Raw genomic sequence first — 144,179 nt, 5'->3', positions numbered from 1 at the left:
TAATGTAATTACTCGAGGAGCATTTGCCAAACTCAAGATTGATCCTGTCCAGGTAGAACCAACTGTGGTGGACATTCTGGGAGTGACAGGTCATACCATTCAGACGAGAGGTCAAGTTATTTTAGAGTGCGAGCTTACGGATGACGATCAAGTTTGGAGAGGAGAGTTAGAGTTTTCGGTCTTGGACGGACAATTAGCTTACAATATTATCCTCGGATGACCTTTTATCTCCGAAGCAGCAGCTCTTATCTCTATTCGCCATTTAACGCTTTACATCCCCACGGTCAAGGGAGGCGTGATGGTTAGAGGTTGTCAAAAAGTATCCCAAGAGACATATTCGGCTTCCTTGATGATTCGCCCTCAATCTAAGGAGGAAGATGAAGAGGAGCGTGTCACAATGGCCTTAGGCGAAACTGTAATGTACCTAATGGCAGATGAGAAACAGGTACGAATAGCTAAGGGACTACAGGGCCATATCAGAGATGCAATCTCCAAAGTACTCTGTGAGGCCGAAGATGTCTTCGCATGGAAGGATGAAATTTTGCCTGGAATCAGTCCGGACGTGATCACCCATAAACTCAACATTGATGAAAATGCAGTTCCTGTGGCCCAGAAGCGAAGAAATCATGGTCCAGAAAGACAAAAAGTGATAGAAGAGGAAATTGCCAAGCTCTAGAAGGTGGATGCCATTGAGGAAGTACTTTACACTCAGTGGTTGGCGAATGTCGTGCTAGTCAAGAAAGCTGGCGGATCTTACCGCATGTGCATTAACTTCACAGATCTCAATAAAGCTTGCCCCAAGGATAACTATCCTTTGCCATGCATAGACATGTTGGTCCCTTGTAAGGTGGCAAATATAGTTCCAAAGGGGGGGTTAGGAACTATTTGACCTTTTTAAGTTAATTTGGGCAAATTTCTTTTCTTTGAGAAAAGTTTATATAACAGCGGCACTTAACACTCAGCAAGACACTGGCTTAGTCAACTAGTGACTAGGACAGCTTCGTTGCTTAGGTCAGGAAATAGCACTTAGAGTCTATTCGTGAACCTGCTCGTTAGTAGTGCACAACTCAGCTTGACCTCTTTTACTTGGTCAGTTTTAGTTTGTTTTAAGCAAGCAATGTAAATAAGGAGTTAAGGTTTAAGAGAACTTCACTCAGCAGATTTATCCAGGTTCGGCTTCTTCTAAGCCTACGTCCTGTCCCCGGAACACCTCCGAGATTTCAAATCCTCTACTGAGCTCTTTAAAGGTAGAGCCTCAAACCTTTTACAAAAATCAGAAGCTGAGTATAACAAGAGTACCTTCCTCTATACCTCTACTCACTTCTATTCTAATTCACTGAGTACTAAAACCGAGTACTCAGCTTCTCCTTTCTACTTCTAGAAATGATAAAGAATTTTGTCCTAAACAACAATTGCTAGAACACCTTAGATGATTGAGAAACAACCACTCTAGACTTTTACACAAATGAATAGGCTTTGTAGTGTAAGAATTTTGCTTTGCTTTTGATGGAGAACTTTTGTATATGTTTGGTCAGCGTAACAGCTTTTGCTCGAAGTTCTACATTGAATGTGGATTCTGAATGAACTATTTATAGAGAGCTGTGAGAGCTTCTGGTTATTTCGAATTTCGAAATAACCGTTGGAGGGAAACGGCTACAAGTCGTTTTCACTGAGTCTTCCAGCAGTTCTCGTTAGCCAATCAGATTCCAGCGTCTTCTGTTCTTCGGTCAGTGACAGTATGTTCCTCCATTTTGGGTAATGTCAACTAGACAGCTTGCTGTGTCTTCTGGCTTTTACTCAAAGAGGAAATACTTTTTTTGGAAGCTGTCTTATGGTCAGTAGCTGTCTTTGAACGTTTTGTCGAGACAGCTCAGCAGCTTCATTCCGAAGTTGTCTACGTGGATCTTCTCGATCCCTCTTTACTCAGCATGCGTTTCATTACTTCAACGGCATCGTTTTGAGGACACGTGGGCTGAGTGATTTTGGGGTTATGTTTGACTTGGGCCTTGACTTCCATATAGGGCTTGAGCCTTATGATCTTCAAGTCTTATAATAGGTTATAAACTCAACATTGAACAAACACATTAGTAACACTAAAAGAAAGCATTTAAACTTAGTGTGTTGTAGAATATTTACTTGCACTTAATTAATTTTGTCAAATCAAAATCCTGTGGAAAGGTGTTTCAACAAACTCCCCCATTTTGATGTTGGCAAAACTAATCAGCAAGGAACTCAGTATGAGCTCCCCCATGATAGTTGACCTTTATAATTAAGTGAACTCCCCCGTAAGGGTAGAACTACTGACTTAGTCTTATTCTAAACATTCTAAGGTTTAGCTGAATAGGCCTAAGATTAGATTTCAGTTGTAGGTCAGCTTATGGGTAATATTCTATTTTACTCAGTATTCAGCGGAAGTAATGTATAGTGACAGAGCGCTGAGTAAATCATTTGTTCAATGGTTTATATTTGACAAGTTTAAACATCTATATGCAGCATGCATTTATATAATACTTGGCATTTTAAGGATTAATAATTAACAGTTAATAACACGATTGCAAGTATTTCAGAAATAACCAAAGCTAGGCATACTATTCATTCAAGCAACAAACATTTAAGAAAAGGTAAATAAAGCATTACAAAACAGAATAAGTTCTTTTTTTCTTAACTTCTAATTTTTCACTTAGAGTTCACCCTTTTCCTTAGTTTCCACTTTTCTCCCCCATTTTGCCAGCATCAGACTTGGCCTGATCTTGCAGCACACGTATTTGACCCTCCAAGGAATTCATATGACTGACCATAGTCAGCATGAGGTCAGTCATTTTGGACATTTGAGCATGTGGGGGTTGCTGTGTCGAGACAGAGGAGAAGTGATTGATCAAGTCATGAATGTCACGCAGAATAGGGTGAGTGACAGGTATATGCGAGGACTGCGCAGGAGTTGGTGGAGTAGGAGCTTGTTCTTGAAGCAGAATGTTAACCGAGTCGATGACACGCCGTCCAGACTCAGTGGCACCTAGGTGTGAGTATTTGGCAGGAGGGATCGTGCACTGAGTGACAGGACTATGAGGCGTGTTGACCTCAGGTGCTGAGTTGCTTTGAGCTTGAGGTGGGAGTGGAGCTTCGTTTGGACTTACAGGGGTTTTGGCTTGTTTCTCCACTGGAGGAACAGAGGCTTGATTTTGTGGAGACCCCTCTTGAGCAACATGGTCCTCAAGAACAGGTTCTTCAGCTGTTCGCAACTTCTTCTCAGCAGACTCAGCTAGGTCTTGATCAGCTTTCCTCTTTTTGCTTTCCATCAGCCTTATCTTTCTCGGGACAGTATGAATGTCCTTCGAGCATGCTCCCTTTTTCTTCTTCTTCTCAGCTTCAGCAGCCTCAGATGGCACAGTGGACGGATTCTCAGTAGGAGGTTCATTGATTGGTTCGGTGCCCTCAGCAGTGTGAGCGGCTTCAGCCATAACATCATCTATAATGGCATCCAGATTAGCCAGATTTTCCATTTCTCCAATGGGTTGCTCATCCTCAGCCATAACATTCTCCTCCTTAGGAGTGGCACTTTCATCATATCCTCTAAGAGGTTGGCTATGTGAGAGTCCATTCAGCAGACGTGCAGTGATAGCAGTTCCCGTGGAACTTATTTCACCAACAGTCTCTATGTTCTTGTCTTGTATTATCCTGGTGATAAGAGAACCTAAACGAAGCTTCCTTCCACTTCTTTGGAAAGCCCCGACCAGAAATACAGGTAGATTGAATGGAGTGTTGGTCAACATATGCCAGATGAAGCACTGTTCAAAATTAGAGGCTGAAGAGGGAGAGCTGAGTTTAGGGAAGATAAAGTTGGTCAGCAAGAAGTGGGCCAACTTCTGATTTTTGCCCATGCAAGTGTTGGGTACTTCTCCCTTGTAGTTTCTGGGTTTACAGAATCCCTTCATCTTCTCTGCGATGGCTTTCGGTATTGGCTCCTTTGTGGTTCTGAACTGGATCCCTGTATTTGGTATCTCTAGCAATGTGGCTAGATATTCAGGGGTTATCACTATCTTTTGACCTTTGACTGTGGTCTCTAGGTAGTCAGAGTCATCTGCATCAACATGCAGGTTGGAGTAGAACTCTCTCATTATTGTGGGATAGGTTTGCCCGGACAGAGAGAAGAGACCTGTCCATCCGTTGTTTCTGATCCATTCATAGAATGGAGTCTCTGAAGAGATGAAATCAGGATGAAAGAATCGACTCCTTAGTACCTCTTGCTTCTTGACCCAAGAGTGTACTTTGATCATTTTTCTCACTAGGCTAGTTGAAGGACCAGCCTGGTCAGAGGTTTTGGGAGTTAGAGAGAAATAACTTTCGTTGTAAGACATTTTTGAAGTTTTGAAGCTTTTTGGAAAATTTTGAAGCTTTCTTAGTGTTCAATGTATATGTGACGAGGGTAGTGGGTTAGTATTTACTATTTATAGATTTTATGGTTTAGGGTTCCGTTTGAATTTAATCCAATTTTGCTCTGGGTTGTCCAATCGGCAGAAACCCTGACACTTATGACACTATTAAGACGTTATTCGGCGCATACGCAGTACAGGTGTCACCTCGCGTGTAGTGACATTAAATGCTAATAAGTACTTTTACTTAGCGTTTGTTGATATAAACGTTTCATATTCTGAGTAGTCAGCATATTCTTTAGGAATGACTTTAAGTTCAAGTTCGAAGCTAAATTACTCAGTGTGCAAGATTACTCAGTATTGTATATTCATACGGTTTAAATGAAATACTCAGCAATCAATAAGTCATTCAGTATGTAATTCACTCAGCATTTAATAATCATTTAGGCACATAAATTTACTGAAGAGGATTAAACATACCAATTGCTTCTCTCAGTATGCTAAATTGTTCTCGTGCTAGAGGCTTTGTAAAGATATCAGCAAGCTGCTCGTCTGTTGGTACATACGTCAGCTTGATCTCTTTCTTGAGTACATGATCTCTGATGAAGTGATGTCGTATGCTGACATGTTTCATCCTGCTGTGTTGAATTGGGTTCTTTGAGAGGTCAATTGCACTTTTGTTGTCGCATTTGACTTCAATTGTCTTTGTTTGAACACCATAGTCTTCAAGCTGTTGCTTAATCCAAAGGACTTGAGCAACACAGCTTCCAGCAGCAATGTACTCAGCTTCAGTTGTGGACAGGGCTACTGACGCCTGCTTCTTGCTGAACCACGATACAAGACAACTTCCTAGGAATTGGCATCCTCCAGAGGTGCTTTTTCTTTCCAGCTTGTCTCGTCCATAGTCAGCGTCAGTGTATCCGATGAGTGTAAAGTCATGAGTGTTTGAATATCACAGACCTGCATTTACTGAGCTTTGCAAATATCTAAGGATCCTTTTTACGGCTATGTAATGGGATTCCTTAGGGTTAGCTTGATATCTAGCACAATAACATACTGAGAACTGAATGTCCGGTCTACTTGCTGTTAAGTAAAGTAAAGAGCCAATCATACCTCGGTATAACTTGCTGTCTACTGACTTACCATTCTCATCAGCACAAAGGACAGTGTCAGTGCCCATAGGAGTGGATATTGGCTTACAATGTTCCAGTTCATATTTCTTCAATATCTCCTTGGCATATTTAGCTTGACTTATGAATATGCCATTCTTTCCTTGCTTAATTTGAAGTCCGAGGAAGAAGTTGAGTTCTCCCATCATTGACATTTCGAATTCAGTCTGCATTTGTTTGCTAAATTCCTTGCACATAGATTCATTAGTAGCACCGAATATAATATCATCTACATATATTTGTGCCAGCAGGGTATCCTTACCCTTTCTCTTAATGAATAAGGTTGTATCAGCTTGACCCCTGACGTAACCTCTAGTCAGTAAAAAGTTGGTCAACCTCTCATACCAAGCACGTGGTGCTTGCTTGAGTCCATACAGAGCCTTTTTGAGTTTGTAAACGTGGTTTGGGAACTTAGAATCCTCAAACCCTGGAGGCTGATTTACATAGACCTCCTCGTCTATTACTCCATTAAGAAAGGCACTTTTGACATCCATTTGAAACAGTTTAAAGTTCATGTAAGATGCATATGCACATAAAATCCTAATAGCTTCTAGCCTTGCCACTGGGGCAAAGGTCTCACCGTAGTGAATACCTTATTGCTGACTGTAGCCCTGAGCTACAAGTCTTGCCTTGTTTCTGACTACGTTTCCTTGCTCATCTAGCTTGTTCCTGAAGACCCATCTCGTTCCAATGGTCTTTTGGCTCCTAGGATGTAGCACTAGCTCTCATACATTATTCCTCCTGAACTGATTGAGTTCCTCTTGCATGGCATTCATCCAGAATTCATCATCCTCAGCTTCGGCAAAGTTCTTCGGCTCAAGTACTGAGACAAAAGCTACATTGCCGAGGTACTTCCTTAGTTGATTTCTTGTCATCAGCGTATTTCCAGCTGAGTCAAGAATTGCATTTTCTGAATGCCCTCTTGGGACTCTTATCTCCTTTGGTAGACTTGTGTCTTGTTCTATCTGTGTTTCAACATTCTCTGCAGAAGTAGATAGGTTAGTGAAAGTAATTTTAGGTTCACTCTTACTCTTGGTCAGCCGTTTTATGAAGGACTCAGTAGCTGGTTCTTGATCAGCCGGTGCTGAGTATGGTTCATCTTCTGTCAGCGGCTGGTATCTTCCTGCAGGGTTAGTTTCATCGAATTGCACATGTATAGATTCTTCAAATACTTGAGTTCTCTTATTAAAAACTCTGTATGCTTTGCTGTTTGTTGAGTAGCCTAGAAAGATAGCCTCATCAGCTTTTGAATCAAATTTGGCTAAGCTATCTTTGGTATTTAAAATAAAACACCTACAGCCAAAGGCACGAAAGTATCCAATGTTGGGCTTTCGTCCTTTCCAAAGTTCATATGGGGTTTTCTTAAGTATAGGTCTAACTAAAGCCCTATTCAGAATATAGCATGCTGTGTTGACAGCTTCTCCCCAAAAATACTTTGGAAGCCTATGCTCATCCAGCATTGTCCTGGCAATCTCAACCAGAGTTCTGTTCTTCCTTTCAACAACCCCATTTTGCTGAGGCGTTCTAGGAGCAGAGAAATTGTGGTCAATGCCGCTGGCTTCACAGAATTCAACAAACTTTTGGTTCTTGAATTCTCCACCATTATCACTACGGATATGAGCTAATTTTAGGTCTTTCTCATTTTCAATTTTTCTAACCAAGTTTGAAAATGTCTCAAATGTCTCATCCTTACTGGTCAGCAGGATAACCCATGTGTACCGAGAGAAATCATCTACAATAACCAAGGAAAACCTTCTTCCACCCAGACTCAGCGGCTGGACTGGACCAAAGAGATCCAAGTGTAGCATTTCTAACGGACGCTTAGTTGAGACAATGTTTTTACTTTGAAAAGATTGCTTGGTTTGTTTTCCAGCTTGGTAGGCATGGCATAATTGATCTTTTTGAAATTTAAGTTCAGGCAGTCCCTCAACCAATTGCTTTCTTGCTAATTTGGCTAGGAGGTCCATGCTTACATGACCAAGTCTCCTGTGCCATAGCCAGGAATTTTCTTCCTTTGTGACTAAGCATACAGTTTTTGAAAACTTCTTTTCGAGGTTTAGCATAAAGACATTGTCTATCCGAGGGGCAGTTAAAATTAACTCATTTGATTTTCCCTCATATATTTTACATCCAGTTTCGTCAAATATAACTTTTCTTCCATTATCACATAGCTGAGCTACGCTGAGTAAGTTATATTTGAGTCCGCTGACTAGGGAGATAGATTCAATAGTGGGATTACCTCCAACGGTGCCTGATCCTACTATTTTACCCTTTTTGTTGTCTCCAAAACTTACGCTTCCTCCTCGTTTACGTTCAAACGTGATGAAATGAGTTTCATCACCCGTCATATGCCTTGAGCATGCACTGTCAATATACCACATTTTTGACTTCTCGGCACATCTCAGGCTTACCTGCATTGTAATCAGTTTCCTTTAGGTACCCAATTCTTTTTGGGTCCTGACTTGTTAGGTTCAACAGGTAAAGCATCATATTTTATTTTGTGGCGACATACATTAATAGTGTGGCCACTTTTTCCACAGAAGTCACAACTGACTTTCTGTTTAGGACTCTTTACTGACTTGTCAGCACCCCAGTGCTGAGCGTGCCAGCACACCTTAGTGGTGTGTCCTAACTTCCCACAGAAGTCACACTGGACTCTTCGCTGGGGATTTCGTCTCTGCTGAGTACCTTGGTACTGAGTACCTTGATACTTAGTTCTCAGAGGAAAATTATTTTTGTTTGGAACCTTTAGTTGGTTCTGAATGATTGTGACATCCTTCCTCAGTTTCTTGGAAACTGACTGGACTTCAATGACAGACTCATGAATGGTTTTCATATTTTCATGCAAAACAGAGTTGTCTTGAAGAAGATATCTGAGGTCACTCAGTTTGACCTCTTCTACCTCATCACAGCGCCTGCTGAGTGTTTTAATCTTTTTGTTACACTTTTTGACAAGTGTATAAAGATCACTCAGGGCGTTACCCATTTCATTTCTGAGTTGAGAGAGTGAGATTACCTCATTGGATTGCTCTTCATTGTCTGACTTATCAGATTGGTCAGCATGCTCAGAAATGCATGGCTCAGCAAGTTCGTCAGCCATGAAGCATATCTTCGCTGACTCAGTGGCCTCGGCTTCAGTTGATGAAGAATCATCACTGTCACTCCATGTCGCCACCATTGCCTTCTTTTTGTCTTTCCTCAGAGTTGGGCAGCTTGACTTGATGTGTCCGGTTTGATGGCACTCAAAACATGTAATGGGTTTTGAGTTGTCCTTCTTGAATTTGCTGTCACTTGAGTCAGCCTTATATTTATCAAATTTTCTATAAGGCTTTTTGGAGTATTTGTCATTCCTTTTGAACAGCCTCTTCATTTTCCTCGTGAACATCACCATCTCCTCATCGTCAGTTGAGGCATCATCGGTTGAGTCAGCTCTCATGACAAGTGACTTTTGTTTCTTGTCTTCGGACTTTTCTTTCACCTCAAAATTCTTCATGGATATCTCATGGGTCAGCAGTGAACCGATGAGTTCATCATATTTATAGGTGGTCAAATCCTGAGCTTCTTCAACTGCTGTCTTCTTGGCTTGCCAGTCCTTAGGAAGACTTCTGAGGATCTTCTTGACTTGTTCTTCCTCAGTGAAGATTTTTCCAAGTCTTTTGAGCTCATTTATGATGTTGGTGAATCTTGCATTCATCTCAGAGATCCCTTCATCATTGTTCATTTCGAACAGCTCATATAATCTCATTTGCTGGTTGACCTTGGACTCATTCACCTTGTTGGTTCCTTCGTAGGTCACCTCCAGCTTTCTCCAGATCTCCTGTGCGGATTCACAACCTGATATTTTGTTGTATTCTGCAGCATCCAGCGCACAGTGAAGCATGTTGATAGCCGAAGCATGGTTTTGGAGCTTCTTGAGATCATCCTCTGTCCATTCAACCTCAGCTTTAACAACTGACTGGCCATCAACAACTTTCACAGGTACAAACGGGCCTTGGACTATAGATATCCAGGCACTCATGTTTGTAGCTTGAATGAAGTTTTTCATCCTATTCTTCCAAAAGGTATAGTTTGACCCGAAGAATAGGGGAGGCCTGGTAATGGACAGCCCCTCAGGTAATATCTGAGTTGTCTGGTTTCTAGGGAGAAACCGAGTGCTGTTTTCACCCATGGTATGGATCAACTCAAGGTTGTTAGACCTTTAGTAATGAGCTTTTAGGCTCTGATACCACTTGTTGGTCCCTTGTAAGGTGGCAAATATAGTTCCAAAGGGGGGGTTAGGAACTATTTGACCTTTTTAAGTTAATTTGGGCAAATTTCTTTTCTTTGAGAAAAGTTTATATAACAGCGGCACTTAACACTCAGCAAGACACTGGCTTAGTCAACTAGTGACTAGGACAGCTTCGTTGCTTAGGTCAGGAAATAGCACTTAGAGTCTATTCGTGAACCTGCTCATTAGTAGTGCACAACTCAGCTTGACCTCTTTTACTTGGTCAGTTTTAGTTTGTTTTAAGCAAGCAATGTAAATAAGGAGTTAAGGTTTAAGAGAACTTCACTCAGCAGATTTATCCAGGTTCGGCTTCTTCTAAGCCTACGTCCTGTCCCCGGAACACCTCCGAGATTTCAAATCCTCTACTGAGCTCTTTAAAGGTAGAGCCTCAAACCTTTTACAAAAATCAGAAGCTGAGTATAACAAGAGTACCTTCCTCTATACCTCTACTCACTTCTATTCTAATTCACTGAGTACTAAAACCGAGTACTCAGCTTCTCCTTTCTACTTCTAGAAATGATAAAGAATTTTGTCCTAAACAACAATTGCTAGAACACCTTAGATGATTGAGAAACAACCACTCTAGACTTTTACACAAATGAATAGGCTTTGTAGTGTAAGAATTTTGCTTTGCTTTTGATGGAGAACTTTTGTATATGTTTGGTCAGCGTAACAGCTTTTGCTCGAAGTTCTACATTGAATGTGGATTCTGAATGAACTATTTATAGAGAGCTGTGAGAGCTTCTGTTTATTTCGAATTTCGAAATAACCGTTGGAGGGAAACGGCTACAAGTCGTTTTCACTGAGTCTGCCAGCAGTTCTCGTTAGCCAATCAGATTCCAGTGTCTTCTGTTCTTCGGTCAGTGACAGTATGTTCCTCCATTTTGGGTAATGTCAACTAGACAGCTTGCTGTGTCCTCTGGCTTTTACTCAAAGAGGAAATACTTTGTCTGGAAGCTGTCTTATGGTCAGTAGCTGTCTTTGAACGTTTTGTCGAGACAGCTCAGCAGCTTCATTCCGAAGTTGTCTACGTGGATCTTCTCGATCCCTCTTTACTCAGCATGCGTTTCATTACTTCAACGGCATCGTTTTGAGGACGCGTGGGCTGAGTGATTTTGGGGTTATGTTTGACTTAGGCCTTGACTTCCATATAGGGCTTGAGCCTTATGATCTTCAAGTCTTATAATAGGTTATAAACTCAACATTGAACAAACACATTAGTAACACTAAAACAAAGCATTTAAACTTAGTGTGTTGTAGAATATTTACTCGCACTTAATTAATTTTGTCAAATCAAAATCCTGTGGAAAGGTGTTTCAACAAGACATGCTTGTAGATGGAACTGCCGGTCATGCAATGTATTCCTTTACTGATGTGAAATCAAGTTATCATCAAATCCCTATGGAGCCCTCAGATATAATCAAGACCTCGTTCGTAACACACCAAGCTACTTATTGCTTTAAAGTTATGCCCTTCGGGCTGAAGAACGCAGGAGCTACCTATCAGAGGATGATGAACAAGATATTCTCGAACAGTAAGAATGATAATTATTCTGTCTATGTAGATGATATGATCATTAAAAGCGCAACTGCGGAAAAGCATGCAGAGGATATAAAAGAGGTATTGGACATACTTCGCCATCACAACATCAAGTTAAACCCAGAGAAGTGCACTTTCGAGGCAACATATGGCAAATTTCTAGGATTCATGATTAGCGAAAGAGGAATTAGCCCGAATCCAGACAAAGTCAAGGCAGTCCTAGAAATGCAACCTCCTCGGAATATTAGAGAAGTACAACGCCTCAATGGGCGTATCATTGCCTTGGGCAGGTTTATCTCTTGCTCAGCTCGTAGATGTCAGCCTTTTTTCGAAGTTATCAAGGGGCAAAAGGCGTTTGAGTGGACTGAAGATTGTCAAAATGCATTCGAAGGAATCAAGCGGTTCCTTACAGAGCCACCCATGATGAGTCGACCTTTGAAGGGGGAAGATCTATACATGTATGTGTCAGTTACGGATAAAGCCGTATGCACAGTCATGGTGCGAGAAGAAGATGGCCAACAATTCCCCATTTATTACGTGAGCAAAGTTTTAAAAGATGCTGAAACCAGATATTCAAGGTTGGACAAAATGGCACTGGCTGTTGTGACCACGGCGGTCCGCCTTAGGCCATACTTTCAGGCGCATACCGTGGTAGTTCGAACCAATATACCAATGAAAAAGGTATTGCAGAAGCCGGACACTTCGGGAAGGTTGATAAAATGGGCGATTCGCCTGGGCGAATTTGATGTAAGATATGAAAGCAGGTCATCTTTGAAAAGTCAGGTCCTGGCGGACTTCGTGAATGAATTCACTGACGAGGGGATATCTCATCCCAAGCCTCCGTTAGAAGAATGGTCGATGTATACCGATGGAGCTTCCTCTGCAGATGGAGCGGGTGTGGGAGTTGTGATCAAAGGTCCCCACTACATAAGATTACGATACGCAGCAAAATTAAATTTCCATGCCACTAATAATGCTGCTGAGTACGAAGCTCTGATATTGGGCTTACGTCTACTTCAAGAGATCACCCCAGAGCAGATTGTGATCTACAGTGATTCTAAATTAATGGTCAACCAAGTAATCAAGAATTACTAGGTGAAAGACGAGATTTTGGCCAAATATGTAGCAGAAGTCAAAAAGATTCTGGATAACCTTGAAGCTAAAGAAACTAAGTGGGAATTGGTTCACATACCAAGGGAGTCCAATACAGAAGCTGATCAGTTGGCTAAAATGGCTTCTTACGAGGAAAACTGGGCCGATCCAGATTGTCCCTTCGAAGTAAAAATGGCTCCAGCATTTGCTTCGGAAGCAGTGTCCTTACTCACAACAAGGGAGGATGATTGGAGGACAGTTATTCGCCAGTATCTCCTAAATGGAACATTACCTGAGGACAAGGAAGAGGCGAAGAAGATTGTCAGGAGGTCGGCTTACTTCTCCTTGATCAATGATGGTCTTTATAGGAGATCTTTTAGTCATTCCTGGATGAAATGTATTCTACCAGAAGAAGGACAACAGATTCTCAAAGAGCTACATGAGGGATCTTGCGGGTCACATGAGGTGTCAGCCACAATCTTGAAGAAATCCAGGATAGCAGGTTTCTATTGGCCCACAGCCGAGTTAGATGCCCAGAATTTGGTAGAATCTTGTCACAGTTGCCAGATTCACGCAAATGAGTCACACACTACCAAGCACATTCAAAGGCCAATCATTGAAGGCCGTCCATTCGCCCTTTGGGGAATAGACATCGTTGGCCCGTTTCCTCCAACTCGCCGGCAAAAGAAGTATGTAATAGTAGCGGTGGACCATTTCACCAAATGGGTAGAAGCCGAGGCTGTTTCCTCCATTACAGCAGAACAGATAGTGGAGTTTGTTAAAGACAACATTGTGGGAAGATATGGCATTCCACACACCATCATCACTGACAATGGGACACAGTTTAACTGTGGCAAATTCAAGGCTTTTTGTGAGGGATTGGGCATCCTGAACAGATTCGCCTCCGTTTATTATCCTCAGTCCAACGGAATGACCGAAGTGACCAATCGAACGATTGTAAAGGGGATAAAAAAAGAGATTGGGAGAACACGACAAAAGATGGGCGGATCAACTTACAAGTGTTTTATGGGCCTATCGCACCACCCCAAGAACCGCTACGGCAGAAACGACATTCGCCCTTTCTTATGGAGTGGAGGCCGTAATCCCTATGGAAATACAAGTCCCCAGTGATCGAGTGGCCTTTTATTGTGAAGAAGACAATAATAGGCGGTTAAGGGAACATCTGGATCAGGTTGAAGATCGCAGGGATCAATCCTATGTACGCATGGCGGCATATAAACAACGGATTGCATCTTATCATGATAAAAATGCTAAGCTTATGAATCTAGAGATGGGGGATCTTGTGCTTCGCAAAGCTGATAAAGTCCAATCTCGAGAAGGCAAAGGCAAGTTGGGAATCAATTGGATAGGTCCATACCAAATAGTGGAGAAGGTGGGACGAGCCACATTCAAAATACAAGATATGGAGGGCAACACGCTGCCACGCACGTGGAATCTCCAAAATCTCCGCAAATACTTTGTTAAAAAATGAAGTATGGTCTTGAGTACTCTTTTTCCTTTAACAAGCTTTTTCCCATGCGGTTTTTCTTGTTAAAGGTTTTAATGAGGCTCATCTATAAAGACCTGTCCACTGTAATAAGGTGTTCATCCCATTAATAAATATCGTTGGTTTTATTATTCATGTTCTTTTTATAGTTTACTGCTGCAATATCTATTCCAGTCTTAAAAAGAAGGGGAGGCACCCAACGCTCTCCACATTCGCAATATATCGTTATCTTAAAGAACATAAGAGGTTCAATCTTATGGGCGGATCCATCTCTGGGTGGATCCCAATCTCCAATAAGAGTTAAAACGATCCTTGGATGCAAGGTCTTTACACTCTCTTAATCCTTTTCAGAAAGGAATACACAAGTCCTACGGGCGGGTCATTTCACCTCAAAGACAGGTAGCAAATTGAACCCCTGGGCAGCTTTACTTCCTCTAAGAAGGAATAGAACAGCTTCAAACCTTCACAAAGGTTCATACAAAGAAGTATGGCTGGCCACCTACTTCAAACAAAAATCCTAAACGTACTCACATTTAAAACACTGCCCTGCGCAAGGGTAAAAGTAAAATAATATATAGCAATATTTGGAATTGTACTTGAAAGGTTTTTTACACAAATCGCTAACTAAATGATAATAGGAGCATCTTCTTTTGTGCCTCCTTCATCCCCGAGGCTCGCTTGAGGATCCTTCTTCTCCACAGTCACGGGTCCGCCTTCAGGAGATACTTTCTCATCCCCTTTTGGTTCTGGATCAGCTTTAGACGACATCTCTTGGAGGTCATCCACCACAACTCTGGTAGAAGGTTTGACATCCTGCGAGGTTCCCTTCATCCATTTTCGCACATAGTTGCGGAGGTACTCCTTGGCATTGGGCATTTTCTTGAACCTCGCCACATCTTCCGGATCAGGGACGGCGAACTCAGGATCTGTGAAATCAATCTCAGGATGGGCCAAAAAGAAGTACGCCATAAGCATCTCTCCATAAAAGAATGCATGTTCGCCCGCCATATATTCCGTTTCCTCGAGAGCATCTTCATGGCTCTTAGCATCAGAAGCTATCTTTGCCTTCAGACTTTGTATCTCCTCGTCCCGGAGAACTAAAGCAGCTGTGGCGGAAGCTAGGTTCGCATTAGCGGTGGCAATAGTGGAATTGACATTCGCTATCTCTTTCTCTAGCTTTTCAACAGTTGCCCTATCCGCCACATTCTGAAGAATTCCATTCTCCCAAGTGCGCAAGCGGGCATACAGCTGAGAAAAATAAAAGGATTTAAATCCAAGGACGAAATTGAAGCAAAGAAATCAACGCTACCCATATTCTTTTGATACTTACCGAAAGAAGCTCCGATTTTCCCTTATGGACATGGATTGATCCGGGAATTTGGTCGTAATCTTTTTGTACTTCCCCCACCTGTCCTAAAGCTTCGTCCAGGTCATTCAAGAGAGATTCGTTCTCAAAGGATCCTTGAACCCCAAACTTGGCGGACCAATATCCGCCAATATCGGGTTTCGCCACCTGCGCAAACAGGAAAAACCATACGCCGCTTTAAAATTAGATGAGCAGGAAACAGAATTAAGAGACGAATTACCTGAACCGTTTTCTCAGTAGGTTTGGCAGATTTGATCGCGTCCACCATTATCTTGGTACTGCCAACAGTATTGGGTCGCCTCTTCTTCAGCGGCGGATCGACGACTGTCTCCATAGGGCGTTTGCCCGTATCAGGTTGAGGGTTAGTCGTTTGACTTTTCTGACGGGCCTCCTCTTCTTGAAACATCCTGCGCGTCTCTGTAAGAGCACGATTTGCCTTAGATACACCCCTGCCAAAGATGATATCAGAATAATTAAAGCTCCTGAAATATGCAAAGTACCTTGATCAAACTGAGTAATTTTTGAATAAATGAATTGATCTTCCACTCGGCGGATCAGAGGAACGTCACTCATCATGAAGGCTAAGGCATCCGCATAAGTCCATGCATCCGCCTTAATCTGCTTCATGAGATCCGCCACCGCTTCATCACCATATGTTAAGACTCGCATGTCACCCGCCATATGTAACGGATGGGAGTTCCAAACTAAAGGAAAATCTAATGGTTCATCCTCCTTAATTTTCACATAGAAGAAGCTCTCATCCCAGCTATGTACGTTAGACATTTTGTGGTAAAAAGGCGAATAGACACCAAACTTGGCGAATGTATGGTAAGACTCTGACTTCCTTTTGGAAGGTTTGTGAAAAGCTCTAAAGATTCGGCCATTATACGCCACGCCTAAATTTGACGCAAGATAGCAATCTAAAGCCATGTCAAGCCAGCCGTTAGGGTGTAGCTGGCTGACGGCGATGTCAAAATACGAGAGGATATCCGCCAACATCTTGGGAAGAGGGAGACGAAACCCTATCTCAATATGACTACAAAATACAGTAAAAAAGCCCTTCGGCGGATTGGAGGGGCGTTGATGAGAAGCTGAAGTTGGGTTTCGTAATTCTTGATCCACGGAAAACGATCTGATAGATTCGCCAAATCCGCGGCACTCATACGAGACGAAGTAGACTCTGCTCGAGGATTCTTTTTTCTAACGGGCATAGAGGAAGAAGCCATTAAACCCAGAAATCGGTTATGGGCACCGGACGAAGTAAAACCGGAAAACAAAGAAGGATTTCCGGTGGAACGAGTCCGGTAATGGTTACGCGCCGAGTTATTTAACTCAGCTGAACCAGAATTAATCTCGCCTACAAAAGATTAGGAATTTTCCGATGAGGATGTGGTCCAACTAAAATCTACTTCTATCTTAGGAGGAGACGTCGAATTAAAGAGTTCAGAAGTTGACCCAGAGGATGAAGATGAACTTCTAAACATTCAGGATAAAATAAAATAAAAAAACGGCACTTACATGGGAATGCAGGAGTCTGAGTAGGATCTTTGAAGTTTTTGAGGAAAAGCTTCGAAAACGAGAAGAGATGGAAAATGAGGAAGAAAGAGAACTCCGAAAGATGAAGATGGTTTTGAATGTTTCTAGGGCAGTGTGCTATTACACGTGTCGGCCATCAAAGGATATTGAACAGAGTGCTCATTAAATGCGGAGGCATAAGACGGCGCGCAGAAGTCCAAAAGCCCTAAAGGACTTTAAAGGCATTTTGGGGGGGGGGGGCTTCTGATAACATTAGGATATTATCGTGAGGACCAAAAGAGATAATTACCTTAAATACGCCATGTAGCAAAGGAAGCCGTTTGGCGGATCACCCTGGATCAGCTCTAAGAGATCCGCTGGCGAATCTCTCCACTTACCTAGATAACGGCTGGCCGCCGTCTCGGCCATAAATGATTATTAAATGAATCATTAATAGTCTCAAACCGCCAGATTAAGAGTAACTTGTAACCGCCATTAAATGTGCATTAATGGAGACTTTCTAGTTACCTAGAGGTTACGAATTCCTCAACTATATATAGCCTACCTTTCTAGGCTATCAAGATACTCTTACTCTTACATTCTCTAAGCTTTGTCAATACGATTTATTCTCCATATATTCTACTGACTTTGGCATCGGAGATTCCCCGGTCGATCCCAACGGCGCCTCACAGGGACGAGATCCGGCCTGAAGTTTCTTCTGTGTTATCATAAATATAATAACTTCCTATTCTAATTAAAAACCAAAAAATGAAATAGTTTAATTAATATTTAGCTTAAATGAAATGAGAAGAAAAATCTCTCTCTCTCTCTATATATATATATATATATATATATATATATATATATATATATATATATATATATATATATGCATATACTTTATTAAGTCTAATTAATTGAAAATAATTTATAAACACATTACATAACTATATGTATAAGGTATTTAAAAATAACTTGAAAGTAAATATTACATAATAATACATATATGTACAAAGGATTAAAAGCTTAAAAGTTGAGAAAGAGGGACCAAAATAGCATTTTTTACATTCCAGCAGATTTACCGACGGAAAAGCCGTCGGTAAACAGCAATTAGTGACAGAAAATGGCAAATTACAGAACTGCTCCAACTGTTTCCAGATTTATTCAAAAGCTTTAAATTAAGTCTAATTCAATCGTTTTGGATTTCTGAACTACCAAAAATGGATCATAGTCAATAACGGAAGTTCCTAAAACGACATTTTTATTTTAAAACGTTATTCGGAAATATCTTTTTTTTAAAAACCTTATAATTACAACGTCTTTTAATACCTGAACTACCTTTTAATCGGATCACGGTTCGTATTGGGATATCAAAACGAGGTTTTTTATTTTAAAACAAAACCAAATTTTCTTCAACACGAGACGAAAATTAAATAATACGTAAAATTAAATAAAAAGTGACAAAATAAATGAATAACTAAATAAATAAAAACTATGACATAAAAATAAATAAATGAAGGAAATAAATTAAATAAAATAAAACGAGTCTAGTCCTCGGATAATACCTTAAGTTCGGTATTGACGGTTGATGTCGGTTGATTCCACGAATCGTGCTTTTCCGGTGTTTTTGGTAAAATTTTAACTTTTAGGAGATTTGGAATTTTTAGGAAAAAATATGTTTTTTCCCAAAAAATAAATTTTCTCTCTCTAAAAATGTTTAGAGTGAGAAAATCTTTTCCAAAACAATCCTCCCTCAATGCATGGGGATCCGTGCCTTTTATAGGCATTGGATCCTCAGAACGAATGGGCGACGCTCGAGCAAGATCGGGTGTCGCCCAAAGGGGTTGGGCGGCCGCCCAACCTCTGTTGGGCGATCGCCCAAACGAGTTGGGTGAGCGCCCAACCGACGTTGGGCGTTCGCCCAATGATCATTGGGCGTTCGCCCAACGTCGTCGGGCGTTAGCCCAACGTCGTCGGACGCTCGCCCAACGGCTACCGGGCGCACTCGTCCAACGCCTGCCGGGGCGCGTCTCACGCTGTCGGGCGCACACGCCCCGTGGCCATCGAGCGTGCGTTCCGCGCCACCGGGCTCATGCGTCCAACAGAAGTCGAGCGCGCGCCATTCGCGGTCGGACGCGTGCGTCCAACGGACGTCGAGCGCGCGCCCCGTGCTGCCGGGCGGGCGTCCGACTGTCGTTGGACTTGCATCGGCTGTCGCTAGGCGTTCGCACCATGCTGCTGAGCACTCGCGAGCCGTCCAATCGACAGCCGCGACCCACTGTAACTTCTCCTTCCTTATTATATATTTTTTTGTTTTTAAAACTTCCGGAATCAACCGCTTCAACCATCTTGTTTACAGGTTTTCGTCACAGGTCCTCCGACTCGGTGTCTACAGTTGCCCATACTTTCCTATTTTGACAGTGATGTGTGTGTTTTGAAAATATTTTTTTGCTAAAGCAACACATGCAATGTAAAACATATAAAAGTAAAAGACACGTAAAGAGTAGGAAGAGTACCTGACCTTCGCGCTGCGCGTTCCGGCGTCGTTCTCCGATTCTTTCCAGCCTCGCCTCTGAATCGGCCGTCGGTGGATGTTCTTCTCTCGGAATCTAGCCTACGTTGACTATGGGTAAGAAAGGCTCAAGAGTAACCCCGATCTAAGATCGTAGGTGGAAACGGCTCAAAAGCAACCCTGGTCCACGACCGCGGGCGAAATGGCTCAAAAGCGACCCCGGTTCACGACCGGGGTAAAATGGCTCAAAAGCGACCCCAGTTCACGACCGGGGTAAAATGACTCAAAAGCAACCCTGGTCCACGACCGCGGGTAAAATGGCTCAAAAGCGACCCCGGTTCACGACCGGGGTAAAATGGCTCAAAAGCGACCCAGGTTCACGACCAGGGTAAAATGGCTCAAAAGCGACCCTGGTCCACGACCGCGGGTAAAATGGCTAAAAAGTGACCCTGGTCCACGACTGCGGGTAAAACGGCTCAAAAGCAGAGGTTCTGAATTCTTTTAAAACACTATTGTTTGTATTTCCTTACTGGAGCTAGTGTCTTGGAGGTTTGAATGGTTCAATAGGAACATATTTTAGTCTGGAACGATATAGACTAATGATTATTTTTCTATTGACTGTCGTCTGTATTTTGACTGGTACCACTGTTCTGTAAAAATTGGCTGTCGTCTGGAGTTCTTATCTTGAAAGTATTGGCCACTGTCTGAGAGAAGCACAGGCTGAAACGGACTGCAGATCGGAGGTATGTGCACCTGGTAATTAATTATTTACTTTTTACCTTTATGTCACATCGTACCTTTTTCAGTATTTACGGGAATGTCATTCCCTCTTCCTATATAAGGTGGTGGGGTTTCATTTCAACCCCACACCTTCTCTCTCTTCTCTCTCTCTAGATTTTGATTTGGATTATTCTCGGGATGGATTTGGATGAATACGATGGCACGAAAGGCATGGATGAGGTTTACGTGAACCTTGCTAGAGTGGACCCTTTTCACGACCCTACGACGCATCTGAGCCGGACACGCTGCAACGAGGTAAGTACTTTCTCACTTTTTCGTTATTTGGTTCAAATTCTAGGCTTTAGTATCCCTATCCGAACATGATTTGCATGCTAACCTTTAGATTGCCTTAGAGGACTTTAGTTAGAAAACGTGAATTTCTTTACTTACAAGTAACACTTGTTTATTATTGTGTAAGAATGCGCGCTATATGCATGTGAATAGTAAAACTACGAATTTGTGCATGCTAACAGTGACAATAACGTGAATAGTAAAAACGTGAATAGTAAAAACATGAATAGTGAAAACGTGAATAGTAAAAACTTAACTAATGCACGTGAATAGTAAAAAATTAACTAATGCATGTGAATAGTAAACTTTAACTAATGCACGTGAATAGTAAAAACTTAACTAATGCACGTGAATAGTAAAACCTAACTAATGCATGTGAATAGTAAAAACTTGAGTATTGCTCATTGTCAATGCGGACGAGAGTGGATTAAAGAATAAAGAATTAACTAAATCCTACATAAATGACCCTAAACGAGAGATTTTATAGAAAATTGGTCCAAATTGACCAGATGTCTCTAGGTTAGATTCTGACCGACAGAATAACTAGTTTTAACGTGTTTTTATCAAATGCAAGCTTAGGAACCATATTTAAACTTTCCAGTCTTGTTCTTTCCAGTTCCTCGAGATTTCCGGGACCACGGCCGAGATCCACATGTGGTACTCTATGTTAGGCGCCGCTGCGAGAGCTCGTGTGCGTGAGTTGAAATCAAAGCGTTAAATGAATTGAAATCAAAATAATTGGGACATGCATGATTGAAGTTTTGTATGGTTATATTAATCTAAGAATTAATATAAAGATACAAAACGGTTAGAAGTAAAATTAGATGGAAATTAATTTGATAAGTTAATGTGATTAACATAAATATTACATAAATCAGTTATGTAATCAACCAATTAAATTTATTTAATTGAGTCTTTGCATGTTTGGAGTTATGGACATATTTGGACCCTCTTTTATTCTTTTGGTATTTTTGAAATAGGGCCTGCGCGTCCTGTTTTTCTACTATCTATTGTAATTTCTCTTCTCATCTATTCCCTTCAATTTTCAATTGAAGTTTTCTTTAGTAGTATAGAAAATTAATGTGTAATTTTCAAGGCGTCATGGAGAAGACGGAGGACCTAAAGAGAAATATGTAATAGTTAGTATTTCCTTAGGTTTTCCCTTTTATTCCGTCTCTGGCTCGACGGAATAATTTAGATGATATGTCCATAACGCCAATGTATGTGTGAATGTATGTCTGATGTATGCTAAAGCAAATCAAGACTAAGTTAGATTATGAGACTTTAAATAAAAAAAAATCCCTCATTAAAAAGTTAAGTAAATAAATAAGTTATTAAAATCGGTTGCCCCTCCCTAATATTATAATTCAGCCGGCAGTACTGGGGGCCTTTGGGTTGTTGGCAAAAGTCAAGCTCGGGGTCTTATGGTAACACCTGGATTATCGAAAATAGTTCTTTCATGAATATGGGGTAATACTTAAATTAGAGTATGACAATTGGTTGGCAAAAGTCATGTTGTCATACACTAATGGGCAAAATGGTTGGGATTAATATGAATGACATATTAGTTACTAATGTGGTTAGTAACCCAATAACCTAGGAGTCACATTCGAGATGTGATTGATTGAATGAATCTACCTAACGAATGAGACTAGTTTGTTGGCTAAAGTTAAGGCGAAATCTCAGGAGTTAGGATCCTAGCTCACTAAAGGATTTGTGAAATTCTTCGAATTAATATGGAGGGTTATTAATTTGGCAAAATAATGGGAGCAATCTGAAATAAATTAAAAGGCCTATAATTTTAGATTGTTACACTTTAAAACAAATGAATAACATACGTTTACTCTTTCTCACTCTGAGGTTTTGTTTAAACACTCACGCTCTTAAAATCATGACTAACACCAATCTGCGTTACATCCTTACCGATAACAAATTGAATGGTTCAAACTTCACCGACTGGTTTCGTAACCTCAAAATTGTTTTGAAGTTCGAAAGGAAAGGGTATGTACTTGATACACTGATACCCCCTTACCCAATGGATGATGCTCCCTACCAAGAAGTTTATGCTTACTTGAAGCATAAAGCTGATGATGATCAAGTGGGGGACATCATACTTGCATCGTTGACACCGGAGGTTAAAAGGCAACTACATTCAGATATGGATGCCTCTTCCATGGTCAAGCACCTAAATGAGCTATTTATGATAGAGACTCGGTGCGAGTGCTTCAAAATAACCAAGGAGTTATATAAAAGAAAGATGCAAGAGGGCACATCTGTTATGGCACATTGTGCTAAGATGATCAGCCTCATAACCAAGTTTTCTAGTACTGGAGATGCGATGGACCATGAACTAAGTGAAAACTTACTTCTAGAGTCCCTCCCTGAGAGCTAATCATAGTTCATCATGAACTATCATATGAGTGGCTTGCAAACCTCTCTTGTAGAGCTTGCACATATGCTCGAGTCAGTCGAGCCCATTATAAAAGAAAACGAGGAAATGTTGGCCCTTGCTATTGAAGGATCGAGAAAGAGGAAAGGGGTTGCTCCCGATCCAAACCTTCTTGATAAATGCAAGGAGGCTGTGCCCACCACAACAAAGGGAAAGGAACCAAAGAAGCCCAAAGGAAAGTGCTACTATTATGGTGACTTGGGGCATCGGAAGAGGGATTGCATGGAGTACCTAACCTTCCACGAGAAGGAAAATAACGGTGCTTCAGCATCTGGTATGTTTTATATTGAAATAAATACAGTTTCATTGTCTGAATCTTGGGTACTTGATACCGGATGTGGATCTCATATTTGTACAAATATGCAGGAGCTAAAACAGACTAGGGAACTTAAGAAAGGAAGCATAAACTTGCGAGTGGGAAATGGAGCAAGAGTTGACGCCTTCGCAATTGGAGATTATGTTTTACTTTTGCCCTCTGGGCTTGTAATAGAATTAAGGAATTGTTTATACGTTCCTGAGATGTCTCGTAACATTATTTCTATTAGCCGTCTTGTTGACTGACGGTTTTCATATTTCAATAAAGAACAATAGTTGCAATTTTTATAAAGATTCGATCTTTTATTTTTCAGGAATATCACAAAATGGGATTTATGTGTTAGATGATAAAACTCCTGTTTTTGCAATTGATACCAAAAGACATAAACTAGATAATTCAACTTACTTGTGGCATTGTCGTTTAGGCCATATAAACAAGAGACGCATGCTAAAGCTTCATTCAGATGGGCTTATAGATTCAATTGATTCTGAATCATTGGAAACATGCGAATCGTGTTTAAAAGGTAAAATGACAAAGACACCCTTTAGCAATAAAGGTGAGCGTGTATCAGACAATCTAGGACTCATTCATTCGGATGTATGTGGTCCTATGACAGTCCAAGCAAGAGGAGGATTCAGATACTTCATTAGCTTCATAGATGACCATACTCGATATGGTTATGTCTACTTGATGAAGCACAAGTCAGAAGCTTTTGACAAGTTCAAATGCTTCAAGAATGAAGTAGAAAATCAATTAGGAAAGAAAATAAAGACGCTTCGATCCGATCGAGGTGGCGAATATCTTTCTGACAATTTTCTGAATTATCTAACTGAATGTGGGATATGCTCGCAATGGACACCTCCCTATACACCACAACACAATGGTGTATCCGAGAGGAGAAACCGTACCCTATTAGATATGGTACGATCCATGATGAGCATGGCCTTACTTCCAAAGACGTTCTAGGGCTATCCCTTAGAAACCGCCCTCTTCACCCTAAATCGAGTACCAACTAAATCCGCTAGTTCCACACCGTATGAATTGTTCGTTGGTAGGAAACCTGTGTTCTCATTTATGAGAGTATGGGGTTGTTCGGCATATGTCAAACGCATTGCGTCCGACAAATTAGATTCTAAATCTGATAAATGTTTCTTCATTGGATATCCCAAAGAGACCGTAGGGTATTACTTCTATCATCCAGATGATCAGAAAGTAATAGTATCCAGATACGCAACCTTCTTAGAGAAAGAGTTTCTCGAAGAAACACAAAAGGGAAGCGTGATTGAACTCGACGAAGTTCAAGAGGAAGAGACGCCGGCTGAAACAACAGAAGCGGTTGAAGTACCCGAAGAAGTCCCATTAGATGAGACTCCAGTGGCACCTATTCGTAGATCACGAAGAGTTCGTGAACTCCCAGTTAGATATGGTTTTCTAGTGGGAGATGATGACGAGGTTCCCGTGTTAGACGACGAACCCGAAAACTACGAAGAGGCTCTTACTAGTCCAGATTCTAAAGCATGGCTTGAGGCCATGGATTCTGAAATGGATTCCATGTATACTAACCAAGTGTGGACTTTGGTTGATCCACCCGAGGGGATAAAACCCATTGGGTGCAGGTGGATCTTCAAAAGGAAGATTGACATGGATGGAAAGGTTAGCACCTACAAAGCTAGGTTGGTAGCGAAAGGATATCGTCAAAAACAAGGCGTTGATTATGACGAAACCTTCTCTCCCGTTGCTATGTCCAAATCAATCAGAATCATGCTTGCAATTGCCGCTCATTTTGATTATGAGATTTGGCAAATGGATGTGAAAACAGCTTTCCTAAACGGAAACCTGCTTGAGGATGTATACATGATGCAACCTGAAGGTTTCATATCAAAGGATGCAAATAAAGTTTGCAAACTTCAGAGATCCATTTATGGACTCAAGCAAGCATCTAGAAGCTGGAATAAGCGTTTTGACGAAACCATAAAACAATTTGGTTTCGAACAAAATTGCGAGGAAGCTTGCATTTACAAGAAAGCAAGTGGGAGCTCTATAGCATTTCTCATACTATATGTGGACGATATACTATTAATGGGAAATGACATTGCTCTATTACAATCGGTGAAAGTATGGTTATCCGGTAACTTCTCAATGAAAGACCTTGGTGAAGCAGCCTATATACTTGGTATAAAGATCTATAGAGATAGATCGCATAGACTGCTTGGTCTTTCACAGGCTACATACATTGAAAAGATGCTAAATCGGTTTAGCATGCTTGAATCGAAACGAGGTAACTTACCCATGGTACATGAAGTGAAGTTAAACAATCATCAATGTCCTAAAACTGATGATGACAAACGACGCATGGCTGTAGTCCCGTATGCCAGCACGATCGGTTCGATTATGTATGCTATGCTATGCACTAGACCTGATGTAGCGTTCGCGTTATCAGTAACGAGTCGTTACCAAGGGAATCCGGGAGACGAGCATTGGATTGACCGTCAAGAACATTCTTAAGTACTTGAGAAGGACTAAAGATATGTTCCTAGTGTACGGAGAAGGAGATCTGAAAATTGAAGGATTTTCAGACGCTAGTCATCTCACAGATGAGAATGATTTTAAATCCCAATCAGGATACCTGTTTATCTTGAATGGGGGCGCGGTCAGTTGGAAAAGTTCCAAGCAGTGAAGCGTAGCTTTCTCTACGACCGAGTCAGAGTACATCGCTGCTGCGGAAGCAGCAAAGGAAGCAGTTTGGATTAGAAAGTTCATTACAGAACTAGGAGTGGTGCCTGACATTGTCAATCCCATTACTCTGTACTGTGATAACAATGGAGCCATTGTGCAAGCAAAGGAACCACGGTCTCATAATGCATCCAAGCACTACCTAAAGCGATACCACATCATCAGAGAGATTGTGGCTAGAGGAGATGTGAGAATAGAAAGAGTACCTACCGAGGACAACGTTGCAGATCCGTTGACAAAGCCATTAGCCCAGAAAGTACATGATCGTCATTTAACTTCTACTGGGATAAGTTTTAGAAACAATTGGCTTTAGTCCAAGTGGGAGTATGTTGGGGTTTAGTGTCCTATAGACAATTGTTGCAGGATACAAACTTATTGTAAATGAATTGTTCTTTATATCATTTGTTTTAATAAGATATATGTTTTATAACTATATAAAGGCAATCCCTTTTAAAGCACTAAATAAAGTCTAATAAAAGGAAATCCGTAAGTTTGTTTAAAGTGATTATAAAGTGTTCATACAAGCATGAAGTGAGACAAAACTTTATAATAAACTAATAAACTTAAAACCACCCCAAGTCAAGTGATATGTTTAGGATTGATATATCACTGTTGAGACTTGTATGTAACAATGTCTTCTGTCCGACAGAAAGCTGATCTCACAAGCTTCATATATAAAGATATATGGACAGTTACATAGATCCGATGAAACGTCGTTCATCAGGATTGGGGATCCAATTTGAGATAACAGGATGGGTAGATTCGTCCTTGTCACCTGTTCATCTCATTGGTATTAATAGGTATAAATAATCCTCAGACTCAAAGGAATGTTAATTGGTCATCCTGAATTACTGAATGTGAGACTTTGATCGCGTGGTCCCACGATCCTTAACAGAGATGACTCTGGGGTGTGAACTGCAAAGGTTGGGTGTCACAGGAGGTAATGTCAGGGTAGTTATACATTGGATTGAGCATTTATCACTCCCGACGAATGGGAGATACGTCCAAGGATCGCTTGTGGAAGACTCGACTCTAAATCCTTGCAAGGTGATAGCTTAAGAGTAGAAATACAAATTTCACTTAACCTATCTATTTGAGTTGACTCGGCCTGTACAAGTAAAACGAACGTCTCGCTATATGTGACTTGACATCATCCATAGTCATAAGATTCAGTTCAAGGATGTAGTTGATAAAGGATCGAATTATACTGTAACTAATACGGAAGGGTTAACGGCAGAATCAACCTGTCTTCTTAACGGACTCTGGGGGAATGATTACGGACATGCCGATAACATGCTCTGTTCATCATTCCGTTATGCAAGGATTAAATATAATTCTTGAAGAAATTAATTTAATAGTTGCATACGGCCAGAAGTAGTAAGGACCTAATGGATCACACATAAGACTTGGAAACAAAAGAGAGATGGATCTGATTAATAGATGGAAGCCCAATTGAGCCCAGTAAGGCCCACTTGGATAGGGTGGTCGAAATTTGCAAATTAAAAGGGAGAGAATTAATTTATTTTACTCTTCCTAATTTGATTAGGATTGTGAAATTAAATTAATTAAGAGATAATCAAATTAGGAGTTTTAATTAGATTAATATACTCCTATTATTATCCAACTAGGTTATTTGTTATTATCCTAATTATATTGGATATATAGTAAGATAATAATTAGAAATCTTATTCCGAATTGGATTCCTATTAAGTAACCTATTCCTATCTAACTAGGGTTGTGAGACAAGCTAATATATATATATCCCCTACCCTTGGAATTTCGACCCATGCCTCCTCTACCTCTCTATGTGATTTTCGAAATTGGCATTAAGAGAGAGAAAGTGAATTCTCATCCCCAAGTTCGTGGATAAGAATTCATACGGCTTTCCATCGATTGATTAATGTTATTCATCACTCTTTCTCTTTGATCTTGTGTTGGTTTATTAGAGGCAATCTATTTTGGTTGCATCTCATAAGGGTTGATTCTAACTTAATCTAACCGTGTTCACGAAAGAAGGAAAAACAATCAAAAGGGAGAAATTCGTTTTTCTTCGCCTACATCAGGTCAGTTCACTATTTCGAGGATTCTCGGAGATTGAACCGTCGGATCGTCGCGATTTTTGGACAGTAGCTTCTAGACACATTATTCCACGTTTCCATCGAAGGGATTGTCGTTCGGAGGTCTGGAAGGTCTGTTTCGAATAGGGGAAGATTGGTAAATAGTTTACATCTCCTTTGAAGTTGTGGGCACTTCGTTTGCAACGGTAGATTGATCATCGAAAGGTATATCTTCTTATCCCTCTTTATATGAAATAACGATTAACGGATCCTATGGTTAAAAGGAAGTAGGCTAAAATTTTTATATTTCCGCTGCTATACCTTAGCCCTATTTCCAACACGGATGGCGGCGGTAATCGCGTGCTCCTACACAATTAGTCAATTATCAATATCAAAACAAGTAATAAACATCAACACGTAAAGAGAAATAGAGATTATGAATCATAAAATTATAAGTATGGAAAGTGTATAGATGAAATACAACCACGCCTAGTACATAAGAAGAGTACAAGCTAATTAGCAAGTAAAAAGGGGAAATCCGCCATTGGCACTAGCTAACCGGACTCAAAGCCGTCTCCTAGGTCGTAGAGGTGGAACTCTCGAGCTTGGTGATGAATGATGGAGCGGAACCTCGGTGGAACGTCGGAGCAACCGAACAAGCTCTCGAGGGGGAGAGTTTAACTACAAAAACTTGAATCTAAATTACAAGAAAAGAAAAGAGTATAGTCTAGCTCTCTAGCATGTAATTGGTATCTTTTGGAGTTGGAGAGCTATCTATTTATACACATCAAGCAAGGGCAATTTGATAATTTCACAAAGTACAAGCATGGAGCAACATTATTTAGTGGAGAAAACCCATGATACGCCCCGCGTAAATAGGTGTACGCCCCGCGTAAATGCCCATTCCGTCAGAAATCTTCTGCGTGTGGACCAATTCCATGTTTATTTGTCCCAAACACGCCATGCGTAGCTGAAGTACGCCCCGCGTGTTTGAGTTTCTGAAGTTTATTGTTGGAATTGGAGTGTTTTACGTCGCGCGTAGATGGAATACGCCCCGCGTAAATGTGTCCCTGATCCTTTTGCGTTAAAGAACTGCCTTATACGCCCCGCGTATAGAATGGTACGCCCCGCGTATGGGTGGTTGACCATGGGAGACAATGCAGTCTGACTTTCAGGATTAGGCCAATTATTACCGACAAATGTCATATGCCCCGCGTAAAATGGCATACGCCCCGCGTATGCTGAGTCAATTCCACATGGTGCTTGCGGATAAGGCAATTATTTCTGGCACCATGTTTCACGCCCCGCGTAGGGGTTTTTACGCCCCGCGTATGAGGTAGATTCTTGCCCATTTCTTGTACCTGAAATACAACACTTTAAGAGCCGAGTTAGCTTGACGATTTTATTTTCTAAACTAATAAAAAACGACGGATTTAAACTAAAAGTACGAGATTTATTTTTATTTCTTTATTTATTCAAAATACTTTTATTTTTACAATTAAACTTACTTATTCTATCCAAAATCATCCCGTAAATCACGCTAAAAGATAGGGGTAAAATACCCCTATCAAACCTCCTCGGACTTTAAAGTTTTACTTGTCTTCAAGTAAAAGAAATCGAAAGACAAGGGATTGAGAAAATTAAGAAACAAACCGAAGGTTGGTTTTGCTAAGTGCGGGATTTCAAAGTTACAGTTTTGTACAAAGGGTTCGGTAAGTGCCTACGCCGACAATTGAGTACAAAAACTCGTTCGAAACCTCCATGATCAAGGTTTAATAGGCAATATCAACGGGAGTTGATTATCTTTTGAGAATCTGATAGTACCTCACCAAGGGATTTCACTCTTACGCTCAATGTTTTTGGTGGGTTTATATTTTATCGCTCTTCTTTGCACTTACTCGAGATCATGTCGAATTTGCATTGTCATCCGGGTTTTTCCTCCTACATAGTGGTTAGGCAATATTAAAAATGAACCCGGAGGGGGGTTGTAATGTGGGTGGCTTTTTAGTGGTTAGTTCAAAGAAACTCAAGTTCGAAAATACCGTTTTGTGGTTGCACCGTGTTTTTTTTTTCGGCCTTAGCAATTTTTACAAAGTATACTTCAAAATTGCTCGGGTGGAGCTTGAGAATGCCTTTTTGTTTTTTATTGCATCTTTTGTTTTGATAGAGGCACAAAAACAATATTTTGAAGGCTTTTGATGCTCGTTTGTTAAGGCCGTGACTTTTTCAAGTGATTTAGACGCAAATTGATTTTGTCGGTATTTGAACAAGAGGAAAAAGGGTTAAATGTTAAAAGGGTATTAACAAAAAAAGTTGGTCAATAGGCTCAAGGGGTTTTCCTAATGGTTAATGAAAAATGAGAAAAATGAATTAAGAAAAATTAGCCTAAGTGGGTTCGGTTTATCATCTATTGCCTTTTTACCAAAAATAAGTGTACTTAACCCGGTATTAGATGCAAATTCTATGAGTCGAGTGAAGTCAAAGCTCTCGAAAAATTGTGAAAGAATTAGAGTTCTCGTACGAACTCTTTTAGGCTCAAAAATACCTCACAAAGATTCAGGTTTTAAATTGTGTACTATCGAGTGTTTGCTAGAATCTCGAACATCCCGTTATTATTGCCTTTTTAAGGTTCATTATGGAGATGTCAATTGGGTTAAGATTCAATGTCTTAGTTTAGTACTATCCTAATCTTTGTACAAATTTCATAATTTCAAAATCTCGACTAAAATTACTTAGTTGAATCATCCCTTTATGTTCTGACACTTCTATTTTGGGTGACAAATAACGGAACTTTAACTAATTTCCGAAGGAGAGGTAGCGTGTCGGGAGAATTTAAGGGAAACAATAAATTAGTTTAATTATTTTGTTGTTTATTTTATTTTTATTTTTGTTTTTGGTAGTGCAAAATAAACGTTTAGTGCGGGGTTGCACGTCCCTCCGCGTGTTTTAAAATGACGCCTATTCCAAGGGCGTCGCAAAAAAGTAATGAAAACAAAAACAAAAACAAAAATAAAGGGAAAAAGTAAGAAAAAGGAGACCTTTAGGGGTCAGAGGTTACGCGGGGCGTGCCCATAGGGACGCTCCGTGTGACCAATTTATTTTGGTTTATTGTTGGGCAGAGACTCAAATACACGGGGCGCAGGAAAAGACGCCCCGTGTGCTTGAGTTTCTGGACCCTTTAAGACACGGAAAGGCATGCAGACGCGGGGCGTAGAAAAGATTGACGCCCCGCGTAAGCGATAGCCCCAAGAGAATCGAGGATCAGAGACACAAATACGCGCGGTGTGCGTAGGGGGACGCCCCGCGTACTATGTCGAATTGGGGTTGGCTTTCTGTGGCTGTGATACAAAAGAGGAGAAAGAATTTTTAACAGCTAAATACATGGGGTTTGAGGGGTCAAACCGATGCCACGTTTAAAGTCGGAGTAGCTCGACTTTTCTTCATGATGTGCGAGCCTACGGTGGTGCGAGGGAGGTGGTTTCTCCTTGTTGTGGAAGGTCACCGCCGCAGTATATTTTCAGGCGGTGGCCATTGACTCGTAGGACTGCATTATCAGGACCTTGGATTTCAATTGCTTCAGAGGGATGCACGTTGAGGACGGTGTATGGTCCCGACCACCGGCTCTTCAACTTACCGGGGAATAGCCGGACGCGAGAATTATAGAGGAGAACTTGATCCCCCTTGGTAAACTCCCGAATTTGAATATGCTTGTCGTGCCACCGCTTGGTACGTTCTTTGTAGAGTTTAGCATTTTCTTTGTAGAGTTTAGCTTGTCGTGCCACCGCTTGTTCTCCTGCGGCCTGTATGTCAAAATTTAAAAAATTTTAGTGCCCAATAAGCTTTATGTTCTAGCTCTACAGGTAAATGGCATGACTTTCCAAAGACTAAACGGTAAGGGGACATCCCGATGGGCATTTTGAACGCCGTGTGGTAAGCCCAGAGGGCATCATCGAGCTTTAAGCTCCAGTCTTTCCTAGAGGCGTTAACCGTTTTTTCTAAGATACGCTTTAGTTCCCGGTTAGAAACCTCAACTTGCCCGCTAGTTTGCGGATAGTAGGGCGTAGAGACTCGGTGTGCAACCCCATATTTAAGTAAGAGTTGGTTAAATTGTCGGTTGCAAAAGTGGGATCCACCGTCGCTAATGATAGTCCTAGGGGTCCCGAACCGAGTGAAAATGTTCTTCTTTATGAATTTCCCCACCACCTTAGAATCGTTTGAAGGTAAGGCAACGGCCTCCACCCATTTGGAGACATAATCAACTGCTACAAGGATATAAGCGTTGCCATGTGACTTAGGGAGGGTCCCATGAAGTCTGTCCCCCATACGTCAAAAAGTTCACAAACTAAGATTCCCTGTTGGAGCATTTCATGTTTTCGGGAAATGTTGTCGCTCCGCTGACAAGCGTCACACGTTTTGACGAAGTTGTGGGAATCTTTGGATAAAGTAGGCCAATAAAATCCACATTGTAAGACTTTTGCCATTTTCCGACTAGGGCCAAAATGACCCCCCGGCTCTTGGGTATGACACATATGGAGCACATAATTAACTTCATCTTCCGATATACATCTACGAATAATGTTATCAGCACAACATTTGAATAGAAAAGGGTTCTTCCCAAAAATAATGCTTAGCATCATGAAAGAATTTCTTACGCTGCTCATATGTATGGTACGGGGGAAGAATATTACCGGCTTTGAAGTTTGCCATATCGGCATACCAAGGTAAAGATGTTACCGCGTAGAGTGTTTCATCGGGAAAGGTCTCCTTAATGTCAACTGCTTCCGGATATTCGCCTTGCTCGCCTTGCAAGCGGGAGAGATGGTCGGCCACAACATTCTCCACTCCTTTTTTGTCTTTGATTTCGATGTCGAATTCCTGTAGGAGTAAGATCCACCGTATCAAGCGTGGTTTGGCGTCCTGCTTAGTCATCAAGTACTTGAGAGCTGTGTGGTCAGTGTATACGATAATTTTGGATAACACAAGATATGACCTAAACTTATCGAAAGCAAAAACAACAGCAAGCATCTCCTTTTCCGTGATGGAATAATTTTGTTGGGCCTCATTGAGCGTTTTGCTCGCATAGTAGATATGGAGGAAAAGTTTATCCACCCGTTGACCCAAACATGCACCGACAGCCAAATCACTCGCATCACACATCAATTCAAAGGGGAGGCTCCAATCGGGTTTTACCATGACAGGAGCATTAATTAACTTATCCTGAAGTGTGTTAAACGCGAGTAAACATTGGTCGGAAAAATTAAATTCTGCATCCTTTCCGAGGAGTTGGGTCAATGGGGTTGCTATCTTAGAGAAGTCTTTGATGAACCGCCTATAGAACCCCGCATGACCTAGAAAACTCCAAATTTCTTTTACGTTAATTGGTGGAGGTAGTTTTTCAATTACCTCGATCTTGGCCGGGTCGACCTCGATCCCCTCCCCAGACACTTTGTGTCCCAAAATAATATAATCTTGAACCATAAATTGACACTTTTCCCAGCTAAGAGCGAGATTAGTGTCTTCGCAACGTTGGAGGACTTTATCAAGATTGCTCAGACAAATATCAAAGGACGACCCAAAAACAGAAAAATCATCCATGAAGACTTCCATGAAGTCCTCAATCATTTCAGAGAATATAGCCGTCATGCATCGCTGAAAGGTGGCGGGAGCGTTACAAAGCCCGAACGGCATCCGCCTATATGCAAATGTCCCATATGGGCAGGTGAACGTTGTTTTCTCTTGATCCACCGGATCAACGGGAATTTGCATATAGCCGGATAAGCCATCGAGGGTGCAGAAGAATTTATGACCCGCCATTCTTTCTAACATTTGGTCGATGAATGGCAAGGGGAAATGATCTTTTCGGGTGGCTTCGTTTAGTTTTCTGTAATCAATGCATACTCGCCACCCGGTTACCTTTCGTGTGGGGATTAATTCCCAATGATCATTTTTCGTCACCGTTGTGCCTCCCTTTTTAGGGACACATTGGACCGGGCTAACCCATGGACTGTCAGAGATAGGGAAGATTATACCTGCGTCGAGGAGTTTGATTACCTTGACTTTCACTACCTCCTTCATATTGGGGTTGAGTCATCGTTGCGGCTGCACAGAGGGCTTGACTTTATCCTCCATAAAGATGCGGTGTGTGCAAATGGTGGGGCTTATCCCTTTTATGTCGTGAATGGTCCATCCAAATGCGCCTTTGTGTTTTCGTAACACCGCGATAAGTGATTCCTCCATTTCTGCTGTCAGAAGCGAAGAAATAACAACCGGTAAGAGATTAGGAGGTTGCAAGAACACGTATTTTAAGTTAGGAGGCAAGGGTTTAAGTTCCAAAGTCGGAGGCTCCTCGAGAGAGGACTTCGGCTTTGCTCTGCTATCTCGGTCCAAACCCTCAAACCGGACTCTTGCCAACAAACATCGTTCTATTTCGGAGGAGTATTCAAATGGCTTGTTCAATGGCTCCTCATCCAAATGCTCATTACTACCTATTCCCGAAGAGGTTTCCGTGAAAGCCCTACCATAAAAATCTTCAACGAAAAGATCAATAGAGTCTACGGAATTTAGAAAGTTACAATCTGCCAAGGTGTTAGATGGAAATTTCATGGAATTATAAACATTAAATTCTACCTCTTCGTCTTGCAACCGTAGGATAAGCTTACCTTCATGGACATCGATGAGAGTCCGACCGGTTGCAAGAAATGGTCGACCTAGGAGGATGGGTACCGAGTCGTCTTCCGCCATATCGAGCACTACGAAATCGGCGGGAAAAATGAACTTGTCTACTTTCACTAAGACATCCTCTACCACCCCTTTTGGCCGGGCAATGGATCTATCGGCTAGCTGGAGCGTCATATTGGTAGGCTTTGGTTCCCCTAAGCCGAGCTTCCTGAATACAGACAAAGGCATTAGATTGATGCTAGCACCTAAATCACATAAAGCTCTTCTAAACTCAACATTTCCAATCGTACAAGGGATAGAAAAACTACTTAAATCCTTGAGTTTAGGGGGGAGTTTGTTTGTTATGATTGCGGAGCATTCCTCCGTGAGCTCTACCGTTTTATTATAATCCAACTTCCTCTTTTTGGCGAGGATTTCTTTAAGAAACTTCACATATGTGGGCATTTGCTCCAATGCTTCCGCAAGGGGAATGTTAATATGAAGTTTCTTAAAGATTTCCAAGAACTTGTCGTATTGGTTATCCAATTTTTCCTTTTTAAGTCGTTATGGAAAAGGGAACTTTGGTACGTAAGCTCTAATTGGGTCACACACATTTTTATTCTTATCCGATGGAGTTGAGTGTTCTGGATCTGAACCGGGGTTGCTTACCACTTCCGATTCATTACTTACTTGGGGAGCTTGTGGGCATGCCTTTGGAACCGGTGGTTCCAAACCCTTACCACTACGGAGATTTATTGCTTGTGTGGTCTCTCGATCTTTTGGTCTCGGGTTTTGCTCGGTGTTAAGTGGGGGAGACCCATGCTGTCCCTTTTGTTGTTGGCGAACTAATTGGGCCACTTGCTGTCCCAAATCCTTGCAAAACGCTTCGTTGTTAGCAAGACGGGAAGATATTTCTTTAAGAAGATCAATCACCATTGCATCTTGCGCACTGTTAGGGGGATGTAAATTTTTATCTTCTTGGTTAAGATGAAATTGGCTCAATCCTTGCCCCACAAATTCACCATGGGGTTCAGATGGCGGCTTCAACATGTTTCGCCCGTTATCGTAGGATGACATGTGTCGAAGCCTCCTTCCATAATTGTTATTATTATGGTGGTGAAAAGTGTGCGTGTTAAGATAAGAGTTATGATGAGAATTATACCTTTGTTGCTCCCCTATATGACTTACGTTTTCGAAGTCACCGGCAAAAGGGCTACCGACTTGACAATCCTTACCTTGGTGGCCACCACCACAATGAGAGCACATTAAAATTTGTGCTGAGTTTTGGAGGCTCATTTGCGCCATTAAGGCGTCCAGTTTTTTGTTCATTTCGACCATGAAGGCGGTAGGGGCCTCGTCTTCTACGGCAAAAGTTTGATGTTGCGAGGAGCCGACAAGCCGATCTTCCTGTCATTGGATGCTTTTCCTAGCTAATTCGTGAATGAGCTCGTATGCCTCGCTTGCCGATTTACGAAACAGATCCCCACCTGCGGCGGAATCAACAGTTGCACGATTAGTCGGTGTTAGACCATGATAAAAAGTACTTACTAAATCATGCTTAGGTATGTCATGATGGGGACAGTTTCAGAGTAGCTTTCGGAACCTAGCCCAAGCTGAGTGAAGGGCCTCGTATCTAAGTTGCTGAAAGGAAGTGATGTCTTTTCGCAATTTAACCGTTTTAGAGGGCGTGAAGTAGTAAGATAGGAATTCTTTTTCAAGTTCCTTCCATGATGTGATCGATCCCGCCTCTAATGAGCGCAACCATTCCAACGCTTGCCCTGTCAAGGAAAAAGGAAAAAGTTTTAGTTGGACGGCCTCTACCGGAACATTATTTTGCCGTGAAGTCTCGGCACACATAAGAAATTTATCAAGGTGTTCGTTAGGGTTTTCGTGGGGTTCCCCTCCGAATTGACCAAATTGTTGGATTAATTGGATCATGTTAGGCTTTATTTCGAATGTGTCGGCCGGAATGGTGGGGGCAACGATTTCGTGGCGGATTTGAGGATGATGTGGAGCGAGAATCTCCAACATCGAACGCGTGTCGTTGCTTTCACCATTACGAACGTGATTTACGGGTTATTCCGGCCCCCGTTGGTCGAACTCGGGCTGGTTAGCCTCGACGTTGGGGTTTGCCATCTTCTTTCTCCGTAACCTACAAAGAGTTTGTTCAATTTCGAGATCAATAGGTACGGGAGAACCACTCTTAGAGCGGGTGTGCATAAAGTAAATAATTAAAGAATTATTAACAAAAGAATAATGTTAGCCAATGTATATATAAACACTTTATACAAAAAAAATGCTCAAACTAACTATGAAATGTTTTTGTCTAATATTGCAAGAAATTATAAATCCCCGGCAACGGCGCCAAAAACTTGATGCGCCGCGAGTCTAGTGGTGTTTTTATAATACGGATGTTGGTGTGATGTGTATGAGCTACGGGACTATGGATTTTATATTTATAAGTGCTCTAGATTCACTAGACGTCACGACTACTTAGGGGCAAGTGTACCCCGTCGTATCAAGTAATAATCCGGTTAAGACCGGGTATCGAATCCACGGGGTTTATAATTACAAGTATTAGACTACTCGGTTTCGTAAGTTATTTAAGCGGTGATTACTTTGGGGTAAAGTAAGACACAATTACACGCTATTCCTTTGGGGTGTGTATGATAAATTATAACTACGATAAATAATGACTCTAAATGTATACGGAAAATGGTTTATTCTTGCAAAGATGACCAAGTGTAAAGAGACCGACCCGTGAAGTGCTTAGACTACGTGATTCCTAGTCAAGGAGTGTCTAATGCGGGGGAACTAGAAATTAGGGCACGTAAGTTCCGTGGTTTGTCAATCCCTACGTTTTCCGGTTTGTCAATCCCGGTAGGGCAACACCTATATAATTCCCTAAAGATAGCCCGGATGGCGGTGGTAATCGCGTGCTCCTACACAATTAGTCAATTATCAATATCAAAACAAGTAATAAACATCAACACGTAAATAGAAATAGAGATTATGAATCATAAATTATAAGTATGGAAAGTGTATAGATGAAATACAACCACACCTATTACATAGGAAGAGTACAAGCTAATTAGCAAGTAAAAAGGGGAAATTCGCCTTTGGCACTAGCTAACCGGACTCAAAGTTGTCTCCTAGGTCGTAGAGGTGGAACTCTCGAGCTTGGTGATGAATGATGGAGCGGAACCTCGGTGGAACGTCGGAGCAACCGAACAAGCTCTCGAGGGGGAGAGTTTAACTACAAAAACTTGAATCTAAATTACAAGAAAAGAAAAGAGTATGGTCTAGCTCTCTAGCATGTAATTGGTATCTTTTGGAGTTGGAGAGCTATCTATTTATACACATCAAGCAAGGGCAATTTGGTAATTTCACAAAGTACAAGCATGGAGTAACATTATTTAGTGCAGAAAACCCATGATACGCCCCGCGTAAATGCCCATTCCGTTAGAAATCTTCTGCGTATGGACCAATTCCATATTTATTTGTCCCAAACACGCCCTGCGTAGCTGAAGTACGCCCCGCGTGTTTGAGTTTCTGAAGTTTATTATTGGAATTGGAGTGTTTTACGCCGCGTGTAGATGGAATACGCCCGCGTAAATGTGTCCCTGATCCTTTTGCGTTAAAAAACTGCCTTATACGCCCCGCGTATAGAATGGTACGCCCCGCATATGGGTGGTTGACCATGGGAGACAATTCAGTCTGACTTTCAGGATTAGGCCAATTATTGCCGACAAATGTCATACGCCCCGCGTAAAATGGCATACGCCCCGCGTATGCTGAGTCAATTCCACATGGTGCTTGCGGATAAGGCAATTATTTCTGGCACCATGTTTCACGCCCCGCGTATGAGGTAGATTCTTGCTTGTACCTGAAATACAACACTTTAAGAGCCGAGTTAGCTTGACGATTTTATTTTCTAAACTAATCAAAAACGACGGATTAAACTAAAAGTACGAGATTTATTTTTATTTCTTTATTTATTCAAAATACTTTTATTTTTACAATTAAACTTACTTATTCTATCCAAAATCATCCCGTAAATCACGCTAAAAGATAGGGGTAAAATACCCCTATCACGACTGTAATAAACTTGTGTCCATTCGAAGCATTAGGCCTTACCTCACCAATGATGTTAATGCCCCAAGCAGCGAATGGCCAAATAGGTGCTAACACATGTAATTCCATGGCTGGAAGATGACGACAATCGCCGTGGATTTGACAATCGTGACATTTCTTCGCATACTCGTTACAATCTCTTTCCATGGTGAGCCAATAGAAGCCTTGTCTGATGATTTTCTTGGCTAGCACTGCTCCTCCCATATGGGCCCCATAAATTCCTGAGTGTACTGATTCCATTGCCTCGCGGGCTTCTCCCGCATCCAAGCACCTTAGTTGTAACCCATCGATGTGCCTTTTGTAAAGCAAGTTGTTGTGGATGACGAACTGCTGAGCTAACCTTCTAATCACAGCTTGATCCCTAGGTTCTGACTCTTCCGGATATGTTCCACTCTTCATGAAGTTCACGATATTGAAATACCACGGATTTTTATCTGCCCCTAACAACATTACATCTTCATAGCATGGTTTGTGAGATCTCCTCAATACCAACGGTTTCGATGCAAGGTTTCGGGGGTTGTCCCAAACTGACACCAAAGTGGCCAAAGCATCCGCTGCCTGGTTCTGCGCTCGAGGAATATGATAGAAATGACATTCCTTGAATCTTTGTGCCAACCCCTCTAGCTGGTCTAGGTATGGACGTAGCCTTTCTTCCCTCACTTCCCAGTTTCCTTGTGCATGTTCGATGATCAGCTTTGAGTCACCCCAAATTTCGACATACGATGCTCCCAGTGCTACTAATGACTCTAAACCATAAATGCACGCTTCATACTCGGCCATATTATTGGTGAGAGGGAAGGATAACTTTTTGGCCATCGGGATCCTTTCTCCCTCTGGTGAAATAAGTAGTACTCCAACTCTGGCTCCATTCGAATTAACTGCTCCGTCGAAGAACATTTTCCATGGTATGACTTCAATTGCGTTCAAGTGCTCATCGGGGAAATCATAATTTATCTCTTCCTCTTCTGTGTTCAGAGGTTGGTTGGCCAGGAACTCTGCTATGGCCCTCCCTTTGATAACCTTCTTCGTTACATATTCAATGTCAAATTCGGACAAAAGCAACAACCATCAGGTTAGCTTCCCTGTTAAAGACGGAGTTCGGTACAGATACTTCAAAGGGTCCATCCGGGAAATAATGATCACTTTATATGATTGAAAATAGTGTCGTAGTTTCTTTGTCAACCATACTACTGCCACACACGTCTTTTCGATCATGTTGTACTTAAGCTCGTATTCCAAGAATTTCTTACTTAAATAATATACCGCGTGCTCCACACCGGTATCTCCTTCTTGGGCCAACATTGCCCCAATAGATCGCTCATCGATCGCCACATAGAGGAGGAGAGGTTTTCCTAGTTTAGGTGGTCTTAGCACTGGTGGGTTGGATAAGTAATTCCGGACATTCTCCAAAGCTTCCTGACATTTATCATTCCAAATTGTGGGTTGATCTTTTCGTAGCAACTTGAAGATTGGCTCGCAGATAGCGGTAAGTCTCGCTATGAACCGGCTGATATACTGAACCTGCCCCAGGAACCCTCTCACCTCTTTTTCATTCTTCAGTGCCGGCATTTCCCGTATAGCCTTCACTTTATCGGGATCTACTTCGATTCCCTTATTTCCGATTACGTAGTCTAAGATTTTCCCCGACGAAACGCCGAAAAAGCACTTCTTCGGGTTTAACCTTAGCTTGAATTCTGCAATTCGGGCCAAAAACTTCTCGAGCGCAGCAAAATGCCCTTCCCTTGTCTCTGATTTGACCATCATGTCATCCACATAAACCTCTACCTCCTTATGTATCATATCATGGAACAGAGCCGTAGCCATTCGCTGGTAAGTTGCCCCGGCATTCTTCAAACCAAACGACATCACCCTGTAGCAGTATGTTCCCCACTTAGTCGTGAACGAGGTCTTTGCTTTGTGTTTTTCGGCCATCTGAACTTACATGTAGCCCATAAAATCGTCCATATTCGTGTGTAAGACACTCGATGCTGCACTATCGATCAATACGTCAATATGAGGCAATGCGAACTCATCTTTCGGGCATGCTTTGTTAAGATCTCTATAATCGACGCACATTCTCACTTTGCCGTCCTTTTTCGCGATGGGCACTACGTTTGCGACCCAAGGGGGATAGTCGATTACTTCGATGAACCCTACTTCTAACTACTTCTTTACTTCTTCTCTGATCTTATCTGGCCATTCTGGTCTCATGCGTCGGAGCTTCTGCTTTACAGGCTTCGTATTGAGGTAGGTTGGAATACAGTGAGTTACGATTGATTGATCAATTCCCGACATGTCTTCATATGTCCAAGCAAACACTATTTCGTATTTTTTAATTATTCTCTCAAATTCTTTCCTCTCTTCAATAGTTAATTCTTGAGCAATATTTTCATCCATGCCAAGATTGAAAGTTGACATTTCTATTGCGTTGATTTCAAATGTAGGCATGTTATATGAATGTGAATGCATGGAATGATCACGATCAACATCAAGCAAGTAAGCAAAATCAGAATTCATTTCATTGATAGTATTGGCGAGTACATCATCGGATTCAAATAAAGCAGTAATACAATTTTCATCATCAAGGTTCTCGGGTTTTTTATATGCTTTGGAGGTACTGAGCTCATTTCCCGTTCCTGCAGTTGCTTCAACAGTGATGACTTGCTCCTCGGCATTCAAGTCTAACATCATAATCTCCTCGAAAAAGCAGCTTGCCTTTCCTTTGCCCGAGTCGGCAACATCATTGAAAATTTCGAACCCCGGCAGAATCTTCCCTTCTGTGCTAGTCCATGACTCGGGGGTTCCTGAATACGCCTTTCCATGCCCCTCATTCACGAAGTACTTCTTTAAGCCCACTTTTCCTTCACTACTTGCGTTGGACGGACCTCCTTGCTCATATCCCAAACCCCTTCGGGTTTTCTGACTCTTAAAGTCCGAAAATTTTGGCAACCCCTGATGGTGTGCTCCCAAGCCCATACCGGGGATGAAACCCCCCTTCATCATCTTCACCACATCGGTGGTCATGCTTCTCGTAAATCCCGGAAACTTGGAATCCGAAGAAAAGTTGAGGCTCAATTCCCAATGCTGCCACCGAGCTCAATTTCTCAGCTCTAATTGTCACTATCTCCTCCCCGAAGGGGAACTTGATCATTTGATGGAGCGTGGAGGGCACACCTCCCAACTTATGGAACCATGGGTGTCCCAACAATACGACAAAGGTTACCGGGATATCCAGCACTGTGAACTCAGTTTCTTCTTCATGCGGCCCCACTTTCAACTTGGCCTTAAAGACTCCTTCAATATGCCTTCGGCTATCATCATAAGCCCTAATCACAGTTTCTGAGGCCGTCAAGTCTCCTCTTTCCACTCCCAGTTTAGATAAGAGTTTCAATGGACAAACATTAATAGTTGATCCATCATCGACCATCACACAGCTAGTCTTCTTCCCGTTGATTTCCGCTCGGATATACAAAGGCTTATTGTGAGCCTTCCCCTCTTCTGGGAGATCCTCGTCTGTAAATGTGATTTCGGTTTTCTTTTGAGCCATGATTGCCCCTACTAGTGCTGCTGGATCAGTGTTGGTAGAAATAACCAAATTCTACAACTCTTTCATCAAATTTTCACGATGGTATTTGGAATGGCATAAAACTTCCCAGACTGTGGACTTAGCTTGTGTCTTCTTCAACTGCTCAAGAACTTGGTCATCGGGCTTAGAATCCGACCATTCCCCTATCTCAGTCTCTACCATAGGTGCTTTTCCCTCGGCCACTTGACCTGATCTTATCATAACGGCGACTTCCGGCTCATCATCCGATTCATCCCAAATGTTAATAGGAATCCTTCGATTGGCATCTTTCTCGTCCGAGGAGCTTTCCCAAATATCCACAATCATTAGATCCATGACGTGAGGGACGTTCGGATTCAAATAAAAGGGATCTGCTGATCCATACAAAGCCCAACCTATCAACTCGTCATAATCATGGAGGGACACTCTGCTCATTCTCCTTGCCGCCAACGGAATAGCACCTCGTTGTATGCACATAAGCTACACTTTATTGCTCATTGTTTCGTGACACTGCTCATAACGGTTCCTCCACCTCCTAGCATAATCCACAAATGGTTCCTCGGGGAATTGCCTAATCCTATCTAGATCTTCCAGGGATCCCGTCCACGGAATATACATCTCATACCTTGCCAAAAAGGCACTCCTGAGCGGTACCCAATGACCTATTTCCTCCTCTAATGGACCTTGATGCCACAACAAGGCTTCTCCCATTAGTGTTTCCGGAAAATGTTCATGTAATTCACATTGCGGAAATCCAGCATCATACATATGGTTGCGGAATAACCTCGCATGCTCAATAGGATCCTGGTATCGACCATACCTAGGCATCGCTAACACCGCATCAGGTGTTTGGTAAGAAGGGGAATCCGGGGTTTGCTCCGCCAGCATCCATACCGTATACTCTTTGATAAATCTCTTCGTCATTGCCGCCCAATCGGTCTTAACATATATCGGCAGTGACATATACCACATTAACTGTTCACCCATCAACGAATTACAAAACAAGCTGGTGATCTCTTCTTCTTTAAAACCCAAAGGCGCCATGGCCTATAAGTAGAAGTGAAGGTGCTCCATAGGGTCCTTGTTGCCGTTATACTTTCTAACCCTCGGTAACGGACGCTTGATAGGTCCAATCTACATCGCAAAGCGTTCCGCAGTTCTGTCTTCAGCTCTTTGGTACTTTTTTAAGAATAAATCTGACAATCGATCCCAATCATGCTTGCAAGAGTAGGGTAATGAGTGGAACCATTCCAAAGGCTCGTCTACCAGCGAATGGTGGAACCACTGAGCAATCTCATCCACCCCGAAGGATTCAACAAACATGTCGTGCATATATTCACACAAGTGCACCTCGGGATTTCCCCCTCCACTAAACAGACCCAAATTAGGCACAATAGTTCGAGACGACCCTTCTCCGGTCTCTTCGGCACTATCTTCATCATACGGTGCTCCACCATCCAATCCCTCATACATCGGTTCATCCTCTTGTTCCTCGCCAAGGAAGAATGATGCGCCACGAGTCTAGTGGTGTTTTATACGGATGTTGGTGATATGAGTGAGCTACGGGACTATGGATTTTATCTTTATAAGTGCTCTTAATTCGCTAGACGTCACGACTACTTAGGGGTAAGTGTACCCCGTCGTATCAAGTAATAATCCGGTTAAGACCGGGTATCGAATCCACGGGATTTATAACTGCAAGTATTAAACGACTCGGTTCTATACGTTATTTAAGCGGTGAATACTTTAAAGGGGTTTTGGTGACGACTACCCACTATCCCTAAACTATCGGTGAGACCGGTTTTATGCAACGAATACTCCTACGAAGTGCAATGGCGATGATGAGTTATAAATATGACAAACAAAGACTCTGGATATATACAATTAACAATCTACTCTTACAAAGACGACTACGTGTAGTTTGACCGACCCGTGAAGTACTTAGACTACGTGATTCCTAGTCAAGGCGTGTCTAATGCTGGGGATCAGAAACTAGGACCCGTAAGTTCCGTGGTGTGTCAATTCGTACGGTTTCCGGAGCGTCACTTCCGGTAAGGCAATACCTATATGAATCCCTAAAGATAGCCCGAATGGCGGCGGAAATCGCGTTCCCCTACACGATAGTCAACTATAAGTATCAAAGCAAGTAATAAACATTAACATGTATATAGAAACGGAAATTGCAAGTCATATATCATAAATATGGAGAGAAAAAAATGGTGAATACAACCAAGCCTAGTACATAGGAAGAGTGCAAGCTAGTTAGCAAGCGAAGAGGAAAGAATCGGCCCTCGGAACTCGCCAATCGGACTCAAGGCCGTCGCTTAGGACTTGGAGGTGGAACTTTCAAGCTTGGTGGATCGGGGAAGGATCGGAACTTTGATGGAATGCCGGGATCAACGAACAAGCCTGAAAGGGGAGAGTTTTTATTACATAAATCAAGTCTCACACCAAGACTATACAAAACAATATAGAAAGTAATCTAGGAGTAGATAGGTGGAAGTCCCCTGGTGTCTGCTAAATGAGTGCTAGTCACTCTTATTTATACATCAAGCTAAGGATAGAATTGTAATTTCACAAGGTACAAGTATGGAGGTACATAATTTGGTGCAGAATCCTCAGGACACGCCCTGCGTATGGGAGGACACGCCCTGCGTGTCTTGCTATACGCCCCGCGTGTCTGAGCTCCTGGTATCTTATTGCTCGAATTTCCCTATGTACGCCCCGCGTGTCCCAAAACACGCCCCGCATGTGGAGAGTTGACTTAGGGGACAACGCAGTCTGACCTTCAGGATAGGGTTAATCATTTCCTGACAAACACCATACGCCCCGCGTGTGCTGAGTAGATCCTATGTGGTGGTTCAGGATTGATCAATCATTTTTGACTCGTCTGTCTGCACGCCCTGCGTGTATGGGAATACGCCCTGCGTGTGTTGAATTTTGTACCTGCGAAATACACTTCTCTCGAGCCGAGTTAGCTTGATATTTTATTCTCTAAATTCAACTAAAAAATAAAGGAAATTACCCGAAAGCTCGGTTTTTATTTTTATCTCATTATTTTGTTAAAACACATTATTTTTGTAATTACACTTATTTATTTAGCTCGAAAATAGACCATAAACCACGCTAAAAGATAGGGACGAAATGCCCCTATCAAACCTCCTCGGACTTTAAAGTTTTACTTGTCCTCAAGTAAAAGAAATAATCGAAAGACAAGGGATTGAGATGATTAAGAAACAAACCTTCGAGGTTTTACCAAGTGCGTGGTTTCAAAGCTACGGTTTTATGCAAAGGTTTCGATAAGTAACTTACGCAAACAATTGAGCACAAAACTTGTTTGAAACCTCCATGATCAAGATTAATAGGCGATATTAACGGGGGTTGATTATCTTTTGAGAGCCCGATAGTACCTTACCAAGGGGTTTCGCTCTCACGCTCAATGGGTCGGTGTTTTATCGCTCTTCTTTGCACTTTCTCGAGATCATGTTGAATTTGCATTTTTATCCGAGTTTTTCCTCCTACTTTTATGGTTTAGGCAATATTAAAAACGAACCCGGAGGGGGGTTGTAATGTGGGAGGCTCTTTAGTGGGTATTTGAGAAACTCAAGTTCCAAAATACCAACTTATGATCGCACCGCATTTTGCTCCGACCTTAGCGAATTCTATAAGATATTTCAAAATTGCTCGGGTGGAGTTTGAGAATGCCTTTTTATTTTTTATTTTTATTTTTTTTATTGTATCCTTTGCTTTGATAGAGGCACAAAAACAACATTTTGAAAGCTTATGGTGCTCATTTGCTAAGGTCGTGACTTGTTTCGGATGGTGCAAATTGATTTTGTCGGTATCTGGGCAAGAGGGAAAAGGGTTTGAATGATAAAAGGGTTTTGAAAAAATGGATTATTAGGCTCGAAGTGGCTTCCTAATGTTTAATGAAAACGAGAAAAATCAATTTAGGAAAAATTAGCCTAAATGGGTTTGGTTTATCATCTATTGCCTTTTTACCAAAAATAAGTGTACTTAACCCGGTATTAGATGCAAATTCTAGGAGTCGAGCAAAGTCAAAGCTCTCGGAAAACTTGTAAAAGAATTAGAGTTCTCGTATGAACTCTTTTAGGCTCAAAAGTACCTCATAAAGAATCGGGTTTAAATTGTGTACTATCAAGTTTTCTCTAAACTCTCAACTATCCCGTTTTTATTGCCTTTTAAACTTCATTATAGAAATGACTCATGGGTTAGGACTCAAATGCTTTTAATTATTACAAACCTACATTTTGCGTAAATCCCTAACTTCGAAACTAAGACCAAAATTTCTTAATGAAAACAATCCTTTATTTCAATGTCTTTACTTTTAAGGACAAATAACGGAACTATAATTGATTTCCGAGGGAGGTGGTGTGTCGGAATGATTTATGAGCTCAATAAATTTGCTTCATTATTTTGACATTTATTTGATTTTTTTTTTATTTTTTTTATTTTTTTTTAGTTCAAAACAAGCTGAAAGTGCGGGTGCACGGCCCTCCGCGTGTTTAAAAATGACATTTATTCCAAAAACGTCGCAAAAGAAAAGAAGAAAAACGAAAACAAAAATAAAGAGAAGGCTTAGAAAAGAAGGATCCCAGACCGCTGGTCCCCACGCAGGGCGTGCCAGAAGAGGCGCCATGCGCAAAAGGTGTTTATTTAAACACGCCGGGACCAGAGGCGGGAAGACGCGGGGCGTGCCCAAGGGGACGCCCTGCGTGTTTCTGCTCCTGGTCCGATTATTGCGTGATTAACTGGGACACGTGGGGCGCGCCCACAGGGGCGCCCCACGTGACCGTGATATTTTTGGGCAGAGACTTAAATACGCGGGGTGCAATTGTGGGATGCCCCGCGTGTTTGTGTCTCTGAATACTTATTAAGCACAAAAATGAAGGGACGCGGGGCGTATCATGGGGTACGCCCTGCGTCGATTTATTACAAAAAGTAAAATTAAACGAAAAACAATACGAAACACAAACCGAAATTTCTAAAATAGAAGAAACGGAAAGTACATGAACAATAAAAAGAAAAACATGACAAGAAAAACAAAAAGGAAGGGGGCGAAGAAGGTGTTGGTGAAAGCGTCAAAGTTGGCCCGATCCTCTCGTCGTTGTGCCTCAAGCGCATCAAAACGGGTGGTGATGGTAGCGTTGAGGCCTTTGAATCGAGAATCGAAATGGGCACGATCTTGACGTTATTGGGCCTCCACCGTACCCAACCGAGAATAAATGTCATTGAAATCGGGGTTGGGTGGTGGGCTGAAATTAAGCCCCATGTCCGAGTCCGAACCGCTATCCCCGTCATAGTGGGTAGCCTCCGCATGTTGGGCCGCCCTCGAACTTTCTCCCGGACCGGAAGTAGGCTGCCCAATAATTTTGAAAGCGTTTTTGCTTAGCGGCCTTGGTTCGTGGCTTGGGAGGTGATGCAAGGTGTTTGCACCGAGGGCGGAGGTGGCGAAGGTAGTGATGAGGTGGCCCAAACCGAGTTGAGCCCGCTTCCGCCGTGGCATGGCGTGGAGGTGAACCGCCACAAGATAGGACCAATCGTAAGCAAGCTCATTTTCAGCACAATAGAGAGCGAGGAGCTCGTGAATGTTCACCTTGACAGCCTCCGATTTCCCCGAAAAATAATAATTGATGAATCAGTGGAGAAGTTGGAGGCTGGGGTCTCGGATGCAAGATGGTCGGAGGTTGGAGACGTCAAATTTGTTGGACCCGGTGATGGAGGTCCAGAATTCCTTAGCGGAGATGCCGTCCGGCCAAACAGCGATGCCCTCTTCGGTTTGTTTGGTGAAGTGAGTTCGGATCCATTGAGTGTCAATGGAGAACGGGTGATTATGTAGGCGGAAGGTGAAAAGGGCCGCACCCGGGACATTGTTGGACTCCAAGTGTTGGAAATAGGGCTAAGGTATAGCAGCGGAAATATAAAAATTTTAGCCTACTTCCTTTTAACCATAGGATCCGTTAATCGTTATTTCATATAAAGAGGGATAAGAAGATATACCTTTCGATGATCAATCTACCATTGCAAACGAAGTGCCCACAACTTCAAAGGAGATGTAAACTGTTTACCAATCTACCCCTATTCGAAACAGACCTTCCAGACCTCCGAACGACAATCCCTTCGGTGGAAACGTGGAAGAATGTGTTTCGAAGCTACTGTACAAAAATCGCGACGATCCGACGGTTCAATCTCCGGGAATCCTCGAAATAGTGAACTGACCTGATGTAGGCGAAGAAAAACGAATTTCTCCATTTTGATTGTTTTTCCTTCTTTCGTGAACACGGTGAGATTAAGTTAGAATCAACCCTTATGAGATGCAACCAAAATAGATTGCCTCTAATAAACCAACACAAGATCAAAGAGAAAGAGGGATGAATAAGATTAATCAATCGATGGAAAGCCGTATGAATTCTTGTCCACGAACTTGGGGATGGGAATTCACTTTCTCTCTCTAAATGCAATTTTCAAAAAACTCAAGTAGGGGAGGAAGAAGCATTAGTCGAAATTCACATGTAGGAGGGGTATATATATTTGCTTGTATCTAAACCCTAGTTAGATAGGAATAGGTTACTTAATAGGAATCCAGTTCGGAATAGGATTTGTAATTATTATCTTACTATATATCTAATATAATTAGGATAATAATAAATAACCTAGTTAGATAATAATAGAAGTATATTAATCTAATTAAAACTCCTAACTTGATTATCTCTTAATTAATTTAATTTCACAATCCTAATCAAATTAGGATGAATGGAATAAATTAATTCCTTACTCAAATACATATAAATTTCGGCCCCTCCATGTAATTGGGCCTTACTGGGCTTAATTTTGGGCTTCCATCTATTAATCATATCCATCTCTCTTTTGTTTCCAAGTCTTATGTGTGATCTATTAGGTCCTTACTACTTCTGGCCGTATGCAACTATTAAGTTAATTTCTTCAAGAATTATATTTAATCCTTGCATAACGGAATGATGAACAGAGCATGTTATCGGCATGTCCGTAATCATTCCCCCAGAGTCCGTTAAGAAGACAGGTTGATTCTGCCGTTAACCCTTCCGTATTAGTTACAGTATAATTCGATCCTTTATCAACTACATCCTTGAACTGAATCTTATGACTATGGATGATGTCAAGTCACATATAGCGAGACGTTCGTTTTACTTGTACAGGCCGAGTCAACTCAAATAGATAGGTTAAGTGAAATCTGTATTTCTACTCTTAAGCTATCACCTTGCAAGGATTTAGAGTCGAGTCTTCCACAAGCGATCCTTGGACGTATCTCCCATTCGTCGGGTGTGATAAATGCTCAATCCAATGTATAACTACCCTGACATTACCTCATGTGACACCCAACCTTTGCAGTTCACACCCCAGAGTCATCTCTGTTAAGGATCGTGGGACCACGCGATCAAAGTCTCACATTCAGTAATTCAGGATGACCAATTAACATTCCTTTGAGTCTGAGGATTATTTATACCTATTAATACCAATGAGATGAACAGGTGACAAGGACGAATCTACCCATCCTGTTATCTCAAATCGGATCCCCAATCCCGATGAACGACGTTTCATCGGATCTATGTAACTGTCCAGATATCTATATATATGAAGCTTGTGAGATCAGCTTTCTGCCGGACAGAAGACATTGTTACATACAAGTCTCAACAGTGATATATCAATCCTAAACATATCACTTGACTTGGGGTGGTTTTAAGTTTATTAGTTTATTATAAAGTTTTGTCTCACTTCATGCTTGTATGAACACTTTATAATCACTTTAAACAAACTTACGGATTTCCTTTTATTAGACTTTATTTAGTGCTTTAAAAGGGATTGCCTTTATATAGTTATAAAACATATATCTTATTAAAACAAATGATATAAAGAACAATTCAATTACAATAAGTTTGTATCCTGCAACAATTGTCTATAGGACACTAAACCCCAACACCAAGGTGGTGAAAAATTCCAACACCAAAGAAGGGTAAACGTGATGACGAGCCCAGAAGTGGTCCTCCAAACCAAGATGGCGGAGACGCTCGTGAAAGGCATTACGGACGTGATCGTGCTCGAGAACGTCCAAGGTGAAGTATGGGAGGATCAAGGGTTGATTGGTGGAGAGGGCTTGATATGCCTCGGCTTCGGCCTCGGAAAGGAGGTGAAAAGGTGCCCGATATTATCGGGTGAGGGGTGGAGTTGCTTCCCGGTCGGGAGAAGGTGGATTTTGTGTGGGGCGAGCGGAGCGAGCACGAGTGGCCCGTGGGGGACGGTCAATCGCTTGTTGCTTGCTTCGGGTCATGGTTGTATGAGGGGAAGCAAGGATGTAGAGATGATGAGAAGAATGATTTGTGAGGAAGAAAGGGTGAAAGGAAGGGAAGTTTAGATAGAAAAAGAGGGGTAAATCCAAGAGTTTTCGGATTCCCAGGCGGGACACGCGGGGCGTGAAGGGGCCACGTCCCGCGTCTCCCACCTCCTGACTTTTATTTATTTGGGCACGCGGGGCGTACTACGTGAGACGCCCTGCGTGTCATGCCTCCTAGATAAATTTTTCTAGGGGAAGATGGAGACGCGTGGCGTACTGGAAGGGGCGCCCTGCGTCCGCGCATGATTTTTTTTGAATTCTTTTGAGTCTTTTCAAATTTTTATGGGTTTTAGTTGTGTATTTAATGTTTTTGTTATTTTAATGAGTAATTAAGTAGGTAATTAAGGTAATATTTATTTGGAATTTGAAAAGGTGGTGATGTGATTGGGGAGAAAAGGAGGTGGAGTGGAGAAGTGGGAAAGGTTTTTGGGGAAGGGGTGATTGATGGGAGATGAAAGGAGAAAAGTTGCCATGGGGAATCTGCATTTCGCAGTTCCCTAGGACACGCGGGGCGTGTAAGAAGGGACGCCCTGCGTCCTTGGCACGTTTCCTTTTTATTTTTATTTTTATTTTTAATTTTTTTCAAAAAAAGCAATACGCAGGGCGTGGATTAAGTACGCCCCGCGTCCTCTGCAATTTATGCTGTGAAAAAGAGCAGAGCCCGGAATACGCGGGGCGTACGGTTGTATACGCCTCGCGTAAATTTGGATTTCTAAAGGCTTTTAAGGCTTTATTTTATTTTATTTTATTAGGGAAAAAGAAAAATAAAAATAGCATCAATATAACAAGATATATTACACGTAATGATAAAGAAATAATGAAAACAAATAAGTCGAAAATTATGTATATAAACAAGTGGTTTGAGAAATTCAAACCGATGCTATGTTTAGAGTCAGGGTAGCCCGACTTTCCCTCCGTCCTAGGTGAATGCCTCTAATCGCGTAAGATATTCAAATTCTTGAATAAACAAGCCGTACCTACAAAACGGATTGTTAGCTTCGAAGAAATTTAACAAAAACCAAAAGCTATATTTACAGAAATCAACGAAGAGTTTAGTTTGCTCCCTTTTTGACTCCTTCGGTAGTTCAAAAAGAGCGAAATTTTCCGATGTGGATGGAACCTCCGACTCTTTTAACTTTGGATTTATTACCATGGGTCTGTACACAACCGACTCATCGATGTCCGTTTTCTCACAACTGAAATGACTTTTGTTCCTTCGGGGATCCTCTTGAGGGAACTCAATTAACTCGAGCTTCCTGTCTTGGCGATCTGAATTGAAATCTCGCATTGATTCATCCGCGGCGGAATCAAGAGGAGATTTAAATCGGGCCCATAGATCTCCTATTTCCCTGAAATATGTTTCAGTGTTAGATAAACTTCCATGAATATCGTTAAGTAAAGAGTTTATCACATCGATTTGCGAAGTTGAGTGCGGGCGTTCGTCATCCATGCGGTTATCCCACCGATGACGACTATGAAGTATCATACCATGAAACAAATCATTAGTAACATAAAACGAAATAAATTATTCACAAAAAGAGAAAATAAAATTTACAAATGCTTAAACTAACAATAAAACGTTTTTGTCTAATATTGCAAGAAATTATAAATCCCCAGCAACGGCGCCAAAAACTTGATGCGCCGCGAGTCTAGTGGTGTTTTATACGGATGTTGGTGATATGAGTGAGCTACGGGACTATGGATTTTATCTTTATAAGTGCTCTTAATTCGCTAGACGTCACGACTACTTAGGGGCAAGTGTACCCCGTCGTATCAAGTAATAATCCGGTTAAGACCGGGTATCGAATCCACGGGATTTATAACTGCAAGTATTAAACGACTCGGTTCTATACGTTATTTAAGCGGTGAATACTTTAAAGGGGTTTTGGTGACGACTACCCACTATCCCTAAACTATCGGTGAGACCGGTTTTATGCAACAAATACTCCTACGAAGTGCAATGGCGACGATGAGTTATAAATATGACAAACAAAGACTCCGGATATATACGATTAACAATCTACTCTTACAAAGACGACTATGTGTAGTTTGACCGACCCGTGAAGTACTTAGACTACGTGATTCCTAGTCAAGGCGTGTCTAATGCTGGGGATCAGAAACTAGGACCCATAAGTTCCGTGGTGTGTCAATTCCTACGGTTTCCGGAGCGTCACTTCCAGTAAGGCACTACCTATATGAATCCCTAAAGATAGCCCGAATGGCGGCGGAAATCGCGTTCCCCTACACGATAGTCAACTATAAGTATCAAAGCAAGTAATAAACATTAACACGTATATAGAAACGGAAATTGCAAGTCATATATCATAAATATGGAGAATAAAAATGGTGAATACAACCAAGCCTAGTACATAGGAAGAGTGCAAGCTAGTTAGCAAGCGAAGAGGAAAGAATCGGCCCTCGGAACTCGCCAACCGGACTCAAGGCCGTCGCTTAGGACTTGGAGGTGGAACTTTCAAGCTTGGTGGATCAGGGAAGGATCAGAACTTTGATGGAATGCCGGGATCAACGAACAAGCCCGAAAGGGGAGAGTTTTTATTACATAAATCAAGTCTCACACCAAGACTATACAAAACAATATAGAAAGTAATCTAGGAGTAGATAGGTGGAAGTCCCCTGGTGTCTGCTAAATGAGTGCTAGTCACTCTTATTTATACATCAAGCTAAGGGTAGAATTGTAATTTCGCAAGGTACAAGTATGGAGGTACATAATTTGGTGCAGAATCCTCAGGACACGCCCTGCGTATGGGAGGACACGCCCTGCGTGTCTTGCTATACGCCCCGCGTGTCTGAGCTCCTGGTATCTTATTGCTCGAATTTCCCTATGTACGCCCCGCGTGTCCCAAAACACGCCCCGCGTGTGGAGAGTTGACTTAGGGGACAACGCAGTCTGACCTTCAGGATAGGGTTAATCATTTCCTGACAAACACCATACGCCCCGCGTGTTTGTGGACACGCCCCGCGTGTGCTGAGTAGATCCCATGTGGTGGTTCAGGATTGATCAATCATTTCTGACTCGTCTGTCTGCACGCCCCGCGTGTATGGGAATACGCCTTGCGTGTGTTGAATTTTGTACCTGCGAAATACACTTCTCGCGAGCTGAGTTAGCTTGATATTTTATTCTCTAAATTCAACTAAAAAATAAAGGAAATTACCCGAAAGCTCGGTTTTTATTTTTATTTCATTATTTTGTTAAAACGCATTATTTTTATAATTAAACTTATTTATTTAGCTCGAAAATAGACCATAAACCACGCTAAAAGATAGGGACGAAATGCCCCTATCAAAGAACACATATAGACCATTTCCTACATTGTTCTTTTCGTCGGAGTCCAACAACTCCTCTACATTCCCCTCCAAGGATTCCATCACCACACTTTCTTTTAGACTGACTCCGATCATGCTCACCCTATGATTAGGCAATGTATTACGCCTAACAGAAGGGTTCGCTGATGAAGGATCAGCTATCTTCTTCTCCTCGATTAGATCTTGGATTTCGTGTTTCAGCCTCTCGCGATTCTCAATTGTATGCCCATAACTGCTATGGAACTCACAATACCCTCTAGCCTGTATCTGCGGAGTAGGTGGATCTTTGTTATACGGAGTAAGGGCTTTCAACAATCCCTTTTTCTACAGACGTTCAAAAACTTTCGCGTAGGTCTGATCAAACTTGGCGAACCGCCTCTTTTCAATAGCATTAAGATCAAGCACTTTCACTGCTGCGGATTCTGTACTCGCACTTGGCCCTCCGGCACTATATCCAGACTTCGTCCACTTAGTATAAGCTTTCTTTGGTTCTCCATCCCCCTCAACTGTCAAGGCACAACTGTACATCTGATTAAAGTCGGTAAAAGGCATATACCGCAACTCATTCTTAATATACGGCAATGTGTTGCCAACCACCATTCGAATCTGATCTTGCTAAAGCGGCTTCTGCTTCATGACCGCGGCCTTAGCCCTCCATCTTTTCACAAAATCGGAAAAAGATTCCCCAGCTTGTTGCTTAGTGCTCTCTAGTTCCTTCAGAGTGACCTCAAGCATGGTCTTGAAGCTATACTGAGCGATGAATGACTTCGCCAACTCCTTCCAATCCCTCCTCGTCACCATAGGCAATGCATGAAACCATGTGAGGGCCGACCCCTCTAGATAGCTGTTAAACAACCCCAGGACTTGATCCTAAGTCAGGATCGAGTGCTTCATCACGGCAACATACTGATTCATGTGGGCAGTGGGATCTCCAGTTCCATCGAACTTTTTCATGTCAGGGAGCCGGAATTTCAAAGGCAAAGCCGTTGCCGATAAACAATTCTTCAAATTATAAAAGTCTTGACTCCCGGAACTTCCCCCACGTAAGTCCTGCACCTCCTGAGTGATGTGCTGCTTCCACTCCTCTTCATTAGCCTTTTCTTTCTCAAGCTGCTCCTGGATATAATCCTGATAACCATCCTCGTTCCCGAAGCGGGGACCGCTGTTTACTTCATTCTCAGCACGCTTACTGCCACTCTTGTTGTCTTTCAGTGTTAGCTCAGCCAGCTGGGCCAAGATTGCGGCCAGCTGATCATTGATATTGTTCACAGAGTTTTCCAATTCAGCCACTTTTTCGTCGGTCGCAGACATACTGACGAAGGACTGAGTATACCCTAACGAAGATGATTCAGAAGCCACAACTACTGATTCGGAACTGTCTACTCGTAGCTTATCAAACTGTCTGACAAGTGATAGGGGTCAAAACCCCCTATCTTTGGGTACGGTTTTAGGATGGTTTTTAGGATAATTTGGGTAATAAGCGAGCAATTCTCGCATTTAAATGTTTTTGTGTGAGTTAGTTAGAAATTGGAAGCACTCTATTTACTTTTCATCGTTTAGGCTCGTTTTGTGATCAATTTAGGCAAATACGGCTGAAATAGCATGCATATTAGAATTCAGTTATCTTGTGAAGCCAATTGGTCCGTCAAAAGTCGTACCAAACGGAGCGTTTGCTCAAAATAAGCGATTGACGGATCAATTTGGCCTTTGGACTAATAAGTTCCGGAGTTTTTATGCATGTGCAGGTGTAAGTTCGGACGAAAAAGGGTATACAAGTCATCCGGCACGGATCGAGCGCGCTTCGGGCGAAAATGCTCGGCGAGCAGGGCCCTCCGGGCCATTTCTGCTCGCCGAGCAGGAGCCTGCTCGCCGAGTAGGGCGCCAGGCGCCTGCTCGGCGAGCAGGAGCCTGCTCGGCGAGCAAACTTTCGGGAATTGGTCAAAAAGACCAATTCCGCCCCCCATGAAGCCACGTTCGACCCCACGTCTTCCTACACCAACTAGGACACGAAAATAGGTCAAAACGGGACCCGAGACGCGACTATAAATAGGGTTTTTCAATTTTAATTCAATCATCTTTTATTTGTGTAATTTACTTAGCCTCCACCTTGAGAAATCCTCTCCACCCTCTCCATATCCTTCCAAACTCCATTGAAGACATCTTCGAAGCTCCATTCACCGAGGATTACTCAAGCTCCATCTTTAAATCCTAGAAAGACGCCTGCATTGGTAGACAGGTTCCCTGAAAGGGATTTTTCTTCTTTTATATTCTGTCTAGCCTTTGATTCATGCTATGAATTCTAGGTTTAATGTAACTTCGTGACAATACATTCATCTTTGATTTATAATATAGATTTTGTTCATTCAATTGTTTTGATATTGCAATCTTTGTCTTACGCTTTGTCTGATTGGTTTAACTCATTCGAATATCCCAAAATTAGGTTGGCACATATTGCGAGCTGAATCTGACCTAGTCAGTGCCTATAGGATTGACAACCCCATAGAAGATTAAGCCCAAATTACTGAGCCTTAGAGCTAGTTTCGGCCTTAAAAGGGAATCACGAACTAGGGACTTTAGGAGGATAGGTCGGGTTAATCGCCTTGGACACAAGCGACTTAGTTTCAATCCAATTGCTTAAACACTCTATTATTGCTATCATCGTATCCCTTCATATTCATTCGGTTAATTACATTAGTAAAAGATCAACTAGGGGTAGAGTAACTTAGATAGATTTAGATAATTTAGTTAAAATTAGATAATTCAGCTAGGATTAGGATAATTTAACCCAGGAGTAGATAAATATAACAAAACCAAACTCAAAACCCCCTAAGCCCAGATAACATCCGAGATTGAGTAGCTTGATACTTACAGAAATAAATCATGTGGACAATAACCTGGACTAAAACCAGAAATTTATTACTTGATAACGACGGGGTACACTTATCCCTTAGTGAGGATTCGCGAGAATCCGCATCAAGTTTTTGGCGCCGTTGCCGGGGATTTATTTCTTCTGTAATATCGAACCAAAGGTCGATTTGTTAGTTTAGGCATTCTTTGTGAATATATTCTTTGTTAATAGCATTGATACTTCTATATATATATAAACTTGTTGATATATTTTCGATCGTTCTTCCAGCAACTATGGACAACAGAACACCGAACCCCTCCATGAACGATCTTAACACAAAAATGGACTTCCTTATGGCCTCATACAACCAAAATAACCAACCAAGGATACCATTTTGCGAGAGATGCGGCCAGAATCACCCCGGTAGGGTATGCCACATCAATTATTACGTACCTAGAGGTGAGAATGTAAGTTATTTGGGTAATCATCAAAGGTATAATTCTGAACCCTCAACTTACAACTACTACGATCAGGAGCATACACGATATCCACCGGTGCCCTACGTGGCACCCATGGATACCCTTCCATGTCCTCATTCTAACTCTGATCTTTATGACAGGCAAACAGGGTACTCGGGAGGAATAATGGCTCTCCTAAAAGAGATATCCGTACGACTGGCAACCAACGAGGAGGCATGCAGGACCCTGAGTAACCAGCTCGCCACGATCAGACAGGAAGAAAGGGAATGCCACGAGGCGTTCCTCTTGCAAGAAGAGGCGATTCAAACCATCGCCCTAAGGAGCGGCAAGGAAGTGGACACACTCGTGGCATCTCCATCGCAAATATCTCCGTCACCTCAGGTAAGTAGGAAACCGGAAGTGGTAAGCAACCCCGGTCCCGCATCTGAAACTTCAGCTTCTGAAATAGCTGTAGAAAAAATAGTTAGGCCTTATGTACCAAAACTGCCATTCCCGCAGAAGCAGAAAAAGGCCAACCTAGATAAGAAATTTGCCCGGTTCTCGGAAATCCTTAGTAGATTAGAAATAAACATTCCATTAATGGAAGCACTAGAGGAGATGCCGAACTATGCAAAATTTCTTAAAGACGTGTTGTCGAAAAAGAAAAAGTTTGGGGAAAATGAGATAGTGGCTTTAACAGAGCAATGCTCGGCCATAATCACCCATAAATTACCCCCCAAACTTAAAGATCAGAGGAGCTTTACCATCCCGTGTAGGATAGGCAACATGCACATAGATAGGGCATTATGCGATTTAGGAGCAAGTATTAATCTTATGCCTCTATCAATTTTCAGGAAATTGGGGCTCGGAGAACCTAAACCAACGAACATGACACTGCAGCTGGCGGATAGGTCAATTGCACGGCCTAGAGGCATAGTTGAAGATGTGTTGGTAAAGGTGGACAAGCTGATCTTCCCAGCGATTTTGTGGTCCTCGACATGGAAGAAGATGACTCCGTCCCCATTCTCCTTGGGAGACCATTTCTTGCAACCGGTAGGACACTAATCGACGTCCATGGAGGTAAATTGGTCCTAAGGGTGCAGGACAAAGAGGTAACATTTAATGTTTATGAGTCCATGAAATTTCCTCAAGAACGCTCCAAAAGTTGTAACTTTGTGGATGCACTAATAGCTGAATGTGTTGAGGAAGTTGAACTTGATATAAGAAATGCCTCTTTAGAACTCGGTCTAGGTGGTGAGGAATGTGAAAGCTCGAGTGAGCCATTTGAAGATCTCCCACCTGAAAAATGTTATTGGGTTAAGGGTAGAAAAGAGGACCTTGATCGTGAGATCAAACCTAAGCCTAAGACCTCGCTAGAGGAACCTCCAAAATTGGAGCTTAAACCCTTACCCAATAACCTGAAATATGTTTTTCTTCGACCTCCCACAGATTTACCCGTTATTATTTCTTCTTTGTTGACAGTTGAACAGGAAGGAAAATTGGTGGAGGTGCTGATGGAACGTAAAGGGGCCTTTGGATGGTCAATCCACGACATCAAAGGCATCGACCCCAAAATATGCACGCATAGGATTTTTCTTGAGGAAGAGATCAAGCCATCTGCCCAACCTCAACGACGGCTCAATCCTAACATGAAAGAGGTGGTAAAAGTCGAGGTTATAAAACTCCTCGACGCAGGTATCAGCTTTCTAATTTCTGATAGCCAATGGGTAAGCCCGGTTCAATGCGTGCCTAAAAAGGGGGGAACAACAGTAATGGAAAATGAAAAAGGAGAATTAATCCCAACTAGAAAGGTTACGGGTTGGCGTGTATGCATAGATTAAAATTGAACGAAGCCACCCGTAAAGACCACTTTCCCTTACCATTTATTGATCAAATGTTGGAACGATTGGCAGGGCACAAATTTTTCTGTACCTTAGATGGGTTATCCGGCTATATGCAAATTCCTGTGGACCCTTTGGATCAAGAGAAAACCACATTCACTTGCCCCTATGGGACTTTTGCATATAGGCGGATGCCTTTCGGATTGTGTAATGCCCCTACCACATTCCAACGTTGTATGATGGCTATGTTTTCTGACATGGTCGAGGAGTTCCTAGAAATTTTCATGGATGATTTTAATGTTGTAGGACCCACTTTCGACCAATGTCTTGAAAACCTGGACCGATTCTTAGAACGTTGTGAAGATAAGAACTTGGCACTTAATTGGGAAAAGTGCCAGTTCATGGTCCAAAATTGTATAGTATTAGGACACAAGGTGTCGGGAAAGGGGATCGAGGTCGATCCGGCAAAGATTGAGGTGATTGAAAAACGGCCTCCTCCTACCAATGTGAAATTGGTTAGGAGCTTTTTGGGGCATGCGGGGTTTTATAGACGGTTTATAAAAGACTTTTCAAAAATCACTAAACCCCTCACTCAATTACTATTGAAAGATGCTAACTTTGATTTCAATGAAGAATGTATGCTTGCATTTAAACTGCTTAAAAAGAAATTAATTGAAGCACCTATCATGGTGAGCCCGGATTGGTCCCTCCCCTTTGAGTTGATGTGCGATGCCAGTGATCTGGCCGTAGGAGCCTGTCTTGGGCAGAGGGTGGATAAACTTTTTCGCCCAATTTTTTATGCTAGCAAAACCTTAAACGATGCACAACAGAATTATTCAATAACTGAAAAGGAATTGCTAGCCGTGGTTTTTGCTTTTGACAAGTTTAGATCCTATTTAGTGCTATCTAAGGTAATTGTTTTTACTGACCATGCAGCCTTGAGATATCTGATGAGCAAGCAAGATGCAAAACCTAGGCTGATCCGTTGGATCTTACTACTCCAAGAATTCGATATCGAGATCAGAGACAAGAAAGGAGTGGAAAACGTGATAGCGGACCACCTATCCAGGTTAGAGTCAGATCAGCAACCCTTAGGGCATGAGACAATCAAGGAGGTATTCCCGGATGAAACGCTGTATTCGGTAAAAACTCTCCCCTGGTTTGCAGACATCGCGAACTACAAAGTCGGTAACATTCTTCCTCTTGATTTAGATACAAACAAAAGACGTAAGTTCTTGTTTGAGAGCAAACAATATTTTTGGGAAGAACCTTATTTATTTCGATTCTGCACTGATGGTATGATTAGGAGATGTATACCCGAAGAGGAAGTAGAATCAGTAATTAATATGTGTCACTCTAGGGAGCCAGGCGGCCACTTTGGGCCAGATAGAACAGTGGCAAAAATCCTCCAAAGTGGGTTTTGGTGGCCACAAATGCACAATGATGTAAATGGCTATATTAAATACTGCGATGCATGTCAGAGAATAGGGAATATCTCTAGGAGAAATGAGATGCTTCAACAAGGCATACTCGTCTGTGAGCTATTCGATGTTTGGGGCATAGACTTTATAGGACCTTTCCCTATGTCACACAACAACCAATACATTCTTGTCGCAGTTGATTATGTCTCGAAATGGGTAGAGGCTGAAGCCTCACCCACGAACGATGCTCGAGTAGTGACAAAATTCCTAAAAAAGAATATCTTTACCAGATTTGGAACCCCCCGGACTATCATTAGTGACGGGGGATCCCACTTCTGCAATAAGCAGTTTGACACGTTGCTCCAAAAGTATGGCGTAGCCCATAGGGTCGCAACACCTTACCACCCTCAGACAAGTGGCCAGGTAGAAGTGTCAAACAGAGAACTAAAACGCATTCTTGAGAAAACGGTAGGGAATGCTAGAAAAGATTGGAGTCTTAAACTGGACGATGCTCTTTGGGCATACCGGACAGCATTCAAAACTCCCATAGGAATGTCCCCCTACCGTTTAGTTTTTGGGAAATCTTGTCACTTGCCTGTTGAACTAGAGCACAAAGCCTATTGGGTGCTGAAATTTCTAAACTTTGACCCTAAACTTTCAGGTGAACTGCGGTTAACACAACTACACGAGCTGGATGAGCTCCGATACAACTCTTACGAGAATGCCAAGTTGTACAAAGAACGAACCAAACGGGTGCACGATAAAAAAGTACAGCGGAAAACCTTCCAAAAAGGCGACTAAGTGCTACTTTATAACTCCCGATTGAGATTTTTTCCGGGCAAGCTCAAGAGTAGATGGTATGGACCATTTTCAGTTCTTGACGCACATCCCTCCGGTATGGTTGAGATCAAAATGAACGATAGAACCACCCAAAAAGTAAATGGACACCGACTTAAACTTTATCTCGGTAAAGACACGTCGGGTGTCCAAATCCTCTGTCTTCAGGACAATCAGTAAGTTGTCTTCTCCACCCTAACTCTTTACATTTGCACTTCATGATTTATAATGCAATGTTGGAACTTATTGCAAGTTTTTGTGTGAGGAGGAGGGGTAGACAAACTTACAAAAATTGTATATTTTTTTTTTAAATTTTTGCTGCGTCCTGTCTAGTTTAGTTGACTGTTTGTAGGTTTTGTTTACGTTTTTTTTTGCATGTGTAGGACCTAAAACCGTGAACCTCCTTCGAATCTAAACTTCGTTATTTGTCTTTAAGGGCTGAAAACCGAATCTAAAATTGCATGACAACTAGTTTAGGTGTAGGACACAACCCCTATATCTGTAAAAGCATGAGCTACAGTTTGCATTTAGACCCTACTTTTGAAGAAATGCTAAAATCATTACTTGGGTAGATAACTTAAGAATTGAAGGCATGTGATATTAAACTTGAGTTTGGGGAAAACTAGTAAACACAAAATTGAAACCCAAAGAATTATGAGCTGAATTTGAGCCTAAGAGCGAACATCAAAAAGCTCTTTTTCTTGACATTTTTGTGTGAATGCTTTGACTTGTGGAAGATTACAGATTTTGCACCTAATACTGTGTTGAACCTACATGCAATGATTTGAGATGATAAACGATGAATCAGCCTCCTTAGAATTAACCTTTTCTTTACCTTATTTTTTCTTTTTGTTCACTATAGGAAGCCCATTTGAGCCAACATTCTTTTGTAGCTTGTAGATTTTCTTTCGTTCTAACCCGTTTTTGCGAACCACAACTTGGTTCGCTACTTAACCTTTATTTTTGCAAAGCTCAAATCGAGCATTTGTTCTTCTCTAGCGCTTATCTTTGTTTATGGCATTATAGTAGCAAGCCAAAAGGCTAAGAAGTGAATGAGCATCACTATCCCAAGAGAAAAGAAACAAAAAAAAAAGAGAAAGAGAAAAACAGAAAACAGAAAAAAAAAGAGAAAAGAAAAGAAAAGAGACGAAAAAAAAGGGAAGAACTTAATTCCCCAATTCCTAAAAATAAAAACGTCTCAAGAAAATATCTCAAAAAGAGATCAGAAATAAGGGATGAATAAAGAGCTCAGTCACTTCGTATTTGCTAAAGCCATTTTAAACCTTGTATTTGTAGCGCTAGAGCTTTTAACCTTTATTGTACCTTTAACCCTCTAACCACATTACAACCCAAAATTAGAGGCTGTTTTTAATATCATCGGAGTCATATAGCATATTAGAGGAACTCGGATGAACGTGCAAAATCAGCGTAATCCTAAGCAAGAACATAAGCCGAGAGTAAACACCTAAACCACCAAAATTGTGTGAATGAGTGAACTACCTATGGTGAGGTGTTTTACTTAGCGATCCCCTCAAACTCGTTTAATTGAACATGTGTCCATTTGCTTAAAACTATAACCCACGGTAATTGAAATGCGGCTTTTGGATATCGTGTCTCTACTTTGTATTTCCGAATGCATGTAACTACAGATGTTCGAACTTGTGTCAAGCACCTAGTCAAAACCGGGAGGTTTTCTGGCTTGCTCGTGATGGCGGGTTTAGTTTTTTAGTTTACTTGGGGACAAGTAAAGTTTTAAGTGCGAGGAGGTTTGATAGGGGTCAAAAACCCCTATCTTTGGGTACGGTTTTAGGACGGTTTTTAGGATAATTTGGGTAATAAGCGAGCAATTCTTGCATTTAAATGCTTTTGTGTGAGTTAGTTAGAAATTGGAAGCACTCTATTTACTTTTCGTCGTTTAGGCTCGTTTTGTGATCAATTTAGGCAAATACGGCCGAAATAGCATGCATATTAGAATTCTGTTATCTTGTGAAGCCAATTGGTCCATCAAAAGTCGCACCAAACGAAGCGTTTGCTCAAAATAAGCGATTGACGGATCAATTTGGCCTTTGGACTAATGTTTTCCGGAGTTTTTTATGCGTGTGCAGGTGTAAGTTCGGACGAAAAAGGGTATACAAGTCATCCGGCACGGATCGAGCGCGCTTCGGGCGAAAACGCTCGGCGAGCAGGGCCCTCCGGGCCATTTCTGCTCGCCGAGCAGGGCGCCAGGCGCCTGCTCGGCGAGCAGGAGCCTGCTCGCCGAGCAGGCCACCAGGCGCCTGCTCGGCGAGCAAACTTTCGGGAATTGGTCAAAAAGACCAATTCTGCCCCCCCCCCCCCCCCCCCCGTGAAGCCACGTTCGACCCCACGTCTTCCTACACCAACTAGGACACGAAAATAGGTCAAAATGGGACCCGAGACGCGACTATAAATAGGGTTTTTCAATTGTAATTCAATCATCTTTTATTTGTGTAAATTACTTAGCCTCCACCTTGAGAAATCCTCTCCACCCTCTCCATATCCTTCCAAACTCCATTGAAGACATCTCTGAAGCTCCATTCACCGAGGATTACTCAAGCTCTATCTTTAAATCCTAGAAAGACGCCTGCATTGGTAGACAGGTTTCCTGAAAGGGATTTTTCTTCTTTTATATTCTGTCTAGCCTTTGATTCATGCTATGAATTCTAGGTTTAATGTAACTTCGTGACAATACATTCATCTTTGATTTATAATATAGATTTTGTTCATTCAATTGTTTTGATATTGCAATCTTTGTCTTACGCTTTGTCTGATTGGTTTAACTCATTCGAATATCCCAAAATTAGGTTGGCACATATTGCGAGCTGAATCTGACCTAGTCAGTGCCTATAGGATTGACAACCCTATAGAAGATTAAGCCCAAATTACTGAGCCTTAGAGCTAGTTTCGGCCTTAAAAGGGAATCACGAACTAGGGACTTTAGGAGGATAGGTCGGGTTAATCGCCTTGGACACAAGCGACTTAGTTTCAATCCAATTTCTTAAACACTCTATTATTGCTATCATTGTATCCCTTCATATTCATTCGGTTAATTACATTAGTAAAAGATCAACTAGGGGTAGAGTAACTTAGATAGATTTAGATAATTTAGTTAAAATTAGATAATTCAGCTAGGATTAGGATAATTTAACCCAGGAGTAGATAAATATAACAAAACCAAACTCAAAACCCCCTAAGCCTAGATAACATCCGAGATTGAGTAGCTTGATACTTACAGAAATAAATCCTGTGGACGATAACCTGTACTAAAACCAGAAATTTATTACTTGATAACGACGGGGTACACTTATCCCTTAGTGAGGATTCGCGAGAATCCGCATCAACAAGCCGATTACTCTCGCGAAACCACAACCGCTTAATGATGACGTCTGCACGAATGGTATTCATTAGTATTTATGCATGATTTTATATGCATGATTCGTGGTGTGTGCGTTTATTTATTTACGGTTATATAAGATAAGAAGAACAAACGTTAGTCTAATTACATGTATCACAACATCTCTCTTCCACCCTTATTCCCCCATGCACTCGTTGGTCCAGGTCTCTTTCCTAGGATTTTGGTTTTGGGCTCACATTGCGGTCCAGGGGACGCGTGATGCCGTCGATTATTGCGGAAAAAGTAAATCACCCATCAGACAATAGAGTTCGTTTTGACGTATCAACTTTCAGTGACTAAGATATCGACCAAATGGATTGTCATTTCGGAATAACTTGTCTTTTGCCCTTTCGCGAGACGCATTAGTTCGGGTTTTGACTCCCTTTAAGTGCATCTCGATTTTTAGACGTGGTACAAGTTATTCTTTTAGTCCAATCATTCGTTATTGTCAATGACTCGTTCCCTTTTATTCGTGTGGATTCGTGTCTCGATTTTTGGATTACAACAGGATCTTTTGGATCTATCGAGAGACGTAACCATGTGTTTATTTAGTGATGGGATCACTTTTGAATTTAGGGAACAGACTCATCGCGTAACGTGTTTGTTTTTAGCATTAAGACTTCGTTTGTTCGTTTTTGCTACGTGAAAAGACAACGAGTCTTATTTGAGCGCACGGTAATCTTTCGGCTAATCACAACTCTTTATTCTTTCCAATCTACGCGATATATCACCCCAGTGTGGTTATAGAAAGTCAACGTTTCGTTGAATCGCATGTTTATTCGAAGCAAGGATTTCACCGTTCTTTTTCATTTAGGCACGAATTAAGCAAACGCGTACATCGGGCCATATTTCTTGCAGTTTTGGTAACGGTCGAAATGATCAAGTCATTAGCAAAACCCGCAGTCTCGTCCATATGGCACAATTATGCTGTTTGGTTTGATTCGGCTTCGTGATTTTAAACAACGCATATACTTGTTCGAGACACGTATTCAACGGAATTGGTTTATTTTCTTTAACTACTCTCGAGATTGACACATATCGTAGATAAAGAATGATTTTGGTGGTTTAGTTCATTTTTTTTTTCTTAGTCACTTTTGCGGATACGTCTATTTCTCTTAAGAACAACACAAGGCATAACACAAGAGCTCGTCTTTTATTCGGAAGGGACGAGCCACGTTTGCGACACTCTTTACATTACAACGAGGTCATTCGAAACAGAAATGTTCTTCGTTTTCGTTTCGTCATAATTTCGTTTTATCCAAAACCTATTTAAAGAATGTGAATAACGACTACTTGTTAATATAGTCTTTTGAATCGAGATACAACTGTCCTTAATATCAAACTGATTTGAACTAATACGTGCTTACGTCATAACGCATTTCCTGAACATGTGCCTTCTTCGGGACACGGAAAGGGACCAGGCGGGTCGCACAAGTTCATTCATACGAGATGACTAAGTCGTCTTTAGTTCGAATCGTTTCAATACTTTGGGGTAGTTTATATATCGGTTTAAGAGTATATATTAACGTATCGTTTCATTTTCTTTACATATTTTAGGATTAGGCACGTATCCTGACGATTTGAAAACACGAACTGATTCATTTATCACATAAAAAATAGTAACGGGTAATCCTATGGAAACTTCTAAGGAAACTATATACTGACACGGCTGATCGCGGGACCTCACAGGACCGCACAAATTCGCCCCTAACGAATGGATGGGGACCCTTTGGTGCCTTACTGCAAGGGGGAACTTACACTAGCCTCTTTCGAGCGACGAATGGACTCTCGCTAGAGGTTTCTTTCCCAAAAGGTTTGCAATAATGCATATGAATGCATACGAAAAGAAATAATACGATACGTCCCCGTTAAGAGCTTAATACACGCCTTTCGGAATCAAATTTCTCGCTTCCCCAGCAGAGTCGCCACTTGTTAGACGAGGTGCCGCGGCCTAATCTCCCGGGCGGACCGAGGGGTGGACACCTCATGGCGACGTAAGCGGTGATTGGCGCCGAAAGCAACCAATCATGGAATCAAGCTGCTCGGCAGGACCGGAGCTCAGAGATATGGAAGAGTCGCCACCCACGAATGGGAAAATGAACACCGATCCCTTGTAGGAGACCGGTGTGGGTTCGGGAAACTTAGGTACGAGCCGAGAAGGCTAGCTCCTTTCTGGAGAAAGGCTACTAGGCACCCCGACATCGCCCGGTTATGAACCACCGGCCTCCTACTCAGCATGTTAGGCGATAATGGACTAATCGTATATTTCTTTAAGTTTAAAATTTATTTGAAACCTTTTCTATATTTTTTTGAAACCTTTTTGAGCATATATTATTGTAAAGCCACTTTAGTAAAGAATCACCCATTTACATCAGTTCAAAATACATAGAAAAGAGAAGAGAAGAAGGAAGAATTGGTTTATTTACAACGTGATTTACATTTCGTGTTGCATGTTAATTCTATGCTAATTCATTTCCCCGAAACAAGTTCCTTTACATGGTTCGTACCTTAATCGTCGTTGGAATGATTTAAGTACTTTTCAAAACCCCGTTTAATGAAGTTTACTCGGATCGCCGTTGGGACGACTCGAGCGTTTGAAAATGTTGAGATAAAACCTTTAATAAGAAAACGTGATTATCATTTAAGAAAACGATTCAAAAACTTTATCATTCACAATGAAAACGATTTTAATCACAAGGTTCGCTTAATCCGTCGTTGGAACGGACTAAGGTTTTAAAACGTGATGTTTTGGAAACGAGTTAAAGATGTCAAGAAAACGTTATTTACACTTTGAGAACCTCTAGAAAAGTTTTAATTTAAATCAACCAATTAAACTCTCTTTTTGTGATTTATTTTCCCTTTTTTCACTTAATTGAACCTTACTTGAATATGATAACAACAAATAATAAATTGAATCTCAAACTCAACCAATCAAAACATTTTCCCAAATAATATATATATACATATAAGAATTTTGAGAAGAAAATGAGAAATATATATATATATGCATATACATATGTACCAAAATAAGTAATTAATACCCATTCAAATAACATAGAGAAAATAATGTACCTTAATAAATGAAAATAGTGGTGAAAGCATTTAATAAATATAATAACTTCCTATTCTAATTAAAAACCAAAAAATGAAATAGGTTTATAAATAAGAAATTAATATTTAGCTTAAATGAAATGAGAAGAAAAATCTATATATGTATGCATATATTTTATTAAGTCTAATTAATTGAAAATAATTTATAAACACATTACATAACTATATGTATAAGGTGTTTAAAAATAACTTGAAAGTAAATATTACATAATAATACATATATGTACAAAGGATTAAAAGCTTAAAAGTTGAGAAAGAGGGATCAAACAACATTTTTTACATTCCAGCAGATTTACCGACGGAAAATCCGTCGGTAAACAGCAATTAGAGACAGAAAATGGCAAATTACAGAACTGCTCCAACTGTTTCCAGATTTATTCAAAAGCTTTAAATTAAGTCTAATTCAATCGTTTTGGATTTCCGAACTACCAAAAATGGACCATAGTCAATAACGGAAGTTCCTAAAACGACATTTTTATTTTAAAACGTTATTCGGAAATATCTTTTTTTAAAAAAAGCTTATAATTACAACGGCTTTTAATACCCGAACTACCTTTTAATCGGATCACGGTTCGTATTGGGATATCAAAACGAGGTTTTTTATTTTAAAACAAAACCAAATTTTCTTCAAAACGAGAAGAAAATTAAATAAATATGTAAAAATTAAATAAAAAGTGATAAAATAAATGAATAACTAAATAAATAAAAACTATGACATAAAAATAAATAAATAAAGGAAATAAATTAAATAAAATAAAACGAGTCTAGTCCTCAAATAATACATTAAGTTCGGTATTCACGGTTGACGTCGGTTGATTCCACGAATCGTGCTTTTCCGGTGTTTTTGGTAAAATTTTAACTTTTAGGAGATTTGGAATTTTTAGGAAAAAAAATGTTTTTTCCCAAAAAATAAACTTTCTCTCTCTAAAAATGTTTAGAGTGAGAAAATCTTTTCCAAAACAATCCTCCCTCAATGCATAGGGATCCGTGCCTTTTATAGGCATTGGATCCCCATAACGAATGGGCCATCGCCCAACAATTGTTGGGCGATCGCCCAACCGAGTTGGGTGAGCGTCCAACTATCGTTGGGCGCGCGCCCAACCGACGTTGGGCGTTCGCCCAACGTCGTCGGGCGCTCGCCCCGTGGCCATCGAGCGCGCTCGTCCAACGCCTGCCGGGGCGCGTCTCGCGCTGTCGGGCGCACACGCCCCGTGGCCATCGAGCGCGCGTTCCGCGCCGCTGGGCTCGTGCATCCAACGGACGTCGAGCGCGCGCCATTCGCGGTCGGACGCGTGCGTCCAACGGATGTCGAGCGCGCGCCTCGTGGTGCCGGGCGGGCGTCCGACTGTCGTTGGACTTGCGTCGGCTGTCGCTAAGCGCTCGCACCACGCCGCTGAGCACTCGCGAGCCGTCCAATCGACGACCGCGAACCACTGTAACTTCTCCTTCCTTATTATATATTTTTTTTGTTTTTAAAACTTCCGGAATCAACCGCTTCAACCGTCTTGTTTACAGGTTTTCGTCATAGGTCCTCCGACTTGGTGTCTACAGTTGGGCCGATCCGACCGTAAGGAGCATTAATGAGCTATCAATCGGCTAACCGCCGGCTTAAAGGAAACCCGTAACCGCCATTAAATGTGCATTAATGGAGACTTTCTAGTTACTGAGGGTTACAACTCCATGACTATATATAGCCTTCGTCTCAGGCTATCAAGGTACAAGTTCACTTATCCATTGTCAATATAGTTTGTCTCCTTGTTCTTCCTTACTGACTTTAGCATCGGAGCTTTCCCCGGTCGAACCCAACGACGCCCCCCACAAGGACGAAAGCTAATCGGAATTTCTCCAATAGTCATCAATCGGTGCGATGAGCATGGAAGCCCAAACCAAATAAGGGTTTTTTCAACAAATTTCTAGATATGACAAACGGAGATCCTCCGAATCCCCCTAATCCTTCAAATCCCACCTCAGGGGATGAAACATCATTGATAACCCCATCAAGCCAAGCTGTAACTAGTGCTGGTCGTGTTGGTCCAAGTGGCACTACAACGCAATCTGAAGGAAATGCGGCGCCGGACGCATTCATAAACATCTGTGCAGAAGCATTGGGAATGGAGTTTTGACCTGAGATTGGTAATCTCCTACGATCGTTCATGATCATTCCTCCATGGTCGTCTATAGTACCCTCGCGGTCACAGACGGAAATAGGATCAAATGCCCTTACCTCTTCGTTTCTCCAAGCTCATAATACGGACTCCATGGCAACTACCACTGTAACGCAGGGTGAACGCCTAATCAATCGGGAGTTATTCCCTACTGGCGTAAGAGGAAGTCAAGGGAACGATCCAACCCTTCCCGGAGGATCCACAAACCAAGGGCTAAATATAGGCGGATCAGGCATTCCAAGATGCCTACGGTCAAGTATCTCCTTGGGCGGATCAGAAAGTCAAAAGCACAAATGAAGGAGAAAGAGTAGGCGGTCAAAATCACCTTCGTCTCCTAAGCATAGATCCTCACGTCGGGGTAGATTGCCCCCATCCTCTAGTCGTAGACAAAGCAAACAATCTGTACAGACACCACGACCGAGGCCACCGCCACCACCACCCCGAGGGAATGATGGACACATCCCTTCAGGAGGCCATGAAGGGGGTAATGGTCAGGCACCCCCGGGCGGACAAGACGGAAGAGGTGGGGGAGGAGGCGGATGAGGAAACGAAGGTGGACGTTCACCATCAGATCCATCTTCGGGATCCAGTTCTTTATCTTCTCCAAGTAGATCTCCATGGAGAAGGCACCCAAGGGCGGATCCGGGAAATTTTGACGACAGAGTACGGGCGGTGGTGCTCTGCATGAATGAGGAGAATGCTAGGCATAACCCATTCGCCAATTGAGATTCACCCTTCACGGCTTGGATAGAGGCGGAGGAAACATATAGGCATTTTAAAATACCTAATCTCCCGATATACACAAGTGCTGACAACCCGGAGGCCCACGCTAGAAAATATCTGGTACTGCTTCGCCTTAATCAAGCAACGGATCCGGTGCTATGCAAAATGTTTATCACTACATTGGGAGGTCCGGCTTACGACTTGTTCTAGGCTTTACCTCCTGGATTGATAGACAGTTGGGATCAGCTAAGCAGAGAGTTCTGCACCAAATTCGCCGGATGTATCCCTCCAGTGGTCAAATCTTGGAAACTTTTTGAATTGAAGCAGAAGGAAAATGAATCCCTTTGCGATTATGTAAAAACTTTTAACAATTTGTGTATACAAATCGTGGATGTGGATGTCTCCATGGCAGTAGAATCTCTGGTAAAGAACATGATGTGTAAGAGTTTGCAGGAGGATCTAATTTGAAATAAGCCCAGTAGCATGGCAGAATTGATGGAACGCTGCAAGGACTTTATGGAGGTAGATGACATTCACCGCGAATCACTATCTCCGACTAGAAGGGACAAGGGCGAATCTCGCCACCAAGATAGAGAAAAAGATCGGCACCAGGACTCCTCCTCCCGAGGTCGGTGAAGGGGTTCTAAGAATAGGTCGGCGTTTGTCACGTCCTTCACACCTCTCAACGCCTCGAAGTGCTCATGTGGATAGAGAACAGCCAGCACAAGCAGAGCGTTTCATACCCCGAACCAAAAGGAGGGGAGTACACTAACACAGGGAAAAATCCCAAAAATTATTGTAAATATCACAGGAAAAATGGCCACGATACAGATGCATGCTGAGAGTTAGCCCGAGAAATATAACGTCTCATCGAGAGAGGCAAATTGGATCGGTTCATCCAGAATGATGGCAAGAAGGATGGTGATAGATCTAGAGATGACCCGAAGAAGAAAGGCAAATGGACCATCAATGTCATAGCAGGCGGACCTGGATACCAACCTGTATTGAAAAAGGCAAAAATCACCGCACTTGACAGGGCATCACTTAATCGCCCTTTTGCAGATGCTAGCCCAGGAATCTCTCCACATGCGGATGCCTTGATCATTACTATGATGGTGGAGGACTGGGAGATGAAAAGAGTGATGATCGATACTGGAAGTTCGTGCAATGTCATCACAAGGGGAGCATTTGCCAAATTGATGGTTGACCCAATCCAGGTGGAAACCACCATAGTAGACATCCTGGGAGTGACAGGACACACCATTCAAACAAAGGGCCAGGTAAAATTAGACTGTGAGTGAGCGGATGAAGAACAAATCTGGAATGGCGATCTGGAATTTTCTATCCTGGACGGTCAATTGGCTTATAATGTTATCCTTGGGTGACCCTTTATCTCCGAAGTAGTGGCCCTTATCTCTATACGCCACTCAAAAGGTAGCTCATGAGACCTATTCGGCATCGTTAATGATTCGCCCCCAGTCCAAAGAAGAAGACGAGGAGGAGCTCATCACAATGGCCTTGGGAGAAACAGAGATGTACCTCATGGCGGATGAGAAGCAGGTGCGGATGGCGAAAGCACTCAAGGGAGAAATCAGGGAAGCAATCACCAAGGTTCTTCATGAAGCACAGGATGTCTTTGCCTGGAAGGATGAGATTCTCCCTGGGATTAGCCCTGATGTGATTACTCACAAACTCAACATAGACAAAGATGCAGTCCTAGTTGCCCAAAAACGAAGAAACCATGGCTTAGAAAGGCAGAAGGTGATAGAGGAGGAAATTACCAAGCTCCAACGAGCGGACGCCATCGAAGAGGTACTTTATACGCAATGGTTGGCGAATGTCGTTCTAGTAAAGAAAGAAAGCGGGTCATACCGTATGTGTATCGACTTTACGGATCTCAACAAAGCTTGTCCAAAAGACAACTATCCTTTGCCATGTATTGACATCCTCGTAGATGGGACTGCAGGACATGCTATGTACTCCTTTAGAGACGTAAAGTCGAGTTATCATTAGATTCTAATGGAGCCTTCAGATAGAATCAAGACCTCATTTGTGACTCACCAAGCCACTTATTGCTTCAAAGTCATGCCCTTTGGGCTTAAAAATGCAGGTGCAACCTATCAACGAATGATGAACAAGATATTTGCGGAAAGCAAAGGTGATAACTACTCCATCTATGTGGATGACATGATCATCAAGAGCACCACTGTAGAAAAGCATGCATATGATGTAAGGGAGGTACTAGGCATACTCTGACGCCACAATATCAAACTAAATCTGGAGAAGTGTACCTTTGGTGCAACGTACGGAAATTTCCTGGGATTCATGATCAGCGAAAGAGGAGTGAGCCCAAATCTTGACAAGATTAAGGTTGTTCTAGAGATGCAAGTGCCACGAAATATCAGGGAAGTGCAACGCCTTAACGGGCGGATCGTAGCCTTGGGCAGGTTTATCTCCTGTTCAGCCCGTAGATGTCAGCCCTTTTATGAGGTAATTAAAAAGCAAAAGGCATTTGAGTGGAATGAAGATTGCGAAAAAGCCTTTGAGGGAATCAAACGGTTTCTCACGGAACCACCCATGATGAGCCGACCCCTGAAAGTTGAGAATCTCTATATGTATGTTTCGGTTACAAATAAAGCTGTTTGCACGGTCATGATAAGGGAAGAGGATGGTCAACAGTATCCGATTTATTACGCGAGCAAAGTACTAAAAGATGCTGAAACTAGATACTCCAAGCTTGACAAAATGGTGTTGGTTGTAGTCACTATGTCAATTCGCCTTAGGCCTTACTTCCAGGCTCATACTGTTATAGTTCGAACAAATATACCAATGAGAAAGGTATTGCAAAAGCCGAAAACTTCAGGGCGGCTTATGGAGTGGGATATTCGCCTTGGTGAATTTGACGTACGGCATGAGAGTAGATCAGCCTTAAAGAGTCAAGTCTTGGCAGACTTTGTGAATGAATTCACGTAAGAGGGGATAACTATTCCTAAACCTCTGGACGAGGAGTGGATGATGTATACAGATGGAGCCTCATCCACCGAAGGAGCTGGTATTGGTGTTGTGATAACGGTCCCCAATATATAAAGCTGCGGTACGCATCAAAATTAGATTTTCTGGCAACTAACAATGCTGCGGAATATGAGGCCCTAATATTGGGATTACGCCTGTTAAAAGAAATCACTCCCGAGCGGATCGTGATCTATAGTGACTCCAAATTGATGGTCAACCAGGTGATTAAAAATTATGAAGTTAAGGATGCTGTTTTGGCCAAATACGTCGCTGAAGTAAAAAAATTGCTGGATCACCTTGAAGCCAAAGAAACCAAGTGGGAACTGATCCATGTACCACAAGGGTCCAACACTGAAGCAGATCACTTGGCTAAAATGGCCTCCAACGAAGAGAATGGACGGATCCACAATGCCCATTCGAGGTCAAAGCTGGTCCAGCCTTTGTTCAGAAGGAGGTATCCCTACTCGCACCAGTTGAGGATGATTGGAGGTCCATCATCCGCCAGTATCTATTGGATGGAGCTGTACCAATGGACAAAGAGGAAGCTCAGAGGATTGTCAGAAAAGTGGCCTATTTCTCCATGATCAATTATGACCTCTATAGAAAATCTTTTAGCCATCCTTGGTTAAAATGCATTTTGCCAGAAGAGGGGAAAAAGTCCTTAAGGAGCTACATAAAGGAGTCTGTGGAGCCCATGAGGCATCTGCCTCCATTCTAAAAAAGTCCCGGCTAGCAGGATTTTATTGGCCCACAGCAGAACTTGATGCACAGAAACTGGTGGAATCTTGCCATATTTGTCAGATTCATGCAAATGAATCTCATACTGCCAAACATCTCCAGAGGCCCATCATTGAAGGTCGACCCTTTGCCCTTTGGGGAATTGACATCATTGGACCGTTTCCTCCTACTTGTAGACAGAGAAAGTATGTGATAGTGGCAGTAGATCACTTCACTAAATGGGTGGAGGCTGAAGCTGTCTCCTCCATCATAGCTGAACGAATGGTAGAGTTCGTCAAAGATAACATCATGGGAAGGTATGGCGTTCCTCACACAATCATCACCGATAATGGAACGCAATTCAACTGTGGCGATTTCAAAACTCTCTGTGAAAAATTGGGCATTTTGAACAGATTCGCCTCCGTATACTATCCACAATCCAACGGCATGACCAAAGTCACGAATCGGACAATCGTGAATGGAATCAAGAAACGACTAGGTGAGCACGATAAGAAATGGGCGGATCAGTTAACAAGCGTCTTATGGGCGTATTGTACTACTCCTCGCACGGTAACAGGTGAAACTCCATTTGCCCTTTTCTCATGGCGTAGAGGTTGTAATCCCTGTCGAAATCTTGGTTTCGAGTGACAGAGTTGCATTCTATTGCGAAGAGGAGAACAATCAGAAGTTGAAATAAAGTCTTGATCAAGTGGAAGATAGGAGAGACAAAGCGTATGTGCGCATGGCGGCTTACAAACAGCGGATCACCGCTTACCATGACAAAAACGCCAAACTTGTAGACCTGGATGTGGGAGATCTCATACTTCACAAAGCCGACAAAATCCAATCTCGAGAAGGGAAGGGCAAGCTAGGGCTCAACTAGATAGGTCCATATCAAATAGTGAACAAGATTGGATTCACCACATTTAAAATTCAAGACACGGAGGGAAATACATTGCCACGCACTTGGAATCTCCATAATATCTGCAAATATTTCGTTAGCAAATAGAATGTCAACAAGGTCTTGAGTACTCTTTTTCCTTTAATAAGCTTTTTTCCCATGTGGTTTTTCTTGTTAAAGGTTTTAATGAGGCTCATATGTAAGACCTGCTTGCTGTATTAGAGCATATCTCCTATTAATAAAGAGCATTTGTTCTATTGTCCATATTCTTTTTAAGTATTTTCTTGCAGCAATATAATATTCCAGTCTCCAAATAACGGGGGGCATCCAACGCTTTCCCACACTAATAAGTGTGGCCATCACATAGCTACTTTTTCTCCTCAAAGGTGGGAGAACAATCTCATGGGCGGATCCATCTTTAGATGATCACCATTCAAGAAAGGGTTAAAACATTCCTTGGATGCAAGGACTTTACACTCTCGTACTCCCTTCCCAAAGAAGGGTTCACAAGTCCTACAGGCGGATCGCTTCACCTCAAAGATAGGTCTCAAGTTGATCCCCTAGGCAACTTTACTTCCTCTAAAGGAATAAAACAACTTCAAAACCTTCACAAAGGTTCCCGCTATGGAGTACGGCTGGCCACCTACTTCACAAAAATAGATCCTAAAAACCTATTACTTGCATAAGAGTAAACACAAAATGGTTGTCATAAAGGATTCAAAAATTGTACTTAAGCTTTACACATAAAGTTATACATTAATAGGAGCATTCTCCTTTACACTCGATACGCCCTCCAAAGGGCTCTCCTTTTGTACAGCATCAGGTATACCCTCAGGGGGAACCACTGGCTCCACATAAATAATTCCTTTTAAAGGAATAGAACTGTCCGTTGCTAGCTCATCACTTATCTTCAAGGGAACTTCACTTACATCCGCAGTTTGAGGGATGGCAAGAGGTGATAGGGGTATTTTACCCCTATCTTTTAGCGTGATTTATGGGATAATTTTGGATGGAATAAGTAAGTTTAATTGTAAAAGTAAAAGTATTTTGAATAAATGAAGGAATAAAAATAAATCTCGTACTTTTAGTTAATTTCCCTTGTTTTGATTAGTTTAGGAAATAAAGTCATCAAGCTAACTCGGCTCTCAAAAGTGTGGTATTTCAGGTACAAGGAATGGGCAGAAATCCACCTCATACGCGGGGCGTAAAAACCTCTACGTGCGGTGTGAAACATGGTGCCAGAAATGATTGCCATATCCGCAAGCACCATGTGGAATTGACTCAGCATACGCGGGGCGTATGACACTTTACGCGGGGCGTATGACATTTGTCGGCAATGATTGGCCTAATCCTGAAAGTCAGACTGCATTGTCCCCTTTGGTCAACCACCTGTACGTGGGGCGTACCACCCTATACGCGGGGCGTATAAGACAATTCCTTAATGCAAAAAGATCAGGGATACATTTACGCGGGGCGTAACCCATTTACGCACGGCGTAAAATACACTAATTCCAACAATAAACTTCAAAAACGCAAATACGCGGGGCGTACTTCAGCTACGCATGGCGTATTTGGGACAAATAGACAAGGAATTGGTCCACACGCAGGAGATTTCTGACGGAATGGGCATCCACGCGGGGCGTACACCTATCCACGCGGGGCGTATCATGGGTTTTCTGCACTAAATAATGTTGCCCCATGCTTGTATTTTGTGAAATTACCATATTACCCTTGCTTGATGTGTATAAATAGGAAGCTCTCCAACCCCAAAAGACACCAATTACATGCTAGAGAGCTAAACTATACTCTTTTCCCTTCTTGTAATATAGATTCAAGTTTTTGTAGTAAACTCTCCCCCTCGAGAGCTTGTTCGGTTGCTCCGACGTTCCACCGAGGTCCCGCTCCATCATTCATCACCAAGCTCGAGAGTTCCACCTCTACGACCAAAGAGACGGCCTTGAGTCCGGTTAGCTAGTGCCAAGGGCGGATTTCCCCTTTTTACTTGCTAATTAGCTTGTACTCTTCCTATATACTAGGCGTGGTTGTATTTCATCTACACACTTTCCATACTTATAATTTATGATTCATAATCTCTATTTTTCTTACGTGTTGATGTTTATTACTTGTTTTGATATTGATAATTGACTATTGTGTAGGAGCACGCGATTACCGCCGCCATTCGGGCTATCTCTAGGGAATTATATAGGTGTTGCCTTACCGGATTCGACAAACCGGAAACCGTAGGGATTGACAAACCACGGAACTTACGGGCCCTAATTTCTAATTCCCCCGCATTAGACACGCCTTGACTAGGAATCACGTAGTCTAAGCACTTCACGGGTCGGTCTTTTCACACTTGGTCATCTTTGCAAGAATAAACCATTTTCCGTATACATTTAGAGCCATTATTTATCATAGTTATACTTCATCGCATACACCCCACTTCATAGGGTTTTAGCTACATAAATTTGTGTCGCCTATTATAGGAATAGCGTGTAATTGTGTCTTACTTTACCCCAAAGTAATCGCCGCTCAAATAACTTACGAAACCAATTAGTCTAATACTTGTAGTTATAAATCCCGTGGATTCGATACCCGGTCTTAACCGGATTATTACTTGATACGACGGGGTACACTTGCCCCTAAGTAGTCGTGACATCTAGCAAATTAAGAACACTTATAAAGATAAAATCCATAGTCCCGTAGCTCATTCATATCACCAACATCCGTATAAAAACACCACTAGACTCGCGGTGCATCAAGTTTTTGGCGCCGTTCCCGGGGATTTATAACTTCTTACAATATTAGACGAAAACGTTTCATAGTTAGTTTGAGCATTCTTTTTGTATAAAGTGTTTATATATTTATCGGCTAACATTATTCTTTTGTCATTTACTTTATGCACACCCGCTCTAAGAGTAATTCTCTCGTACCTATTAATCTCGAAATTGAACAAACTCTTTGTAGGTTACAGGGAAAGAAGATGGCAAACCCCAACGTCGAGGCTACCCAGCCCGAGTTCGACCAACGGGGACCGGAACAACCCATGAATAACGATTGTAATGGTGAAGGCAACGACACGCGTTCGATGTTGGAGATTCTCGCTCCACATCGTCCTTAAAACCGTAACGGCATCGTTGCCCCCACCATTCCAGTCGACACATTCGAAATAAAGCCTAGCATGATCCAATTAATCCAACAATTTGGTCAATTCGGAGGGGAACCCCACGAAAACCCTAACGAACACCTTGATAAATTTCTTATGTGTGCCGAGACTTCACGGCAAAATAATGTTCCGGTGGAGGCCGTCCAACTAAAACTTTTTCCTTTTTCCTTGACAGGGCAAGCATTGGAGTGGTTGTGCTCATTAGAGGCGGGATCAATCACAACATGGAAGGAACTCGAAAGGGAATTCCTCTCTTACTACTTCCCACCCTCTAAGATGGTTAAATTGCGGAAAGACATCACTTCCTTTCAGCAACTTAGATATGAAGCCCTTCATTTGGCTTGGGCTAGGTTCCGGAAGCTACTCCGAAACTGTCCCCATCACGACATACCTAAGCATGATTTAGTAAGTACTTTTTATCATGGTCTAACACCGACTAATCGTGCAACTATTGATTCCGCCGCAGGTGGGGATTTGTTTCGTAAATCGGCAAGCGAGGCATACGAACTCATTCACGAATTAGCTAGGAAAAGCATCCAATGGCAGGAAGATCGGCTTGTCGGCTCCTCGCAACACCAGACTTTTTCTGTAGACGACGAGGCCCCTACCGCCTTCATGGTTGAAATGAACAAAAAACTAGACACGTTAATGGCGCAAATGGACCTCCAAAACTCAGCACAAATTTTAAAGTGCTCTCATTGTGGTGATGGCCACCAAGGTAAGGAATGTCAAGTCGGTAGTCCTTTTGCCGGTGACTTCGAAAACGTAAGTCATATAGGGGAGCAACAAAGGTATAATTCTCATCTTAACTCTTATCTTGACATGCATGCTTTCCACCACCATAACAATAACAATCACGGAAGGAGACTTCAACACATGTCATCCTACGATAACCGACGGAACATGTTGAAGCCTCCATCCGAACCTTATGGTAAATATGTGGGGCAAGAATTGAGCCAATTTCATCTTAAACAAGAAGAAAAATATTCACATCCCCCTAGCAGTGCGCAAGACACAATGGTAATAGATCTTCTTCAAGAAATATCTTCCCGTCTTGCTAACAACGAAGCATTTTGCAGGGATCTGGGACAGCAAGTGGCTCAATTAGGTCGCCAACGACAAAAGGAACAACAGGGACCTCCCCCGCTTAACACCGAGCAAAACCCGAGATTAAAGGATCGGGAGACCGCACAAGCAATAACTCTCCGTAGTGGTAAGGGTTTGGAACCACCGGTTCCAAAAGCATGCCCGCAACCTCCACAAGTAAGTAATGAATCGGAAGTGGTAAGCAACCTCGGTTTAGATCCAGAACACTCAACTCCCTCGGATAAGAATAAAAATGTGTGTGACCTAATTAGAGCTTACGTACCAAAGCTCCCTTTTCCACAACGACTTAAAAAGGAAAAATTGGATCACCAATACGGCAAGTTCTTGGAAATCTTTAAGAAACTTCATATTAACATTCCCCTTGCGGAAGCATTGGAGCAAATGCCCACATATGCAAAGTTTCTTAAAGAAATTCTCGCCAAAAAGAGGAAGTTGGATTATAATGAAACGGTAGCGCTCACGGAGGAATGCTCCGCAATCATAACAAACAAACTCCCCCCTAAACTCAAAGATTTAGGTAGTTTTTCTATCCCTTGTACGATTGGAAATGTTGAGTTTAGGAGAGCTTTATGTGATTTAGGTGCTAGCATCAATCTAATGCCTTTGTCTGTATTCAGGAAGCTCGGGTTGGGGGAACCAAAGCCTACTAATATGATGCTCCAGCTGGCCGATAGATCCATTGCCCGGCCAAAAGGGGTGGTGGAGGATGTCTTAGTAAAAGTAGACAAGTTCATTTTCCCCGCTGATTTCGTAGTACTCGATTGTTGGGGTTTAGTGTCCTATAGACAATTGTTGCAGGATACAAACTTATTGTAAATGAATTGTTCTTTATATCATTTGTTTTAATAAGATATATGTTTTATAACTATATAAAGGCAATCCCTTTTAAAGCACTAAATAAAGTCTAATAAAAGGAAATCCGTAAGTTTGTTTAAAGTGATTATAAAGTGTTCATACAAGCATGAAGTGAGACAAAACTTTATAATAAACTAATAAACTTAAAACCACCCCAAGTCAAGTGATATGTTTAGGATTGATATATCACTGTTGAGACTTGTATGTAACAATGTCTTCTGTCCGACAGAAAGCTGATCTCACAAGCTTCATATATATAGATATCTGGACAGTTACATAGATCCGATGAAACATCGTTCATCAGGATTGGGGATCCGATTTGAGATAACAGGATGGGTAGATTCGTCTTTGTCACCTGTTCATCTCATTGGTATTAATAGGTATAAATAATCCTCAGACTCAAAGGAATGTTAATTGGTCATCCTGAATTACTGAATGTGAGACTTTGATCGCGTGGTCCCACGATCCTTAACAGAGATGACTCTGGGGTGTGAACTGCAAAGGTTGGGTGTCACAGGAGGTAATGTCAGGGTAGTTATACATTGGATTGAGCATTTATCACTCCCGGCGAATGGGAGATACGTCCAAGGATCGCTTGTGGAAGACTCGACTCTAAATCCTTGCAAGGTGATAGCTTAAGAGTAGAAATACAGATTTCACTTAACCTATCTATTTGAGTTGACTCGGCCTGTACAAGTAAAACGAACGTCTCGCTATATGTGACTTGACATCATCCATAGTCATAAGATTCAGTTCAAGGATGTAGTTGATAAAGGATCGAATTATACTGTAACTAATACGGAAGGGTTAACGGCAGAATCAACCTGTCTTCTTAACGGACTCTGGGGGAATGATTACGGACATGCCGATAACATGCTCTGTTCATCATTCCGTTATGCAAGGATTAAATATAATTCTTGAAGAAATTAATTTAATAGTTGCATACGGCCAGAAGTAGTAAGAACCTAATGGATCACACATAAGACTTGGAAACAAAAGAGAGATGGATATGATTAATAGATGGAAGCCAAAATTAAGCCCAGTAAGGCCCAATTACATGGAGGGGCCGAAATTTATATGTATTTGAGTAAGGAATTAATTTATTCCACTCTTCCTAATTTGATTAGGATTGTGAAATTAAATTAATTAAGAGATAATCAAGTTAGGAGTTTTAATTAGATTAATATACTCCTATTATTATTTAACTAGGTTATTTATTATTATCCTAATTATATTAGATATATAGTAAGATAATAATTACAAATCCTATTCCGAATTGGATTCCTATTAAGTAACCTATTCCTATCTAACTAGGGTTTAGATACAAGCAAATATATATACCCCTCCTACATGTGAATTTCGATTGATGCTTCTTCCTCCCCTACTTGAGTTTTTCGAAAATTGCATTTAGAGAGAGAAAGTGAATTCCCATCCCCAAGTTCGTGGACAAGAATTCATACGGCTTTCCATCGATTGATTAATCTTATTCATCCCTCTTTCTCTTTGATCTTGTGTTGGTTTATTAGAGGCAATCTATTTTGGTTGCATCTCATAAGGGTTGATTCTAACTTAATCTCACCGTGTTCACGAAAGAAGGAAAAACAATCAAAGGGGGGAAATTCGTTTTTCTTCGCCTACATCAGGTCAGTTCACTATTTCGAGGATTCCCGGAGATTGAACCGTCGGATCGTCACGATTTTTGGACAGTAGCTTGTAGACACATTCTTCCACGTTTCCAGAAGGGATTGTCGTTCGGAGGTCTGGAAGGTCTGTTTCGAATAGGGGCAGATTGGTAAACAGTTTACATCTCCTTTGAAGTTGTGGGCACTTCGTTTGCAACGGTAGATTGATCATTGAAAGGTATATCTTCTTATCCCTCTTTATATGAAATAACGATTAACGGATCCTATGGTTAAAAGGAAGTAGGCTAAAATTTTTATATTTCCGCTGCTATACCTTAGCCCTATTTCCAACAGTGGTATCAGAGCCTTCGTTAAATCCGTTATTTCATATATGAAAATATAGAAGTTTTCAATAGGATTGAATAAATATTTATGGTTAGGATTAATTGACAAATAGTATTGATTGATTAATTCTAAAGATAAATAAAGTTTTGATTAATTGTTAATTAAAACTGATTATGCTTATGTTCCTAATTATTTCGGTTGATGATCATTATAACAAAATCTATTAGTTTTATAGTTAGGTTGATAAAATTAGTTTTATTAATTCTAAATGATAAAACGGAAATCTATTGTAGACTATCCTATTTCTGAAAACCGTTTTAAAATTGTTTTAGAATGTTTTCAGAAATTAATAGTTTTCTGTTTTGATTATCGAATGAATAATCGTTTAAAAGTTTGTTTTACCAAGTTGTAAATCAAAGCGTTAAATGAATTGAAATAAAAAAAATAATTGGGACATGCATAATCAACGTTTTATATGGTTATATTAATCTAGAATTAATATAAAGATACAAAACGATTAGAAGTAAAATTGGATGAAATTAATTTGATAAGTTAATGTGATTAACATAAATATTACATAAATCAGTTATGTAATCAACCAATTAAATTTATTTAATTGAGTCTTTGCATGTTTGGAGTTATGGACATATTTGGACCCTCTTTTATTCTTTTGGTATTTTTGAAATAGGGCCTGCGCATCCTGCCTTTCTACTATCTATTGTAATTTCTCTTCTCATCTGATTCCCTTCAATTCAATTGAAGTTTTCTTTTAGTAGTATAGAAAATTAATATGTAATTTTCAAGGCGCCATGGAGAAGACGGATGACCTAAAGAGAAATATGTAATAGTTAGTATTTCCTTAGGTTTGCCCTTTTATTCCGTCTCTGGCTCGACGGAATAATTTAGATGATATGTCCATAACGCCAATGTATGTGTGAATGTATGTCTGATGTATGCTAAAGCAAATCAAGACTAAGTTAGATTATGAGACTTTAAATAAAAATCCCTCATTAAAAAGTTAAGTAAATAAGTAAGTTATTAAAATCGGTTGCCCCTCCCTAATATTATAAGTCAGCCGACAGTACTGGGGGCCTTTGGGTTGTTGGCCAAAGTCAAGCTCGGGGTCTTATGGTAACACCTGGATTATCGAAATAGTTCTTTCATGAATATGGGGTAATACTTAAATTAGAGTATGACAATTGGTTGGCAAAAGTCATGTTGTCATACACTAATGGGCAAAATGGTTGGGATTAATATGAATGACATATTAGTTACTAATGTGGTTAGTAACCCAATAACCTAGGAGTCACATTCGAGATGTGATTGATTGAATGAATCTTCCTAACGAATGAGACTAGTTTGTTGGCTAAAGTTAAGGCGAAATCTCATGAGTTAGGATCCTAGCTCACTAAAGGATTTGTGAAATTCTTCGAATTAATATGGAGGGTTATTAATTTGGCAAAATAGTGGGAGCAATCTGAAATAAATTAAAAGACCTATAATTTTAGATTGTTATACTTTAAAGCAAATGAATAACATACGTCTACTCTTTCTCACTCTCAAGTTTAATTAAACACTCTTAAAATCATGACTAACACCAATCTGCAAAATATAATTACCGATAACAAGTTGAATAGTTCAAACTTCACCGACTGGTTTCGTAACCTCAAAATCGATTTGAAGTTCGATAAAATAGGGTATGTATTTGATACATCGATACCCCCTATCCATGAGGATGATGCTCCCAATCGATGCTTATCAGAAGCACAAGGCTGATGACGATCATGCCAGATGCATCATACTTGCATTGATGACATCGGAATTACAAAGGCAACTATGCATGTTCCATCATCATGCACCTAAAGGAACTGTTTGGGAAACAGACCAGGTGCGAACGCTACGAGATATCCAAGTTGCTATATCGTTGCAAGATGCAAGAGGGCACATCTATAATGACACATTGTGTCAAGATGATTGGCTACATTACCAAACTTTCTAGTATTGGATTCGTGATGGATAACGAACTAAGTATAGAATTAATTCTTCAATCCATCCCAAAGAGTTATTCATAGTTCATCATGAACTATCAGATGAATGACTTGCAAACCTCTCTTGAAGAGCTTGCAAATATGCTCAAGTCAGTTGAGCCCAATATGAAGAAAGACAAGGCAATACCGGCTATTGTCATAGAGGGATCAAAGAAGTGGAAAGGGAATTCTCCCAATCCTAAACATCCCAAGAAAGGTAAGAAAGCCATGCCCACTAAAGTTAAGGGAAAGGAAGTGAAGCAGCCTAAAAGAAAGTGCCACTATTGTGTTGACATGGGGAATTGGAAGAGAAATTGTTCTTTGTACCGAGCTACCCTCCAGAAGGGAAAAGCCGGTACTCCAACATCTGGTATGTTCTATAAAGAACAAACATTGCAATTTTTATAGAGATTCGATTTTCTATTTCTCAGGAATATCACAAAATGGGATTTATGTGTTGATTTCTGTTTTCGCAATTGATACCAAAAGACATAAGCTAGATAATTCAACTTAATTGTGGCATTGTCATATAAACAAGAGACGCATGCTAAAGCTACATTCAGATGGACTTATAGATCCAATTGATCCTGAATCATTGGAAACATGCGAATCATGTTTAAAAGGTAAAATGACAAAGACACCCTTTAGCAATAAAGGTGAGCGTGTATCAGACACTCTAGGACTCATTCATTCAGATGTATGTGGTCTTATGTCAGTCCAAGCAAGAGGAGGATTCAGATTCTTCACAAGCTTCATAGATGACCATATTCGATATGGTTACATCTACTTGATGAAGCACAAATCAGAAGCTTTTGACAAGTTCAAATGCTTCAAGAATGAAGTGGAAAATCAATTAGGAAAGAAAATAAAGACGCTTCGATCCGATCGAGGTGGCGAATATCTTTCTGATGATTTTCTGAATTATCTAACTGAATGTGGGATTGCTCGCAATGGACACCTCCCTATACACCACAACACAATGGTGTATCTGAGAGGAGAAACTGTACCCTATTAGATATGGTACGGTCCATGATGAGCATGGCCTTACTTCCAAAGACATTCTGGGGTTATGCCTTAGAAATTGCCCTCTTCACCCTGAATCGAGTACCAACTAAATCTGCCAGTTCCACACCATATGAATTGTTCGTTGGTAGGAAACCCGTATTCTCATTTATGAGAGTATGGGGTTGTTCAGCATATGTCAAACGCATTGCGTCCGACAAATTAGATTCTAAATCTGATAAATGTTTCTTCATTGGATATCCCAAAGAGACCGTAGGGTATTACTTCTATTATCCAGATGATCAGAAAGTAATAGTATCCAGATACGCAACCTTCTTAGAGAAAGAGTTTCTCGAAGAAGCACAAAAGGGAAGCGTGATTGAACTCGACAAAGTTCAAGAGGAAGAGACGCCGGCTGAAACAACAGAAGCGGTTGAAGTACCCGAAGAAGTCCCATTAGATGAGACTCCAGTGGCACCTATTCGTAGATCACGAAGAGTTCGTGAACTCCCAGTTAGATATGGTTTTCTAGTGGGAGATGATGACGAGGTTCCCGTGTTAGACGACGAACCCGAAAACTACAAAGAGGCTCTTACTAATCCAGATTCTAAAGCATGGCTTGAGGCCATAGATTCTGAAATGGATTCCATGTATACTAACCAAGTGTGGACTTTGGTTGATTCACCCGAGGGGATAAAACCCATCGGGTGCAGGTGGATCTTCAAAAGGAAGACTGACATGGATGGAAAGGTTAGCACCTACAAGGCTAGGTTGGTAGCGAAAGGATATCGTCAAAAACAAGGCGTTGATTATGACGAAACCTTCTCTCCCGTTGCTATGTCCAAATCAATCAGAATCATGCTTGCAATTGCCGCTCATTTTGATTATGAGATTTGGCAAATGGATGTGAAAACAGCTTTCCTAAACGGAAACCTGCTTGAGGATGTATACATGATGCAACCTGAAGGTTTCATATCAAAGGATGCAAATAAAGTTTGCAAACTTCAGAGATCCATTTATGGACTCAAGCAAGCATCTAGAAGCTGGAATAAGTGTTTTGACGAAACCATAAAACAATTTGGTTTCGAACAAAATTGCGAAGAAGCTTGCATTTACAAGAAAGCAAGTGGGAGCTCTATAGCATTTCTCATACTATATGTGGACGATATACTATTAATGGGAAATGGCATTGCTCTATTACAATCGGTGAAAGTATGGTTATCCGGTAACTTCTCAATGAAAGACCTTGGTGAAGCAGCCTATATACTTGGTATAAAGATCTATAGAGATAGATCGCGTAGACTGCTTGGTCTTTCACAGGCTACATACATTGAAAAGGTGCTAAATCGGTTTAGCATGCTTGAATCGAAACGAGGTAACTTACCCATGGTACATGGAGTAAAGTTAAACAATCATCAATATCCTAAAACTGATGATGACAAACGACGCATGGCTGTTGTCCCGTACGCCAGCGCGATCAGTTCGATTATGTATGCTATGCTATGCACTAGACCTGACGTAGCGTTCGCGTTATCTGTAACGAGTCGCTACCAAGGGAATCCGGGAGATGAGCATTGGATTGCCGTCAAGAACATTCTTAAGTACTTGAGAAGGACTAAAGATATGTTCCTAGTGTACGAAGAAGGAGATCTGAAAATTGAAGGATTTTCAGACGCTAGTCATCTCACAGATGAGAATGATTTTAAATCCCAATCAGGATACCTGTTTATCTTGAATGGGGGCGCGGTCAGTTGGAAAAGTTCCAAGCAGGGAAGCGTAGCTTTCTCTACGACCGAGTCAGAGTACATCGCTGCTGCGGAAGCAGCAAAGGAAGCAGTTTGGATTAGAAAGTTCATTACAGAACTAGGATTGGTGCCTGACATTGTCAATCCCATTACTTTGTACTGTGATAACAATGGAGCCATTGTGCAAGCAAAGGAACCACGGTCTCATAATGCATCCAAGCACTACCTAAAGCGATACCACATCATCAGAGAGATTGTGGCTAGAGGAGATGTGAGAATAGAAAGAGTACCTACCGAGGACAACGTTGCAGATCTGTTGACAAAACCATTAGCCCAGAAAGTACATGATCGTCATTTAACTTCTACTGGGATAAGTTTTAGAAACAATTGGCTTTAGTCCAAGTGGGAGTATGTTGGGGTTTAGTGTCCTATAGACAATTGTTGCAGGATACAAACTTATTGTAAATGAATTGTTCTTTATATCATTTGTTTTAATAAGATATATGTTTTATAACTATATAAAGGCAATCCCTTTTAAAGCACTAAATAAAGTCTAATAAAAGGAAATCCGTAAGTTTGTTTAAAGTGATTATAAAGTGTTCATACAAGCATGAAGTGAGACAAAACTTTATAATAAACTAATAAACTTAAAACCACCCCAAGTCAAGTGATATGTTTAGGATTGATATATCACTGTTGAGACTTGTATGTAACAATGTCTTCTGTCCGACAGAAAGCTGATCTCACAAGCTTCATATATATAGATATCTGGACAGTTACATAGATCCGATGAAACATCGTTCATCAGGATTGGGGATCCGATTTGAGATAACAGGATGGGTAGATTCGTCTTTGTCACCTGTTAATCTCATTGGTATTAATAGGTATAAATAATCCTCAGGCTCAAAGGAATGTTAATTGGTCATCCTGAATTACTGAATGTGAGACTTTGATCGCGTGGTCCCACGATCCTTAACAGAGATGACTCTGGGGTGTGAACTGCAAAGGTTGGGTGTCACAGGAGGTAATGTCAGGGTAGTTATACATTGGATTGAGCATTTATCACTCCCGGCGAATGGGAGATACGTCCAAGGATCGCTTGTGGAAGACTCGACTCTAAATCCTTGCAAGGTGATAGCTTAAGAGTAGAAATACAGATTTCACTTAACCTATCTATTTGAGTTGACTCGGCCTGTACAAGTAAAACGAACGTCTCGTTATATGTGACTTGACATCATCCATAGTCATAAGATTCAGTTCAAGGATGTAGTTGATAAAGGATCGAATTATACTGTAACTAATACGGAAGGGTTAACGGCAGAATCAACATGTCTTCTTAACGGACTCTGGGGGAATGATTACGGACATGCCGATAACATGCTCTGTTCATCATTCCGTTATGCAAGGATTAAATATAATTCTTGAAGAAATTAATTTAATAGTTGCATACGGCCAGAAGTAGTAAGAACCTAATGGATCACACATAAGACTTGGAAACAAAAGAGAGATGGATATGATTAATAGATGGAAGCCAAAATTAAGCCCAGTAAGACCCAATTACATGGAGGGGCCGAAATTTATATGTATTTGAGTAAGGAATTAATTTATTCCACTCTTCCTAATTTGATTAGGGTTGTGAAATTAAATTAATTAAGAGATAATCAAGTTAGGAGTTTTAATTAGATTAATATACTCCTATTATTATCTAACTAGGTTATTTATTATTATCCTAATTATATTAGATATATAGTAAGATAATAATTACAAATCCTATTCCGAATTGGATTCCTATTAAGTAACCTATTCCTATCTAACTAGGGTTTAGATACAAGCAAATATATATACCCCTCCTACATGTGAATTTCGATTGATGCTTCTTCCTCCCCTACTTGAGTTTTTCGAAAATTGCATTTAGAGAGAGAAAGTGAATTCCCATCCCCAAGTTCGTGGACAAGAATTCATACGGCTTTCCATCGATTGATTAATCTTATTCATCCCTCTTTCTCTTTGATCTTGTGTTGGTTTATTAGAGGCAATCTATTTTGGTTGCATCTCATAAGGGTTGATTCTAACTTAATCTCACCGTGTTCACGAAAGAAGGAAAAACAATCAAAGGGGGGAAATTCGTTTTTCTTCGCCTACATCAGGTCAGTTCACTATTTCGAGGATTCCCGGAGATTGAACCGTCGGATCGTCGCGCTTTTTGGACAGTAGCTTCTAGACACATTCTTCCACGTTTCCACCGAAGGGATTGTCGTTTAGAGGTCTGGAAGGTCTGTTTCGAATAGGGGTAGATTGGTAAACAGTTTACATCTCCTTTGAAGTTGTGGGCACTTCGTTTGCAACGGTAGATTGATCATCGAAAGGTATATCTTCTTATCCCTCTTTATATGAAATAACGATTAACGGATCCTATGGTTAAAAGGAAGTAGGCTAAAATTTTTATATTTCCGCTGCTATACCTTAGCCCTATTTCCAACATCGATATGGCGGAAGATGACTCGGTACCCATCCTCCTAGATCGACCATTTCTTGCAACCGGTCGGACTCTCATCGATGTCCATGAAGGTAAGCTCATCCTACGGTTGCAAGACAAAGAGGTAGAATTTAATGTCTATAATTCCATGAAATTTCCATCTAACACCTTGGCAGATTGTAACTTTCTAAATTCCGTAGACTCTATTGATCTTTTCGTTGAAGATTTTTGTGGTAGGGCTTTCACGGAAACCTCTTCGGGAATAGGTAATAATGAGCATTTGGATGAGGAGCCATTGAACAAACCATTTGAATACTCCTCCGAAATAGAACAATGTTTGTTGGCAAGAGGCCGGTTCGAGAGTTTGGACCGAGATAGCAGAGCAAAGCCAAAGTCCTCTCTCGAGGAGCCTCTGACTTTGGAACTTAAACCCTTGCCTCCTAACTTAAAATACATGTTCTTGCAACCTCCTCACTTCTTACCGGTTGTTATTTCTTCGCTTTTGACAGCAGAAATGGAGGAAGCACTTATCGCGGTGTTACGAAAACACAAAGGCGCATTTGGATGGGCCATTCACGACATAAAAGGTATAAGCCCCACCATTTGCACACACCGCATCTTTATGGAGGATGAAGTCAAGCCCTCCGTGCAGCCGCAATGACGACTCAACCCCAATATAAAGGAGGTAGTAAAAGCCGAGGTAATCAAACTCCTTGACGCAGGTATAATCTTCCCTATCTCTGACAGTCCATGGGTTAGTCCGGTCCAATGTGTCCCCAAAAAGGGAGGCACAACGGTGACGGAAAATGATCATGGGGAATTAATCCCAACACGAAAGGTGACTGGGTGGCGAGTATGCATTGATTACAAAAAACTAAACGAAGCCACCCGAAAAGATCATTTCCCCTTTCCATTCATCGACCAAATGTTAGAAAGAATGGCGGGTCATAAATTCTTTTGCACCCTCGATGGCTTATCCGACTATATGCAAATTCCCGTTGATCCGTCAGATCAAGAGAAAACAACATTCACCTGTCCATATGGGACATTTGCATATAGGCGGATGCCGTTCGGGCTTTGTAATGCCCCCGCCACCTTTCAGCGATGCATGACGGCTATATTCTCTGAAATGATTGAGGACTTCATGGAAGTCTTCATGGACGATTTTTCTGTTTTTGGGTCATCCTTTGATATTTGTCTGAGCAATCTTGATAAAGTCCTCCAACATTGCGAAGACACTAATCTCGCTCTTAGCTGGGAAAAGTGTCAGTTTATGGTTCAAGATTGTATTGTTTTGGGACACAAAGTGTCCGGGGAGGGGATCGAGGTCGACCCGGCCAAGATCGAGGTAATTGAAAAACTACCTCCGTCAATTAACGTAAAAGGAATTCGGAGTTTTCTAGGTCATGCGGGGTTCTATAGGCGGTTCATCAAAGACTTCTCTAAGATAGCAACCCCCTTGACCCAACTCCTCATAAAGGATGCAGAATTTAATTTTTCCGACCAATGCTTACTTGCTTTTAACACACTTAAGGATAAGTTAATTAATGCTCCTATCATGGTAAAACCCGATTGGAACCTCCCCTTTGAATTGATGTGTGATGCGAGTGATTTGGCTATCGGTGCATGTTTGGGTCAACGGGTGGATAAACTCTTCCGCCCTATCTACTATGCGAGCAAAACGCTCAATGAGGCCCAACAAAATTACTCCATCACAGAAAAGGAGATGCTTGCTGTTGTTTTTGCTTTCGATAAGTTTAGGTCATATCTTGTGTTATCAAAAATTATCGTATACACTGACCACGCAGCTCTCAAGTACTTGATGACTAAGCAGGACGCCAAACCACGCTTGATACGGTGGATCCTACTCCTACAGGAATTCGATATCGAAATCAAAGACAAAAAAGGAGTAGAGAATGTTGTGGCCGACCATCTCTCCCGCTTGCAAGGCGAACTCCGGAAACAGTTGACATTAAGGAAACCTTTCCCGATGAAACACTCTACGCGGTAACATCGTTACCTTGGTATGCCGATATGGCAAACTTCAAAGCCGGTAATATTCTTCCCCCGCACCTTACATACGAGCAGCGTAAGAAATTCTTTCATGACGCTAAGCATTATTTTTGGGAAGAACCCTTTCTATTCAAATGTTGTGCTAATAACATTATCCGTAGATGCATACCGGAAGATGAAATTAATCATGTGCTCCATATGTGTCATACCCAAGAGCCGGGGGGTCATTTCGGCCCTAGTCGGACAATGGCAAAAGTCTTACAAAGTGGATTGTATTGGCCTACTTTGTCCAAAGATTCCCACAATTTCGTCAAATCATGTGACGCTTGTCAGCGGAGCGGCAACATTTCCCGAAAACATGAAATGCTCCAACAGGGAATCTTAGTTTGCGAACTTTTTGACGTATGGGGGATAGACTTCATGGGACCCTTCCCTAAGTCGCATGGCAATACTTATATCCTTGTAGCGGTTGATTATGTCTCCAAATGGGTGGAGGCCGTTGCCTTACCTTCAAACGATTATAAGGTGGTGGGGAAGTTCATAAAAAAGAACATTTTCACTCGGTTTGGGACCCCTAGAACTATCATTAGCGACGGGGGATCCCACTTTTGCAACCGACAATTTAACCAACTCCTACTTAAATATGGTGTTGCACACCGAGTCTCTACGCCCTACCACCCGCAAACTAGCGGGCAAGTTGAGGTCTCTAACCGAGAACTAAAATGCATCTTAGAAAAAACAGTTAACGCTTTTAGGAAAGACTGGAGTTTGAAGCTCGATGATGCCCTCTGGGCTTACCGCACGGCGTTCAAAACGCCCATCGGGATGTCCCCTTACCGTTTGGTCTTTGGAAAGTCATGTCATTTACCTGTAGAGCTAGAACATAAGGCTTATTGGGCACTAAAATTTTTAAATTTTGACATGCAGGCCGCAGGAGAACAACGTCTCCTCCAACTCAATACTCTTGATGAACTCCGCTTGGGGTCATACGAAAATGCTAAACTCTACAAAGAACGTACCAAGCGGTGGCACGACAAGCATATTCTAATTCGGGAGTTTGCCAAGGGGGATCAAGTTCTCCTCTACAATTCTCGCCTCCGTTTATTCCCCGGTAAATTAAAAAGCCGGTGGTCGGGACCATACACCGTCGTCAACGTATATCCTTCTGGAGCAATTGAACTCCAAGGTCCCGACAATGCAATCCTACGAGTCAATGGCCACCGCCTGAAAATATACTGCGGCGGTGATCTTCCCCAACAAGGAGAAACCACCTCCCTCGCACCACCGTAGGCTCGCACATCCTGAGGAAAAGTCGAGCTACTCCGACTTTAAACGTAGCATCGGTTTGCCCCTCTCAAACTCTCTCTCTTAAAAAAACAAAACAAAAAAAAAACATTCTTGTTCCTCTTTTGTATTTCAGTCACAGCAAGCCACCCCCAGAATTGACAAAGTACGCGGGGCGTCCCCCTACGCACGCCGCGCGTATTTGTGTCTCTGATCCCCGATCCTGTTGGGGCTATCGCTTACGCAGGGCGTCACTCTTTCCTACGCCCCACGTCTGCTTGCCTTTCCGTATTAAAAAGGGTTCAGAAACTCAAATACGCGGGGCGTCTTTTCTTACGCCCCGCGTATTTGAGTCTCTGCCCGCCAATAAACCAAAACTAATTGGTCACGCGGAGCGTCCCTATGGGCACGCCCCGCGTAACCTCCGGTTCCAAAAGTTCTTATTTTTCTTCCTTTTTCACTTTATTTTTGTTTTTGTTTTTTTTTTCTTTACCTTTTGCGACGCCCTTGGAATAGGCGTCATTTTAAATCACGCGGAGGGACGTGCAACCCCGCACTAAACGTTTGTTTTGCACTACCAAAAACAAAAATAAAAATAAAATAAACAATAAAATAATTAAACTAATTTATTGCTTCCCTTAAATTTTCCCGACACGCTACCTCTCCTTCGGAAATTACTTAAAGTTCCGTTATTTGTCACTCAAAATAGAAGTGTCGGAACATAAAGGAATGATTCAATTAAGTAATTTTAGTCCAGATTTTGAATTTATGAAAGTTGTACAAAGATTAGGATGGTACTAAACTAAGACATTGAATCTTAACCCAATTGACATCTCCATAATGAACCTTAAAAAGGCAATAAAAACCGGATGTTCGAGAGTTTAGCGAAAACTCGATAGTACACAATTTAAACCCGAATTTTTGTGAGGTATTTTTTGAGCCTAAAAGAGTTCGTACGAGAACTCTATTTCTTTCACAATTTTCGAGACCTTTGACTTCACTTAACTCATAGAATTTGCATCCAATACCGGGTTAAGTACACTTACTTTTGGTAAAAAGGCAATAGATGATAAACCGAACCCACTTAGGCTAATTTTTCTTAATTCATTTTTCTCATTTTTCACTCACCATTAGGAAAACCCCTTGAGCCTATTAACCAACTTTTTTGTTAACACCCTTTTTAACATTTGACCCTTTTTCCTCTTGTTCAAAACACCGACAAAATCAGGTTGCGCCTAAATCACTCGGAAAAGTCGCGGCCTTAACAAACAAGCATCAAAAGCCTTCAAAATATTGTTTTTGTGCCTCTATCAAAACAAAAGATACAATAAGAACAAAAAGACATTCTCAAGCTCCACTCGAGCATTTTTGAAGTACACCTTAAAATTTGCTAAGGCCGAAGTAAACAACAAAAACATGGTGCAACCACAAACGGTATTTTCGAACTTGAGTGTCTTTAAGCTAACCACTAAAAAGCCACCCACATTACAACCCCCCACCGGGTTCATTTTTAATATTGCCTAACATTATGTAGGAGGAAAAACCCGGATGACAATGCAAATTCGACATGATCTTGAGTAAGTGCAAAGAAGAGCGATAAAATACAAACCCACCAAAAACATTGAGCGTTAGAGCAAAATCCCTTGGTGAGGTACTATCGGGTTCTCAAAAGATAATCCACCCCCGTTGATATTGCCTATTAAATCTTGATCATGGAGGTTTCGAGCGAGTTTTGTACTCAATTGTCGGCGTAAGCACTTATCGAAACCTTTTTACAAAACCGTAACTTTGAAATCCCGCACTTAGCAAAACCAACCTTCGGTTTGTTTCTTAGTTTTCTCAATCCCTTGTCTTTCGATTTCTTTTACTTGAGGACAAGTAAAACTTTAAAGTCCGAGGAGGTTTGATAGGGGTATTTTACCCCTATCTTTTAGCGTGATTTATGGAATAATTTTGGATGGAATAAGTAAGTTTAATTGTAAAAATAAAAGTATTTTGAATAAATGAAGGAATAAAAATAAATCTCGTATTTTTAGTTAATTTCCCTTGTTTTGATTAGTTTAGGAAATAAAGTCATCAAGCTAACTCGGCTCTCAAAAATGTGGTATTTCAGGTACAAGAAATGGGCAGAAATCCACCTCATACGCGGGGCGTAAAAACCTCTACGCGCGGCGTGAAACATGGTGCCAGAAATGATTGCCTTATCCGCAAGCACCATGTGGAATTGACTCAGCATACGCGGGGCGTATGACACTTTACGCGGGGCGTATGACATTTGTCGGCAATGATTGGCCTAATCCTGAAAGTCAGACTGCATTGTCCCCTTTGGTCAACCACCTGTACGCGGGCGTACCACCCTATACGCGGGGCGTATAAGACAATTCCTTAATGCAAAAAGATCAGCGACACATTTACGCGGGGCGTAACCCATCTATGCACGGCGTAAAATACACTAATTCCAACAATAAACTTCAGAAACGCAAATACGCGGGGCGTACTTCAGCTACGTAGGGCGTATTTGGGACAAATAGACAAGGAATTGGTCCACACGCAGGAGATTTCTGACGGAATGGGCATCCACGCGGGGCGTACACCTATCCACGCGGGGCGTATCATGGGTTTTCTGCACTAAATAATGTTGCCCCATGCTTGTATTTTATGAAATTACCATATTACCCTGGCTTGATGTGTATAAATAGGAAGCTCTCCAACCCCAAAAGACACCAATTACATGCTAGAGAGCTAAACTATACTCTTTTCCCTTCTTGTAATATAGATTCAAGTTTTTGTAGTAAACTCTCCCCCTCGAGAGCTTGTTCGGTTGCTCCGACGTTCCACCGAGGTCCCGCTCCATCATTCATCACCAAGCTCGAGAGTTCCACCTCTACGACCTAAGAGACGGCCTTGAGTCCGGTTAGCTAGTGCCAAGGGCGGATTTCCCCTTTTTACTTGCTAATTAGCTTGTACTCTTCCTATATACTAGGCGTGGTTGTATTTCATCTACACACTTTCCATACTTATAATTTATGATTCATAATCTCTATTTTTCTTACGTGTTGATGTTTATTACTTGTTTTGATATTGATAATTGACTATTGTGTAGGAGCATGCGATTACCGCCGCCATTCGGGCTATCTCTAGGGAATTATATAGGTGTTGCCTTACCGGATTCGACAAACCGGAAACCGTAGGGATTGACAAACCACGGAACTTACGGGCCCTAATTTCTAATTCCCCCGCATTAGACAGGCCTTGACTAGGAATCACGTAGTCTAAGCACTTCACGGGTCGGTCTTTTCACACTTGGTCATCTTTGCAAGAATAAACCATTTTCCGTATACATTTAGAACCATTATTTATCATAGTTATACTTCATCGCATACACCCCACTTCATAGGGTTTTAGCTACATAAATTTGTGTCGCCTATTATAGGAATAGCGTGTAATTGTGTCTTACTTTACCCCAAAGTAATCGCCGCTCAAATAACTTACGAAACCAATTAGTCTAATACTTGTAGTTATAAATCCCGTGGATTCGATACCCGGTCTTAACCGGATTATTACTTGATACGACGGGGTACACTTGCCCCTAAGTAGTTGTGACGTCTAGCAAATTAAGAACACTTATAAAGATAAAATCCATAGTCCCGTAGCTTATTCATATCACCAACATCCGTATAAAAACACCACTAGACTCGCGGCGCATCAAGAGGCTTGCTTTCCTGGACGGGGCCCTTCATCCATTCTCGAACACGATCCCGAATGTAGTCCTTGACATTTGGAGTTTTGCGATATTTAACAACTACATTCGGATCGGGAACAACGAATTCCGGATCCGTAAAATCGATCTCAGGATATTCCAATTGGAAGTACGCCATAAGCCATTCGCCATAGAAGAAGGCCTGCTCTCCATCCATAAATTCGGCATCGGCTAAGGCTTCTTCATGCTCCTTAGCATCCGCTTCAATCTTCTCCTTCAACTGTCGGATCTCAGCATCCTTACGGGTGGATTCAGCATCTTTAAGAGCAAGAGCTGATTCGGCATTCGCCTTCGCAACAACAGCTTCTTTTTCCAACCTTTCTATGGTGGCCTTATCTGCCACCCATTGAAGAAGCTCAGCCTCTGCAACCCGTAAGCGATTATACGCCTACGAAAGCAAACAAAAGCTTAGTTGATATTTATCCCAAAAAGAATTGCCTAAAAATCAAACGTATGGTTGAGAAAGCACTTACGGACAGAAGCTCCTTTTTTCCAAGTTGGATGTTGGCAGCTCCTTAGATTAGAGCTTGACTCTCTCGAACTCTGCCTAGTTGCCCAAGAGCTTCATCCAGGTCATTGATTACCGACTCATTCTCTAGGGATCCCTCATCTCCATATTTAGCGGCCCAATAACCGCCCAAATCAGGTTTCGTCATCTACACCATAGTCCCCTGGCCAGAACCTAAAATTAAAATGTAAAAAGGAAAAACAAGTAAGCAATTTACCTGTTCCTTGTCCGCCGAAGGTATGGCGGATCTCAAGGCATCGGCCATCAACTTTTGCCCGGTGGGAGCGGTGTATCTTTTCTTCCTCTGCGGAGGATCAATTGCTGGATCCTGATAGGGGTCAAAAACCCCTATCTTTGGGTACAGTTTTAGGACGGGTTTTAGAGTTATTTAGTTAATAAGCGAGCAATTCTCGCATTTAAATGCTTTTGTGTGAGTTAGTTAGGAATTGGAAACGTTCTATTTACTTTTCGTCGTTTAGGCTCGTTTTGCGATCAATTTAGGCAAATACGGCCGAAATAGCATGCATAGTAGAATTCTTTTATCTTTTGAGGAGAATTGGTCCGTCAAAAGTCGCGCCAAACGAAGCGTTTGCTCAAAATAAGCGTTTGCCGGATCAATTTAGCTTTTGGACTAATGTTATCTGGATTTTTTATACGTGCGCAGGTGTAAGTTCGGGCAAAAAAGGGACTTAAAAGACACTCGGCAAGAGCCGAGCAGGCCGCTAGGCGCCTGCTCGGCGAGTAGGGGGCTGCTCGTCGCGAGCAGCCTGCCCTGCTCGGCAAGCAGCCCTGCGGGAATTGGTCAAAAAGACCAATTCTGCCCCCACGAAGCCACGTTCGGCCCCACGTCTTCCTACACCAACAAGGACATGAAAATAGGTCAAAACGAGGCCCGAGACGCGTCTATAAATAGGGTTTTTTCCAATGTAAATTAGATATCTTTTTCCTTTGTAATTTTCTTAGCTTTTCACCTTGAGAAATCCTCTCCACCTCCTCCAGATCCTTCAAACCTCCATTGAAGACACCTCCGAAGCTCCATTCACCGAGGATTACTCAAGCTTCATCCTTAAATCCTAGAAAGACGCCTGCATTGGTAGACAGGTTCCCTAAAAGGGATTTTTCTTCTTTTACATTCTGTCTAGCCTCTGATACATGTTATGAATTCTAGGTTTATTGTAACTTCGTGACAATGTTTCCATCTTTGATATATATAATAGTTCTTATTTAATCAATTGTTTTGATGTTTTAATCTTTGTCTTACGCTTTGTCTGATTGGTTTAACTCATTCGATAATCCCAAAATTAGGTTGGCACATATTACGAGCTGAATCTGACCTAGTCAGTGCCTATAAGATTGACGACCCTATAGAAGATTAAGCCCAAATTACTGAGCCTTAGAGCTAGTTTCGGCCTTACAAGGGAATCACGAACTAGGGACTTTAGGAGGATAGGTCGGGTTAATCACCTTGGACACAAGTGACTTAGTTTCAATTCAATTGTTTAAAATTCTATTATCATTATCATCGTATCCCTTCATGTTCATTCGGTTAATTGCATTGGTAAAAGATCAATTAGGGGTAGAGTAACTTAGTTAGGCGTAGAATAACTTAGCTAGAATTAGATAACTTAGTCAGAATTAGATAACTTAGCTAGGATTAGTATAATTCAACCTAGGAGTAGATTAATATAAACAAACAAACTCAAAACCCCCTAAGCCTAGATAACATCCGAGATCGAGTAGCTCGGTACTTGCAGAAATAAATCATGTGGACGATAACCTGGACTTAAACCAGAAATTTATTACTTGATAACGACGGGGTACACTTACCCCTTAGTGAGTCCTCATCTCTAACCTAGGTGGGGACGCATCACATCCGCAATATGTTTTCCTGCATTCTTTTGAGGCTCCTCCGCATGCGCCTTCCTATGGGCCTCCTCCTCCTTCATCTTCTTACGCATCTCTACAAGAGCGTGATTGGCCTTAGATACACCCCTGTCCAAGAAGAACAATCAAATAATCAAGGTTTAAAGAAAATTAAAGTTACCTTGATCAAATTGAGCAATCTTGGAGTAAGCGAACTTGTCTCCATCTCAGCGGATCAAGGGAATGTCGTTCATCATAAAATCTAAGGCATCAGCATATGTCCAAGCATTCTCCTTAACACTCTTCATGAGATCCGCCACAACCTCATCGCTATCCGTCATGATTCGCAAGTCACCCGCCATGTGTAGGGGTCTGGCATTCCAATATGATGGAAAGCCTAACGGCTCATTCTCCTTTATCTTCACATAAAAGAACCTCTCATCCCAGGAGTGGACATTCGACATCTTGCCACTAAATGGCGAATAAACTCCAAATTTGGCAAAGGTAAAGAACGACTCCGATTTTCGTTTAGAAGGTTTATGAAAGGTTCGAAAGACGCGTGGTGTACACACTACACCTAGATTTGAAGCTAAGTAGCAATCCAGAGCCAGATCTAACCAACCATTGGGGTGCAACTGATCAAAATAGGCAAGGATATCCGCCATCATCTTTGGGAGAGGTAGACGAAATCCCCTCTCTACATGGCTACTATACATGGATAGATATCCGCGTGGCGGACAGGCTGGTCACTGATGGGCATCCGCCAGTTGGGTTTCATAATTTTTAATCCACGGAAAGCGATCCGCGAGGCTCGGTAGATCCGCAGAGCTCATACGAGGTGAGGTGGACTCGGCACGAGGTCTCTTTCTCCTAGAGGGGACAAAGGTAGAAGCCTCCATCCCAAAGTATGACCTAAAACTAGTGGCCGGAATACAGCGAGTAATGGCGACGGGATGGTTTTGAATCTCGCCGGAACGAGTTCGACGTTTATTACACGCCGAGTCACGCAACTCAGCTAAACTACAACTAACAGAATCCTCAGAAGAAGAGGAATTCTCTAAGGAAGAAGAAGTCCAGCTAAAAATGGGTTCGGAAGATGAGGTTAAACGAAATAGCTTGGACGTAGATCCAGAAGAGGAAGAAGAACTTCTAAACATATAGAAAATACGAAATGAAAGATTCACTTACATTAAAAAGTCGAAAAGCTTCGCTATTTTTCTCCAAAAATTCGAAACAGGGAAGATGAATGAATGAAGAAGAAATAGGAAAGGAATAGAGAAGAGGGCGTCAATTCTTTTTCTCTCGAACACCGCGCTCCTGACACGTGTCATCATTCGGTTGGTATCGAACAGAGTGGCATTAAATGTAGGTCATCATGACGGCGTTAAAGAATCCTAAAAGCCCTAAAGGACCTTTTGAGAACTTTAAGGGGGGCTTCTGATAACAATGTGATATTATCCTGAGGATCAAAAGGGATATTCGCCTAAAAAACGCCACGTGTTGGTCACCAAATACCGAAATACCCCGGCGTGTCGAGGTAAAGAGATCCAGCGGGCGGATCGCCAAGGACTCGTCAAGAGAGATCCACAGGCAAACCTGTATGGCGGATCACTATAAGCTCTTAATCCATCATGAGAACGGCTGGGCTGGTCCGGCCGTAAGGAGCATTAATGAGCTATCAATCGGCTAACCGCCGGCTTACAGGAAACCCGTAACTGCCATTAAATGTGCATTAATGGAGACTTTCTAGTTACTAAGGGTTACAACTCCATGACTATATATAGCCTTCGTCTCAGGCTATCAAGGTACACGTTCACTTATCCATTGTCAATTCAGTTTGTCTCCTTGTTCTTTCTTACTAACTTTGACATCGGAGCTTCCCCCGGTCGAACCCAACGACGCCCCCCATAGGGGCGAGAGCTAATCGGAATTTCTCCATTAGTCATTAGCTACAAACTTTAGGAGTAAAATTGCACCATTTTAGACTTTAAGGGTAAAATTGCTCCTGACCCATAACGTTAGGGGTATTTTTGCACCTTAATCCTATAATTTTTAATATTTTTAATTGGATTCGGTGGGTTAACCAAAACCGGTAGTTAGTGAAATCCTAAAATCGAAAACCGAAATTTCTAAAATTAAAAACCATGCACTATTCATTCGGTTTCGGTTACCCTTTATTTCTGTCTGGTTTCGATTCAATTTTTCGGTTTTTTTATATGTACCCCTAAATTTATAGGGGGTTGGTTTTATAATAACATGGGAGGTCAGGTTGGTGAATATAGTATTTATATTTAGGTACTTTTTTAAAGACTTAATATATCACGAGCTTTCTGAACTTGTCCAAAATAGTAGATTAGCTTCCTGAATTTTGCAAGTGTCCCGTCATCTCTATAAACTTGTCCATAAAAATTTGGGTAAATTCTAAAAACAACCCATGTGGTTTAGTGTTGTTCAAAAAAAACCTCTATGGAAAAGGACCGTATTATACGCTGTTACACGAATTAAGGAAAATGATTTAACACCGTTTTCCACAGGTTTTTTTTAACAACACTAAACCACAGGGGTTGTTTTTGGAATTTACCCTAAAAATTTATTAGCTCATTGAACTTTGGAAATGTCTGACCAGCTCCCTAAACTTACTTATTCCGTAACAATTAAATATAAAAACTTATTAAACATAAATTCTAAAAATACATCTTAATCTATTTGCGAGGTAAATTTTTCTCTTCTCATACCTTTCAACCTATTATAAGAGTTAGTGTTGCATGATTGAGAGATCGAAATGATAAGGATTGAGAGTTAGTAGGGTTAAAGTGTAAAAATACCCCTAATCAAAACTTTATGGGTAAATTTCAAAAACAACCTCTGTGGTTTCATGTTGTTCAAAAAAAATTCTTGTGGTTTGTTTTTACAAAAAAAAAATCCCTGTGGTTTACGCCGTTACCCGAAAAACGGAAAAAGGCTTAACACCGTTAAAAGTGCTGACGTGGCAAAGGGTAAAGTTGGAAAAATATTTTTTCTTTTTCTTTTTCTCCTCCTCCTCCTCCTCCTCCTCCTCCTTCTTCTTCTTTCCCTCTCTCCCTTCTCTTCTTCTTCTTTTTTTCATCTTTTTTTCATTTCCAGAATTCTGGAAAAATTTCAGAATTCTGGACGTCTGAAATCCAGACGTTCTTAAGAACGTCTGGATTTCAGACGTCCAGAATTTTGGAAAAATTCTAGAATTCTGGGAATTTTCCAGAATTCTGGAAATGAAAAAAAGACGAAAAGAAGAAGAAGAAGAAAAAGAAAAAAAAATATTTTTTCAACTTTACCCCTTGTCACGTCAGCATTTTTAACGGTGTTAAGCCTTTTTCTGTTTTCGGGTAACGGCGTAAACCACAGGGTTTTTTTAAAAAAAAAACAAACCACAAGAGTTTTTTTTAACAACATGAAACCACATTTGTTGTTTTTGAAATTTACCCAAACTTTAATTATACGGAGTTACTCAAATATTGCTGTAATTTTAATTATATGTAGTTACTCTAATATGATAATCAAATTTTTGATATATTTAATAGGTTAATTTAGCAACTTTAAACAAAGTTTTTAAAGTATATGAATCAATTGAAATTTTTTGTTTTTTTAAGGAGGTAGTTGATTTTTTTTTCCAAAATAAAAAATAAAAGTTCTTTAACATTTGTTATCTCTTTTTAGGAGTAAATTTAGAGACAATGATATTATAAAATATTAATTTATTTTAAGTTTAGTAATATTAAATTATAACAGATACTAGGGGTAAATTACATACGTGGTGTATAACCTTTACCCATTCTCACATTTTGATATACAACCTTCAATTTTGCATACTAAAGTGTACAACCTTTTAATGACCTTCCACTAAAGTGTACATCACGTAATTGTAACCGGTCAACCCGAAGTCAACGCACCACATCACAATTTTGACTCCTCTAAAAGTAAAAAAAATGATCCATTTAATATAAAATTATTTTTGTACCCTTTATTCTTTATATAACTACTAAAAAAACACCTTTTCTTCTTCCTCTATTTTTTTTTTTGTAATTTCTCTCTTTAAAGCTTCCACTCTTTTTACCTTTTCTCTCTCTAAGTCCTATCTCTCTGTAAAGGAACTTTGAAATTTACCCATCTCTCTTCATCTTCTTCACTCTTCAAAATTTATTTCTTTCTCTCTCTCTCCAAATTTCTTTCTCTCTCTTAAATTTCTCTCTCTAACCTCTCTCTAATTAAATCATAGCAACACCATTTTTGTCTTTTCAAAAAACTAGAATTATCCTCCATTGTTACTGTAATAATCAAATATTTGGGACGTTGACAATATATAGGACTTAGAGAGAGAAAAGGTAAAAACAATACGGTCGTCAATTCCAATAGATTAGTCAACACAAATGGTGTTGCTATGATTTAACTAGAGAGAGGTTAGAAAGAGAGAAATTTAAGAGAGAGAAAGTAATTTGGAGAAAGAGAAAGAAATAAATTTGAAGAGTGAAGAAGATGAAGAGAGATGAGTAAATTTCAAAGTCCCTCTAGAGAGAGATAGGACTTAGAGAGAGAAAAGGTAAAAACAGTGGAAGCTTTAGAGAGAGAAATTGCAAAATAAAAATGGAGGAAGAAGAAAATGTGTTTTTTAGTAATTATATAAAGAATAAAGGGTACAAAAATAATTTCATATTAAATGGGTAATTTTTTGACTTTTAGAGGAGTCAAAATGGTGATTTGGCGCGTTGACTTTGGATTGACCGGTCACAATTACCTGATGTACACTTTAATGGGAGGTCACCAAAAGGTTATACATTTTAGTGTGCAAAATTGAAGGTTGTACACCAAGGTGTGAGAATAGGTAAAGGTTATACACCACGTATGTAATTTACCCCAGATACTAGTAATACCCAAATGATAATTGCATCCTTAGAGATATAAAGAAACATGAATACAATAGAATTTTAACTTCTTATAATTGATGTAACCATTTAAACTATATCAATAGCAATTGACAATAGTATTAAGATGATTTTAATCTCTACCCAATGCATTTGCGGTTTGTAATATCAAGCAAGTTGTGGTGTTTTAGATGTTTCGATCAAATTTGAAAATTTACAATTAATTATAATTAATTTAATATTAATGACAATTTACTATTTTTAATTAATTATGTATTAATTGCAATTTATATTTTTTTAATTAATTTGAATTCATTGCAATTTAGTTTGGATTAATTGTAATTAATTTAATACTAATTGCAATTAAGTTAGTATTAATTGCAATTTGTTGTTTTTTTGGATTAGATTACTTACAATTATTTTAATGTTAAATCTTCATAGTCTTTTTACCGTCTTTCCTTTCCCCCTAATTTTTCAAGGGTTACAAGTCTAGGCTTACCCCAATTTTTCACTTTAATCCAAATTCAAACCTTAATGGTTGTCTGTTGCTTCACCTAATCGAGACATTCACACGTTTACCAAGGGCCCGACCTACCTCCCTTGCAACAATTTCCACAAGTACAGAAATTACCTTTAGCTACGGTCATTTTTTTTCTTTACCAACGGTTTTCAACCGACACTAATATTTTGTTAAAATGCTTTAAGAGAATACCCTAATAAAACTGACAAAATCATCGCCCAATTAGAAGACAACAATGCAGAAAAATGCTTCAAAATTCATCGTAAAAAAATCACAAAAACCGGAAAATAGAAAAGAGAACGATGGCACAACCTAAACATTGAACAAGGAAATGAGAAATCATTTTCCAATTCTTATATTCTCTAATTCATGCCATGTAAAGTATGAATTTTATTTTCAGTTAACTCTGAGCACCCCTATAAATGAGTTAACATTGTGTCAAAACAATACAAGTAAATTGCAGAACCATCTCATTTTCCAATTCTTATATTCTCTAATTCAAAGTGGGAATTTTATTTTTAGTTATCAGTTAACTCTGGGCACTCCTATAAATGAGTTAACATTGTGTCAAAACAATACAGATAAATTGCAGAACCATTGATCGAGCTACAATAAATTGTTATTCTTGCACACATAACTCCAAAAAACCACAAAATGACTAAAAGACAAGTCGTCCAAATAGCGCATTCTGCCATCTCCATATGCACATGTGATAAATGGTAATGACAAAAACATACTCAGATGAACATGAACTTCAAGTCTCAAAGTCTCCATTTCACAAAATCCAACTCTAGTAAAATACATTGCACTACTTCAAAATTTTAATAATCATAAACTGACTCAGTAAAACTATCACACCCGACCCTAAACGACATCGGGTATGAAAGAAACACAAGATAACGATCTATGAATTCGACTCTGTTGAAACACCTTTCCACAAGATTTTGATTTGACAAAATCATCTATGATTAAGAGGCAATTAAATTTAACTGCTTTGATTTAATTGTACTAACATGTTTGTTCAATGTTCAGTATAAACATAAATACAAACAAATATGAAAAGTGAGACATGACGAAGTCAAAATGAGATTACAGAATAAGCCGAGTAGAATGGAACTCAACATAAAAGTATAGAAGCCTAAAGATCAAGCAAATCAATGAAGCTGAGTGGAATGGAACTCAGCATCAGAAGTCTTCTTAAGAAGTGTCTTGCAGAACAAAGCTGAGTGAAAGAGAACTCAGCATATGAATTGACAAAAACCAAAGACAACGAATGTCAAAGCAGAGTTAAGTGATCTTCAGGACAACATGAAGGATTCGTTTGCTAAAAGATAAGATCCGACAACTGTCTGCACCAATAATAGAAATATCAAAAATACACAAAAGGCCAATTTCGAGATGCATGGGTCAATTGTTTCTTGCTAAATGACAAACTGACACAAGAAGACAAAACCTGCAAGAAAAAGACAAACCTGACGACTGAAGAATTTAGACGACAGGATTGGCCTGCACATCTGAAGCTGACCAAAACCTTGATCCCCAAAAGAGCCATTTTGGATTCAACGAACAAATCAATTTCAAATGATATGTTCTTCAGAAAGCAACTATAAAAGGACAAGTATACTTCCTGGATCATTGTCGATTTCCACAGAGAATACAAGTGGGAAAAATACAAGTACAAAGCACATCAAAACAAAAAGAGATCTTACACCAATTTTCTATTCTTGTGTAAAAGCTAGAGTGATTCTTGTAATCATCTAAAGTGTTCTTTGTCCGAAAAAGAACAAGCCTGTATCAATTGTATTATTGAGAATGTTGTGCTGAGTACTCGGTGTTGAGTGCTTAGTGGTAGATAAATCTAAGTGTCTGGTTATAGCACTTAGTAGGAGTTGAGTAGACGAATAGAGGAAGGTACTCTTGCATATTCAACTGCCTTGTAAACGGTTGTGCTCTACCTTTAAAGAGCTCAGTATTGGATTGAAAAGTCCGGAGGGATTCTGGGGACTGGACATAGGCAGAGAGGCCGAACCAGGATAAGTCGTACTGAGTAATTTCTAACTCTCTCTCAATATATATATTTGTTTGTCTTTCTTGTTATATTTACTCAGCATATTAATTGTTTAAGCTGACACTGATTAAATCAGAGTGCTGAGCTGGAAGCTGACCACTAAAGTGTCAATTCACAACTCATACGTAAAACAGTTTTAGTCAACATCCAACAAAAGTTTTCTTACGATACAATCGGTCGTGCTGACCAAAACTGAGTTACCAAACTCTTAAAAGTACATCAAGTCAGCATAATTAAAAAACCAAAAAGTTACATTAGTTCCTAACCCCCCTGGAACTAATCACATGGGACCAACAAATGGTATCAAAGCCAAACAGCTCACTACTCAAAGATATAACTATCTTGAGCTGATCCCGATAAATGGCTAAAAACAGCACTCGTTTCCTTCCCGGGAACCAAACAACACGGATACTCCCTGGGGGATTATCATTTAGTCGGCCTCCTCTATTCTTTGGATCTAATTATACATTCTGGAAGAATAGGATGAAGAACTTTATTCAAGCCGCAAACATGAGTGCATGGCTTGCAATTGTCCAATGCCTATATGTGCCTTATAAAACTGTTGACAAAGAGAAAGTTGTCAAGAGTGAAACTGAGTGGTTAGAAGATGACCTTAAAAAACTTCAAAATAATGCTTTGGCTATCAATATGCTTCACTGTGATTTAGATGCTACAGAGTACAATAAGATTTCAGGTTACGAGTCAGCACATGAAATATGGAAGAAGTTGGAAGTGACCTATGAAGGCACAAGTAAGGTCAATGAGTCTAAAGTAAATCAGCATATGAGATTCTACTAGTTGTTTGAGATGAACAAAAATGAAGACATCTCGGAGATGAACTCAAGATTCACAAATATCATAAATGAGCTCAAAAGGCTTAGAAAGAACTTCACTGAAGAGGAACAGGTGAAGAAAATCTTGAGAAGTCTACCTAAGAGCTGGCAAGCCAAGAAAATGGTTATGGAGGAAGTACAAGACTTGACCACGTATAAGTATGACGAGCCGATCGGATCTCTGTTGACTCATGAGATATCTATGAAGAACTTCGAAGCAAAAGAGAAGTCAGAGGACAAGAAGCACAAATCTCTTGTGATGAAAGCTGACTCAACCGAAGCTGAATCATCAGATGATGAGGAGATGGCAATGTTTACAAGAAAACTGAAGAAGTTGTTCAGAAGGAATGATAGGAACAACAGAAGGCCATATAAAAGAGGTGATAGGTACAAAGCTGAGTCCAGTGACACCAGATACAAGAAAGACAGCTCCAATTCTGTCACTTGCTTCGAGTGCCATCAAACTGGGCACATTAAGTCAAGCTGCCCTAATCTGAAGAAAGAAAAGAAGGGAAGCAAAAAGGCAATGGTGGCCACATGGAGTGATAGTGATGAGTCAACCTCATATGAAGCTGATGCAGATGAGACAGTAAATATATGCTTCATGGCAGATGACGCTACTGACCACTCTTAATCTGAGCAAGCTGACCTATCTGAAGAATCTGAACAGGAGGAACACAACAATGAGGTAACATCCTTACTCCTGCTTAGAAATGAAATGGTGAACACCCTGAGTGATCTATATACACTAACTAAAAAGTGTAACAAGAAAATAAAAGCACTCAACAGGCGGTGTGACGAGATTGAAGAGGTCAAACTGAGTGACCTCCGATATCTTCTCCAAGACAACTCAACTTTGCATAGCAACATGGAAGTTATGAATAAGGTTGTCTCGGAAGTCCAATCAGATTCAAAGAAACTAAAAAAGGACGTCACTACCCTACAGAACCAAATAAAAGGTTCAACTAAGAATAAATCCTATGCCGAGTTCTCATGTACTGGTCAGCATAAACAGTTTACTCAATGTGACTGTTGCGGGAAAAGAGGACACACAAGAGATGTGTGTTGGTACAACAAGCGGATTGTTCAATGTGACTTCTACGGAAAGAAAGGGCATACTGTTGGTCCCGTATAACGTAACAAGTTAGTTCCAAGGGGGGGGTTATGAACTATTTAAAATTTTAGTACATTAAGGGTGACTTCTTTTTCTTTGAAAAAGGAATTATACAGCGTGCTAAGTTAATTCAAGACACTAGCTCAGTCAACTGGTGACTAAGTCAGCTTCTTTCTTTGAGTCAGGAGATAGCACTTAAGTCTATTCCTGAACTCAGATACTCAATACACACAACTCAGTGTGAGCTCTTTACTTGGTCAGTTTTGTTTAAGCAATCAATATATATATTAAGGAGTTTAAGGTTAGAAAGATGTTACTCAGCAGATTTATCCAGGTTCGGCCTCTAAGCCTACGTTCTGTCCCAAGAACACATTCCGAGCTTTCGAATTCTCTACTGAGCTCTTTAACGGTAGAGCATCAAACCTTTTACAACTAGAAGTCGAGTATAATAAGAGTACCTTCCTCTATACCTCTACTCACTCCTATTCTCTCGCTGAGTACTATAACCGAGTACTCAGGCTCTCCTTTCTAATTCTAGAAATGATAATAAGTTTGTCCTAAACAATGATTGCTAAGACACTTTAGATGATTGGATAATCACTCTAGACTTTTACACAATAGTACACAAATTGGTGTAAGTATTTGCTTTGCTTTTTCACACAGATTCTTCGAGTAGAAATTTGGTCAGTCTAATGGCTTGTTGAAGATCTGCATCAAATGAAGCAACTGAAAGGTCTCTTTATAGTGACACTTGAGGTGTCGGTTATTTCAAATTTCAAAATAACCGTTGGAGGGAAACGCCTTGATGTCATTGTCACTCAGTACATGCTCAGTACCGTTGGCCAATCAGATTCTTGCATCTTCTGTCTTCGGTCAGCTTTTGGTCAGACAGACAGAATGTTTTGCCATTAATAGCAAAGTCTTCTAGACAGCTTTCTGTGTCTTTTGAACTTTACCAAAAGAGGAAATACTTTGTCTCAAAGTTGTTTCTGCTGAGCTTCTGTCGTGTACTCTTTGTCGTCCAACTCAGCAGCTTCGTTTCGAAGTAGGTGAAAAAAGTCTTACAGATCCTTCTTCATGCTGAGCTGCGTTTTGTTCTCAACAACAACGTTTTGTTTACACGAGCCGAGTGGTCTTGATCTGTTTGACTTGGGATTTTGACTTTCTCTCGGGCCTTTAGCCTTTTAGTCTTTATGTCTTATAAACAATTTAACTCAACATTGAACAAACACATTAGTGTAATAAATCAAAGCATTTAAACTTAGTGTGTTTAGAATATTCTTTAATCATATACTTAAATAATTTTGTCAAATCAAAATCATGTGGAAAGGTGTTTCAACAAACTCCCCCATTTTGATGTTGGCAAAACTACTCAGTGAAAAACTCAGTTTTGAGCTCCCCCATGATAGTTGACCTTTTATAACTTAATAAACTCCCCCGTAAGGGTTGAGCTACTGACTCAGTTTTACTCTAAACATTTTAAGTTTTAATCGAGTAAGTCCTAGGTCAGTTTTCAAATAAAAGTCAGCTCATGGAACATATTATATTAACTCAGTTTTAAGCGGAAGATTTAACTTATTAGAGAGCGCTGAGTATTTTTGTTCAATGAGTTTTATAAGACAATGTTTTATATCATACAAGTCAGTGTCAGCATTTGATCCACATAGCATACATTAAGATGCATTATATAAAACATAATAACTTAGCATCACATAAGATTGTAAACAAGTTGAGATAAGATGCAAGCATAGTATTAATAGGTACTCAGCATTAGACATGGTCAGGGATACTAAGAAACTATCTATCTTAACAAAGCTATGCTATTTCTTCCTATGTGTCAGTTTGCCTTTTCCCTTAAGTGGACTACTTCCAGCGGCCTCATGCTGAGTTCTTCCTGTTTGTTCTTTCTCCCCCGTTTTGGCAGCATCGGGAGGAGGAGGAGGACTGAAGGTGCAGTTTTGAGCATCTTCAGTGATGTGAGCTGAGAAGTCCTTTAGCTTGTGGGTGCTTTCATTTATGCCATCAAAGATAGCAACACCATCATCGAATACCTCTTGAGGCACACCGATTTCAGCAGCGCTGAGTATGCTCAGTGCATAGGCTTGAGATTTACCCATCCAAGTAAGTGTATCAGTCAGTGCAGCATAGGCCTGATGAAACATCTTGAGTAGAGATGAGTCATAAAACTGACGTTGAATGTTGGAATGACGGACATGGGTAAAGATTTGATGTGTATACTGGAGAATCTCATTCTGCTTCATCTGGTCAATGTCCATCTCTGCCTTGTTGAGATTCAGAAGATGAACTGCTTTGCCGATCTATTCTACTGAGCATTGGGAGTAAGTGGAAAGCTGATGGTTTGTCTTCTCTTGCTCAGTTTTAAGCTGGGTGAATAATTGATGAACTTCAGCAGAAGTTGCATACCCTAGGTTCGCAGATGACAAGGCTTGAAATTGTCCCTGAAGGGAGTTGATATGTTGAACCATAGTCAGCTGGAGTTCCGCCAGCTTTGTTATAGACTCCTGCTTTGGCTGTTGAGCTTGGATATTGATCATTACACTCAGCAAGTCTTTAAGACCTCGAACCTCGTTGAGAAGTTGAATGACTTGTGGGAGCTGAGTGGACTCATTATCGGCAGACCCGGAAGTAGGTTCTGAACTATGATGAAGGTATTGGATCAAGGCTTGAGCTGAGTTGATGATCCTTCTACCAGACTCAGTGGCAGTTAGATAATTGAATGACCTTGCATCAGTTTGACTAGTTGTAAGAGGTGTAAAGTTCAGTTCAGCATTTGACGTGCCAGTAGGGTCAGTTACTAGTCTTAGTGTTTCACCCTGCACTTGTTCAGTAGAATGGAGAGGTGATTGGACAACATGAAGTTGAGAGTCAGGCTGAGGCTGACTTTCAGATGAAGGTTGGATAGGTTCAGTGCTGACTGGTGCAGGAATTTCCTTAGCCGGCAAAGGGCTAGGGTCAGCATCTGCATTAAGGATTGGCTCGATGTTAGTTGGGTTCATAGAAGCATCTAAGTCGGCTTGTTCCTATGGAAGAGAAACGGAGGCTTGCTTTTCAGTGTGCTCTGACTAAGTATTAGAAGATTTCTTGAAGAACTTCAGCTTTATAGTGGATGGATCAGTGGTTGATCTTTTCTGCGCCAAGTCATCCATGACATCAAGCACAATTGTTACCTTGATAAGTCTTCTTCTCTTTCCCTGAGTCCTTGGAGGAGTGGGATTAGTTTGAATTGATTAAATTGAATGAGATGGAGAATTTACTCCTTCATCAGCATCTTGCTATTCAGTTTTCCCAGGTTCTTCTTCTGCAGTCAACTCAGTGTGAGTTGGCTCAGCATCTTCTTCACATGTTGTCTTCTCAGTGTCATCCTGACCACTTTCTTCTTCTTCCTCTTCTTCCTCATCATCCTGATCTTCGTCATCTAATTCTTCTTCCAATTGTTCAATGATTTGATCATCCAGTTCAACTTCATCTTCCTGTTGCTCAGCAGGAATGCATTGACTCTGAGTATAGTGAGAGTCTTCGGGAACAAAGAAGCCAGCAGGAATGGCATTGATTGGACTCAGCTCCGAAGAGTTCTTCTGCTTCTTACTCAGAGGTTCTTCATCAATGTTTTCCCTTTCATCTGCCTCAGGCTCAGCTTGCCTAGGTCTTTTCTCGGCTGACTTGGGCTCAGCTTGTGCAGTCGTTCCTTTGGACACAATTTTATCCTCTTGGCAGCAGGAACAACTTCCTTAGAGATGCTTTGGACAACTTTCCTCTTTCTGGCAGCAGGGGCTTTAGTTCTCTTGCCCTTTTGGATTACAGTCCCCTCAGCGTTTGGGTCAGCTGCACCTTTTCCTTTCTTGATCGGCTGATCAAACTTTAAGGCAAATAGGGCAGCGGCAGTAATCTGGGATCCTTGATCCTCAGTTTCCTCGGATAGATCCACTTGGTGCTCAATGAGGATTTTGGTGATGAGTGAGCCCAGTCTTAGAGTTCCAGTACTCCTTAGAAATCCGGCTATTAAGAAAATTGGCATGTTGATGGGCGTGAAGGTCAGCATATGCCATATGAAGCATTGCTCAAAGTTTGTTACTGAGCTAGTGCAATTAATCTTTGGGTAGATGTAATTAGTCAGCAGGTAGTGTGCCATCTTTTGGTGCTGACCCATTGATGTGCTGGAGATTTCTCCAGCATGGCCAGCAGGTTTACAAAATGTGGTAGAGTACCCGGTTTCGTCCTGATCTCCAGATTTCCTAAGAATGGCTCCTTCATTCTTAAGTTTAAGAAGGTTGGCTAGGTAGGTGGGATTGATGAAGATGGTTTTGTCTTTTACCTTGGTGGCCAAATAGTCCTGGTTGTCATTGGCAACACACAAGTTGTGGTAGAATTCTCTAACCAGGCCAGGATAGGTATGGCAGCGTTGAAAACAGCTCGGCCCATCCATTCTTTGAGATCCACTCGGTGAATGGCATCTCAGTTTCTACAAACTCTTTCGAGAACCATCGTGAGAAGTCAATTTTTCATTCCCTAACATTTTCAAAGACTTTGGTGTAGGTTCGTTGCTTAGGTTTCTTTCCCTTGGAGGAGGTACCTTGCTCAGTATGGATTTTCTTGCTCGGTGTGGTAGCTTTGGTTTGACCATGCTGGGTAGGAGGTTCATGGCTTGCATCGGAGGAGTTTTGGGGGTGAACGGCACCAGAGATGTTTAGAGAAACCTTAGTCATATTCATAGAGAAGTTTGGGAGATTTTGTGATTTCTTAGAGAGAGTATGAAAGTTTAAAAACTTTGTAAGCGTAAAGAAATAAAAGTGGGGATTTGCCCACTATTTATAGAGGTGAGAGGTGGATCTTATCGAATCCATGTGTCAGTTTGTCCTTGGGATTGTCAACCGACAAGGATACTGGCATTTATGACACATTCGGCGCATACGTCATCCTAGGTGGCTATTCGCGTGCTTTAGCATTAAGTGCAATGGGTCTTTTACTCGGCGTTAGAATCCTAATCGTTCTAAATTCTGAGTTAGTTAGTTTTACACAAACGGATGGTTTAAGTGATTGGTTGCTCAGCTTGAGATAACCACTCAGTGTGCATACTTGCTCAGCATGTAGTATTCCTTCATTTATCATTAATTACTCAGCATATATCTATTCACTCAGCAAGTAATAACATAAGTTTTTCAACATGGTAATTCACTCAGCATGAATACATGTTAGGAACAGGAATTTACTAAAGAGGATTAAACATACCAATGGCTTCTCTCAGTATGCTGAACTGCTCACGAGCCAGTGGCTTTATGAAGGTATCTGCAAGCTGCTCATCCGTTGGGACAAAGGTCAGCTTGATCTCACCCTTGAGTACATTGTCTCTAATGAAGTGATGTCTGATGCTGACATGCTTGATCCTGTTGTGCTGGATTGGGTTCTTTGATAGATCAATTGCACTTTTGTTGTCACATTTGACTTCAATTGTCTTTGTTTGAACACCATAGTCTTCAAGCTGTTGCTTAATCCATAGGACTTGAGCAACACAGTGTCCAGCAGCAATGTACTCAGCTTCAGTGGTAGACAAGGCTACTGACGCCTGCTCCCTAGGAAGTGGCATCCTCCAGAGGTGCTTTTTCGTTCAAGCTTGTCTCGTCCATAGTCAGCGTCAGTGTATCCAACGAGTGTAAAATCATGAGTGTTGGGATACCATAAACCTGCGTTCACTGAGCTTTGCAAATATCTAAGGATTCTTTTTACAGCTATGTAATGAGATTCCTCAGGGTTAGATTGATATCTAGCATAGTAGCATACTGAGAACTGAATGTCCGGTCAACTTGCTATTAAGTAAAGTAGAGAGCCTATCATACCTCAATATAATTTGCTGTCTACCGACTTACCATTCTCGTCAGCGCATAGGACAGTGTCAGTGCCCATAGGAGTGGATATTGGTTTGCAATTTTCAAGATCATATTTCTTCAATATCTCATTGGCATATTTAGCTTGACTGATGAAGATGCCATTTTTTCCTTGTTTAGTTTGAAGTCCAAGAAAGAAGTTGAGTTCTCCCATCATTGACATTTCAAACTCAGTCTGCATTTACTTGCTAAATTCCTTGCACATTGACTCATTAGTTGCACAAAAAATAATATCATCAACATAAATTTGAGCCAGCAGGGTATCTTTACCATTTCTCTTAATGAATAAGGTTGTATCAGCTTTGCCTCTGACATAATTTCTAGTCAGCAGGAAATTGGTCAACCTCTCATACCAAGCACGTGGTGCTTGCTTGAGGCCGTACAAAGCCTTTTTGAGTTTATAAACGTGGTTTGGGAATTTAGAATCCTCAAACACTGGAGGCTGATTAACATAAACTTCCTCGTTTATAACTCCATTAAGGAATGCACTCTTAACATCCATTTGAAACAGTTTAAAGTTCATATAACTTGCATAAGTGCATAAAATTCTAATAGCCTCTAGCCTTGCCACTGGGGCAATGGTCTCACCGTAGTCAATACCTTCTTGCTGACTGTAGCCCTGAGCTACAAGTCTTGCTTTGTTCCTGACTATATTTCCTTGTTCATCCAGCTTGTTGCGAAAGACCCATCTTGTTCCAATGGTCTTCTGACTCCTTGGATGTGGCACTAACTCCCATACATCATTTCTTCTAAATTGATCAAGCTCCTCTTGCATTGCGCTCATCCAGAATTCATCGGGCTCAGCTTCAGCGAAGTTCTTTGGTTCCTGAACTGAGACGAAAGCTACGTTGCTGAGGTATCTCCTGAGTTGATTTCTTATCATCGGGGTATTCTCAGCGGCATCAAGAATAGCACTCTTTGAGTGTCCTCTTGGTGTCCTTATCTCCTTTGGTAGATTGATGTCTTGTGCTGTTTGTGTTTCAACAATCTCTGCAGGTGAAGACTGGTTAGTGAAAACAATTTGAGGTTCACTTTTACCTTTGGTCAGCCCTTGAGGGAATGACTCAGCGGCTGTAACTTGATCAGTGGGTACTGAGTGTGGATCATCCTCGATCAGCGGATGATATCTTCCTACAGGGTTAGTTTCGTCGAACTCAACATGTACTGACTCTTCTAAAACTTGAGTTCGTTTATTGAAAACTCTGTATGCTTTGTTGTTTGTTGAGTAGCCTAAAAAGATAGCCTCGTCAGCTTTTGAGTCAAACTTAGCTAAGCTATCTTTGGTGTTTAAAATAAAACATTTACAACCAAAGGCTCGAAAGTATCCAATGTTGGGCTTTCGTCCTTTCCAAAGTTCGTAGGGGGTTTTCTTTAGTATAGGTCTAACAAGAGCCCTATTAAGAATATAGCATGCTGTGTTGACAGCTTCTCTCCAAAAGTACTTTGGAAGCCTATGCTCACTCAGCATTGTTCTGGCTATTTAAACCAAGGTTTTGTTCTTCCTTTCAACAACCCCATTTTGTTGAGGCGTTCTAGGAGCAGAAAAATTATGGTAAATGCCGCTGGCTTCACAGAATTCAACAAACTGTTGGTTTTTGAATTCTCCACCATTATCACTTCGGATGTGAGCCAATTTTAGGTCTTTATCATTTTCAAGTTTTCTAACCAAATTTGAAAATGTCTCAAAGGTCTCATCCTTGCTACTCAGCAAGATGATCCAAGTGTACCGAGAAAAGTCATCTACGATGACCAAGGAAAATCTTCTTCCACCCAGACTCAGCGGCTGGACTGGACCAAAGAGATCCAAGTGTAGTAACTTTAATGGACGCTTAGTTAAGACAATGTTTTTGGTATGAAAAGATTGTTTGGTTTGTTTTCCAGCGTGGCATAGTTGATCTTTTTCAAATTTAAGTTCTGGCAGTCCCTCAACCAATTGCTTTCTTGCTAATTTGGCCAGGAGGTCCATGCTTACATGACCAAGTCTCCCGTGCCATAGCCAGAAATTTTCTTCCTTTGATACTAAGCATACAGTTTTTGAAAACTTTTTCTCTAAGTTCAGCATGAAGACATTATCAATGTGAGGGGTAGTTAAAATTAACTCATTTGTTTTACCCTCGAATATTTTACATCCAGTGTCATCAAATATAACTTTTCTCCCATTGTCACATAGCTGAGCTACGCTGAGTAAGTTATATTTGAGTCCGCTGACTAGGGAGACAGACTCAATAGTAGGATTACCTCCAATGGTTCCTGACCCTACTATCTTACCCTTTTTGTTGTCTCCAAAACTTACGCTTCCTCCTCGTTTACGCTCAAATGTGATGAACTGAGTTTTATCACCATTCATATGCCTCAAGCATGCGATGTCAATATACCACATCTTTGACTTCTCAGCACACCTCAGGCTTACCTGCAATGTAACTAGTTACTCTTAGGTACCCAATTCTTTTTGGGTCCTTGCTTGTTAGGTTCAACAGGTAAAGCATCATATTTTATTTTATGGCGGCATACTTGGACAATATGGCCAGTCTTTCCACAGAAGTCACAGCTGACCTTCCGTTTAGGATGTTGATGTAAGTTTCGTCTAGCGGTGTGTGTTTACGGATGAAATGTGTATTCTGATGAATGGGCTACGAATATGGATGTGGTCTTTCTAAGTGCTCTAAATTCACTAGACGTCACTACTTAGGGGCAAGTGTACCCCGTCATATCAAGTAATAATTCGGTTAAGACCGGGTATCGAATCCACGAGATTTATAATTACAAGTATTAGACGACTCGGTTTCGTATGTTATTTAAGCGGTAATTACTTTGGGGTAAAGTAAGACACAACTACAAACTACTCCTAACCTATTGGCTAGACAGATTTATGTAATGGAAAACTCCACGGAATGATATGGGTGATGATAAGTTATAAATATAAAAGGCAATGACTCCGGATATATTCGATTGACTATTTACTCTTGCAAAGATGACTACGTGTAGTTTGATCGACCCGTGAAGTACTTAGACTATGTGGTTCCTAGTCAAGGCATGTCTAATGCTGGGGATCAGAAACTAGGGCCTGTAAGTTCCGTGGTGTGTCAATTCCTACGGTTTCTGGAGCGTCACTTCCGGTAAGGCAACACCTATATGAATCCCTAAAGATAGCCCGAATGGCGTCGGAAATCGTGTTCCCCTACACAATAGTCAATTACGAGTATCAAAACAAGTAATAAACATCAACACGTATATAAAAACGGAAATAGAAAATCATATATTATAAATATGGAAAGCATAAATGAGGAATACAACCAAGCCTAGTACATAGGAAGAGTGCAAGCTAATTAGCAAGCGAAGAGGGAAGAATCGGCCCTCAGAACTAGCCAACCAGACTCAAGGCTGTCTCTTAGGACTTGGAGGTGGAACTCTCGAGCTTGGTGATGAATGATGAAGCGGAACGTTGATGGAACACCGGAATAACCGAACAAGCTCTCGAGGTGGGAGAGTTTTATTACATAAACCGAATCTACAACCAAAAATATACAACAACTATATGGTAGAGGTAGAAGATAGAAGGTAGAAGGTGTAGAAGGTAGAAGGTATCTAAATGAGTGCTAGTCACTCTTATTTATACATCAAGCTAGGGGTAGAGTTGTAACTTCATAAGGTACAAGTATGGAGCAACATCATTGAGTGCAGAAATCCCATAATACGCCCCGCGTATGGTGAGGCACGCCCCGCGTATACGCCCATTCCGTCAGAAATCTCCTGCATGTGGACCAATTCTGTGTCTAATTGTCTCAAATACGCCCTGCGTATCTGAAGTACGCCCCGCGTAAATGAGTCTCTGATCTTTTTACGTTGAAGAAGTACCTTTTACGCCCCGCGTATATGGTGATACGCCCCGCGTATATGGTTTTACGCCCTGCGTAGTAGAGTTGACTCCGGGAGACAGTGCAGTCTGACTTTCAGGATTAGGCCAATCATTTCCGACATGTGTCATACGCCCCGCGTAAGGTGTCATACGCCCCATGTATGCTGAGTCATTTCCACATGGTGCCTGCGGATAAGGCAATTATTTCTGACACTATGTTTTACGCCTCGCGTAAATGATGATACGCCCCGCGTATTTGATGATACGCCCCGCGTATATGATGATACGCCGTATTTGAGCAGATTTTCACTCATTCCTCGTACCTGAAATACAAATCTTTAGCTTGACATTTTATTTTCTAATATTAATAAAAAATAAGGAAAATTAACCGAAAGTAAGGAATTTATTTTTATTTTGTTATTTTATTAAAACACTCTTATTTTTGTAATTAAACTTATTTATTTCTTCTAAAATTATACCGTAAATCACGCTAAAAGATAGGGACGAAACGCCCCTATCAGATGTCTCACTGACTGGTCAGCACCCTAGTGCTGAGCGTGCCAGCACACCTTTGTGGTGTGTCCTTTCTTCCCACAGAAGTCACACTGGACATTCCGCTGAGGATTCCACCTCTACTGACCAGTACCTCGGTACTGAGTATTCAGAGGGATATTTCTTTTGTTTGGAACCTTTAGTTGGTTCTGAATAGTTGTGACGTCCTTTCTAAGTTTCTTAGAATCTGATTAGACCTCAGAGACAAACTTATGCATGATATCCATGTTATCATGCAAAGTTGAGTTGTCCTGAAGAATGAATCTGAGGTCACTCAGCTTGACCTCTTCAACCTCGTCACAATGCCTGTTGAGTGCTCTAACTTTCTTATTACACTTTTTGACAAGTGTGTAGAGGTCACTCAGGGTATTAACTATTTCATTTTCTGAGCTGGGGTAGTGATATTACCTCATTTGGTTGCTCCTCATCGTCTGATGCAATGGAGGGGTCAGCATGCTCAGAGACGCATGGCTCAGCAAGTTCATTAGCCATGAAGCAGATCTTCGCTGACTTAGTGGCATCAGCTTCTGATTATGAAGACTCATCATTGTCGCTCCATGTTTCCACCATTGCCTTTTTGCCATTCTTCCTTTCTTTTCTCAGCGTGGGGCAGCTTGACTTGATATGGCCAGTTTGATGACATTCAAAGCATGTAATGGGCTTTGAGCTGTCCTTCTTGTATTTGCTGTCACTGGACTTAGCTTTATACTTATCAAACTTTTTATAAGGCTTCTTAGAATATTTGTCATTCTTTCTGAACAGCCTTTTCATCTTCTTGGTGAACATAGCCATCTCCTCATCGGTTGTTGAGCTCCCATCAGTGGAGCCAGCTTTCATGATAAGAGACTTTTGCTTCTTGCCTTCAAACTTTTCCTTCACCTCGAAATTCTTCATTGAGATCTCATGGGTCAGCAGTGAGCCGATGAGTTCATCATATTTGTAGGTGGTTAAGTCTTGAGCTTCCTCAATAGCAGTCTTCTTTGCTTGCCAGTTTTTAGGAAGACTCCTAAGAATCTTCTTGACTTGTTCTTCCTTAGTGAAGATCTTCCCAAGTCTCTTGAGTTCGTTGATGATGTTTTTAAACCTTGCATTTATGTCAGAGATTCCTTCATCATCGTTCATTTCGAACAGCTCGTACAGTCTCATCTGCTGGTTCACCTAGGACGCCTTCACTTTGTTGGTTCCTTCGTAGGTGACCTCCAGCTTCTTCCAGATCTCTTACGCCGACTCACAACCTGAAATCTTGTTATATTCTACAGCATCAAGCGCACAGTGAAGCATGTTTATAGCCGAAGCGTGATTTTGTAGCTTCTTGAGATCATCTTCTGTCCATTTGGCCTCAGCATTGACAACTGTTTGGCCAGCCACAACTTCAACAGGAACAAATGGGCCTTGCACTACTAAAAGCCATGCACTCATATTTGTTGCCTGAATAAAGTTTTTCATCATATTCTTCCAAAATGTGTAGTTAGGCCCGAAGAATAGAGGAGGCCGAGTAATGGACAGCCCCTCAGGTAAGATCAGAGTTGTGTGGTTTCATGGAAGAAACCGAGTGCTGTTTTCACCCATAGTGGGGATCAGCTAAAGTTAGTTAAACCTTTCACAGTGAGCTTTTAAGCTCCGATACCACTTGTTGGTCCCGTATAACGTAACAAGTTAGTTCCAAAGGGGGGGTGGTTAGGAACTATTTAAAATTTTGGTACGTTAAGGGTGACTTCTTTTTCTTTGAAAAAGGAATTACACAGCGCGCTGAGTTAATTCAAGACACTAGCTCAGTCAACTGGTGACTAAGTCAGCTTCTTTCTTTGAGTCAGGAGATAGCACTTAAGTCTATTCTTGAACTCAGATACTCAATACACACAACTCAGTGTGACCTCTTTACTTGGTCAGTTTTGTTTAAGCAAGCAATATATATTAAGGAGTTTAAGGTAAGAAAGATGTTACTCAGCAGATTTATCCAGGTTCGGCCTCTAAGCCTACGTCCTATCCCCGGAACACGTTCCGAGCTTTCGAATTCTCTACTGAGCTTTTTAATGGTAGAGCATCAAACCTTTTACAACTAGAAGCCGAGTATAACAAGAGTACCTTCCTCTACACCTCTACTCACTCATATTCTCTCGTTGAGTACTATAACCGAGTACTCGGCCTCTCCTTTCTAATTCTAGAAATGATAATAAGTTTGTCCTAAACAACGATTGCTAAGACACTTTAGATGATTGGATAATCACTCTAGAATTTTACACAATAGTATGGAAATTGGTGTAAGTATTTGCTTTGCTTTTTCACACAGATTCTTCGAGTAGAAATTTGGTCAGCGTAATGGCTTGTTGAAGATCTACATCGAATGAAGCAAGTGAAAGGCCTATTTATAGTGACACTTGAGGTGTCGGTTATTTCAAATTTCGAAATAACCGTTGGAGGGAAATGCCTTGATGTCATTGTCACTCAGTACACGCTTAGTACCGTTGGCCAATCAAATTCTTGCATCTTCTGTCTTCGGTCAGCTTTTGGTTAGACAGACAGAATGTTTCGCCGTTAATGGCAAAGTCTTCTAGATAGCTTTCTATGTCTTCTGAACTTTACCAAAAGAGGAAATACTATGTCTCAAAGGTGTTTCTGTTCAGCTGCTGTCTTCTACTCTTTGTTGTCCAACTCAGCAGCTTCGTTTCGAAGTAGATGAAGAAAGTCTTCCAGATCCTTCTTCATGCTGAGCTGTGTTTTGTTCTCAACGACAACATTTTGTTTACACGAGCCGAGTGGTCTTGATCTGTTTGACTTGGGCTTTTGACTTTCTCTTGGGCCTTTAGCCTTTTAGTCTTATAAACAATTTAACTCAACATTGAACAAACACATTAGTGTAATAAATCAAAGCATTTAAACTTAGTGTGTTTAGAATATTCTTTAATCATAGACTTAAATAATTTTTTCAAATCAAAATCATGTGGAAAGGTGTTTCAATAGGGCGTACCACCTTACACACAGGGCGTGTAAGGGAGTTCTTCAGCGCAAAAAGTCCAGAGACTCATCTACGCGGGGCGTGCCTCAAGCTGCGCACGGCGTACATAGACCAAATCAAGCAATAAAAGGTCAAAGCCTCAAACACGTGCAGCGCTAGTCTACGTGGGGCATGTTTGAGACAACAAAATCTGGAATGGGTCCACATGCATGAGATTTCTGACGGAATGGGCACACACGCGGGGCATATGCTACCATACTCGAGGCGTATCATGGGATTTCTGCACAAAATCATGTTCCTCCATGCTTGAACTTTGTAAAATTACAAATCTATCCTAGCTTGATGTGTATAAATAGGAGTGACTAACACTCATTTAAACACTCTTAGACACCCAACTTTAGACTTGGAGATTAAATTCTTGTTGTTTGTAGTTTAGGTTTTGTTTTTAGGCTTTGTGTAGCAAAACTCTTCTATCTCGAGGGCTTGTCCGTTGATTCCAGCATTCCATCGAAGTTCCGCTCCATCGCCGCACACCAAGCTCGAGAGCTCCACCAACCAAGTCCTAAGAGATGGCTTCTGAGTCCGGTTAGCTAGTTCCGAGGGTGGATTCTCCCCTTTACACTTGCTAATTAGCTTGATCTCATCCTATGTACTAGGCTTGTTTGTAATCCATATTTATACTTTCCATATTTATAATTTATGATTTATAATCTCTTTTTCTATATATATGTTGATGTTTGTTGCTTGTTTTGATACTCGTAATTGACTATTGTGTAGGGGAACAAGATTTTCGACGCCATTCGGGTTATCCTTAGGGATTCATATAGGTGTTGCCTTATCGGAAGTGACTCTCCAGAAACCATAGGATTTGACAAGCCACGGAACTTATGGGCCCTAATTTCTGGTCCCCAGCATTAGACACGCCTTGACTAGGAACCATGAAGTTTAAGTACTTCACGGGTCGGTCAAACTACACGTAGTCGTCTTTGCAAGAGCAAAACATTAATCGTATATGCATTGGGAGTCGTTATTTATCATAGTTATAACTTATCGCCATCCATATCATTTCTTATAGTTTTGTTGCATAAATATTCCTCATCCGTATCTAGGAGTAATTTGTAGTTGGTTTCCCCATCAACCTCAAAGTATTCACCGCTTAAATAACGTATAAAACCGAGTCGTTTAATACTTGCAGTTATAAATCCCGCGGATTCGATACCCGATCTTTACCGGATTATTACTTGATAAGACGGGGTACACTTTCCCCTAAGTAGTGACGTCTAGTGAACATAGAGCATTTAGAAAGACCACATCCATAGTTAAAGCACTTATCATAATACATACATATATTCCGTAGTAGAAAATACGACGCACTAGATGAAACTTACGTCACCCTACTATTGAGTGAGTCTCCTTAGTTAAAGGTCTCAAATATAATCTTTTGAGCGTAGCTCAGCTTTGCAAAAGCGGTAGAAAGGTTGTATTTGATGACACTCAGTGTCAAATACTTGAGGGCAAAACCAACGAGTTGATTTTAACTGCCCCTCGCGAAGAAAATGTATACATGTTGAGTTTAGAAAAACAGTTTTCAAAAAATATATGCTTAGTGTCAAAGGAAGAAAATTCCTGGATATGGCATAGGAGACTTTGGCATATCAGCATGGACCTCCTTGCCAAATTAGCTAGAAAGCAATTAGTTGAAGGATTACCCAAATTGAAATATGAAAAAGATCAATTATGTAATGCTTGTCAGCAAGGTAAATGTTGAGTGATTTCCGCAAGTGCACGGTTTCGCTTGTAGTAATAAAAATATCGATCCCACAGAGAACGCTTTTTAACGAAAACTTATATTAATTTAGTTTAAATACGACTTCAGGTTTATTAAATAGATAAACGTTATTTGAAATTGGATTTGGTTTTGAAATTGCTAGAAATAGAATTAGATTAGAATATTTAGATGTTAGAAATCATTTATGATTTAAAAGTTAATTTGCAAGACAGGAACGTTTAGAACTTTTAGAAAAACAAATAAATGTATTCGTTTGCATTAAGCAAAGAAAACAACTTTAAACTTTGTATTAATTATAATGATGAAATAAATGACGGAACCTCTAATTAATTGGCTTTGAACGCGACAAAACCCTTTCGGGATAGTTGCCCTTACTCAAATTAAAACTCTTTCGAGATGATAATTTGCCTAAGTGTTCAACAAAGTTTCCTTGTAATGATTTTGAATTCAAGTGCATATTAATGAAAACACCAGCCTCACTTATATTGGATTGGTTACCATAAGTGTTGCATAACGATTTGTCGAATAGAACGGACTTTATTAGATGAAATATAAATTGATACAAGTTTACAGAGTGAAATCGCATGGATCCTTCGAGGGCGTGCAAGTGAAGGGCTTGATCAGTTCCGCTTCCTTGGGTTTCCTAGGAGGTTGTCAAGCTCGGGGGCGGATCCTTTTACTAATTCTTCTCGCTGTAACTTCGGAATATGGATTCGGTCGGCCACTACCAAAATGCAAAACTAAACTGGAACAATGTCTAAACGCTACTAAACTTGCTATTATTGAGTAAACAATGTGTGTACATCATATTGCTTTGAACAGAAATAAAATCTAAACTCTGACTCTTTTCTGAGTCAGAGTTTCTGCATAAACTCTGCACTAATCTCTCTCTATATTACATAACATAATATAACATAACCTCACAACACATTTCTCTCCATATCAACTCTTTATTTATAGATGTTGAAGGGTTGTGACTGAAGTGATGTGTCCTTTGTGAAGAGTCGTATCCGTTTGTGAAAGGACGTCTTTATCCACTTGAATGAACGCGTTTCTTGGATTTCAACATGTGTTAAATGCATTTGGCAGAATTTCTGCACTTACCGAGGATAGTAATCTGCGGCCGTGAATGACGTAGCATTAAGTTGAACGTTGGACGAAGGGGAGAAATGGCTATACCACGCGTGTCGCGGCCGCGGGTTGAGGATCCACTGTCGCGGCCCGGTGATTTTTCTCACTTCTTGCTTTCGTTCGTGTCCTCGACTTGGTGCTTTCGATTTACGTCGTCTTTGACTCCTTTTGTAGGGTTTTTCTTCTGTTTTAGATCCTTTTTCGTTCCTATTTGGATTTTACCAAATATTTAGGTACCTTGCAAGAAAGAAAGATATTCGAAAGTAAAAGTAATCTAAACAGATAAAAATAACACGAATATGTAATAAAATTGATGTAAATATTAATGATATTTTAGGTATATTTTGGGCTTAACAAATCTCCACACTTAATCTTTTGCTAGTCCCGAGCAAAATTTCACTGAATTTATTCCTTAACTAATCTCTTTATGAAAATAAAACATATATCTTTGTGTTTACCTTTTAAATTAGTTAAGCCGAAAAGACTAACTTCGCATGGCAAATTTATACGCAAAATATCAAACTAACTTAGTATAAATACGATATATCATTCGTCTTGTATTTCAATTTTTAAATTGAAGTATTCGGGACGATGTAAGCACGCATGTTATTGAGTCTTTCATCTCAAGGCATTTCAAAGCACCAAATTTCCTTTCCCAAACTTGAATTATTATATATGAGTATTAAGCTTAATTTACTTGCTTAGTTACGCCCGTGATAAGGGTGGTCTCGACCGTAACTTTATATGCATTTTATTTGTGTTCGCTTAAGAGGTACCGACCATGCCATGGGTGGACGCAATCGTTACTTTAAACTTTAAACACGCTTAATTTTTCTAATTTAAACGTTCCTTTCATACCTCGATTGTGATAAGGGTGGTCGCAATCGTGGCCAAAAGTACGCTTTACTTATTTATTTCTTCCCTTTCATACATCGACTGTGATAAGGTTGGTCTCAATCGTGGCCAAAAGTTAAGAATACGATTTATTGATTATAACTTGTAAATTGGGAAAAAGAAAGTTAGCACATTCATCCTTTATTGACTTAAAATTCAACATGTATTATGGCTAAAGTTTCCTTAAAAACTTCAATTGGTGTTAATGTAAGACAAAATCAAAACCGAGCTAAAAATTGTTAGTTCAATTTAATGCCTATAAACCTAATTGAAAATTTAAAATAAGATTTATTGTATCATGAATTTCATGATATGAAATAGAGATTAAAAATAAAGAATTTTTTACTTAAATACATTCACTCGAGACAATTTTTACTTAAAATCATGTCGAAGATTTATGAAAAATTTGAAAAATATTACCCGTATAGAAATATATTATTTCTATAGATAATGATAACCTAAAAATAATCATAAGTTAAATATATTTTAAAATAATGTTAAATAAATTGTTTTGTAATATATGTTGCATTTGCATAAAACAAGTGTTGCAATTATAAATGTTGCTTTAAAAATTATTCTTATTCGTTGCATTTATTCGTACTAAAAATGATATATGCAATATCTCCTCCCACACTTAAATTGGACCATGTCCTCATTGGTGCAAAAATTGATAAAACACGAAAAATGGTACGAAAATAAATCATACGAATGAAGAAAGAAAAAGTATGAAATTAAAGTATCCAAATTAAGATATTAAAAGTGTACCAAACATAATATAAAATAGGTGTATGGTAACAAAGCAAAATAAATGAGTAAAGAAAAGATTAGATATAACCTGATTACGTGATCGTGAATCCGGTGGAGACGGTGCGGTCGCTACGCCTTGACGACGGAAAAATGATAATAACCGGCGTCGGGTTGACGTGTGTTCTCTCCTTAAAGTATGATATTGGAATCCACCATATAAATTCTTAAACTCATCTCTTTGTTGCATTCATTAATATCATCCAACCGTAAATTCATTTGTCGGTGCTGGTCATTTATTTAGTTGAAAATTGATGGCTTATTAACGTGATCATGAACATTACGCTCATTACCAACATGCTCTCGTGCTTGTGTTTGGGTAACAACATGCCCTTGTGCATCTGCTTCATTGTCATATGGCGTATCGTCATCCTTACCAAAATTGGGTCTGATCATTACCATCCTCTTTAATACCATTGCCCTGTGAACTTGTAGTACCAACATCGAACTTGCAAAACCGGAAACAAAGTACGCATAGTAACATGCTTATGTGTTGAAACTGGAAGCATGGACTATTATTCTGGAGGAGTGTGCTACAAGTGTACTTTAAATTCGGCTAAACGAGGCAAAATATGTCCAAACCGAATACGCATCTCTTCATCCCCAACTTCATAAAGTAACTTAAATCCCTAAATGTAATCCTCTCATTCCTTTGTAGCATGGGAAAGAGTAATCTGCGTTGTCTAGGCATTTTAAGCTACGAATGTTGTTGTTGGGAAAGAATTATAAAAAAATTGGTAAAAGTAAAGGTGATATGGTGTGGAATTAATTGTACTGGGAAAAGATTGGGTTGTGTAATTGGGTAAAATGGAAAGTGATGTTAGGTTTGTGTAAGGGATAGGTACATATAGGGGTAAAATATAGGTGTTTAGGAGTTATGGAAGGAATAGGAATTGGCTCAATTGAAGTAAAAAATCCGGAACTGGTGGCTCTACAGGGCGCGAGTCGCGACCGAGGATACCCATCCGCGGCCGCGGCACGCGGTATTCATAGAAATTTTCTCTGAATTTTCTTGCGTTGCTCGCTGAAGTTACTGAGAATTTGACATTCTCGGCTGCGGATCAGCCTCTGATCATCCATATTTTGCATTTTAACTCTGTTTTGTGTAATTTCTTGAGAAATTATATCCTGAACTCCTTGAAAATGTAATCTGTACTTAAAAACATAAATGTAAAACATTAAATGATAAGGAAAACCAAAGGTTTGTCCTTATTAATGGAAAAAATAAATGATATAATTAATTCAATGAAGATAAGCATATCAAAGGTTATGAAAAAACATTAAAAAAAAATCGATTGAAGCCTTTATGTTCATTTAATTATGTAAGTTAAATGAATCTATATTTAGTCATTTACATTTAATTTAGTCATGTACTTATTAATGTCTTATTTAATAGATTCATAAGTTGTTAAATATAAACTTAGAATTATTGTCATCGATTAATTATCTCTGAGAAAATTTAAACATACATAAAACTAGAACTCAGACGAAATAATAAAAAGAATGTATTTATTATAATTGCATGAAATAAATATGAATTTAATTATAAACAAACAAACCTATTTACATACTGTGTGAAAACAAAAATACTAAACATCACAAAGGCAAATTAAAGCGTCATCCCGTTGAATTGGGAACCGCATAGCCCGATAAGGATCAATCTCCGCTTGCACGAAGATCTATCTTTCTTCTGCAAAAAGAAATTGTGGGCCAATCCTAAAAAATTTTTAACCAGGCCCTCATTTTCCATGTATTCATAATCCATAAATGGAAAGGGTTCTGGATCGGTCCACGGAACATCGACTAATCCTTTCGCTCCAAGTATAATGCCACAGATTATATTCCCATATCCCGTTGACTTTCTCCCTTTCAACCTAGAAGCGGCAACCAGACCGTCCATCAAAATCTTCGATGAATTCACGGTATTGCCTCGGAAGATGTCGCCTAAGACATACAGGTCTGTGTCTTGGACCATACTACTAGAAGTGCGTCCAAACAAACTGTGACACAAGAATTTATGTAAATAAACCATAGAATTGGATTTGATACTCTTATTGTAGGCGAGTCTGGGATTGAAATGCCAAAAACCAGATAGCATTCGCCAGATGTCTCTAGACGTCATATTTCTGCCAGGACGATGTGTGGATGTATCCCGTAGGGGAAAACCAAACCAGACATGTAACTCTGGGTAACCAAATGTGTAAGTTTTGCCGTCGTGGCGAAAACTAAGACGCATCCGACGTTTGTTAAAAAAATGTACAGAACAGAGAAATTCCAGAATCCAATCTCTAATTATTGGAAATTTCATATGAGCAAACTTAGTCCACCCCAATTTCTCCAAATAGCGATTCATATCGTCGCTTATTCCGAGTTCATCATTCAAGAACTCGTCCATATATAACATCCCGATTGGCATTGTATATCGAAATTGATAATAACGGCGTCCCTCATCATGATTATACACCGGAAAGAAACAACCATAGCATGCTGATAAGTCAGGACGTTTATTGTCTGAAACAGAAGTCATGGTGTTTGAAAATAGGTAAGGAAGCAAAGTTCTCTGAACTTAGTTTCTGGTTAATAAAGATATAAGAAAATCAGAGATTTATGACAGAGATGAAAAGAATGTAACAGAACTTTGATCCTCTATAATTTATTTATAAAAGCCTAGGATGAAAGGAGGTGTTGTTTAGATGTGAAAAGGTGTTAATTAAACCTCCTAAAGATGAAGAAACTCAATTTTTCGTTTCTGAAAAGTTGTGTCTGCAGGAAAAGAAGAATACAGGTCTGATTCTGCAGGAATTCACCGTGTCGCGACCGAGGATACTGAGCCGCGGTCGCGGCACGCTAAATATTTTTTTTTCCGCTGATGTTACAGAGAATTCTGATCCTCGGTAAGTTCAGAAATTTTTATTTTCTCTTCATTTCCCTTGAAATTTTGAAATTCTGAATTCTCAACTGAGAATTCAGATTCTCTGTAAGTTCAGAAACATTTAAGGCTTTGAAAATAAAATTCTCAACTGAGAATTCACATTCTCAGTAAGTTCAGAAATATATTTTTTCTTCCTTTTGCTTGGACAAACTTAGAACATGACTTAAATAAATTTTATTGATTTAAAACTTGACATACGCATATTTAAAAACTAAAAATTATAAATTATAAACAAATGTAAATTAAATTTAAAACAAGTAAAGATGAAAATAAAACAACAAATAAGACTAAAGATAAACAACAAAAGGTTTGAAAACTTACCTGGAAATAGATTTTATATATATATATATATTTATCTTTTTTTTAGCATTTTTTTAAGCGCTTTCTTTTTAGCGTTTTCTCATTTTAAGGATCTAGTGATTTCGGTTGAATGTCCGAACTTCTGGTTCTGGCCTTGAACAAAAACTACGCACATGAACCGAAACTTTCAAAACTATTTTAAAAGTATACAATTCCTTCCTGGAGGATAAGGTAATTTCTTCCTACTTCTGATATATCTGTCTGAGAAGAGTTGATCGGCTGTTTCTTAGAGAGATAAATGTAGGTGTTGAAGGAAATGATAAAAAGGAAATTATTTGGGTTATGTGTAGGAATTGAATAAATTTATTAACAAAGAGATATGATATTTTGGTGAAGGGTTAAGTGTATAGAAAAGAGATAAAGGTGTTTGGGAAAAGGTAAATTTTCTGGAAAAGTCATATGTCACGTCTGACATCCTGTTTTAAAAATTTGCTTTCCTCTCTGATGTATCTGTATACTGAATTTCTTTTCTGTAGACTCCTTCTGTGTATTTATACCGATGATCAAATCTCCAGTTTATCTTTGAAAAAACTTGGATTTTCTTATCTGCAATCATTTAATTGCAAACGTTAAATAACAACGAGGATTTAGTCCTAGTGACCATCCTCAAAAACTAAATAAAAACTATAAAAATAAATAAATAGATATGTAAACCAAAGTTCGAAATAAAACACGAATAATATAAATTTTTGTTAAAAATTTGGCGTTCCCCGGCAACGGCGCCAAAAACTTGTTGAGCGATTTCCGCAAGTGCACGGTTTCGCTTGTAGTAATAAAAATATCGATCCCACAGAGAACGCTTTTTAACGAAAACTTATATTAATTTAGTTTAAATACGACTTCAGGTTTATTAAATAGATAAACGTTATTTGAAATTGGATTTGGTTTTGAAATTGCTAGAAATAGAATTAGATTAGAATATTTAGATGTTAGAAATCATTTATGATTTAAAAGTTAATTTGCAAGACAGGAACGTTTAGAACTTTTAGAAAAACAAATAAATGTATTCGTTTACATTAAGCAAAGAAAACAACTTTAAACTTTGTATTAATTATAATGATGAAATAAATGACGGAACCTCTAATTAATTGGCTTTGAACGCGACAAAACCCTTTCGGGATAGTTGCCCTTACTCAAATTAAAACTCTTTCGAGATGATAATTTGCCTAAGTGTTCAACAAAGTTTCCTTGTAATGATTTTGAATTCGAGTGCATATTAATGAAAACACCAGCCTCACTTATATTGGATTGGTTACCATAAGTGCTGCATAACGATTTGTCGAATAGAACGGACTTTATTAGATGAAATATAAATTGATACAAGTTTACAGAGTGAAATCGCATGGATCCTTCGAGGGCGTGCAAGTGAAGGGCTTGATCGGTTCCGCTTCCTTGGGTTTCCTAGGAGGTTGTCAGGCTCGGGGGCGGATCCTTTTACTAATTCTTCTCGCTGTAACTTCGGAATAGGGATTCGGTCGGCCACTACCAAAATGCAAAACTAAACTGGAACAATGTCTAAACGCTACTAAACTTGCTATTATTGAGTAAACAATGTGTGTACAGCATATTGCTTTAAACATAAATAAAATCTAAACTCTGACTCTTTTCTGAGTCAGAGTTTCTGCATAAACTCTGCACTAATCTCTCTCTATATTACATAACATAATATAACATAACCTCACAACACATTTCTCTCCATATCAACTCTTTATTTATAGATGTTGAAGGGTTGTGACTGAAGTGATGTGTCCTTTGTGAAGAGTCGTATCCGTTTGTGAAAGGACGTCTTTATCCACTTGAACGAACGCGTTTCTTGGATTTCAACATGTGTTAAATGCATTTGGCAGAATTTCTGCACTTACCGAGGATAGTAATCCGCGGCCGTGCATGACGTAGCATTAAGTTGAACGTTGGACGAAGGGGAGAAATGGCTATACCACGCGTGTCGCGGCCGCGGGTTGAGGATCCACTGTCGCGGCCCGGTGATTTTTCTCACTTCTTGCTTTCGTTCGTGTCCTCGACTTGGTGCTTTCGATTTACGTCGTCTTTGACTCCTTTTGTAGGGTTTTTCTTCTGTTTTAGATCTTTTTTCGTTCCTATTTGGATTTTACCAAATATTTAGGTACCTTGCAAGAAAGAAAGATATTCGAAAGTAAAAGTAATCTAAACAGATAAAAATAACACGAATATGTAATAAAATTGATGTAAATATTAATGATATTTTAGGTATATTTTGGGCTTAACAGTAAACAAACTAAAAAATATTTTCAAAGCAAAAATATTATCTCAACCAAGCGTCCATTGGAATTACTGTTGGTGTGCCCTAGTTCTTAGGCATTGGTTCATGTATATTGTATTATGCTTTTTTATTATTCTTGCATAGATACACTATTTGTGTTACATTAATAAAGGCATTAATCTAGTTCATTTATATCTTGTGCTATAATATGAATAGAGAATCCATTGATTGATAATCGTGAAACCATATCCCAAGTCTATTCTATCATGGGAATGCTTAGGACCACATACTTGTATATTCGACGACTGTATGGTAGTGATTGATACTAGCCATAGCACTTGATAAGTCAGTTGTGAATATGGGTACATGTTGTATACATGTGACTGGATCGATCCGCCTGAGAAAACTACATGGTGGTTGTGTCATTAGTTTTCTTAAGTAGGTCTCTAACTATCTTCAGACCAGATTTCATTATAATATCAATGTGGGATCCGGTTCACTTTGACATACGCCCAACAGGTCTGTAACAGGATGCCAAATACGGGTATGATTGGGTGAACAGGTGAACACATTGGCATTGATGGTGAAGTGATGGAATTACCACTCACGTAATAGTGAGATGATATCACATGCCACTTGATAAGTGAGATTGATAAGTGTGTGGCCACATCCTGATAAGTAGTTTACTTATCTGATTCATTAATCTACTTATGATCAAGAAATATCATAAACAACAGAGAGGATGACAACCGCCATGCCTCTAGTTTATAATATCGATATCAAATGGTAAAAGAAGTTAAGAGATAACTACAGGGTCTCTACATCTTTAGACTGCTGAAACTCTGTCTTGGTTAGGGGCAGTAATGGTTTGCTAGAACCCACTTACTGTCTGTGGGCCGTGAGCCCGCTGCTAGCTAACGACAGTCCCATAGGATCGTGCACATCGAACATCTGAGTTAGAACTTATAGAATGGTACATTGGAGAGATGAAATTAATTAATTTATTGATAGTAAAATATCAATGTAATTAATTGGTGGTTAATTAATTGATTAATTGATACTTAGTATCAAGGTAATTGATTAATGGTTTTGAGTGTTGAGTATTTAATTGATTAATTAGTTTACGGGATGGAATTAATTAATTTGTAAATTAATGAAATTGCATTCGGTGAATAATTAATTAAACTAATACGTTAATTTATTAATTAGTGTTGTTTGTTTAATTGGGGTACTTAAATTTAATCTAATCATAATTAATTGCATAGAATAAATATTATTGGTATTTATTTATGTAATTAGATTAGGATTGGATTAGTTTTGTAATTAACCAATTAACCCTAAACCAATTAGGTTTAGGAATACACTATATATATAAATTAAAACACTCTAAACCTAATTGAACCTAATACACAAATTCGGCCACCATATTTGAGATAGAAAATCAAAACATTGATTTTCGGCAATATGGAAGTTGGTGGGAAAAGTGAATGATTTTGGTAAAAATTACAAAATCTCTCCAGTTCTTCTTCGTTCTTCGGCTAGCACCGGTTCTAGCTCGATAGCTGTTCGTGCACCTGACTACGGAGATCTTACTATTTTGTGGATTCTTCAGCCGTCTCTAGAAGAGACAATCAGGGTGAGTTTTTACCCTTAAACGGATCCAAAAGGTTTTATTCAATCAATGGTTAACGGACAAAGATCTAGCTATAAGAGATTAGAAATAAATTTTAAACCGCAATTCCGCTGCGCTACAGTTGATTAACTGGCAATAATCCCTAACAGTTACTACATTTGGATCTTTTTGGACCTATCCAGCCACTGAGCATGGGAGGTAAGAAATTTTCCTTAGTTATTGTAGATGATTTCTCTCGGTTTACTTGGATCATCTTGCTGAGTAGCAAGGATGAAACATTTGAGATGTTCACTACACTGATCAAAAAGCTTGAAAATGACAAAGACCTAAGAGTAGCTCACATTAGAAGTGATAATGGTGGAGAATTCAAAAACCAAATGTTTGATAAGTTCTGTGAAACCAATGGCATTGACCACAACTGCTCTACTCCTAGAACTCCTCAACAGAATGGGGTTGTTGAAAGGAAGAACAGAACTATAGTTGAAATAGCCAGGACAATGCTGAGTGAAAATAGGCTTCCAAAGTATTTCTGTGGAGAAGCTGCCCACACAGCATGCTATATATTGAATAGGGCTTTAGTTAGACCCATACTTAAGAAAACTCCCTATGAACTTTGGAAAGGACAAAAGCCCAACATTGGCTACTTTCGTGCCTTTGGGTGCAAATGTTTTATACTCAATACAAAAGATAACCTTGCCAAATTTGATGTTAAAGCTGATGAAGCGATCTTTTTAGGGTACTCAACAAACATCAAAGCATATAGAGTATATAATAAACGAACTCAGGTTGTAGAAGAGTCAGTCCATATAGAATTCGATGAAGCTGACCCTGCAGGAAAGGCAACTCAGCTCACAGAGGATGACCAAAGCTCAACTTCCCCTGACTTAAATGGAGCCGCTGAGTCATCAGCACAAGAGCTGACTAAAGGTAAACACGAAACCGAAATTACCTTTGCTGACCAATCCACTCCTGCAAAGATTGTAGAAACACCTGTTCCTGACAACTCAACTTTACCCAAGGAAATCAAAATCCCAAGAGGACATTCAGAAACATCCAATTGGTTTTAAAATGTTTTTGATTGGCATGCATATTTAATTTTAATCGAATTGATAATTTGTATAAAATTGAATATGGTTAATTTGTGAAATTGGCCCAATAGACCGTGACACCGGTTTAAATTGGGAGAGCTAAATTTTAGATATAAGACGAACCTAAAATTCAGTGGGAGCGAAATTGTAATTTTGCATACAAATGGATGTTAACCGTTTGGGCCTTTATGAGCCTTAGTCACATATGGTAAAATTGGCGATTTCACCCTAAGTAACTCGGCTTAACTTTATTAGATGAATTTGGAATGCCATGATCATGCATTATATTTATATGTCTTACCGTGCAGCGATGTGTTATAGAGTTCTATGGGCCCTAAATTAAAGTCGGTTTGTAATTTAATTTATTTTGGGAAATATGGCCTGCGTGCCATTCTTTCATTAATGTAATTTTAGAATAGGTTCTATTCATAAAATTGTAATTGGTCGTGAAGAAGCCCAGATGGTCCAAGCCCATGGTGGGAGCCTAAGGAGACTTGAAGCAAGCCCGTGGAGATTAGATAGTATATCTAGTTTCACTAGGATGTATTATAAGGCCCATAGAGTCTCTACGTTTATTTTGATGATACAATTGCTTAGTATAACATGAAAGATAAGTAGCAACGATCACCAGATCATCACCCGTGATAATTATATGTTAAAGCCGTATCACTTAATTAATCCGGATAATGAAATATTGAGTCGTTTAAAAGTGCTTTCCAGATTCACACCTCTTCCTCCCAGGTAGTGCTACAGTGTATGACGTGCCCTAGTAGGTATGCTGTAGCAATTAGTGGGCCGTCGAGGGTTAGGATACTTCAGTATGGCTAACACGTGTATGGTGGTTGGACTCAACGTGTATAGCATTAGCTCAGAGCGAGCCCTAAGCACAGATAGGCTAAGTGTCACAAAGCCCATCAAACCAAGAGTCCTCGTGGAGGATTGGATAGTTTATCCTACCAAATCATCAATGGTCGACGGTGAAGCCCTAGCTCGGTCGATTGTTGATGGATTGTGGATCTTGGTCAAGATAGCCAAATAAATATCACCAATACCGAATTAAAATGGATTATTAATTTGATCTTTGGCTTAAGCCCTTTATTCTAACTCTCGTGTAATTTTTCCACGTAGATAAAAATCACCAAGTTACATAAAAGAAATAATGAATGCAACAAGCAACAACTCACTCAGACCACTCCTAGAAAAGGAAAAACTTTCAGGGACTGATTTCCTTGACTGTCCTATGAACTCACAAAAGGTTTGTAGACACGAGTGGAAGGGATCTGTACTAATTGCTACCTTACCAGCCAACAAAGGGAACACACCTAAGGGAAAGGCCAAGTCCAAGTCCAAGGCGAACGCCCAAAAGGCCAAGTCAAAGACAAGGAAGGCGGCAGTTCCTAAAGGTAGGTTGGCCTTGGCAGATGATATTTGTCATGAGTGTAATGAAAATGGACACTGGAAGAACACGTGTCCAAAGCTAAGGGAGAAACAAAAGGCTAAAACTTCTGGTTCTGGCATTTATGTTGTTGAGATAAATCTGGCTATTTCTACATCTTGGGTTTTAGACACTGGATGTGGTACTCACATTTGTTCAAATGTGCAGGGATTGAGAAATAGGAGGTTGTTAGGATCTGGTGAAGTGGATCTTCGAGTCGGGAATGGTGCTCGTGTAGATGTCACACCCGACCCAAAACGGCATCGGGTATGAACGGAAGACATGATATATCAAGTCTAAAAGGCAAACCGGTTTTCTAATATATAAAAATTTATTTGGACTACCTAAAGTTTTATTTAATTATTTGGCTTGAACTCGATAACTCTATCAAGCTTCCTACGTATCCCGAACATCTTTAATCTTTGAATCGGGAATCAAAGCCACGTAGTTCTACCTATTTTAGGTAGTTCTCTTAACTTAGATAGTTCTTTTTAATTATTCACATCTTGTTTGACTCATTAATCATTTAATTATATATTTCACTTTATTACTGTACAATTTTATTTTTCATAATAAATTATTGAGGATAAACTAATATTTAGTATCTCGGATTTATTTGATAATTCGTATAGTATAATCTTCTTAAAATGTAAATATATTGTATAAAAAAAATATACGTAAATATTTTATCAAAACCGATATATTTTATCGAATCCGACCATATAAATTTTTAAACTTGAAAATCATATTATCAAAGGAAATCAAATCACAATCAAATCAATTCACAAATAAATATCGATATTTTTGAATTGACGTTTTTATTGAATTAAACCGTAATCAAATAAATTGTTTATCAAATCTGACTCATATCAAATAAACTATTTATTAAACGAGTTCGTAACCAAATAAATAGCAAACCAAATTCGTAATCAACAAACTTAACATTATATCCATCCTAGAGTTTCTCCCCTTACGTATCAATCCCCATAATAGAATCGAGATATCTCATAATTTTGCCTAACCCGCATGGTCTTACTCAACACTTCTTTGCCATACCCGATAGGTCTTTCAACTGTGTACACAGGCCATGTCCCTCACTGAACATGGGCTTCAAATATAAAACCACCGATCCGGATTACTCTAGATGGATATATATAAAATCATAAAATTACAATATGCTCAAATCTCTTTTCACAATCAATTTTCATAATTATTTCATAACCATAAACCATAAATCATTTGGCTTCCGCAAGAGAAGCACAATTATTCAAATATTCTTTAAAATTGCTCAAAATACAAAATCATTTAAAATCAAATACTCATTTAATATAACTAAAATTGTCAAAATTCATATAAAATAACCGATTCATAATTTAATCCAACTCCAAGAATCAAATTTTCCAAAATATGGTATCGATAAAGTTAAATATTCTTATCGGCTATTTTTAAGCACGAGATTAGTAACTCTAAATTAGCATAATTAACCACTGTTAACATTCGACTCGTTACATTATCATAAGTCTACTTGTACTACTTTTATATTCAAACTCTTGTACTAATTTTATAAATTCTAATTGAAAATTTTCAGTATTAATCCTTCTATTTTATAACTTATTTTAATTTTAACTTGATAGGATTTCCAATAATCAAAATATCCTTATTGGAATATCTTCGGTCACTAAAATATAATTTTTTTAAAACAATATAATTAATTCGGGCCAATTATACTTTTAAATTCGTAACGTTGCTAAAAGCCCATTAATACCGAATTTCACGTTAATAAATCTAAAAGACAACTAGTCTAAAATTTATATGTATTATCCATAGCCGATATATTATTAATCGTAAATCTAAAGAGCAAGTGTCTAAATTTTATATTTTCAATATAGACTTGATAAATCACTACTCCTAAACATGTTAAATTTGATGAAATAGAACTTAACTTACTCAAAATCATACTTATAACATTATAAAAATAATTTAGATCTAAAATACAGTTACCGAAATATCGTCGTCGGTTACCGAAAATCAATCGATATGATCTGTTGACAGTTGATCTGAAACTGATCCAAAACAGAACAAAATCATCTTCCTTTACGTTTTGGTTACTTCAAATCCAAAACAACTAAAACAATTAAAGAAAAACAATTACAAAATCCCATCTAGTAAGCCCTTTTGTAAGTAAATGCCAATATTTATATTTTTTTTATTTTTTTTTAAAAAAGACTCATAAGAACATAAAACCTTTTTTTTCTTTCAGTAGAAACCCAAAAACTTCACAATTTTCATGGTTTTTCTTCCTTTTAAAACTTATAAAACATAAATCAAATCTCCATATGGTTTATAGTAAATTCATTTAGTAAATCATTTTAGCTACCACAATAAAACTTTTCATAACAATAAACCATTTCCAATCAGGTAAAATTTCAATTTTGTTTTTCAAAAACCTCCATTTTTGCCTCTTTCATGAAAATAATATAAATTTCTATATATCCATTTTCTTCTTCATCAAATCAAACATATAATTTCCAAATATCCATAACCCCAAACAAAATTGATATATAGGTTTTTCTTTATAAAGGAATATGGTTGAATTTTTATGGTAAATATTCATCAAATATGGTATGATTCAAATAGAAGAAAAAAAAGGGAAATAAAATAGAAAGAAGATCTAAAATAAAAAAAATTCCCCGTGAGAGGTGAAATTTTCAATATTTGTTCTCTTATGTCCCTCATTTTTCACCTGCCCCCCTCCAAAATCCCTTGGAATTCTCCATTTCATTTTTCAAAGTATCCTTATATTATTATTATTATTATTTTGAAAAAATTCATCACCCATTACACATTATCTACATGCACACTATAAAAACATGCATGGTGACATGTGTAAGGTTTTGAATAATAATTATTATTATTGTTTTTTTTATTTATTATTTATTATTATTTTAAATATAAAATTAAATTGTAAGAAGCAACTATTTTACATGTATATGGTTTTATGAAATTTGAAAAATTTTCTATTGATCCTTTTAATTTATGACATTTTATAAAACTTACCTAAAACTTTTAATTTATTTCTAACAACGTTGAATTAAACCCAAAAATATACTTAAATTCATAATTAATTAACATTATTTATTTCGGAAATCAAAATTAGAAATTTTAGTCACGGATGTGACAGTAGAGGCCTTGGAGATCGGAGATTACACTTTAGAGATGCCTACTGGTTTAGTTTTAGAACTTAGAGATTGTTGTTTTGTACCTGCAATGTGCAGGAACATTATCTCAGTTTCTATGTTGGATATTTCCGGTATTAATTTTAATATTTGACGTGTTAGGATTTCTATACATCGTGGTAATATTGTTTATGGAACCGCATTTCTAGAAAATGGTTTGTATATCCTTGATCTAAAACGTAGTGAATCAATCTATAACATAAACGCTAAAAGGATTAAGACTAATGAACTGAATCTTACATATATCTGGCACTGTCGTCTTGGCCACATAAATGAGAAACGCATAACTAGGCTTCACTCTAGTGGAGCGCTAGGGTCATTTGACATGCAGTCTTATGACACGTGTGAATCCTGTTTAAGAGGGAAGATGACAAAGGCGCCTTTCACCAAAACTGGTGTAAGGGCCACAGAGCTATTGGAGCTGATACACTCAGATGTATGCGGTCCAATGAGCACCAGTGCTAGATCTGGTTTTTTATACTTTGTTACCTTCATAGATGACTATAGCCAATACGAGTATGTGTATCTGATGAAACATAAATCTGAAACTCTTTTGAGATTCAAAGATTTTAAAAATGAAGTAGAAAATCAACTTGGCAAGAAAGTGTTAGGGATTATTGCCAGTTAATCAACTGTAGCGTAGCGGAATTGCGGTTTAAAATTTATTTCTAATCCCTTTTAGTTTGATCTTTGTCTGTTAACCATTGATTGAATAAAACCTTTTTGGATCCTTTTAGGGATAAAAATTTACCCGGACTGTCTCTTCTAGAGACGACTGAAGAATCCACAAAGTAGTCAGATCTCCGTAGTCAGGTGCACGAACAACTATTGAGTCAAAACCGGTGCTAGCCGAAGAACGGAGAAGAACTGGAGAGATAGTGAAATTTGCCAAAACTATTCCACTATGTTGAAAAGTGGTTCTGCCGAAAATTCATTACTTCCCCAAAACCAAGTAATGTTGGCCGAATATGTGTAGTTAAATTTCGGTTAGGTTTAGAGTGTTTTAATTTATATATATAGTGTATTCTTAAACCTAATTGGTTTAGGGTTAATTGGTTAATTACAAAACTAATCCAATCCTAATCTAATTACATAAATAAATACCAATAATATTTATTCTATGCAATTAATTATGATTAGATTAAATTTAATTACCCCAATTAAATAAACAACACTAATTAATAAATTAACGTATTAGTTTAATTAATTATTCACTGAATGCAATTTCATTAATTTACAAATTAATTAATTACATCCCGTAAACTAATTAATCAATTATATACTCAACACTTAAAACCATTAATCAATTACCTTGATACAAAGTATCAATTAATCAATTAATTAACCACCAATTAATTACCTTGATATTTTACTATCAATCAATTAATTAATTTCATCTCTCCAATGTACCGTTCTATAAGTTCTAACTCAGATGTTCGATGTGCACGATCCTATGGGACTGTCCTTAGCTAGCAGTGGGCTCACGGCCCACAGACAGTAAGTGGGTTCTAGCAAACCATTACTGTCCCTAACCAAGACAGAGTTTCAGCAGTCTAAAGATGCAGAGACCCTGTAGTTATCTCTTAACTTCTTTTACCATTTGATATCGATATTATAAACTAGAGGCATGTCGGCTGTCATCCTCTCTGATGTTTATGATATTTCTTGATCTAAAGTAGATTGATGAAACAGATAAGTAAACTACTTATCAGGGTGTGGCCACACACTTATCAATCTCACTTATCAAGTGGCCTGTGATATCATCTCATTATTACATGAGTGGTAATTCCATCACTTCAATATCAATACCAACGTGTTCACCCGTTCACCCAATCATACCCGTATTTAGCATCCTGTTACAGACCTGTTAGGCATAAGTCAAAGTGAACCGGATCCCATATTGATATTATAATGAAATCTGGTCTGAAGATAGTTAGAGACCTACTTAAGAAAACTAATGACACAACCACCATGTAGTTTTCTCGGGCGGATCGATCCAGTCACATGTATACAACATGTACCCATATTCACAACTGACTTATCAAGTGCTATGGCTAGTATCAATTACTACCATACAGTCGTCGAATATACAAGTCTGTGGTCCTAATCATTCCCATGATAGAATGGACTTGGGATATGGTTTTACGATTATCAATCAATGGATTCTCTATTCATATTATAGCACAAGATATAAATGAACTAGATTAATGCCTTTATTAATATAACACAAATAGTGTATCTATGCAAGAATAATCAAAAAGCATAATACAATATACATGAACCAATGCCTAAGAACTAGGGCACACCAACAGTCTCCCACTTGGACTAGTTCCAAGCAGGCATTGCCCTAATCCCTATAGATCTAGTATGACCATCATGTAGGCGCTGTGCAAGTGCCTTGGTAAACGGATCTGCGACATTGTTCTCGGTGTCAACTCTCTGTAATGTAATGTCACCTCTCGCCTGGATCTCCCGGATGAGGTGAAACTTTCTAAGTACATGTTTGGATCTCTTGTGTGATCGGGGCTCGAGTGCTTGTGCTATGGCACCGTTGTTATCACAGAAAACATCAACTGCACCTAGGATAGTAGGAACTACACCTAAGTCAGTTATGAACTTCTTGATCCAAACCGATTCCTTTGCAGCATCGCATGCAGCTATGTACTCAGCTTCCGTTGTAGAATCGGTAATGGTAGGCTGCTTTGAGGATCTCCAACTAATGGCACCGCCATTCAGGAGAAAAACATAACCAGACTGTGATTGTTTCTGGTCCTCATCAGTCTCGAAACTTGCATCAGTGTAACCTGATACTGCCAGCTCCTCTTGCCCATCAAAAACTAAAAAAAGATCCTTGGTACGTTTAAGGTACTTTAGGATAGCCTTAACTGCCTTCGAGTGCTCCTCGACGGGATCTGACTGGTACCAGCTAGTCATGCTAAGTGTAAATGCAACATCTGTCCTTGTACATAACATAGAGTACATGATGGATCCTATAGCTGACGCATATGGGACCTTTTCCATGTTCTCTCTGTCCTGCTTTGTCTGAGGACAATCTTTCTTACCAAGTTTCAACCCATGGCGCATAGGCATGAATCCTTTCTTAGCCTGGTCCATGCTGAATCTTCTAAGAACTTTGTCTATGTACGTTGCCTGACTCAAGCCTAGAAGTCTGTTGGATCTATCTCTGTAGATCCTGATCCCTAAGATCGTTTCGGCTTCTCCTAAGTCTTTCATTACGAAGCATTTACTCAACCACTGCTTCATGCCTTGCAGTGTTGGTATATCGCCTCCAATGAGCAGTATGTCATCGACATACAATATCAAGAAAGTGGATATGCTCCCACTAAATTTCATATACACACAGGGTTCATCAGGATTCTGCACGAAACCATATTCAGTTATGGCTTCATTGAATCTCTGATTCCAAGACCTAGATGCTTGCTTCAATCCATAAATGGATCTTTGAAGCTTACATACTCGGTTAGGATACTTCGGATCGATAAAACCCTCTGGTTGTGTCATGTAGACATCTTCGAGTAACTTCCCATTCAGGAAAGCGGTTTTAACATCCATCTGCCATATCTCATAGTTATACCATGCAGCTATGGCTAGTACTATCCTAATGGATTTGAACATAGCAACTGGTGAAAAGGTTTCATCATAGTCAATTCCTTGGATTTGTCTATAACCTTTTGCCACCAGTCGCCCCTTGAAGGTGTTATCGGCTTTTAATTTGAAACACCACCTGCAGCCAATCGTTTTAACACCCGGAGGTGGATCCACTAAGTTCCACACTTGGTTATCACGCATAAACTGCATTTCAGCCTCCATAGCTTTACGCCATTGATCTGATTGTGGGCTTTCAATAGCCTCTTGATAGGTCTTGGGCTCATCCTGGTCATCGACCATTATCTCCCCATCATCAGTCACGACAAAGCCGTACCTCTCGGGCTGATGACGTGTCCTATCAGACCTTCTAGGTTCCTGTCTAACTGGATCAGCCTCCTCAATTTCTTGAGGACCTAAATCAGTTACCTGAGCATCCTCAACATCTGCTGTAGGATTCAATGAGTCTTGAATCTCAGCGAGATCAATATTGCTCCCACTGTCTACTTTGGAAAGGAATTCCTTTTCCAAAAAGACTGCAAACCTAGCCACGAATGTTTTATTCTCTGCTGGGTTGTAGAAGTAATAACCCTTAGTTTCCTTAGGGTAACCCACGAACTGGCATTTGACAGATTTGGACTCTAGTTTTCCACTCATCAATTTCTTGACATGTGCATCACAATTCGGCCTGTCCATAATTCATATGGTGTTCCTTCAACTGCCTTGCTCGGTGTATTGTTAATTATATGAGCAGCAGTTTCCAAAGAAAATCCCCAAAAGGAGATAGGGAGAGAAGTTTGACTCATCATTGAGCGGACCATGTCGAGCAGGGTCCTATTCCTCCTTTCTGACACTCCATTCCATTGGGGTGTACCAGGAGGAGTGAGTTGGGATACAATCCCACACTCTCTCAAGAATGAGACAAACTCTTGGCTCAAGTATTCGCCCCCTCTATCAGACCGAAGCGCTTTTACTTTCTTGCCAAGTTGATTTTCTACTTCATTTTTAAAATCTTTAAATCTCAGAAGAGTTTCAGATTTATGTTTCATCAGATACACATACCCGTATCGGCTATAGTCATCTGTGA

The sequence above is a fragment of the Euphorbia lathyris genome, chromosome 3, assembly GCF_963576675.1.
Source record: "Euphorbia lathyris chromosome 3, ddEupLath1.1, whole genome shotgun sequence".
Classification (NCBI taxonomy): Eukaryota; Viridiplantae; Streptophyta; class Magnoliopsida; order Malpighiales; family Euphorbiaceae; genus Euphorbia; species Euphorbia lathyris.
Note: the sequence above shows the minus strand (reverse complement) of the source record.